General features: G+C 49.7%; 2 protein-coding genes across 8 annotated transcripts; both read right to left on the bottom strand.

Annotated features, from left to right (window-relative positions):
* Nucleotides 1-756: 756 nt before the first annotated feature.
* On the bottom strand, nucleotides 757-10,198 carry OAS1 (2'-5'-oligoadenylate synthetase 1). 5 transcript variants are annotated; one of them, XM_020283054.2, is made up of 7 exons: nucleotides 9,914-10,195; nucleotides 8,808-9,096; nucleotides 6,703-6,887; nucleotides 3,321-3,553; nucleotides 2,480-2,627; nucleotides 1,269-1,273; nucleotides 757-1,105 (listed from the first exon to the last, which is right to left on the bottom strand). In XM_020283054.2, exons 1-7 carry the CDS (start codon nucleotides 10,091-10,093, stop codon nucleotides 907-909), a joined length of 1,239 nt encoding a protein of 412 aa, XP_020138643.2. In that variant the 5' UTR covers nucleotides 10,094-10,195; the 3' UTR covers nucleotides 757-906. The 5 variants fall into 5 exon arrangements, with proteins under 5 accessions (XP_020138643.2, XP_075852707.1, XP_075852704.1 ...); XM_075996592.1 differs by lacking the exon at nucleotides 1,269-1,273 and having other exon boundaries at nucleotides 757-1,007; nucleotides 2,474-2,627; nucleotides 6,671-6,840; nucleotides 9,914-10,198; XM_075996589.1 differs by lacking the exon at nucleotides 1,269-1,273 and having other exon boundaries at nucleotides 757-1,009; nucleotides 2,474-2,627; nucleotides 9,914-10,193.
* A 4,049-nt stretch (nucleotides 10,199-14,247) lies between these two features.
* On the bottom strand, nucleotides 14,248-105,538 carry RPH3A (rabphilin 3A). 3 transcript variants are annotated; one of them, XM_075996586.1, is made up of 21 exons: nucleotides 105,024-105,538; nucleotides 104,784-104,903; nucleotides 75,942-76,030; nucleotides 59,219-59,365; nucleotides 44,608-44,737; nucleotides 43,253-43,339; nucleotides 41,641-41,806; nucleotides 40,540-40,578; nucleotides 40,290-40,442; nucleotides 36,075-36,161; nucleotides 35,529-35,591; nucleotides 34,389-34,634; nucleotides 32,422-32,501; nucleotides 30,334-30,408; nucleotides 29,357-29,466; nucleotides 25,012-25,138; nucleotides 22,798-22,854; nucleotides 21,973-22,127; nucleotides 18,761-18,842; nucleotides 17,811-17,907; nucleotides 14,248-16,723 (listed from the first exon to the last, which is right to left on the bottom strand). In XM_075996586.1, the coding sequence occupies exons 3-21, from the start codon at nucleotides 76,010-76,012 to the stop codon at nucleotides 16,593-16,595; spliced, it is 2,103 nt and encodes a 700-aa protein (XP_075852701.1). In that variant the 5' UTR covers nucleotides 76,013-76,030; nucleotides 104,784-104,903; nucleotides 105,024-105,538; the 3' UTR covers nucleotides 14,248-16,592. The 3 variants fall into 3 exon arrangements, with proteins under 3 accessions (XP_075852701.1, XP_075852702.1, XP_075852703.1); XM_075996587.1 differs by having other exon boundaries at nucleotides 105,052-105,538; XM_075996588.1 differs by lacking the exons at nucleotides 35,529-35,591; nucleotides 36,075-36,161 and having other exon boundaries at nucleotides 105,024-105,537.
* Between the last annotated feature and the right edge of the window lie 12,881 nt (nucleotides 105,539-118,419).

Genomic DNA, 118,419 nt, shown 5'->3' with positions numbered 1-118,419 from the left:
AGGGACCTGTGGCCTCTTATTCAGGGACGGCACGCTGGGAAAGGGGGAAACCCAACCATTCCAAAGACTGTTGGGCAGAGGGCCGGTGATGCATGAAGACCCAAAGTGTCATCAGCCTCTGCCCCATCAGAGCAGGGGCATGTGGAAGCCAGGGGTGACAAACGGGGTCCTGGCCAAGTCAGCCTCACAGTGTGCCCACCGTGTCTGTGGACCCGCCTGCGGGTCATTTTCCTGTGCTCTGAATATCTGCTCGAAAAGGACACACTTGGGAAAAGGCACTACCCGCATTGGCCCGCGGGTTAAGTAAGGGCTATGGCACTGAGGCACCGCGGTCATGGAGATGCCTTTGAAATGGCCACTTCCCTGGCCAGGACAGTAAATCGAAGCCAATGTCACATCCCAGGGTGAGGGGGATGCAGAAATGAGCACCTCCCTTAGCCCTAAAGAGTTCTGCAGCAGGTCTAGGCTGCAGTGCGAGTCGCCCTGCCACGTGGGTGGGACAACCGGGCAGTCCCCGTCACGTCAAAAGTGTGAGTTACGGGAAAAGATGCCACGAGGAGATTATAGTGAGCTCCAGGCAGAGAACTGTAAACACAGCATGAGGCCTCTGGAACAAGCCATGCCATTTTTCAGCAAAAAATCACATGCCCTTTGAGAAACAACCCTGGTGTGCTGCTGGACCCCGTTGTGGATACAAGCCCGATCATGTGGCCACGTGCTCTTCGATTAAATAGCTAATTGCTGACTTAGTTACTCTACTGTTGCTTGTAGTATTGTTTTTAATCATGGGACACTCAAAGGACAACACAAGTGGATTATCCACATGGTAAAGTACAACGCAGCCATTAAACGGGATGCCAAAACTTCCTTATCAGGATCCAGGGTCTCAGCTGGAAATGAGGGGGGTTATCTGGATGACTCTTGTCCCTGAGATGTGCTGCGGTTAGAAGATGGTGCACCTCCAGTCCTCTTCCTCCTGTGCAGTGGATGCTGGGTATGTGGTGAGGCTCTGCAAGAAATAAAGGCACTGATATGTCCTGACATAAGCATGTTCTTGATGCACTCTTTGAGCGTAGGTCTCAGAGTTCTCATTGTGTCTTTAAATCTGAAAGAGTAAAATGCATGATCACATCAGGACGCTGGTCTTCCTATCGTGGGACCGGATCTCAGTGAGCACTTATGGTGGACACTGTGACATGCCACCTGGACTGCCCTTTGAAGAGGGACGTGCAAGCCCCAGCTGTGGGGATGGCGGTCAGCAGGCAGACATCAGCTGGCGGCCTTTCTAGGGGTTGCCACAGCTGCAGAGAGCCTTTGGCCCCAAACCACATCCCTTTGCAACGTGCCCACGTTCACTGACTGATCCACATGGGGTTTTAAAGGCTTGGCCACCTCTGTCTGGTCCTACAGGACAGCTGTGAAGGCCAATCCAGCTCCAAAGCTGGCGTTTGCTGCATTTCTGTTCATTTCTCCCTACACCTTCTCCTGCTTCCCCCCCTCCCTTCCATGAGGGTTGGTGCCAGTGGACTCCCCCTAAACGCCCCGCACATTAAACCCCGCCTCTGAGTCTGCTTCCCAGGAACCCACTCACGACACCATCAGTGCCCTGGCATCAGAAAGACTCCTAGCCTGGGAGTGGAAACGTCCACGTCCACGTGTGACAGCCGGAGGAGGAGGAGGAGGAGGAGGAGGAGGGGGAGGAGGAGGAGGAGGGGGAGGAGGAGGAGGAGGAGGGGGAGGAGGAGGAGGAGGGGGAGGAGGGGGAGGGGGAGGAGGAGGAGGAGTCCCCATCTGTCAGACGGTAAGAGGAGATGACACAAGAGGAGGAGGAGGAGGAGGAGGAGGAAGAAGAGGAGGAGTCGTCCCCATCTGTCAGAAGGTAAGAGGAGATGACACAAGAGGAGGAGGAGGAGGAGGAGGAGGAGGAGGAAAAGGAGGAGGAGTCGTCCCCATCTGTCAGACGGTAAGAGGGGATGACACAAGCCAGGCTGTCTAGCACAGTGGCCTGAGCACTAGCTTTGGAGTCCACTGAGTTTGGATCCCAGCTCCAGCACTCCTTAGCTGAGTGTCCTTAGGTGAGTGACTTCACCTCTCTGAGCCTCTTTTGCTCACCTGTAAGATGGGAATGAAAGAAGATGTATCTCATAGGGTGGTTGGGAGGATTTAAGGAGCTAATGTATATTCAAGGGCTTAAGACAGAACTTGAGCCCAGAGCAGATACTCAAGACATGGTGGTTGTTATTTATTATTAGTCTTAGTGGAATGAACTCTGGACAAGGGATGTGAAAATTCCGGGAACCTTCTAAATGGGGCCAAAATGACTGTAAAATATGGAGCACAGCCTGTAACTATAGGGATTTGAGTGACCTTTGGCAAGGGGTAAGTCCTTTGGGAAGAATGGCCTCCAGCTACATGTCTCAAGCTGAGGAAGGGTGCAGTGGGGGAGGGGAGAGGGCAGGGAGAAAGATCTCACCGGCACAGTCCAGGAGCCTACCGAAGACCCATCCCCTCTCTCAAAGCACGGGAAACTCAGCCAGGCTTCAGCCTCTCGTGCCAGCCGCCACCAGCCCTCTGGGTCTCCACCACCCAGGTTCCCTGTAGGGTCCGCCGGGTCCAAGATCACAGGCCTGCAGAGCAACATTTGCAGAGGGGGCCGTGAGGAGCTGAGGCTCCGTCCAGGGAGCCCACCGCTCCTGGAAGAGCAAACGCCAGCCTGGGAGTGGCCCCGCAGGGCGCCACTCCCTGGGGTGCGTCCTCAGTGACAGGCCCCCCCAGGGGGCAGTGAGCTTGAAGACAAGGGGTCCTGCACTTGGGCCTGACAGATACGGGTTCAAATCCCACCCCTGCCCTTTACTGGTGATATACCCTTGGGCAGATCACTTGACCTCCCTCAGCCCAGTGACTAGAACATAACAAGGGGTCCATACATATCAGTTATCCTGACAATAATTCTTACTGTGATATGACGATGTGTTAGTCTTACAGCAAGCTTTGAACGCCTGGGAGCAATGATGATTGTTATTGGTGCTGCTGTTGTTATTTCAGTTCAAATTCCAGCTATTTCACTCATGTCCTGTTAAGGTTCGGACAAGCTCCTTACCTCTCAGGACCTGGGTGCATGCAGCTGTGAAATGATGGGCATAGTGCCTGCCTCACAGTTTTGGAGTTTAGGTCAGATGTAAGGGGCCCTACACAGTGACAGGCAACAGGAGAGTCTCCCTAGATGGGGAGCCCTCCCCCCTCCTCTGTTTCCAAGGCACTGCAGCTGTATCCAGGGGTTCGTTTACGTAGGGGAGGTAAGCCATGTGGGGAGAGAGTACCTGGGTTTCTTGAGCTGCCTTTGCAGGTACTCTCCAATATCGGGGTTTTTTGAGTCATAATACAACGTCCAGTAGATGCAAAGGTGCTGGTAGTTTATAACTAATTCCAAGACGGTCTGAAAGCCCTGGGCTGTGATAAATCCTGGGGCCATGCTCCCTTGCTCCCAAGCGTAGACTGTCAGGAGTTCCAGGGCATACTTCGGGGGCAGGGGCTTCCCAAGCTCCTCCTTGCACTGCCAAGAGGGAAAACAATCAGAAGAATAGGGTTGTCTAGCTTTTGGGTAAAGTGCATTTCTCATGGGCCAAATCTAGCCTGCCATCTGTTTTTTGTAAATAAAATTTTCTTGGAGCAAAGCCAAAAAAATGTACGTATCGGCTGCTTTCACGCTACGAGGGCAGAGTTGAGTAGTTGTGATAGAGACCATGTGGCTCACAAAGTCTAGAATGTTTACTATCTAATCTTTTACAGAAAAAGTTTGCTGGCCCTTGGTTAAGAGCTTGAACTCTGGATTCTTACTGATGTGGGTTTGAATACTGACTCCATCATTTTCTGATTCTGGGTAGATGACTTAGAGTCTTGGAGCCTCATTTTTTTCTTTTTTTTTTCATCTGCCAAGTTGAGTGGTGATAACAGCACTTTCCTTATAGGGACATTATGAAGCTCAGTGAGAGGAAGGACTTGGAGTATTCCTAAGAGCCACATGGAAGCAAAAAAAATTCCCACTGGAGGAATATATATAATCCAGAGCCTCAGATTATTTCATGAATAATTTTCACATACAGTGACCAGCACATAGATCACAAAGTACATAAGGAAATAAGACACCAAGAGTAACGACCAACAGACAAAAGAGACACAGTAATAAATCCACAAAACTTTAAATATCGAAGGATTGAACATGGGCTTTAAAATGACTAGGGATATTATGTTCAAAGAAACAAAATAAGAGCTTTTAATAGATAGTTAGCAGGGGAATAGAAACCATAAAAAGTAACATGGCAGATACGAAAAAGAATGAAATAGAAATCCTAGGTTAAAATGACAATAACTGTAATTAATAACTCAACAGCAAACTAGACATAGCTAAAGAGAAAATAAGTTAATTGGAAGGTAGATTAGAAGAAACTATTCAGAGTAAAATATGGAATGACAGACAAAGAGATGGAAAATACAGAAGAGAGTGTAGACATAGGAGAGACAGAGTAAAAAGGTCTAACATACACTTAATTGGAGTTCCAGGAGGTGCAGAGAGAAAGAGGGAGAGAAAACATTTTAGAAGAATGGCTGAGAAGTTCCAAAATCAATGAATGATATCTATGCATAGATCAGGAACACCAAAGGAATCCCAAGCAGGACAAATAATAAGGAATTATCATTAAGACACTTCAAATCAAAGCTACACAAATTAAAGAGAAAAACCTTAAAATGCAGCCAGAGGAATAAGATGGGTTATTTACAAAGGAGGCATTATCATACGGACAACTGACTTTTTAATAATGACACTGGATGATGGAGTGATATATGCAACGTACTGAAATGAGCACTAACTAACCCAGCAAACACACCCTTCAACAATGAAGGTAAAAGCAAGACATTCTCAGACAAACAAAAACTGAGCGTTTACTACCAATAGACAATCACCAAAAGAAATCCCAAAGGGTGTACTTTAGAAAAATGACTCCAGATGGAAGGTCAGAGCTAAAGGAAAGAATTCACAGTGAGGAAAGTGGTAAATATGTGAGTAGATTAGATAAATATTGGCTCTGTAAAACAAGAGGCACTTGAAAATATAGAGAGACTTGAAATATACAATAAAAATAGCATATTTATGGGAAGCAGTTGTGATGGTGGTTAGTAGAATATTAGGAAGGGTCTTGTAGTGCATCAGGAAAGAAAGAAAAAAGACAATTCTTGGCTATGCAGGACATCTTGGTCATTGTAAAACAACTAGCATTCCTGCCTTCTTTCCACTGAATATCAGTAGCACCCTTGTCCCCTCATCACTGTGGTTACCCAAAAATGCCCTCAATAATTTTCAATATGTCCCTGGGGGCCAAGCTGCTTTTTGTCAATGACTACTTTTGTAAGTTCTGCAATGCTGAGGCTCCACGATGAGAATTCCTGGAACAGCAACCACTGAGACGTCTAGCAACTAAATGATTGTCTTGTTTTGCCTAGAGATGTTACTTTTAAATCAGGAAGGTTACCCCTGATTATTTTCACTTGTTCATTCATTCAAGAAATAAATATTGAATGCTCATTCTGATCAGGCAAACTCTTGAGTCAGTGGACCCAAATTCAAATTTTAGTTCTGCTACTTAATTAAGCAGAATGAGCCATCTGACTCTTAGTTTCTCTTTCGGTAAAATGGGCTTAATAATTAGACCTCCACTTATCTAGCTCACAGAGTTACTGTGAAGATTGAATAAGATACAGGATATTCAAAAGTGAACAGAAAAGCCTATCACATCCACAAAAGATGGATTAGCTAAGCTAAGCACAGCACACAATACATGTTAGCTTTTATTATGTGTTTTCTTGTGGTGGCTAAAAGAAGCCACATTTATCAGGACCAACTATATGCCAGACACGACGTTACTCTTGCTGTGGCATGTTACTCTTTGCAAATGAGAAAACAGAAGAAACAGAGAGGTTAAGTTACTTGCACCAGGTCAGCCAGCCAGGAAGTGGGAAGAAAGGTATCTGAACATGTTTGTTTGAAGCCCTTGTTTTGCCCTATCCAACTTCTGAAGAGTGTAGTTGACTTTGTGTGTGTGTTTGTGGGAGTGTAGTTATAGCATTCATTTATTTATTCAACAATTACTTGTTGGGCACCTATTTATTATATACCAGGCACTGTGCTAAGTTCTGGGGATACAGCAGTGAACAAAATACAAAAGTCCCTTCCTTCACATACTTCCCTTCTCTCCTTTTCTTCAGGGGTGGGGGGACAGGGACAGGGTCTCACTCTGTCACCCAGGCTGGAGTGCAGTGGTACGATCATAGCTCACTGCAGCCTTGAACCCATGGCTCAAGCGATCCTCCTGCCTCAGTCTCCTGAGTAGCTGGGACTCCAGGTGCACCACCATGCCCGGCTAATTTTTCTATTTTTTTTTTTTTTTGCAGAGATGCAGTGTCACTCTATTGCCCAGGCTGGTCTTGAACTCCTGACCTCAAGCGATCCTCCCGCCTTGGCCTCCCAAAGTGCCACCACGCCCAGCCCCCCTTCCCGCTCTTTCCCCCTCCCTCCCTGCTCTCCACCTCTTCTTACTCTCTCTCCTCTTCTCCCCTGTTTCCCTCTCTCCCTTCGCTCTCTGCTCCCCCCTCCTCCCTCTGCCCCTGTCCAGACAGGCCCGAGCAGGGCTGGCGGGAGGAACGCACCATTTGGTACCAGTGCTTGACTAGGCGGATGAGGCTCTTCAGCTTGGCTGGACGGCGCCTCAGGAAGTCTCGCTGTAGCTCCGTGAAGCAGGTGGAGAACTCGCCCTCTTTCCCCAGGTAGCTGCACTCCCAGATGAGCTTGCTGTAGATTTGGGGGTCAGGTCTAGAGCCTTCGGTCCACTGGCCTGTTAGGGAGAAATTCATACCTTTAGGGTGTCAGCTCTTCTTCGTGTTTCCTTTAGTCACTCCAGGGGACGAGCTCACTGGCGCTAGACAGGACAGCAGACCTCGTGCCAGGGAGCCTGGGGTCCCTTCTTCCTTCTCCGCGGCCATCGCCCCGCCCCGGCTGCCACCATGTCTTGCCTGGACTCTGGCAGCCACCCCCTCCCTGGGTCCCCCAAAGCCTCTCAGCCCAGCACCTAGAGAGATCTTTAAAACTCTGGTCATGCCACTTCTTGCTTCCCTTCACATCTGGATTAAAAAAAATCTAAGGTCCCCATGGCGTCCCCATGGAAGCCGGGATGATCTGGCCCTGCTGCCTCTGTCACCTCACCGCCTACCCGGCTGCCTCTGCCCATTCCCACACTGCCCTCGTCTCTCCTCCTTAGACGTGCCAGGCTCATGCCTAACTCGGGTCCTTTGCACTTGCTGTTCCCTCTTTCCAGAAGCCCCAGCCCTTCCCGAAGCTGAGTACTCCCTCTTGTCACTCGGGCCTCGCCTCAGCTCAGGTGTCACCTCCTCAGGGGGCCCTCCCTCTGACCCTGCTGAACAAAGCCCTCCAACCCACACACGGCCTGTCTGCTGTGTCGCCGTGTGTAGTTTTTGAACACAGCAAGTATCACTGCTTATGTCTTGTTTACAAGTTCATCGTCAGGCTCTGGATGACTGATTGCTTGTCTGGCTTCATCGCGGCCATAGGACAGTGCCCCACATACAGTCGGTGCTCAATGGCTAGTCTGTGCGCTTCCAGTTGTTTGGATGTCTCCCTCCTCCAGTCTCGCCCCTCTCCTGATCTACTTCCCACACCACAGCCAATGCCTTCCTTCCAAAACACAAATCAGATTGTGTCACTTCTCCGCGCCACACCCACTGGGCTCTGGCAGTTTCTAGAACACCTGGCTCTTGACCTCATGGCCTGTGCGGTTCCGGCTGCCTGGAGCATGCTGCCTCCCCTTCCCTCTGTCCCTCTTATATTTTGTGACCGTGGCCCCCCAGCCCCCAACACGAGACGTGACAAAAAGGAGGGCATCCCAAACTTTCTCAAATCCTGGTGTCTTCAAAGTTTCAGTGTTCTTTTCCTGGCTTCCGTAGGTGCAAAGAGTACCCTGGCAGTTTCCTTAATTAAGTACTGCTAATTATCAATTGATTACTCATTATTAATTAAGTCCAAATAATAGTAGCCATTGGAGTGGCATCTGACAGATGTCACTGTATTTCCCTCAAAAACGAAAAATCGAAACTATTCCGTGCCCTGCTGTGAGTTCACCGTGGTGTTCTGAGATGCCTTCGTGTAGAGTTGGGACATGCCTATTTTTGAACACCTACCGAGTGACAGTTAAAGCAGGTGACCATTTAATACTTAAAACAGGGGCATGATATCGGTAGTGTGGTTTCTACAGTTCTCCTGATGTGGAAATGGAGTCTCCCAGAGGTTCCCCTTCCCGCTGGAATGTTCCTTCAGATTGTACGTGTCTGTCTCCCAACCAGCAGCCTGAGTTTAACGAGGTTTCCTCGTGTGTTGGAACGAAGACGAAGTCGCTATTAATGTTAAGGCAGACCTATGCGGCCCGATTTTGGAACTATGAAATCCACAAGCTTCGCCATCAGTGGAACCAGTAAGCCTTGGTGATGCTCTATAAGAAACGTCTTTGTCCCTAGATTGTACCAATTTGCCGTTTCATGTCCCTCCTGTGACGTATTATGACTCTGTTCATTCTTGCCCCAGGAAAGAGCCTCAAATCTCCCCCGCCCCTGCTTGAGAAGGACGCCCTGTTGGGGAAAAACTCTCAGACTGTGGGAGATTTCTGCCCAGAAATAAGAAAAGGGAGAGAAAGAAGCTGTGTTACGGGCCACGGGCTGAGAGCCCGGTGGCTAAAAGCGCTCACCCAGGGCATCGAAGGCAGGTAGCACGTCGAACTCCACCCCCTCCTGGAGCTGGGGTGAGCACAGCACGAAGCTGAGCACGCGGGGGTTGTCCCATCTTGGATTCTGGACCTCAAACTTCACGCTGAATGTTCTCTCTCTTTGACAGGCTTCCAGCTGCTTCCTAATTTCCTCGATGAACAATCCCCGGAGAGTTAACTGGTCCTGAAAACTTCTAAGAGGACTGAGGAAGACCACCAGGTCAGCATCAGATCGGCCTCTGAGAGCAGTGCCTTTGCCTGAGGATCCGCCCTAAAAAAGATGACAAGAGTTATAACTGACACTTAGTGGGATGAGCCTCCCTATATAAAATGACGAGAACAATCACTAACATTATTGAGCGCTAGCCGCCGTTCTGAGGGCATTACATGTCTTAAACTCCTATAATGCTCTCAATGACTCTATGATTTAGGTATCAGCATTACTAGTTCCCATTTTGCAGATGGGCAAACAGTTGCTCAGTGAGATTACATGTCAGCCCGGTCACCCAGCTTGTAGGTGGCAGAGATGCATCTTATTCCAGGCTCTGTGTTTTTTTCCTCTTGTCCCCTACTATTTTATATTATTGGACACCCCAGACTGGCTTGTGCTGGGTAGTTTTCACACATTATTTTACTTAATCTGCACAACCCTATGAAGTATCTGGAATTATGGATGAGGAAATTGGGACACAGAGAAGTTAAGTGACTTGCTCAAGGTCTCACAGCCAGTAGGTGCCATCTGCTTTCAAAATGTATGCTCTTAACCAACTCATGAGACTGCAGAAATGGGAAGTCCACTGATTAACAAATCATTTAACAGAGTTGGGCCTCAGTTTCCCTATCTCTGAAATGGGCATGGCCTAGGACAGTGGTTCTGGGGGGTGGGTGGGGCTGGGGACTCCTAGGACTTCACCCCAGAATCTATTTGAACAAGCTGTATGGTTAAATCAGAAACCACCGGCCCCCACGCTGACCCAAGTTTGCACCTTGGGTTCTATGTTTTCGTACTTTCTCTTTCTCTCTTCCTCCCACCCCCAGCTTTTCCCCATTCAGCGCCCCCTCCCCCAGCCAGGCAGCCCTGGGCTCACCTTCACCACCTTGGACACCCGCACGGGATGGCTGGCACCTTGGAAGCACCTCTCCTTCAAGAAGCTGCAGATGATGTGGATGGCCCTTTTGACCTGCTCTCGGAAACTCGTGTCCGGCTGGAGATTGTCTTTGATGAACTTGTCCAGATCCTTGGCTGGGGTATATCTGAGCGCCATCATGATACTTGGGCAGGGACAGGAGAGCCGGTGGGGACAGAACTGCCTCCCCGGAACCCACGGCTTTTATTTCTTGGTTTCTGGTTTCAGTTTCGTTTGTTTGGAAACAGTGGAGCTGGCTTCACGGTTCGCTTTATGAAATCAGGCACTCCCCTGATCCCAGTAGACAACCGCGGCTGCTAGCCTTGCCTCTCTTTGGACTCCACCCTGAAACTGTTGCTTTTAAAAAAATGTATTCCAATATATTACGGGGCTACAAATATTTTTTGGTTACACGGATCACTTTTATGATGCTTGAGTCATGGTTATAAGTGTGCCTGTCACCCAGATCGTGTTCATTGTACCCTTTAGGTAGGTTTTTGCCCTTCCTCTCTTCCCCACTCCTCCCCACAGCTTGATTTCCTTAAGTTTGACTTCCTGCTGTGCACATGTGTCCTCATCAGTCAGTTCTAGTTTAACAGCGAGTCCACGTGGTGTTTGTTTTTCCCTTCTTTAGATGCTTCACCTAGGATAATGGTCTCCAGTTGCTTTTTAACCCCCCAGCCAAGAGAAATCATAGTTAAAGGCAGATTTGAGGATTTCTTTTTTTGTCTTTTTTTTGTTATTGTTGACAATTTTGTTTCATAGTCTCCTGTGATTTGTTTTCCAGCAATACGTGCATATTGTAAAAAGAAAAAAAGAAAAATCAGGAAGTGTAAAAGATCACCCATCATCCTAAAACTCGAAAACTACCATTACGAACATTTTGGTATAGCTCTTCTTGGATGTTTTTCTGTGTTCACACACACAGAAATAGAGTTCATTTTTCTTTTCCTTTTTTTAAAAAAATGGCATTATATTATACTTTTTCCTCTTTTAATTAATAGACTTTATTTCATACAGCAGTTTTCGGTAGGCTTACAGAAAAATTGAACAGAAAGCACAGAGTCCCCATAAACCTTCTCCTTCCACCGTAAGTTCCTTTATTATTTTTATTTATTGATTAATTTTTAGACAGAGTCTCACTCTGTCACCTGGGCTGGAGTGCTATGGCATCAGCCTAGCTCACTACAACCTCAAACTCCTGGGCTCAAACGATCCTCTTGCCTCAGCCTCCACATTAGCTAGAACTACAGGCATGCGCCACCATGCCCAGCTAAGTTTTTCTGTTTTTGAAGTAGAGATGGGGGCGGGGTCTCACTGTTGCTCAGGCTGGTCTCGAACTCCTGAGCTCAAGCGATCCTCCCGCCTCGGCCTCCCAAAGTGCTAGTCTTGTAGGCGAGAGCCACCACACTCAGCCTACAACTCCTTTTCTTAGCCAGATTAATTAGTTAATCAATCAACACTCCCCACTCCTGCTGTATAACTTGTTGACTTATGCCTAAGGCAAAATGTAACCACAAGGGGGGGCGGGGCTCTGTCATTCACCAGCTGAAGTGCCTGTTTTCCAAGTTTCTGTTTGTTCCCAAATGTCTTCATGGCAATTGTAGTTGTTAAGTACTTTTGATTAAATATATAAACAGACCCAACACGAGTGCCAAACAACAAAAGAAGAGAGCTATCCTTAGAAAACCAATATTGAATTGTTTGGAAAGATGCGATAAAGTCAAATTTCATAAAACATCACATAGAATTAGCTAAGAGTGAGATAACTATAAAAGAATGAGGAAATAACTGGGAAAAAATCCACTTATGCTTAGGACAATGCCCTCATGCCCTAGCAGGTGGCTTTACATTATCGTTCCTTTTAAGGAAACAGAAACAGGAAATTATACTCATTTTTGTGCTTTTCGAGAAAAAAAGATGATGCAGGACTCCAGTCGGGGGGCCTGCCCCAGCGGAGACGCCTTGGTCTCCACTGAATGATCGGGAAATGAAGGCACGTTTGTGGGCCATGACAATTAAGCTAGAGCATACCCTGATATCTGATGTCCTACCCACATTTGGTTCTTTTGGTAGTCAAAGAACCAAAAGGAGGAAGTGACACAAGGTGACACAGCCATTAATAATTTGGACAAGAGCCAAGCAAAGCATACCTCTCATGTGCATATTTTTTTTGTGGAGCTCTTTTTCTAAAATTTATTTTTAATTATTGTGGATATACAATAGCTGTACCTATCTATGGGGTGCATGTGATGTTTTGCTATAGGCATATCAGGTACAATGAAAAAGTCAGGGTCACTGGGACATCCAACCTCTAATGGGTCACTTAAGCTTATCAGGCCAACGCTGGCACATCCGATTGAGCTGAGGACGGGGGTGGGGCAGCCTGGCAGGTTTCAGTCACTTGGTCACATGGCCCAGCTGACCGCTTTCGACAGGAACCACCAAGCCCCACGACCTGCCCCTTGCACTGGCCTCACCTTTGCCGGCCCTGATGGGAGACCGGACCTCAGCAACGCCCAGCGCCGTCTTGCCTCCGAGTCCCACCCATGATGAGCGTCTCTAGCTGTGGGTTGAGCTCCTGCACTCCCAACTGCGCAGGGACCTTCTGCCCCACCCGAGCCTCTCCCCCTTTCAGCTCCAACATCCTGTGTTCAATCAGAGCCAGTCGGGGGCATTCCCCCCCCCCCATGTGAGCCTGTGCGAGGGACTGACCACTCGAAATGGCATTTATCAAGCCCCTAGGATGCACCGGGGGCTCTTCAGCCATGATCCCATTGGAACCTCCCGGCAACTCTTTGAAGTACTGATTGACATCTCCATTTTCCAGATGAGGAGACTGAGACTCAGAGAGGCTAAATGACTTGACTATGGTCCCACAGCTAGAAAGTGACAGGGTTTGAATGCTGGGCTGAGTTGATTAAAAGGCTGGTGTGTTTTCAGGGTAGATGCTTTTGCAGAGTGTTTTATGTCAATGAGGGGGGAAAAGCATAATTAGCCAGGTCGGGTGTACCGATGTTTTTGAAAACTTTCCTCATGTATATTCATCTCAGCTTGTTTAGGCATGTCCCCATGCTTCGAGGAAGATCAGTTAGGGACAAAAATTAGGTTTCTTTCCAACTGCCACCCATGAGTGACTGGCGCTGGCTGCCTGGAACACTGTGTTGAGAAGGATTCGAAGGGTCCTCGTAGGCTCCGTGGGGAAAATGCTGTATTGATTAGTGATGTCTGCCGTGTGTGCGGGGAGAGTGGCAAGGGTCCCGCGATCCTGCGAGGCTTGTACGGACTTACGTGGCGCCTGTCTCCACCTGGTGGCAGCCACTGAATTGCAGGAAAAACTGTTTGATTTTTCTGGCAGCGATTTTGCAAGTCTTGATGAAGGTGGGAATCACGAGACATCAACCCGGACGTATTTTCAAACATACACCTGTCGTCGGGGTTTAGCAGAATCTGTGGGGAGGTGGGTCGTTTGAAAATAAATCTCCCAAGTGATTCTAATACGCCAACTTCCACCCCCAACATTGAGAACCACTCTTTTGGAGGTGAGACAAAGGAAATGGTCTCAAAGTTCACCGGGAAGAGAATTTTCTATGGGATAGAACTGACTTCCTTCTGGAAGTCACCAGCATTCCTGATAAATTGCTTAAGCACTTTGGGGATAGATTATAGTGAGATTAGGAATCCTACCGGAAAGTTAGTTACCTACTCAGCTCACTTTCAGGACTAGTGAGACTTTCAAATGAGGCTCGCTCTTCGTAGGTTGGAAGGTGCTAGAATGCAAGGGAGGTGTTTGATGATCCATGTTATTTTTAATCAGTGTATTAAGAACTCCGGATTGGGAATGTAACGATCCAGCTCCTCTCCCGGCATTGTCTCTGGGAAGCATCTCATTTCTTTCTCTGGGCTTTTGTTTCTTCATCTGTCTGATAAGTGAGTTGATTGAACTAGGTCCTGGCTCGAGTCTCTGGTTCTTTTAGCCTCGGCAATATCAGATTCCACGATGACTTGGGGCAGGAGGAAGGTGCTGCTTCCCTGTTGGGTGGGCCCTGGCGGAAAACATTCTTCTACGGGGGTGTGTGGCCAGTCCAGCCACCTCGAGCCACCTGCCCAAGATGAAATCCGCCAGAAAGCAGACTCCACGTGGGCAGAGACCACATCTGTCTTGTTCACCTGCTGTATCCCCAGCACCTAGAACCTAGTAGATGCTCAATAAATACCGACTATCCGAATAGCACGCATCCTGGCGGGGAGGAGGACCTTCCAGAAACCAGAAAGAAAAAAATGCAGACCACCAATTTTCCTGGATATTCCTACTTTATTTTTGGCTACATCAGCACAGAGAGAGGCGGTGGGCGGCTGAGCATGCACCGGGGGGCGCGCGTGTTCTCTAGGCGGGTGCGTGTGTCAGGAAGAGCGAGCGCCCAGACTAGGTGGGCGCGCTGTGAGCTTGCCGCATGCTGGGTCCAGCGCCAACGCCGGCGCCGGGCTCGGGCGACACAGCCACATGCTTTCTCCTAAGGGCAGACCGCGGGAGGGGGGTGGGCGCGGAGGAGGTGCCACGGGGAGGGGGGGACTAACGGGGAAGCTGTCGGCCGCACCTCGGGCAGGGCCAAGAGGTTGGCGTTTAGAAAATGGGTATTCAAGGCAAGAAACGAGTCCTCCAACGACCTGTGCGGGGAGCGGAGCGTGGGGGGCGCTGGAAGGCAAGGTGACAAGACGTGATTCAGGGGCGACTGAGAGTTTCAGCATCCAACTGAGGCTTCTATAGGTGACAACAGGGGCTTGGGATGAGTTTCCCGAGGAGGGACTTAATGGAAAGTAGGAAAACCAAACTTTTCTCAAGGGACACTGAAAACTGCCTGCCCCCAACCGCAAATGTATTATATAATGGTTGTCCACACTGCCTTTTCCTCTTTAAGTTTTTTTTTGGAAGAAAGCGAATGACGGATGATGAACCAAAGCCTTTAGCCTTAGGGTTCACCACTCTCTAAAGTTCCACGTCTGTGATGGTTTTGATTCTCCCAGGAGACTTAGTAAAGGGACTGCAGCAGACGGAGAGACAGACAATGGCAGAGACAGACGCCCGGTGGTTCTGCGTGACAGGATGCGAGAGGGTCAATGAAACGGAGAGGCAAAGGGTGTCGGGGCGGGCGCGGCTTGTTCACCTAACTAAGAGCAGAGGAGGGAGACGGGCTGGGGGCTTTGGATGGGCCCTCGGACCCACAGCCCTGGGTCTTCTCACTGCCTCCTGCGCGCGCCCCGCTAGGGGACATCTCCACAGCACGAGGGACGCTGCCACCCGCCGGGGCAGCACCAGCTGCCCGCCCCAGGCCCAAGGACGTCTGGCTCTGCCAGCCGGAGAGGTGGGTGATTTTAGAAGCGTGGCCCAGGTGCAAGTTCAGGGCTAGGCCAGTTTCTCAGAGTTTCCCCGTCAAGCTGGCGGGAGGAGGTGAGGGTGTGAGGTCGGGTTAAGACACACTTTTTTTTTTTTTTGAGACAGAGTCTCACTTTGTTGCCCAGGCTAGAGTGAGTTCCGTGGCATCAGCCTAGCTCACAGCAACCTCAATCTCCTGGGCTCAAGCGATCCTGCTGCCTCAGCCTCCCGAGTAGCTGGGATTACAGGCATCCGCCACCATGCCCGGCTCATTTTTTCTATATATATCAGTTGGCCAATTAATTTCTTTCTATTTATAGTAGAGATGGGGTCTCACTCTTGCTCAAGCTGGTTTTGAACTCCTGACCTCGAGCAATCCTCCCGCCTCGGCCTCCCAGAGTGCTAGGATTACAGGCGTGAGCCACCGTGCCCGGGTGCTTTTTTTTTTTTTTTTTTTACTATTATACCACTAGAAAGGCGAAGGGGTGAGAGGCTGAGCAAGGGGGGATTTAGTGTGATGAAAGAGTTAGGGAAAGAAAAGAGGGAGGAGGAGAAGAGAGAAGGCAATAGAGAAAGGGTATTTTTTTTTTTTTTTTTTGCTAGGAAGCAGACAGGTGTCGTTCTGAAAGAGGAGGGCTTCCAAGGCCCTCTGTGTTTCCCGTGCATTTGGAGCAGGGAGGGGTGGGTTCCTGGACACGGTGGTCTGTTTTCCTGGCAATCAGGGCGTGTGTTTTGGAGGGTCGTGGGGGGGGAGGCTCTATTTCTGCCCCAGTGTTTGTCCTCACGGCGTTGATCGGGTCTGCAAACAACCAAGGGCAGACACAGACATGACCCAGGGAGCGAAAGGGGCACGTGTGCGTGTGTGCATGTGAGTGTGTGTGTGTGTGTGTGTGCACTCAAGGCCAGGAGGGTCTAAAAACAGTCCCAAATGATGAAGCCCCTTTGTAAGTTGACCCAAGCTGAGAGGTTATTAAGTGACCAACCTCTTTGTAAACATCTCCCCAGCCCCATCCCAGCTCTGCACCCCAGGACCGGAAGGGGCGGCGTTCGGAGCCCGCACCCAGCATGGGCAGGGAGGGAGGAGTCTTTGGCAGCGGGCCCGACGTGAGGGGCCTCCAAGGCGGGCTCGGGCTCCGGCTCGGGCAGGCAGCGGGGGCGGGGGGAGGTAGGCGGAGAGGAGAGAGACCAGAGTGCTGTGGGCAGCTGGGCAGGCTGGGGGTGACCCAGGCAGGGGTGGGACATGGAGCTGGGGACCCAGACGCTATCCTAATCGCTTGACACGTGGTTCTCGTTCTGTAGCTGGTGCCAGCGCTCGATCTTCTTGTCCTTATTTTTCAGACACTCATACCAGTGCTTTAAGCGCTCTCCCTTGGCTGAGATCCCCAGCTGGCAGCCTCCTGGAGGGCGGCACGGGAAGACAGGGACCGGTGGTCACGACAGAGGGACATGCGGCATTCTCATGCTAGACCCACACGTGTATTTGGGGGGAAAGACATCACCAAGCAGTGACCCCCCGCAGCTTGGGATCATTTTCTATAGTGGGTTATTGTTATGATGATGTTGCTTTTATCATTTTTACTACTGACCTCCTCTGCCTCAAGAACCTTCAATGGCTCCCTACTGTAGCACCAAGTCATCATTTCATTGTCTATTTTTTAAAAAAAAATATTCTTAAGATGGGGGGATCTCATTCTGCCACCCAAGCTGGAGTACAGAGGTGCAATCATAGCTCACTGCAGCCTCAAATTCCTGGGCTCTAGCAATCCTCCTGACTTAGCCTCCTGAGCAGCTGGGACTACAGGCATGCACCATCATGCCTGGCTAATTTTTATTTTTGTAGAGATAGGGGGTCTTGCTATGTTGCCCAGGCTGGTCTTGAACTCCTGGCCTCAAATGATCCTCCTGTCTCAGCCTCCCAAAGAGCTAGGATTACAGGCATGAGCCACCACACCTGGCCATTCATTGTTTTCAAAGATGTTCTACAAATCACCACTCCACTCACCGAAACTTCTCTCCTACTACTTCTGGGAACTCATCGTCTACTTCCAAAGAGTCAGTTTCATCATCCTGCTCAATCCTGTCTTTGTACCTGTGCTCGGGCTGTGAGCCCGGCCGCGGGTTCCCTTCTTGCTCCATCTTTAATTATTTTTCTGCCTCATCCGTCGGAGAGGGACTGGGGAAACGAACACCTTTATCCTGGACTCGCAGGTGGATCAAGGAGAACTCCCTGGCACTCTGTTATCTGCAGAGACCACCCCCCACTCTCCTGTGCTTTCACAGCTGCACTGAAGGTGCCTCGCAGCGCAAGCCACCAAGCTTTGTAAGCCCGTTCACACACAGACATGCCCCGAGGGGACCCAAGTCGGGGCCACGGGCCGCCTGAGCCTCTGAACAGCGTGGCTGCCAGGAGACGGGGAGCCACCTCGGCCCTCCTGTGCCGGGGAGGACGGCAGAGGGGTTTTCTCTGGAGTCGGGAGCACTCACCGATGTAATCGTTGGATTTGCCGATGTCATAGTCCCAGACCGAGATGTCCAGCGACTTCTTTGCCAGGTCACTGTGTTTGATGTCGTAGAAAAACTCCTGGATGCGACAGAGGAAGACACGAGAGTCCTCTGAGCCTTCGGCGGCGGGGGCTGAGCCGCTGAGCCCGAGGGGACCCGGGTCTCTCCACGCGCTCACCGACACCGGGACCAACATTTTAAAACGTTTTTGTGTCAGTCCGTTATAACAGTGTCTGGTCTGGATGAGTATTTTCCTTATTGCTGATGAGTTTATTGGCCACTTGGATTTGTTATTTTGTGGCTTGCTCTGATTCCAGGAGAGGGTGGGGCAGGGCAGCCGAGAACGGCTCCGGGTCTGTTTGCACAGCGCCCTGCCCACGTGTGCACATGCGGGCGCGTTTCCTAGAAAACCCAACGATTCCAAAGCCACTGTACTGTCACTTCCCCTCCACACTTTGCAGTATACGGTGAAACCCAATACTGGCCAGCTCGGACCCGACAGCAGATCTCAGGGGAGGGGCCAAGAAGGGAGAATTCAGTGGGTGCAACAGGACTCGATGCACTGCAGGGACGTGGGGTGTGAGGGAGAGGACAGCACCAGCTGGCTGGGTGCTAAGTGTATTGCTACTTTTATTTATTATTATCCCCCCAAATCTCCGTATTCTAGACTATTTTAATTGGTAAAGACATTGGAGATGATTTAGTTCAACCTCTGTCCAAACACAGCTGCCTCCCAATGACATTCCTAATCTGTGGGCTTTTGTCTTAGGCTTGATTTCCCCCAGTGACAGGGAGCTCATTCCCTTTTCTTTACATGATTCAAGCTGACCTATGACAGATTTCCTCATGTGATTTGCGATATTCTAGTAGGAATTCATGTCTCTCTGACACACAGAAAACATCCCAGAGCATGACAAAGGATGACACCTTACCTCATTAAATTCGGGATTCAAGGTTTTCTTTTTAATTTGAGTCTTATGTTTGGCCTTCTTTCCCATGTCTGGTTTCAGCCAGCTGGGAGGAGATAGGAGAATCGTTATGGATGGAGTTTAATGACAAAGAAGAGCCCCTCGATGACCCCAAAGGCTCCTTGTGGTGTCAGGATAATTGATGAGCAAATTATAAAGTGAATCAACTTTGATAATGACCCACGGGCATTAAAGCATCCGCTGGTTCTAGGCACTGCGCTAAGTGCCTCACGTGAGCCCTAGGTGGCAGAACTGTGACCACTCACTGTACATACGTAGGAACTGAGGGACCAGAGAGGTTGAGACATGTGCCCTAGGTCACACAGCTTGTATCTGGAGCCTGAGCTCTCAGCCCGCACTTCCCCCAGTGAATTACACTGAGGGCCGTGGTGGGTGGTGCCTGGCATTTTTCTCATCTGTGACCCCTTGGGCTGCTGCCGAGTCCTGCAGAGATGCCGGCATAGGGACAGAAAGAAGATGAAACCTGACTATCGTCACTCCATTGTCAGAACTATTCCCTGGATTCCCTTCGACCTCAGGGTTAAGCTCAAAATCCTTAATGTGGTCTTAAGACCCTGCAGGGTTGGGTCCCGGCCCTTTCTTAGCCTAATCTTACACCATGCTCTTCACCCCACTTATTACACCCTCCTTCCCACCCCAGGGCCTTTGCACACACTGTTTCCTCTGCCCAGAAGCCTCTTCCCCTGTGCAGACACAGTGCCTGGCATATAGCAGGTGATCAGCCCATATTTTGTGAACCATATGAGCTAAAAATTCCCAAGGGTTGGGACATTTGGATTCTGACTCAGGGTGTCACTCGCTGAGCAACTTTGAACAGGGGCATGATCTCCCTGGGCCTCAGTTTCCCGACCTGTAAGGAAGGCAAACATTTCTTTCTCATTTCACAGAACTGTTTTTGAGGCTCGTCTTTAAGAAGAGACACAAATGAGAGGTTGAAAATTACCAAGTCCTGAGCAAAAATGAAGGGTCATTCTGGCTTTAAACATGATCTTTGTTTGGTCAGAAATGGCTTAACAGTCTCCTGTTTCTTTTCCCACAGCTGCAGCCACCGGGGCAGCTGTTTTGCTGGTGACCGCAACAATTCTGCTTCTCCTGGAAGTATGGGGTGGATGGGGGCGGGGAGAATTAGTTAAGAAAACCAATTTGCACGTGGCTGAGATTTAGTGGAGTACACAGGACAGCGTCCCATGAGCTCATTTTCTCTCTTGGGCAAAACCAAATTACTCTTCGAAATCACACTCATCTCTGACACGTGTGTTCTTTATCAACTAAATCCTCATTCGGAGGAAATTTGGAAGAAAGCTCACACCCGTCTGTTCTCTAGCCACGGGCTCGAGGGGAATATCGTGCTGTCCTATCAGAGGCAGTGGAGATGGGAGGAGACTCCCAGCTGGGGAGGACGTTCATCAATACTCTCCCCGCCATGAGAAAGAACAGCGATGGTAGTTATTTATACCCATGATGGCAGGTGTTTATTGAGCGCCTACTATGTACCAGACACCATGAAAACACACCGCTCGGACTGCATTCTCCAACTGCAGGGGGTGAAATCGGCTGACAGGTTACTGGGCTCTCAGTTTATCATGTTCTCGCTGAGCCCACGCTTCCCACGGGCTGTTCTTAGCCAATGACTGAACCCGCAGGGACACCAGGCAGCCCATTTCTGGAAGATGCAGGGCTCCTCCGACGTGTGACTGTGCCCGTGGATTCCCTGTCACCCTGCTGGAAATTTGGAAGTGCACCGCAGCAGCCCAAGATTCTTCCTACCCCAAATTCCTTCCTTCCTCCTGTTCTCCACCGGGATAAGACCCGTGGCAAGGTCTGTTGTCTCTGCAGGCCTCCTCTAGACCCCTCCCGATTTCCTCAGCAGGCGTCTCCCCCAACAAACCTCTTGCACATCTCGTCCTCTCCTGGTGTCCCCCCCTTCTTGGAAGAACCGAACTAATGCACAGCATTACTCTCTCCATTTTACACACGAGGACATTGAGGCCCAGAGAGTTAAGCCATGAGCCCAACATCACACAGCTAGAGAATATTGGAGACTACTAGAGCTGGGATTCAAACTCAGGCAGCCTGGATCCAGATCCCATGCTCCTAACTGTGTCTGTAGAAACACACATTTTGCAGCCACGAGTCAGACAGAATTCTCTGTCCCGGGGACAAGGCTGGTTGCTTTGTGTATGATATCTCATTTGAGCCTCATGCCCACTCTTGGAGATACAGGGAACTATTGTCTTCCTTTCACCAATGAAGAAAGTGAATGAGGAGCTAAATAACTTGCTTATCTAGCTAGCAGCTGGCTGAGGTGGGAGGTAAGCCTCATGTCTGACACAGTGGTGGCCATGCAAACGTGCCTGGAAGACGTCCAACAGGAAGCGCAACTGACCAAGGCCCCAAATGCAGCAGCTAAAGTCTATGCCATGTTTGCACCAAGGCTATGCCCCTAGCTGATGCCAGAGCCTGGCAGGGAAACTGAGGCAGACCTGCTCCTAGGAGACAGAACTCAGCTGATGGCCCTGCTGAACTGCATCTGGGCTGCTTCCCTCCATCCTTCCTCTTCCCCCACTCGGGTCAGAGCTGCCTGTGGCCTGGCGGCGCCCTCATTCTCCCCGACTCGCTCCTGACTGTCCTTCACATGGGCATTTTCCTGAATGAAATCCTTGTCTGCTTAATCCTATTTCTGGCATCTTCCTCTTAGAGGATCTGGACTAACACAGATAGCAACGTCTCTTTTATTCGCCGTGATTGAGATTACTGGAGGAGGCCCCAAATCTAAGGTCTTTTCCTTGAGCATTCCCAGAATGCACCTGGAACAAGCCAGGCTGCCTCTTTGGTGGTGGCCCTGAGCTTCTGGACGGGGTGCGGCCGATTCCTGGGGGTACAAATGGGGTTACCGCAACCATGCCAACCGCTCTTCCTCCTCGGAACGCGACAGAGTCACAAAGCTTTGCACGTGGGCAAGCGACACACCAGTTGACTGCCTGACACTCTGATCTCATGCTCTCGCCTGTTCTGGGCATGCATTTCACTGTGTGACCTTGGCCGGGTTCCTTGCCCTCTCTGGGTCTCAGTATACAATGATCTTGGGGAAGCTCTCTGGGTCCTTCCTTTCCAAGGATCTGGGATGGCCCCTGGGGCCCGAGGCGTTGACTCACAGCTTGACGAATGGGTCCGAGTAGCCGTTGGCGTCCATGGCGGCCAGGTGCACGCAGCGTATGATGCCCACGATGAGGCCTCCCTGCTGTGTGCTGTACATGAGGGACACCAGGATCTTGCCACGCTCCTCGATGTCACCAATGCGCTCCACCTGCTGCATTGGGGGGAAGGCAGTGTGGGCCCAGGGGTGAGGGCACCGGCAGTGTGGATGGTGAGCATTAGGGGGAGCCCGTGGAGGGCAGGGGAGCTCCGCCGTCGCTAGCGACGTCAGCACCACGGACAGCGCACAGCGCAGCCTCCTGCTAGAGCCCATGGTGTGAGCCAGGGCGTCGGATAGCGTGAGCCAGGGCGTCCGGCTGAGGCTTTACTGGGACTCAGAGGTGGCCTGGGCCCGGACTCTGATCCCAGACTCCCCTGACCCCACCGGTCTCACAAGGGCAGCCCCTAGAGTCATCTGGGGGACCCTGGCACAGGGCACGGAGCTGCAGTTCAATCTCTGCTGGACACGCAGCTCAGAGAGCCTGCCGCGTCCCCTCCGAGGCCGTGTGCCACTGCTCTAGCCCAGAGGGTGCCGGCAGGGCTGGTGGCCGCTGGGTGGAGGAGCTCGAGAGCTTCCCGGGTGTGAGAGGAAGGGGCTGGGGCTTCCGGTGTGAGAGGCCCCCCGGGCTGGTGTTCTAACAACGTGGGCAAAGGGTGGCTCTCGAAGAGAATCCACAGGCAGGTGGCTGCAGGGGAGAGTGAGGAGGGGTGGGGGCGGGGGCACAGAGGAAGATGCCAGCCCAGCCCGGACCCCGACGGTGGCTTCTGTTCCCTCTCACACTCACCTCCTCCTCGTACAGGGCCATGCCGCGGACCGACCCGGTGGTCCCGGTGCGCTTCATCTTAAGAGGAGGAAAGAGAAAGGAAAGATAACATTGTCCATGGGGCGTGCCTCCCTACACGAGGGGGACCAGAAACACTCACACTGCCATTAACATCCAGAGCCATGAGGGCGGTTCTCCAAGCTACTGTGGCCCTTTTAGCTAGAATTCTCCCTTTTAGCTAAAATTCATAAAGCATAATCATATGGCAGACCATGCTAATGCATAACAACCCATGGTGTAGGTTCTATTATAATCCCCATTTTATAGATGAAGACACTGAGGGTCAGAGTGGTCAAGCCACTTGCCCGAGGTCACACAGTCAATAAATGTCAGAACGCTCCATACATAAGACAGATAAGGGGCGCAGGGGTCTTGGGGTCTGGCCCGCCAGGTGCTTCTTTCCCCCATGGCTTCTGAAATCCTTTTGCTGAACTCTAAGGCTCTTAGAAACACAGTTGGGAAATGATTGGTTAAAATCCAACCTTCCCACTTTAGAGATGAGGAAAACTGAGGTCCAGAGGGGAGGGGACAGCATTTAGTGGGTCCCTGCCCTCAGCGGGACATAGTGGGGGAAGGTGGTGGCGGGAGGATTAAGGGTTAAAGGCGAAGAGTCAAGGAAGATGGTTGCAGTGTTCTGTGGCCACTGCAGCCCTGTCATTGTCCTGCCGCCCCCATGTCTCTGGGGCTGGCTGTGTCCACCATAGCAAGACGGGCAGACACAAGAGCTGATGACCCACCCAAGCGGCGGCCCGGCCATTGTCCTGACCAACTGGACTCATGGAGTCGGGGACGGAAGGGGAAGCCTGGAGAACCGGATGTTGCCAGGCAAAGACCCGGAAGAAATGCCTCATTCCTAATCTGTCCTTGCAGTTTGCTTGCCGTGTCTTGTTCCTCTGCCTGAGCTACCGAAGTCTGGCACGGGACACAGGTATCCCGTCCTCAGCCCGCCATCTGGTGGGAAGGTGCCACAGGGTCCCCTCCCTGCCCCCAGCGGCTTCCCCGTGGGAGCTGGCAGCTGCCCAGGGAGACCAGGGGTGCTGGTGTTGCAGGGGATCTGGGCTCTGGCCGGTGCCCAGAGGGTACACTGTTGCCACCCCGTGTGACCTCCCTGTGCGACCTTGTGCTCCCCTCTCTGGTCCCACATATAAAACAAGGGCAGGGGGAATCATCTCTGAAAATATAGAGTGCTGGAGGGGCCTCCCTGTCCCCCACTGAGTCACCACCCCCAGGGGAGACTGCCACGGGTCTGAGTGTGGAAAGCTCTGGTTCTAAAATCCCCCAGTTTATTCTGAGGTGCAGCCCAGCTGGGGAACCTCCTTTGGATCCTTGCTCTTTCTCTTTCCTAAAAGTCAGGCACCACCTCTACCGCCAGTAACAACCGTACTAATACTTCATATGAACTATCACGTTCCATCCTGAAAAGATCCTGCGAGGCTGGTACTGCATCAACCCATTTGACAGATGAGAACTATGAGGCTCAGGGAAATTAAAAAGTGTGCCTCAGGTTATTATACCATAAGTGGCAGAGCCAGGATTCAAACCTGGGCTGTCTGGCTCCACAGCCAATAAATACCCTTAAAACATCCTGTGATGCTGCCTCCTGTTTATCTGTGAAGTGATTTTTGATCTCTTGCCTGACAGGTGTGGAAGGCAATATTATTTCCTGTAATAACAACTGTTAATGTATGAGTACTTGTCATGCATTAAGTTCTATTCCGATTTTTTTTTAACACCACCCTCCCAAGAGACAGGTACTAGTAAATATTATAACACACGTTTTACAAATAACAACAAAAAAGCAGATCAGAGTGGTTCATTCCCTTGGCCAAGTCCATGAAGAACCAAGTGGCAGAGCTGGGCTTTGAACCCGGGCAGGCCACACTGCCGTACCACGCCACCCTTGCAGTTTTGCCGAGGAGGAGGATGGCGACATTCAGAGAAGTGATGATAAAGCCAGCATTGGCAGAAGGCAGAGAGAGGGTGTGGCCGATGTTCTGAGCTGGAATCCTCCCTCTCCTCTCCATCCTCCCTCCTTCTCTCGATCTCTCTCCTCTCCCTCCCCGCCATGCACCTCTGCTGCACCCTGGGTCTGTCCCCCCCAGCGCAGACCCAGAGCGAGGCAGCAGGCCCGGATCTCTCCTCCTGCCACTGGATCCCCGGGGCGAAGTCACTCACGGGAATCACTCGCTCCAGACAGATATTGAAATTCTTCCTCTGGTTGGGCTTCAGTTTCTTGAGGGAGAATCTGGTCTCGCCAATGAACTCGTTGTGGCCGAATTTGTCCTCATCACAGACCGAGATCCTGCCGTCCACGTAAAGAGTGGGGAGAGAAAGACAGACAGATACTGAGCTCCTGCTACACGCCAAGGGCTGTGGTTGTTGCTGGTGAGGAATGTGCGATGTGTACGGGAATAATGCGATTTCCTATTCATCGATCCCTGGGCCAAGTATTAATACTTTTCATTTCTTCTTTATTGCAGTGCAGCTCACATGCAATAAAGTTCATGAGTGTCAGGTTTGTAGCTTGATGAATTTTTGCATGTATACACACTGATAGAATCACCACCCAGAACAAGATATAGAATATTCCAGAGCCCAGAACCCTCAGGATTCTTCTACTTGCTTCAGAGATAACCATCCTCTCGACCTCTGGACACATGGGGTCACTTGTCCTGATTTTGATCTTCATCTAAATGGAATCATCCAACAGGACTCTAATTTATTCTTTTTATTGTTGTATAGTATTCCACGGTGTAAAATATATCATAATAATTCTGCTGTTGATGGACATGTGGGTTGTTTCTAGTTATTATGAATAAAACTTCCATGAAATATTCATATCTTTTAGTACACACATGTGTGTTTTTTTTTCTTTTTTTTTTTTTCCAGAACCACGCAGATCACATCCACTCCCTCTTACTCTCCCGGAGGAAGAGAACTCGTATGCATTTTTACTGACCATTTTCCAGGGAGTACAGTTGCTGGGCCATGCACCATGCATACGTTTAGCTTCAGCAGAAACTACTGAACAGTTTGCCAGGGTGGTTCCACCAACTATACTCCCACCAGCGGTTTACAAAGGTTCCAATTGCCCCTCACTCCCTCCAACTTTAATTTTGTCAGTCTTTAATTTTATCCTTTCTGGATGGGTCATTATATGTCTCTGTAGTTTTAATTTATATTTCCCTAATGATTAATGAAATCGGGTCCCTTTTCATATACTTTGTGGCCATTTGAGTATCCTCTTTTGCAAAGTTAGGGACTTAGCTGACCTTTCCTCACTTAATTTTTCTTCCTCCAAAACATCTTTAAGTTTTCTACTTTAGAGAAGAGACCAGGGACCAGAGAGATTAAGTAATTTTTGCCGACTAAAAGGCAGAACCAGGATTTGAATTCAGGTCTCCCTGAACCCTAAAACAACATGTTGTCTTGTGTTATGCTCTCTGCACAGCACGGAGTAGGAGAGGCTCAGCGAGGACAAGGCACGAGAAAGGTCCCTTGGGAGCCAAAAGGTCAAGGCATGATAATTCGTCCTGATATGTACTAAGAGGGGAAAAGTACTTTTTCTCCCACAGCATGGCAGAAATTCTGGGGGGACAGGCAGGGACTATAATGGTACCTCACTCCTTGGCCACCAACATCGGTTGAACGAATGTTCAAAGTCTTGGACAACCTGAACACCCTCATGGCTGAGTCCCACACTGTACAAGACTAGAGAAAGAAGTTGTCTCTACTCAGCTGGCTGGGGTGTAACCAACACCATCCTTCTGCAGGGGAATGTGTCTCTAAGGCAGGCGTCCTCAAACTATGGCCCACGGGCCACATGTGGCCCGCCGAGGACATTTATCTGGCCCGCTGGGTGATTTTGCCACAGCTGCCTGTCCTGCTTATTAGCCAACTCGTCCTGGGCCCACAGTGCACATGTGTGGAATGTGTGCCGCATGCTCCCACGGTCTGAGAGACAGTGAACTGGCCCCCTGTTTAAAAAGTTTGAGGACCCCTGCTCTAAGGACGTAAGAGTAATCGTTTTTGACCCTGTAGTACCCATTCTAGGAACTTACCTCAAAGATATATTAATAATAAGGTAAGTGCAAAAATATTTTGCTACAAAGATGTCTATCATGGTATTGTTTATAATTGTGAAAAAGCAGAAAGAATAAATATTCTACAATGGCAGGACTACTTAAGAAAATTCTGAAATAAACATAAAAATGAAATAGTATGCATTCAAGATAGCGTTGTCAATGCAAAACCACAATGCAATACCAGTATGTGCCTACCAGAATGGCCAAACATGAAAAAGTGTTGATGAGCATGTGAAGCAACTGGAACGCCCACACATGGCTGATGGGCGTGCACACTGGCATAGTCACCATGGAAAACTGGTAGTTTCTACTACAGCTGAACGTGACTGAGTCATTATGCTTTTAGGTATATATGCAACAGAAATGAGTGCACCTATGCACCTAAAAACAGCTACTACAATGTTCCTAGCAGCAGTATTTATAATAGCCCCAAACTAGAAATCACCCAAATACATCAACAGTGAAATGGATAAATAAAATTGTGGCATATTCACACAGTGGAATACTAAATAGCAACATGAATGAATGACCTACAACTACACACAACTTAGATGAATATCACAAATATATAGATACAAAAGGGTCACACTGTACAATTTTATTTCTATAAAGTACAATAGCAGACAAAATTAATTTGTCCCGTTAGAAGTTAGGATAGTGAATACCCTGGGGTGAGGTCCTTACAGGGAATGGCCACAGGGAGAGGCCTTTTTTTTTTTTTATAGGAATGTTCCATTCCTTGCTCCCAGTATGTTCACATTGTAAATATTCAATCTGCACAATTATTATATGTACATTTTTCAAAATGAATGTTACACTGCAATAAAAATGTTTACTGAACATAATATTGCAGCCAATTTGGAAAACAGTTTGCATGTGTTGTAAAAATGTTTTTGGAAAAAACCACATATCCTACGATCCAGCGATATTCCTCCTTGGTTTCTATGCTAAGGAAACACTTGGATGTACACAAGGAAGAATGAAGCTTGCTCATTGCAACTTTGCTTGTCACAGAGAAAAACTGGGAAGAACCTAAATGCCCACTGGTAGGGAATTGGCTAAACAAGCTGGTAAACATTGACATAAACTTTAAAAACACGCCAAATAATACCATGTATTGTTTATAGATACATAATTGTGAAGTGTTAGACATGCTTGGGAATGATACCCAAAGAGTTCTGGGGAGAGAAGGAAGAGAACAGGATGGAGGATGGGGTATACAAGAGGAGCTTCAACTTGCATCCGTGTGCTTTATTTCTTAAAAATAAAGGACTAAAGCAAATAGCACAACAGTGAGATTTTTAAAGGCTCAGTATTGGGTCCCTGGATTTTTGTTTTATTCTATACTTTTCTGCATATTTGTAATATTGAATAATACAAATATTTTTTTTTTAAAAATCTGTGATAAATCTATTTATTCTGTGGAATACTCTGAAGCAGTTAAAAAATAGGTTAGATCTAAATGTCCTTTCATGGCTATAACTCCGAGATACACTGTTAAGAAAAGGCAATTTCCAGACCTAATACAGCATGATACTTTTTATGTTATAAACAGTAATATATGTGTGTATATATATATATACTTTATATGAATGTATTTATACTCACAGGAGGAGGAAGGGAAGGAAGAAACCAGGGCAGGGAGGGGACCAACATTTTAAAGCAGCTTTGTTTTCACTATAATTTTTTTTACAAAAAGAATATATTCATGTATTACTTGTATAATTTAAAATGCAGTTTAGCCGGGCGCGGTGGCTCACGCCTGTAATCCTAGCTCTCTGGGAGGCTGAGGCGGGCGGATTGCTCGAGGTCAGGAGTTCGAAACCAGCCTGAGTAAGAGCAAGACCCTGTCTCTACTATAAATAGAAAGAAATTAATTGGCCAATCAATATATATAGAAAAAATTAGCCGGGCATGGTGGCGCATGCCTGTAGTCCCAGCTACTTAGGGAGGCTGGGGCAGAAGGATTGCTTGAGCCCAGGAGTTTGAGGTTGCTGTGAGCTAGGCTGACGCCACGGCACTCACTCTAGCCTGGGCAACAAAGCGAGACTCTGTCACATAAAAAAAAAAAAAAAAAAAAAATGCAGTTTAATTCAACACTGTCGAAAAATATGAAATGGCATCAACATATTGTTAAGTGAGACAGGTGTGTTACTTTATAGGACAATCCATTTTAATCACACACACATACACACACACACACACACTCTCTCTCTCTCTCTCTCTGAATGTTCAGACACCAAGATGTTACCAGTTGCACTTATCTGTGTCTTTGAAAATTGCTACCAAAAATATGTACCATTTTTATAAAAGTGAAAAAGAAAAAAAGAAAAACTACTCAGAGATCTTGTTAAAGACTGGATCCCCGAGAGCCACACCCGGGCTTCAGTGCTGCCTGGCCTCAGCCCCCCAAGCCCACCCCGGCCCCCAGAAACCTGAGCGTCTTCCGTTGCATGTCCTCGTCCGTGATGCCGTGATAGACCAGGGTCTCGTTCCAGACGGGGTTCCGGGTGTTCCGCAGAGTTTTTGTACGAAGCTTGTTGGACTGGAGCCCCAGAGAGACAGACGGACAGACAGACGGACAGACAGACAGACAGACATCTGCCTCAGTGGGGAGCCCGTTCCCAGAGCCCCATCCTTTGGGCGGACTTGGGGTGAGTGGGTGGCTTTCCCATAGGAGCATCCGAGGGCTTCGTTGTCCCCAAATGCATGTGCTCAGGGAGTGGGGGCTGCCTTCTAGGGGCCGGCCACGAACAGATGATTTACCGCAGGACATTGGGTCCCTCCTCCCGCCGTGCCCTGGGCCCCCTCCCTGCACTTTCCCTTAAGAGAAGAAAGCAGAGACAGCTTTCTCTTTGAGAAAAAGAAATAGCATTCGTAGGCCAGGGAGGCAGAAATGAGCGCCACCCGTTCCCTCCTAGGCAGGGGACGCCGGGATGGTGCCTGCTGCTTCATGCAAATCGTATCCTCCGTGCCTGCCACCCCATGGGGGACAAAGTTTTTAATTTCATGCTAAGAGAGAGCTGTCCATTTCTGCTGAGGGATGAGGAGTGCTGGGTTGGGGCGGGGGACGGGTGAGGGAGGGGGGCGAGGTGGGCGCTGGGGAGCCACAGCAGGTATTAGAGCAGGGGAAGGCACGAGCGGGATCTACTTCTGTCCTGGCCTTGGGCAGCTCCATGGATCGCAGGTGTCTGAGCTGGGCACATGGGCAGAGCCCTGTCCCCGGAGGGAGCAGGACTCCTGGCCGGCCCTTTACCCCAGGCAAGGCTTTGGCGCTCACAGGATGGGGTGAGCGAGGGCAGGGCGAGGGATTGGGGGCCGATTGGGCTATTTTAGGCTCGGAGCTGAGAACCCTGGGCATCTGCCAGGGCCCCTGCGCCCAGCGTGCAGAGAGGCCCGGGCCATATGGTACCTTGCTGGCTCCCGGCAGGAGGTGCAGCTTGACGTAGGGATCGGCCAAGCCGTTGGAATCCATGGGCTTCAGGCCCTGCGGGAGAGGGAGGCAACGGCATGAGGGCCTCGGGAGGGCCCGGGCTCAGCTGCCACAGGCAGCGGGCACAGCCCCTGGCCTCTGTCCTGCCCGGCGGTTCACCCAGGGGGCTTCCTCTTCCAAAGACAGAGAGAAGGGAAATGCAGTGTCGTAGAAAGAGCGCTGGAATCAGGAAAGGCAGGGTTTGAAGCCTGGCCATGTCGCTTCCTGGCTGTGTGACGCCAGGCAAGTTTCTTAACCTCTCTGAGCCCCCGTCTCCTCACCTGTCAAGTGAGAACAGCACCTGCCTCGTGGGGTGGGGAGATTTAAGTCCCACAGCAGTAATGGCACAGGTTTGACTGTGCAGGGCCATTGATACGAGAATTTCTTCTGTCTCTGCCAGCCCTGAGACAGCAAGACCAACTCCACCCCTTCCTCCTCCTCCTCAGCCTGCTTGGCGTGAAGATGATGAGGATGAAACCCTTCATGATGATCCGCTTCCACTTAATGGATAGTAAATATGGTGCATTTCTTATGATTTTATTAACATGTTTCTCCAGCTTCCTTTATTGTAAGGATACAGCATATCATACATACGGCACACAAAAGATGTGTTGACTGACTGTTATCAGGAAGGATTCCGGTTAAGAGTAGGCTACTAGTAGTTTATAAGTCTTTGGGGAGTCAAAAGTTATATGTGGATTCTTGACTGCGCAGGGGGTCAGCGCCCCTAACCTTGCATTGTTCAAAGGTCAACTGTATTGTGTCCAGGGACCTCCTTGGACCTCAGTTTCCCCATTTGGTCACTGGAATTGACAGAAGCCTCTGCTTTATGTGGCTCCTGGAGAGTTGAGAGAGATCTCACCTTTGAAACTCAGTTCCCTCTTTTTACCAGCTCTGTGGCCTTAACTTTCTAAGCCTCAGTTTCCCCATCTGTACAATGGGCTCAATAAGAACCCCTACCCCGGAAGTGTCTACCAAGATGAAACAAGATAACGCACGTGCTTATCTCGCGGTGCCGTTGCGGGGAGCAGTTAAATGTGTCTAAACGCTCCCCGTGGTGGCTGGCACGTGACAGGTGCTCAATAAATGAAGCGGTGACTCGGGCAGGGGCACGTGTTGATCTAGGAGTTGTGCTGAGCATTTCGTACCTCGTTTGTCACCCAAACGGGGACATTTTACAAGTGAAAGGGGGAGATCTCGGCTATGACAGTGAGGCAGCAGGCAGAGATGGGGACCGTCCTGGCACACGGGGACACATGGCCACCCCCATCTAACACAGCCATCCTCATGGGAGAGGCATGACTCTTGGCCCCAGGTTACTAATGGGTGCACTGACGCACAGAGGGGTTAAGTAACTTCTCCCGAATCACACAGCTGGGCAGTGGTGGGCGGTATCTGAGCCCAGCGAGCCCGTGTCCTGAGCCCTTGCTTGTTTTCGGGCGGGGACCAGCCCCGAGCTGGAGGGAGGGCAGTCTCGGTGGGTCACTGTCTGGGGTTTGCACGAGCGTCATCACCTTTCCTTGGGGTCCGGGATCGTGTCACCGCGGAGCACGCAGCGTGGCTTCCCTGCCCCTCGGAAGCCCACGCTAGCGTCCCGTGTCCCCAACCGCCGGCCCACTCAGGCTGCCGCTGCAGCGTGACGGCCACGTCAGCCGGAGGAGCCGGGCAGACACAGGCGTGGCCGCTGCCAGGCCGGGCTGTCATTGCCTCCCAAGCAGCCCCTCCACGGTCCCCTCCGGACGCGCTGTGGGCTGGCCGGGCAGGTACTGGCTCTGCCCCGGAGGCCCGGCTGCCCCACTCCCAGCAGGTGGCTGCAGATAAGTGGCCCCCCTCCGGCACCATCCCCAGAGGAAGTCCTTCCCCCCCCAAGGAGTTTTCCCGGCTAATTACTGTGACACTTCTCATCACTGCCACTGTCACAGATGGACAAGGCAAGGACAGGAGACAGCTTTGCTAAACATCCCCATCCGACTCTCCCAGAAATGCCACGGCATCCTGCGGGGTCCCCAGCCCGGCCCCGTCACCCACCTTGGCCTTTATGATGGTGCACTGCAGGGAGCTGTTGTCCTGGTCATAGAGAAGGCTGAATTCCAGGGCACCCAGGGTGGCTGAAGCGGGCAGAGACAGGAACCAAGAGAACACTCATTTAGTCACTCGACAAACATTTCCTGAGCACGTACTATGTGGGCTATGCATGGAGACCACAGATGAGAGGAAGATTCAGTCCCTGCCTGGAAACCCCACCCTGGTGGACCTTCCACTTCTTTAAGCACTCACGATATCTGCAATCAGTTAATGATTATTTGTGCCCTTGCCTACTTAATGACTTCCTGTCCCAAGAGATTGACAGCCCCATGAGGGAAATAGCTGGGACCACCTCGGTGACTGCTGTCTCCCCAGTGTGCACACTGCAGGGCATACAGTAGGCGCTCACTTATTTGCTGAAGGAATAAATGAGACTTGGCATTTGCTGTTTCCTCTGCCTGGAATGCTCTCCCTTTAGATCCTTACATGGCTGGCACCTTCTCATTACCCGCATCTCAGCTTTAATGTCACCTCTTCCAAGAAGCCCTCCCTGCTTACTCCCTGAAGTAGCTACCCTCACAGTCACTCAACATATTTTATTTCCTACATGGTGCTCCGTTTTTGTAACATTTGAAATGATCTCACTGGTATGTTAACTGCCTCTCTTCAGTAGAATGGTAGCTCCAGCAGATCAGCCAATTTGTGGCCTTTTGCCATGGCATATACCGAGCACCTGGATCAGTTTGAGGACTTAGTACATGCTCAACAAACGCCTGTCAAATACAGAGGTGGGTGAGTGAACAGTCTACAGAACTGAGTGTGGAGAGAGGCTCATGGTAAGGGGGTAAACTGATAACAGCATCAAACACGAGGCTGGGAGGAAGCGTCTGTGGTTACGAGGTCGGGGTGGGGTGGGGGACATTCGAAGCAGGAGCAGTGGCTGCTGTTCCAGGGCAGGGGCAGGGATGAGGACAGGCAGAGAGGGGGAGAGACATGGTGTGTTTCCAAAGCAGAAACAGCCCGTGGCTGACAAGGCGGGGTGGCCGCCCTCCCTCCTTTGTCCTGGGGCTGCAGACCCCTCTACCCTGGGAACAGACGGGGACAGCTGACAGTTCACCCGGAGCTGCCCGCTGGCCTGCCGCCACAGCGCGGGTGACCGCCGGCCCCTCCCGGAGCCTCACCCTCCTCGCCCGTAAACCGGGAGTGGCAGAAGCCACCGCTCCCAGGCTGGCTGGGAAGATGCAACGAGCTAATGCTCGGGACACTCTCGGAACAGTGCTCGGCACAAAGCAAGCGCTCTGCGTGTGTCGCCGCGTCTCGGACCCACACACTTGCCAATCCCGCCTCCCCCCGCCCACGGGGCTCCAGACACATACAGGAGAAGACACGTCACTGGCGTGGGAGCAAGCGCACGTGTGTGTCCCCTGGAACTGGTGTCTGAGCCCCTACACAGCAGGCCCTCTCTCGGTCACTGAATGGGCGCAGGCAAGAGAAAATGCCCAGTAATTCTAAATCACGCTTAATAAATTACAATAATAAATTCGAAGACATACATTAAAGAGTTTTAAAAAGTATTAAAATACACACACACACATCCCCGGGAGTGAGCTGGCCGAGTGACGATCATTCTGTGTCTCACGCTTTGAGGAACTACCAGACCAAACCTCCAGAATGCAGTTAGTGCCACTGAACTGCATAGTTTAAAATGATTTCGGTGGTGACTTTGATATTACATGTACCTTACCACAATTAAAAAAATACATGTAGCGTTTGTTCTTGAGAAAGCTGATTTCATTTTGTGAATTAGGAGCGCAAACCTGCACATCTATGGCTTGGTTAGCGTGTGTACTGGGTTGGGCGTCGTATTAGGGGCTGGGGGTGGACGGGCTGTCCCGGAGCCAGTCCTGTTTTCCTGGGGTCAGCTCCGGAAGCTGCTTTTCCCAGACGTTGCTCTCGTAAGTGCCACCTACTTGCGTCATCCGAATCGTAGCTGTTGGCTTCCTCCTCCTCCTCCTCTGGGGGTGGCGGCTGGCGGGCAGGGGCCGCGGCGGGCTGCTGCGGGGCAGCCACGGAGGACGCTTGGGCGTAAGGTGCTGGCGGGTGGCCCGCTCGGTCCTCCCTGGTTCCAGGCCCTGAGTAGCCCCCAGCGCCCCCTGTTCTCTCCTCTCGGGACGGGGCCGTGGTCCCTGTGTAGCCGGGCTCACTCGGAGCCACCTCTGCAGGGGGGTGGGAAGAGACACAAGAGGACAGGAAGGGGCAGCTGAATCCCTGTTTCACGACGACGACAGCACGCAGGGAAGCTTTCAAGAATGCAGGTTCCCAGGCCCCACCCAGGCTCCGTGGGCCATGCCGTGGGGGTCTTGGAATCTGGGTCTCAAATGAGCCCCTCGAGCTGATTCCAATGTGGGCAAAACAGACCTTGGGGGACCCTGATCAGCGGTGTGGACTCTGGGGCCAGACAGCCTGGGTTTGAATCCTGGCTGTGTGACCTGAGGCAAATTACTTGACGTCTCTGAACCTCAGTTTCTTTACCTGTAAAATGGGAGTTATAATATCTGAAGGCGCTCAGATAGTAGTATTTATTTTAAATGAGCAAATGTGCAGCACTAACAACAGTGCCTGGCACATTATAAAGCAATAGATATCTTGTGGCAATGATTGGTGATGGTGATGAATGTTGATCATAGGTAGTGGTCACTGCGGCTTAGTGTGGGCTTCGTACATTCCAGGCAACGTGCTGAGGTTTCTGTGTATTGGTTTATTAAATCCTCCCAACAACCCTGTAAGGTTGATCCCACTATTTCCCCCATTTTATAGATAAGGAAACTGAGGCTCAGAAAAGTTAAGCAACTTGCCCGGGGTCACACAGCTAGGAAGTGGAGGAGCAGGGATTTGAGCCCAGGCAGTGTGCACTCCACATGTCCTGGCACTTTCTGTCTATCTGATCTTGGTGAACTATGAACTACCGAGTGTTGGAATCAGGGGGCTGCCTACATCTTATCAGATAGGTCCCGGTGCAGGCTGTCAAGACCTGGCAGCTCCCTGCTGTGTCTCAGGGACGCAGGAGAGAGGTGGCCGCTTGGGAGGGACGGGGAGGGCTGGACACTTGCCTGTCTTCTGCTCTGGAAAGCGTCCTGCTGGCCCAGGCCCGGGTCTGCTGCCTCCCGGGGGTCCTGAGTGAGGGGAGAGAGGAAAGGGTGCAGCATCATCCGGGTGCTCGCCTCTCCCCCTCGATTCACAGGTGTGACACAGGCCCGGGGTGGCAGGTGACATGCAGAGGCAACTGAGGCTGCAGGAACAGCCTTGTTGGGGGGAAGGGAAGGGGCTTTTAGGGTCAGAAGGGCCTGGGTCCCAGACCCAGTGCTGTGGGACTCCCGGGCCTCAGCCGGCTCCTAGACATGGAGGAGGGAGACGCTGATGAGTCCGCTAGTGGGCGGACAAGACGACGCTCCCTCCTCCTCCTCCCCCTCCCGCCTGGCTTCTCGGCCCAGAGGATTACTTATTCTACGGGTCTTAGAAGAGCTCAGGGTTTAGTTGTGGCTACAGCTTTGCAGAAAGCCTGGCTTCGAGCTCTGCAAGTGGCGGGGGCGGGGGCAGGTATTGGGGACACGGCCGAGTGACAGCCTGGGCAGGTGCCGGCAGCGAGCGGCAGGTACCTGGCTGCCCCGGCTGAGGCTGCACTGGGCCCTGCACCGAGCCGGGCGCGGGTCTGGAGGCCTGGACTGAGTTGGCCCGTCTCAAACCTGCAGGGGCGAGAAGAGGAAGCAGCATCGTCCTGTGTCACTCACGCACGCGGCGGGGAGAAGCCCCCGGGGTCTGTGGGAGGCAGCCCCCACCCCACGCTCGGCTCTTCCTGGCTCCTCCTGCCCTCCACGTGTTCTCGGTTTAATACTCACGCTCGCCGCATCACCGCAGTGGCACGGTTGTTAAAAAGCACGAGTTCTGGGATCCCGCTTCTACCTATGTGACCTTGCACAAGTGACCGATCCTCTCTGGGCCTCAGTTTCCTCAAATGTTAAGTGGGGAGAACAGTACCTTGCTCAAGGGGTTGCGGTGAAGATACAGTGATATGAACAGGAAGGGTGCTCAGCATGTTATTGTATTATCATGGAAAGAATCTGTCTCTACCTTCAGACGGACTTGGCTTCGCACCCCAGCCCTCTGCAGCTATAGGGCGACAGGCTGGTCACTCACTGTCTCTGGACCTCAGAAGCCTTACGGAGGCAACAGCTCTACCTAGTTCATAATAATGATGAACTAACATTTATTCAGTGCTTACCTTGTGCCAGGGACTTTACATATAAGGATTTACTTAAGGCTGGGCGCGGTGGCTCACGCCTGTAATCCTAGCAATCTGGGAGGCCGAGGCGGGCGGATTGCTCGAGGTCAGGAGTTCCAAAGCAGCCTGAGCAAGAGCGAGACACTACTATAAATAGAAACAAATTAATTGGCCAACTAATATATAGAGAAAAAATGAGCTGGGCATGGTGGCGCATGCCTGTAGTCCCAGCTACTCGGGAGGCTGAGGCAGGAGGATCGCTTGAGGCCAGGAGATTGAGGTTGCTGTGAGCTAGGCTGACGCCACGGCACTCACTCTAGCCTGGGCAACAAAGTGAGACTCTGTCTCAAAAAAAAAAAAAAAAAAAAAAAGAACTTAATCTCTACACTCATAACCCCACGAGGTGGGTGCCTTATTAGCTCCATTTTACAGATGGGGAAACTGAGGCACAGAGAGGTTATGGCACTCACTCGATGTCTCTTGGTTGGTTAGTAGCAGAGCAAGGGTTTGAACTCAGGCAGTTGGTCTCTGGAGTCCGTGCCTGAGACGCTTACATACTATGGCTTTCCATGGAGCCGCTGGGGGTTGAATGAGATGATACGTGTGGCAGTTTGGGGCACCCAGAAGGCACGCTACTCTGGGAGGAAAGCCCTGCTGTCTCTTACGTCAATGGGCTGGATCCCACCTTTCCTGAATGCAGATCTTTTTGTTGGACAGATGCTTGAATGCTCATGACCAAGGGTGCTTTGCCACCTCTGCCTGGGGGTTTACAAATCATCAAGTCTTGTCCCACGGTCCTACATTAGCACTGCCAATTGTTTGTTCGTCCGGGTCCTTGTTCGTTAGTTCATTCACTCACTCATTCATTCAACAACCTTTCATTAAATGTTCACCAACTGCCAAGCCCTGTGCAAAGATGGACAAAGCCCCATCTTATTTCTTCTGGGAGCCTACAACCCAGTCACAGGAAGGAGACAGATGCTGAAATAATGAGTTTATAAAACAATGATAACCAACAGTCATTGAGTTCTTCAAATGCACCATGCCCTGAACACCACCTCATGGAACCCTCAAAACTCAATGCTGTAGACGGGGTTTCCACCTTGCCCTTATTTCCATATGACCTTGGGCAAGTTGTGGGTTTTTGTTGTTGTTGTTCCATCCTCTCTTTGACTTATCTATCAAGTGAGGATGATTACAATAGCACCCACCTAAAAAGAGTGGTTGGTTGCATTAAATGCTATAGCCCGTGCAAAGGGTTTAACGACAGAGTAGGTGCTCGTTAAACTAGAGTTGCTGTTATGATTAACTATTAACTCAAATCTGCAAACATCTGAGAGCCCGTAATCAACTGGGAATCTTAGTATGGGCTGGAAAATGAGGAGGAAGAGCTGAAATTATGGTGGGTGCTCCATAACTATTTGGAACATAATGAATTAATGGAGAGAGACATGTCCCTGTATTTAGACAAGGGAGAGAGATTCAGGTTCTATTAATAACCTGTTTTAGACAATGATAAGCAATACATTATGATAAGGGCTGTGCCACTACTCTGGGGACTCAGAGAAGGAGGCAACTGACGCAGCTCCAGGTAGAGCAGGTGGATGCTAGAAGCTTCATAGATGACAGGAACATTTACATTGACTCTTGCACAACAGGGGTCCAAATTTGGTTCAGGCATGTCCTGTGACTGTCTTTTCCCTCTGGGGGGAAATGATACAGAGTTTAAGAGCACAGGATTTGATATACAAAAAATTAACCCCAAATGGATCAAAGGGCCAAATATAAGAGCTAAAACTATCAAACTCTTAGAAGAAAACATAAAAGGAAACGTTAACAATCTTGGATTTGGCAATGATTTCTTAGCCATGACCTAAAAACACAGGCAGCAAAAGAAAAATAGATAAATTGGACTTGTTCAAAATTTAAAACTTCTGTGTATCAAATGCTACTATAACAGAGTGGGGAAAAAATCTCTATAGAATGGGAGAAAATATTTGTAAATTATATATCTGATAAGGCATTAATATCCAGAACATATGAAAAATTCCCAGGATTCAACCACAGAAAATAAACAACCCAATTTAAGAAATGGGCAAAGGACTTGAACAGACAATTCTCCAAAGAAGATACACCAACGGCCATAATAAGCACACGAAAAGATGCTCAACATCACCGATCATTAGGGAAATGCAAATTAAAACCACACCACCACAATGAGATACCACCCCATACCCATTAGGATGACTAATGTTTTAAAAAACAAAAAGTAGAAAATGACAAGTGTGTGGTGAGGATGTGGAGAATCTGGAACCCTTGTGCATTGTGGGTGGAAATCTAAAAATGGTGCAGCTACCATGGAAAACGGGATGGGGGTTCCACAAAACGTTACATATGGAATTACCATATGATCCAACGATTTCACTTCTACATGTATACACAAAATAACTAAATGCAGGGATTTCAGCAGATTTTTTATGCCATGTTTATAGCAGCATTATCTTCAAGAGCCAATATGTGGAAATAACCCAAATGCCCATTGATGGATAAATAGAAAAACAAAATGTGGCATATACATGCAATGGACTGTCATGTCATCTTAAAAAGTAAAGAAATTCTGATAGATGCTACAACCCGGATGAACCTTGAAGACATTATGCTAAGTGACATAAGCCAATTGTGGCCAATTACAAAAGGACAAACATATAGGATTGCACTTATATGTGCTACCTCAAGTAGCCAAAATGATAAATACAGAAAGAAAAATAGTGGTTACCAGGGGATGGACAGAGGGAAGATGGAGGAGTTATTGCTTAATGGATACAAAGTTTCATTCTAGAATGACTAAAAAGTTCCGTAGATGGCCAATGGTCTGGTTCCGTTACAACGTGAACGTGCTTTATGCCACTGAACTGCACACGTTAAAATGGCTAAATGGTAAGTTTTATGTGAGATATGTTTTATAATAATAAAAATGACTTGAGAAAGCATTGCCAATAAAAACCTCACCTCTGGCAGAGAAAAACACAAAGTACAGGCTTTGATGTTGGACAGATATGGGTTTAACGCTCATTTTGACCAATTATCAGCTATGTAACCTGGGGTAAGTGGCTTTGCCCCTCAGAGCCTCAGTTTCCCCATCTGTAAAATAGGACTAATAAAAGTCTTATACCTCAACTTTGGGGCTGTGGCAAGGATTAAATGAGATAATATATGGGGGAGAGCATGGGAGAAGATCTGATACACAGTAAGCACTTAACAAATATTTCAAGACGTTGCAGATTGAGCAATTCGTCTCTCTCTGTCCATCCAAACCACATGTTCATTAGCAGGTCTGGGCAGCAGATGAACAACAAGGCATGTGCCCAGCTCTGTTGCCAACAAGAAGAGGAAGTGAGTAGAACGAGAATTGTTTCTGAATCCTGTCTTTTCTACCATAGACTAGAACTAGCATCTATTATAGGATAGAGCATAGCACACAGTAGGTGCTCCATAAATGCTGACTAAATAAATAAATGAAGACACCATCCTCCTTGTCCTGTCCGATTCTCTTCAGCCAGGAGGCCTGTTTGGATTCGCCCACCTCTCTCACCTGCTGGGCTCCGGCCGGAGTCCGCAGCGCCCCCGCTGGGGCCGTGGTCCCAGCTCTCCGAGTCCCGGCCAGAGGTGCTCATCCGTGCCTCGGAGGCCCTGCGCGCGGGAGGCCCATAGCTGCCTCGCCCAGGAGCAGAGGCCAGGTCAGGGCCTGGAAGGAAAAGCATGAATTGAATGGAGAAAGCACAATGAGGGAATGAGGTGAAATGACCCCTGTCCCAAAGAACAAAACAGTCAGCAGGACTCACCCGTCTTCTGACCTGGGGCCCTCCTGTCTTCCGTGTCAGCTGGAGAGAGAGGAAGGATTTCTGATGTCTGGAGAACCACTACTTAAGAAGCCCATGAAAGGGCTGATCCACCACTCCCAAGAATATTTTTATTAAATAAAAAACTAAAATCTTCCTCCCAAGCTCCGCTCTGATCTGTTTACAATTCCACGTTATTTCCTTTGCATGCACAAACACATATGAGCACACACAGGCTTAGAAAAGAACAGTTAAGCTACACAATCTTCTCAGCCTAGAGGGGGTGGGAAGCATCCATTAGGGGTGGAGACAGGGGACTGCTCAGGAATGCAGTGTATCGCGCCAACATGGCAATTCTTTGCAAGGACTAGAAATTGCTCGTGTCTTTGTCAGGAAGAAAACATTTGTTGAATGTTTCTTGGGTGCCAGGCACTGTGCTGAGTACCTTGAGATGTCATCTTATGTCTGGTATAGTTGGACACTTCAATTTTGGAGACCTCTAGCTATAACCTCCTTTCAGAAGCACCGTTTGCACTTGACACCAGAACTGTCATTTAGACCAGATTTTATCACTTAGAGTCAATTGAAATTATTGCAAGGACTTTATCTGGCCAGTCTTAGTAGTCTAATCAAATCAAAATGTGTTTTTATTGTGGTTGCTTTTTTTTTTTTTTTTTTACTGTTTCGCTTCTCTCTTTTAATAATTAATGATAATACTTGGATAATAGTGATAATATCAATAGTAGTGGTCATTTTCTTTCACCAATGTCCCTTGCATTCCTCTTTTACTTTTATTGTTTTGGTGGTGGGAGGCTTTCAATCCCTAATTTTAATTTCCACCTTTGTTGTACTACTAAATATTCCACCAGGGGTGACAACAAAGCCTCTTGGCAGCTGGGCATTGCTAGAAAGTTCCCTGTACTACCCTTTTGATAAGAGTGGGTGATGGGCTGTGAAGGGGGCCCAAGAGTCCTAGACCCAAGTCCAGAGGCTGACTGTCTACCAACTGGGTAGAAACCCAGACATGGCATCAGGACATCCTTCAGGTAGACCAGTTGGCCAAGAGCTGTCCTTGGTGCTGAAAGAGGAGTTGTTTTGTCCTACCTCGAGCTGGAGCCCGGACAGCGGGCTTGGGCTCAGGGGCAGGCTGCTCAGGGGCAGCAGGCTCGTTCACAGGCTGCTGGGGCTTGGTCTTCTTTATAGGCATAGGCTGTGGGAGGACCTGTTTGGGGAAGCCTTTGAAGAACCACGCTCCAGAACGCTTCCACACCTGGAAGGAGAGGAAAGGGGTGAAGACGTGGCAGCCAAGCACTACTGCACCTGCCTTCGTGTGCGTCGATGTTTGTAGTTGCTCCCTGCCTGGCACGCTTTTCTTACCAGTACACAGCCTTGCACAGTCCATATCTATTCTACACATTGGCAGCCCTGAAAACTCGATGAGTGTGCCCATTTTATGGATGGAGAAAGCTGAATATCAGAACTGTTAAGGACTCATCCAACAGGACACAGATGGAGAATGGAAGAACGAAGACTCATTGCCAAGTCTCCCATCTCTTAAACGTGGTGTGCTCTCCACGGCATTGGTTGGTTGTAAAGAAGGTGATCTACCCACAACTTCCTGAAGACCTGTGGGTTAGAACAGGGCCGCACACTTAGGACGATGTGCTGAACATCTTCCCCTCGGTCCATTCTCCACCCTGCTCTGTGTCCCGGGAGGCTGCCCAGTGTGGACTGCAGTAACCGGACTTCTTTGATCTCTGGCTGCAGGCTTATGCGGTCAGAAGCACCCACAGGAGTTTGCAGCAAGGAAGAGAGTGCGATTGTGGCATTTATCTCCCTGGCTTCCTCCCCGCTAGTCGGACAGTGACTGCACGCCTGTTGGGCTGCACCTGCCTTCCAGTCTGGTAGCTGCCCCCACCTCCATCCCTTTGGACTTAGGAGTAGTCACAGCAGCCCTGCCTTTGCTGGTGATGAGGTGACACCAAGCCTTGCTGACTTCCCTTAGCTCTACCCAGAGCTTTGTAAGTAACACTTCAACCTTATCAAACTCTTTGAGACGCGGTCTCAAAGGCAGGCGTCCTCAGCAGGGGTGAGTGGTGCAGGAATTAGCAGAAGGAGAAAGGACTTCATTGGGGTAAAATGAGTAATGAGCAGGGCATGGAAGAGAAGGCTGCCATGGGAGAAAGAAAGAGAGACAGAGTAAAGAAAAAGTAGAGAGAGAAAGGTGTGCAGAGCATGAGACAACAAGAGAATGAGGGGCAAGAAGGAGAAGGTGATAAAAACAAGAGGAAGAAAAGAGCTCAAACGAGAGGAAGAATATGAGAAAAGAAGAATGAGTGGAGACAAGTCATGGAACAGAGGGAAAGAGGAAGGAAAGATGGTGGGACAGGGAGACCCAGAAGGTGAGAAATGGGGATGAGGGAAGAAGAGAGGCCACAGGGCAGTGAACAGAGAGGGAGAAAGGAAGGGAGAGAAGTAAAGAGAAAAGTCACAGAAGCAGAGGAGGAGAAAAGAAACTCACCCAAACACTCAGAGGTCATCCTGCCAGTGTGAACGGCTGAGCTGGTTCCTTTCACACCATCCCCTTAATACACAAGACCTGTGACATGACCCCCAGCCTCCGAGCACCACCCTGTTGCCCTGATTCCAGGGAGGAAGAGAAAGCTGGCCCAGATGGGAGGGTGCTCGAGGGGCAGGATGGGACCATGCCACTCACCTCTCTCTGCTCCATGCAGATTTTGCAGAGCCACACAGAATGCAGGCGGTTTTTGGAGGTCTCCACTCCACACTTGGTGCAGACATTCTGGGGACAAAACAGCCCAACAAATACTCAGGTGAGCTACCCTCTGAGATGCCTGGGATTGGAGAAAGGGGCAGGAGGGGTAGTAATGCATCCCCTTTCTCTTGGTGGTTGTAAGACCCAGAATTCTTCTCCTTTCCTCGCACTGCCTTCCATGAACAAGGCCAATGAGAACAAAGTTTCAGAACAAGAACTTGAACTTGAGTCAAGTTCAAGAACTTGAACTTGAGTTCCAAGAACAAGAACTTGAGTCATTTCCAAGCACCAGATGAAGGAATTCCCCAAGAGTCCTGCAGGATCTGAGTTTTCAGCATCCACACAGAAGAGATCATTGACATAATTTTTAAGAGGAAAGGCCATATATCCATTTTCGTTCATCAAATTATTTCTTCTTTATTTGCAAAATGGATCTGAGACAACCTAGACTCTCACTAGAAGTTCCACTCCCCAGGGAGAAGGAAGTTATCTGGGTAAATGCCATGATTGTGTAATGGAGCATTATATTTTGGGGTGAGTTTCCTGGAAATTAAAACAAATAGGAAAACCTAATACGTCGCAAAATTCTCACTCTCTGGTTGATTGCCACGTGCAACTTTTTTTGGAGTAGATAAGATTTTCCCAATATTTCATTCTTAATGTTAAATGGGACACCAAGAAGGAGATGCCAAGCGACATTATAGATGTCTCTGGGTTATTCACCTGAATTCTCTGGAGTCACGCAGACCCCCAAATAGTTGCACCGTTGTCCTGCAATTGTCATGTGCAGGTAGTTTAGGGAGGGGGTGGGGGGTAAAGAGAGCACAGGGAAACTCCGTTTCAAGAACAGATGTTCTCGAAGCTAAGTGATGCTAACTTGGTTAGATAGAGGCTTTCTAAGTCTCGTGTTTCGGGGCACCAGAATGCTGAAAGCATTTCCACATACACACATGTATAAATGTGCACCTAGAATGCACTTTAAACTGACACACAACTTCCTAAGCCACAGCCAGAATACCTGCAGGCTCAACCATAGCTCCTGTCCTACCTCGTCCCGGACAGAGCTCAGCTCTAAGGGGACGGAGAGATCAGAGCGTCTTCCAGGGAGGAACCAGGATCAGGACCGCCTCGGAAGGCAGCTGGGCATGGGTGCATTCCAGAAACAAATCAAATCCTAGCAACTAACCATCAGGATCCAAGCTGCATCCCCAAGACCCAGGGCCACCCAAAGCTGGAGCGTAGGACTAGTGCCCCTGCAGGTGCTGTGCAGGGAAGGAGGGAGAAGGTGACAGTACCTTCTTACAGTCCTCACACACGACACAGGCTGAGCCCAGCATCCCCAGCTGTTCTCCACATAGTATGCAGCGGTTCACCCCGTCCCCAGCCACGTTCTTCCTCATGGTCTCCAGGCGGTCCACCAGGCGCCTGGAAGCAGAGACAGGGTAACAGGGACCTCGCGGGATTGGGGCATGACCTACAGTGCCGGGCTGATGGGCTTCACCTCTTCCGTGCCAGACTCTTGAGCATCTGATGGTAGTTCTGTAATCTTCCCCAGAAAAAGGCACATGCACGTAAAATCCTGATGCATTTTCAGAACATCAAAGACCTTCTCCCATACACCCCTCTCAAAACCCATCTCTTCTACTGAGCTCAGATTAAGAACCTTATCTTGGCCGGGCTCGGTGGCTCCCGCCTGTAATCCTAGCACTCTGGGAGGCTGAGGCGGGTGGATTGCTCAAGGTCAGGAGTTCGAAACCAGCCTGAGCAAGAGCAAGACCCCATCTCTACTATAAATAGAAAGAAATTAATTGACCAACTAATAAATATAGAAAAAAATGAGCTGGGCATGGTGGCGCATGCCTGTAGTCCCAGCTACTTGGGAGGCTGAGGCAGTAGGATTGCTTGAGCCCAGGAGTTTGACATTGCTGTGAGCAAGGCTGATGCCACGGCACTCACTCTAGCCTGGGCAACAAAGCGAGACTCTGTCTCAAAACAAACAAACAAACAAAAAAACCAACAAAAAAACCCTTATCTAGTCCTTTCTATCTCATGATGCCTCTTCTCAAGAAACTGCCTTCTGAGCTCTAGATCTGTTTATCTAACTGTCTACATGACAGTTGACATCCACCTTCACTTGGATGTCTTCACAGGTGTCTCAAACTTACACTTTCAAGCCAAACTCTTTATCTTGGCTGCTCCTCTGGCTGACCCCAAGCACACCTGCCTCCCAGTCCCATGAAATGTCACCACCATCCACTCACCTGCTCAAACCAGAAACCTGGGGCCCTTCCCTGGCCCCCTCCTCTCCTGACATTCAATGACCCAACCAGATCACCACATCCTGTTGCATCTACTCCCGGACATTTCTGGAATCCACCTGCTTCTCTCATTTTCACCCCAGCCAAACCGCTGCCATCTCTCTCCTGGGTGACTGCGGTGATCTCTCTGCAGGGCCCTCTGCTTCCATTCATGTCCTTTCCTGACTTCTCCTCCCTACCAGAGTCATAGCGACATTTCTAAAACATAAATCAGATCCCGTCACCTCCCACCCTGCTTTAAAACCTTTTGTTGATTGCTGTTATAATACATGCGGTTTCCATGACCCTCTGTGGTCTGGCCCCAGGTGAAACCCTGAATGTTTTCTCCCTCTTGGTCTCACATTCAGTGCCCTACTCCAGTGGTCCCCTGAGTGTGGTCACCAGATAAACAGGACCAGCATCACCTGGGAACTTGAGAATCAGAAATTCTTGGGACAGGGCCCAGCAATCTGTGCTGAACAAGCCCCCCAGGTGACTCCAATGCATGGGCCATGAGAACCACTGCTCCAGCTACACTGGCCTTTCAGTTCTCCAGTTTTCCCGTCTGCCTCGGTGCTGTCGCATATTCTGTTCCTTGTGCCTGGAACCCCCCCCCCACACACACATGTATTTGTGATCTCTTTTGTACACATGCACACACACACGCACACACACACACACACACTTTTATACTTTCCCTGTCCAGAGTCCCCTCATGCTTCAGAATGGCACTTTCTCTGACCACAAACTCTATTTACTGTGATAGCGGCCGCATGCTTCGTCATAGCACTGGCCGCATTTGTGACTGCGAGATTACCTGCGTCATGCAATCAGCTGCTTGTGGAACGATCTCTGATGCTCTCTGGACTATGAGCTCCCCTGGGCCACGGACCCTCCCTGTCCTGTTCCCTGCTGCGTGCCTGGGGCCAGGTCCGTCCCTGGCATTCGTGCAGGATGGTTGAATGAATGAATGAATGAATGAATGGACAGCTCACTCCCCACTTGTATCCAGCAAAAGTGAGCTGCATGGAGTGTCATGTGATGCACAACAGCTGACACTTATGTACATGCTTATTAGATGCCGTACCCTCCCAGGAGGCAGGCACCATTATGCCATTCCACAGGTGGGGAAAGTGAGGCACAGGGATTCAAATGACTTGCCCAAAGCCACACAGCCAGGCAGTGGCAGAGCCAAAACTAGAACCCAAGTTTCACGTGCGTTTCCCTAGCGCTTATCAAGCTCACCATGCATGCAGATGACACGGGGGTCTCATCAAAATGCAGATTCTGAAATCCCAGGTGTGAGGCGGGGCGTGAGCTGCTACACGTCTAGAAAGCTCCCAGGTGGTGCGACCAACCACACTCTGAATATCCAGGCTGCATGACAATGACACCTGTGGGGCATCCTGCTTCCATCTCAGGTTTTTGGGATTTTTTGTCACTTCCCACCAGCTTGAAGTCATGTCCTTGCCTTTCCCTCAAATGAGGACCCATTCTAGACACGGCCAGTGATCCCAGGCGCAGCTGGACCCTGGCCACCCCTCCAGGGGCTGGTCCCGCTGTGAACTCACGGGAGGGGACTTGGGCATCACAGCTCCCAGAGGGGCCCTGGCAGCCCTGCCCAGCTGCCACCTGTTGCAGACCCTCCCCGCGGCCCTCCTGCCATCCCCTCAAGGCACTCTGCCTTGCGATGTTATAAATAGAAGCTGTCCTTTGTGTCCCCTTGGAGACAGGAGCCACTCTGCCAGAGGAAGAGCCAAAGGCAGCCTGCGGGCCCCAGAGCCTCCGCCGTGGCCCAGATTGGACGGGACGCTTGGGGAGGCGGGATGTGCAGGGCTGGGGGCAGCGTGCTCTTCATGACCCTTCCTCATCTCCCCCTGCCCTCCTGTCCTCAGTTTCCCCTAGAAGCCACTCTATAGGGTCATGGGAGAGGGCAGTAGCCCGGAGCAAGCCCCAGGCCATGGTCTCAGAGCTCCTGCAACAGCAGCAGCAGACGTCCATCAAGCGCTTACCGCGTGCCAGGCACGGAGACGAGCACTCCACGGGCATTTTCCCAATGACGCCCTCCAGCCCACTGGAAGCTAAGTGCTATTCTTGTGTCTGCTTACTAAATGAGGCAACGGAGGCACAGAGAGGTTAAGTGACTTTCCCAAGTCACACAGCTAAGAGGTGGTGAAAGCTGGGATTCGGACCCAGGTGTTCTGGGTCCGGAGGCCCTGTCCTTAGCTGCTACACCACGCCGCCGCACACATAGCCCGTGCCGAGCAGAGCCACGGGGACCGTCAAGAGCAGCCCGATGCCCACGCTGCTCGCTACCGCTACCCTTTCCACACCAGGGCATCTCCATCATTGCACGAACCGAACTGTCACCTGGCTGGTGCTGGCCCATCTGCCTCTCACTTCCCTGAGGTTGGGATGAGACACCCAACAGCTGACCCATCACTGTGTCTCCTAAAAAGCCCCTCCACACAGGGTTGGGAAATGTGGACGGTAGCCCTGGTGTTTGTCTCTCTGGGCTTCCGTTTCCTCATCGGGAGAACAGAAGGCGTTGGGTTACGTTGGTGGTTGTCAAACTGTGCTATGTGGCACCCAGGGGTTACACAGAGCCAGTTCAGGGCCACCCCCTGTGGCGGCGTGGAGGGGGAGCTGCCACACCCCATTCCAGAGCATGCCCCATTTATCCCTTTGTTTGGGCTGTGGAGTTAGCTTTCCCGTAGACAGTTTATGGTTCCAGGCTTTTACGGTTCGAAGTCGACTGGAGCAGATGAAAATCGGATGCCCCAATGTCCTCGAATCATAAAATATCAAGAGGCAATACGGTGGGCAACCGGAGGCAGGGGTTGGCGATGGCATGGTCCACCCACTGCCTTAGTCAGAAAACAGTTCGATTTTGTTCTTCTTACTCTGCCATGGGGCGGGGGGGGGGGGGGGGCAAAGCACAGGGAGGGAGGGAGGCTTGCACGGCTCGTTCAGCTGGGGCTGGAATCTAGTTCTCTGCTGCAGGAAATCATCTTTGCTTTCCGTGAATTCCCACGGCCCCCGTCTCATGTCAAGCTTTGCCAGCGCACTTAGGAAGAGAGCACAAAACAGATGATCTCACTCCGAGCTGCAGTGTGCAGTGTTACGGAGACTTAGGAGGGGTTTTTCTGCCTCTTCTTAGTTTTAAAGGCTGTGGATTTGCCCACCGCCTGCAAACCCACGCTGGAACCTCCCTGCCAGATGGCCCGCCCCTCCTACCACCGAACCTAGACGCAGAAAGGCCCCATTGAACGCACACTGTACCGGGAGGGTCTCGTTAGCTGCTTTCGGCGGCAGCAAATGGCACGGAAATGCTGCAGAGTTCAGATCACTCTTCAGACGCCTCAGCTCGGGGAGCCTTGTTAGTTGCGAATTCAGCGTAGACCCATAAAGAGGATGGATGTGCGGGCCTGCTTCTCTGCGGAAGATCGGGAACGCGCAGGATGTTCCCAGCAGATGCCCATCGGGGCCCCCTCCCTGTCGCCCCAGATGCGAGGAGAGGCCTCCAGCAGCCGAAGACTTAAAACTAGGAAATCAAACTTTGCAGGAAGCCAAGTCAAAATCGGGTCATGGAAGACCACGAGTGGCAAATGTATCCTGCAGATACAACATTTCAGCATTGTCACCCCAGAGGAAACATTGTTGCTACCAGTCTTGGCAGGAGAGCCCTCCATGCGTGGGGAAGATGGCTCCGGCTCTCACTGCACGTCAATCACCGGCATCAAGAACAACTCCACTCCAAACAATAAACGCTGGCGTGGATGCAGAGAGAGAGGAACACTCCTACACTGCTGGTGGGACTGCAAACTAGTTCAACCTCTGTGGAAAGCAATATGGAGATATCTTAAAGCGATACAAGTGATTCTGCCATTTGATCCAGCAATCCCATTGCTGGGCATCTACCCAAAAGATCCAATGACACTCTACAAAAAAGACACCTGCACTCGAATGTTTATAGCAGCACAATTCATAATTGCAAGGCTGTGGAAACAGCCCAAGTGCCTATCAATCCAAGAATGGATTAATAAAATGTGGTATATGTATACCATGGAGTACTATTCAGCTCTAAGAAACAATGGTGACATAGCACATCTTATATTTTCCTGGTTAGAGCTGGAACCCATACTATTAAGTTTCCCAAGAATGGAAAAAAAAGCACCACATATACTCACCAGCAAATTGGTATTAACTGAACAGCACCTAAGTGGACACATAGGTACTACAGTAATAGGGTATTGGGCAGGTGGGGGGGGGTATATACATACATAATGAGTGAGATGTGCACCATCTGGGGGATGGTCATGATGGAGACTCAGACTTGTGGGGGGAGGGGGGGAAATGGGCATTTATTGAAACCTTAAAATCTGTACCCCCATAATATGCCGAAAAAAAAAGAAAAAAAAAAAAAAAGAACAACTCCAGTGCGTGGGGGCCCTGACCTCTGACCCCCAGCTGCGGATATCAGTGTCTAAGCAGGCAGCCCCCGTGAAGAGCCAATGCACGGGGGAATGTTCTTAAAATTTACGGTGCATCTAGATCATTTGCAGAGAGCGTCCCCCGTTCAGGGGATGATTCTGCGGGGTTGGGGTGAGGCCTGGGAACCTGCCTGTTCAAGTGGCTCGGCTGCTCGTGAATTTCAGGTCACGCTTCGAGAAATGCCATAGTAAGTGGGAAAGGGAGTGGGCAGGTGCATCCCATGGGAAAACGCCCTCCTTACTATGTTAAGTGGGGGGAAAAAAAACCCAGGCTGCAGGATTGTGAGCAGTGTGTGCGTTTGGGCTTGAGACATACCCACCTGGGTATCTCCATTGTGTGCGCTCACAGTAAAAGAGAAAATCGGGAAGGAAACACATCAAATATTCACAGTGATTGTCACCGGGTGGCGGGGTTATGGGTAACTTTTATTTCCTCCCTCAATGCTTCCTCTCCTTCTGCCCCATTAAGCACCCAATTAGCTAGACTCCTCTCTACCTTCGTATCTTTCTTCCAAAGAACACGTATTACCTTTGCATCAGAGGAGAAAGAGTATTTCTGAAGACGGCGACGGTGTGGGCGAAGGGTTAAAAGACGCGGCAGGATTGAACCCTACCTCTTATCCAGACAATGACCTTGAAACACCTGCTCGCTGGGTCCCTCTTTCCCAGACTGTCAATGCAGGGGTCAGAGGAGATGCCCCTCGTTTCCTCCCTGAATGGGCAGGATTCGGGGAGTCTCAGAGCCTGAGGCTGAAACATCAAGATTTCTCCTCCTTTTCTGAAATGGGAAGCCCCTCAACGACTAGGAGGGGACGCTGGCTGCCTGGCTTTGCTTGCCCGTCTAATGTCTCCACCCTCCTCCCCCCACATTAAGCGCCCAATTAGCTGGGCCCTGTAAGCGGCTGTCACTCTCTACTTGTGTCTTTACATGCCTGATTAGCTTTATGATGAGACTGCTCGTGCCCGGCGCCCAGGGAACGTCCATCACCCGGCGGAGCTTAGGGAGCTGCGGGTTACCGGTGGCACTGGGTGGGCCCCCCACTCCCCAGGGTGCTCCCAGAGGCACCAGGGAGGGCGTGTTCTGCCCTCTGGGCACTAACGGGTGACCCCTGGAGGTGGTGGGAAAGGGGATTCCCAGCCTGCCGCCAAATGGAGGCAGACGGGCTATTCATTCACTCGACACGTATTTGCGGGGCACCTACCACGCGCCGGGCAGACAGCGAGGACCCAGGGGTGAGCGAGACAGATGAGGCCCCTGCCCGCACGGAGCTGGCCTTCTAGCGAGGGGCTCGGACGTTATTTAAGTAGCCGCCCAGATGGCCGCGATGGTCGTGAGGACGCTGAAGGACAAGCATGGGCAGCTGCGAGGACTCGTGCCGGACGGACGGCAACAGCGAGGACGGGGCCTCCAGGGAAGCTAGGGAACAGAACGGCTCGCGCAAAAGGACGCGACAGATGCTCAGCACGGGGCGGGGGCTGGGTGGTGGCTGGAGAGGGGGCGGGGGCCGCTCCAAGCGGGGTCTTGAGTCTACGTGTGACAGGACAGGATTCAAGGGCTTTAAGTGGAGGAGATTCGACCCCCCTCCCCAGTGCGCTGAGAGTCTCAGATGCTGTGATGTTCCAGGAGGAGCGAGGCAGGTGGGTCTCTGGCCTCTCAACACTTGCGGCTGAACAGGCCTTTGAACCCACAGGTCCTGCCCACGTGGGTCTGACTCGGTGGCAACAAAAGACCACGTGAGTGGGAGGCCCACGCCACGCCACTGCATGCCAGCAGGCTCCAAGAAGTGGCTCCTGTGCTCGTTTCCTGTGGCTGCTGGAACAAGCCACCACCAATTTAGTGGCTCGAGACAATATACGCTCATTACCTTAACAGTTCTGGGGGTCAGATGTCCAACACGGGTTTTGCCGGGTTAACGTCAAGGTGTGGACAGGGCTTTGTTCTTTCTAGGGGGTTTAGGGGAGGGCCTGTTCCCAGACTTTTCCAGTCTGGAAGCTGCCTGCATTCTTTGGTTCATGGCCTCTGTCTCCATTGTCAAAGTCAGCAGTGTGGCATCTTCCAATCTGTCACTCTGACCCTCCTGGCCCCTCTTCTAAGACCTCTCTGATGTCATCACAACGGTCTACTTGGGTGATCCAGGATCACCTCCCCATCTCAAGATTCTTAACATAATCACGTCTGCAAAGACCCTTTTGCCATTGGAAGTAAGATATCCACAGGCTCCAGGGATTGGGATGTGGACATTTTTGGGGGGGGGTCAAGAACACGCCTCCACATACATGTCTGTGCACACACTGGTCTTGCAGAACCTTCGGCAGGCAAGGACCGAAGCCCAGCGCAGGGCTGACAGATGCTTGTTTGTTAAGCTCAGCCTCTCTCAAAACCCCAGACTGACCTCAGAAACACTCAGGGACCTGGTTTTGAACTTGCCAGTACTGCCACAGCGTCGCGATGAAAGCGGAAGACAAGGCTGCCGGGTGACAGGTGCACCAGGGGGCAGGCTCAACGTGGGCAATGGGTGTGTGCCAATCCCCGCGTCAGCAGGGAAAACGACTAAAGGCTGGGGTTCCACCGACTGACGGGGTGGGGGGCAGAGCAGCTGCCTTCAGAAGCCGCGGTTGATCGTGACTTCACGACGATTCATGAAACACAGCAAAGTGCATGCAATGCCGCGGTGACTCTCTGTCTCTGTCTTTCTGTCTCTGTGTCTCTCTGCTCTCTGTGTCTCTCTCTGGTCTCTCTCTCTGTGTCTCTCTGCTCTGTCTCTGTGTCTCTTTCTGCTCTCCCTCTGTCTCTCTCTGTTCTCTGTCTCTGTGTCTCTCTTTGCTCTGTCTCTCTCCCTCTGTCTCTCTCTGCTCTCTGTCTCTGTGTCTCTCTTTGCTCTGTCTCTGTCTCTCTCTCTGTGTGTCTCTCTGCTCTGTCTCTGTCTCACTCTCTGTGTCTCTCTCTGCTCTGTCTGTCTCTCTCTCTGTGTCTCTCTCTGCGTCTCTCTCTGCTGTCTCTCTCTCATACACACCGTCAATTCCAGAATCATGCCGCTCACTCTTTCCCTCACCCTAATTGCCAAGTGGGGGGACATTACTGTTGAATTTATTAAACTCGGCACTCTCCGAAGTCGAGACTGGGCCATCTGCTGTGAGCGGGGAACGGCCGCCCCGACGGGAGCCGGCCCGAGGCCGCGCGCCAGGGCCTCTCCGGAGCCTGTCTGTCCTTAAATGGCTGAGCCGCTCGAGCTGAAGCCGTGCAGCGGGCACGCAGAGTGCGTGCATTTCAGACTCGTTAATTCTCACTGCTGTTCGTTACTGTCACCGCCCGGGGAGCCCCACTCCCGCTCCCTCTCCTTGAGGGATTGGGGAATGAGATTCCTGCCTGGGCCTTGGCGCTCTAGGGAGGGGCATCATCCCGGTTCAGAGTTGGAGACTCTGGGAGCCCGGAGTGAAAGACAGCCGGGCCAGCGCAGTCCACACTTGGCAAGGTGCCGTGTCATTGCACACCCAGCAACAGCAGTAGTCGTGGTTATGGTTTCTGAGTGCTTACTGTGCTAGGTGCTGTGCTAAGTACTCCAACATGCATTGTTTGCCTTAAGCCATCGACAACCTGGGAGATTCAGCTCTCTTCTTTACTCCAATTTTGCAGACGGGGAAACCGAGGCACATGGAGGGGAAGTCGCTTGCCCAAGTGCACACAGCCCGAGAGTGGCAGAGATGGATTTGGAAGTTAGGTCTCTCTTCCCAGATGCTAGAAAAATGAAGTTCATTTCTGTGCTTATGGTTGGTGCTGTTCCTGACCCCTCTCTCTACCCTTGCCTGTCATGGAAAATAGAGGTGAGAGGACACAGTGCCGAGGCCTGCGGGGGACAGGGGCCACTGTGGTGAAGAGGAATGCACTGCTGCAGTGAAGAAGCAGCGTGTGAGACTGCGCCGATTAACCGGAGCGGGTGTCTGAGACACCATGGAAACCACTGGCTTCTCTAAATCCCTGAAACCATCTGTCAATTGCCTCTCCCACCTGCACTCCCCAAAAGCAACAGGATAAAGTGGAAGGACAGATTCAAGTCCAGAGGCTGTGTGTCTCTGGGCAAGTGGCTTAACCTCACTGAGCTTCAGCCTTCTCCGCTGTAAAGCAGAGACGACAGTCTGTCTCTCAGCAAGGACGTCACGAGGATTAAAGGGAATATAACATATTTGAGAGTCCCTAGCGCAGTCCCTGGAGATGAATGTTTGTTCCCCTGTGGAATAGCAGAATAGTAATCTAATCCTGGAGCCAGCCAGCCTGGGTTCATAATCCCAGTCCCATCACTTATTAACTGTGTGATTCTAGGCAAGTTGCTTAACTACTCTGGGCCTCAGTTTCTTCATCTGTAAAATGGGCATGAAACAATATAGTCTACTGCATGGGGTTGTTGGGAGGATTACATAAATGAACCTGAGCACAGTGCCAGCACATGATGCTGATAAGAGCGGGTCACTTTGCTCCTCAGGGGACACTGGGCAGTGTCTGGAGACATTTTTGGCTGTCACTACTAGATCGGGAGTTACTATAAAAGCATCTTAGTGAGCAGAGGCCAGAGATGATGCTAAACAGTCTACAATGCACAGGACAGCCCCCACTACAAAGAATGACCTGTCCTAAAATGTGAATAGTGCTGAAGTTGGACAGCCCTGAGCCAGAGGGACTTGGAGACTGCCCCATCCAAATTTCCATTTTACAGATGAGGTCAGGGGGGCCATGAGGGCACAGTGATTCAATGAGAGGCTTACTCAGCTGGATTTATGGTTCATTCAGCACGTATTATTCACTCAACATGTATTAATATTTATTTGTGCTCTCTTTTATGGCAGGCACGAGGCCAATTAAGGAATCCAAAAAATTTCCATTCTCATCTTGTACAAACAGATTTCATAAAGTATTAGGGCTAGATGGACATTGACAAGCATTGGTTCAATCCTTGGGAAAACTGAGATACTACTCAGTAGTTCTTAACATTGGGAGGGGGTCAGAGTCCACCCAAACCTGATATCTATGAATATATCTTCTAAAAATGCACAGACACGTGCATAAATATGTCTGTACTATCAGGATGCCCTCAAACCCCTGAATCCCATTTATAGAATGTCTAGGACTTCTAGTTTAAAAAAAAAACGTGGGGTTGGGGGAAAGTCCTTCTTTAGAAAGAGGACAGTATGACCTAGCTTGCGGTCGGCTTGTCAAACTGAAGAGATGCCTACCTAATTAGATGAACCGAGTTCTAAGCATTATTACCCACTTCTTCCTCTGTCCATATTTTGGGAAAATTCTGTGCCAAAAACATAGGGGATGGTGGAGCTGAGATGAGGAGGTGATGGGAATGCAACAGATTCTGTCAACGACAAATCTCTCAGACTTCCTCCTCCATCACGGCGCCAGGATGCCAAGGTTAATGACAAACCCTGATTACTTTTGTGGGCCCATCTGTTTAGGGAAGCTGACCTCACATGGAAGCCACCCAGCTGCCAGTCCGTTCGCAGGCAGGATATGTGAGCAAATGTCTTTGAGAGGCTCTGGACACAAAGGAATGGAAGAAGGGTGCAGAGGAGACTACCAATGCAGGGGGAGGGAGGTGGAAATGCAAACAAATTTTCTAGGCAAATGTCTAATTCCAAATGTAATACATTCTAAAAGTCCTATGGATACCCTTAGATACCCCATGGTGTGTCTTTGTCCAACTCACAAAGGCCCCTTTTACACTCAGCAGCCATGTTTGTCTGGCCTGGTACCTCCGGCCACAGCTGATTGGATGAGGGGTGGGCACCTAAGGCGAGCTGGGCCAATCACAGTTCCTTCCCTGAGAATTTAGAATCAGGACTAAGAAGAGGTATAAAAATTGGGAAGGTCTAGCATGGCTATGTTTTCTAACACATGGGTTGAGATGTAGACCTTGCATGAGACTAGGCTGTGTTCCTGCCCTCCGGTGCCCTGAGAAAGCTCCAAAGCCCCATATTGTGTGTCCCTATTTGCATGACGTGATAAAGTCTCCCAAGATAGCCGTGTACATGTCATTTATCCCATAAAGAGATGAGATCCATTTCCCCTCCCCAACAGAAGGTGGTGGAAGTGATGCCCTGCCAAGTTCCAGACCTGGCTATTAAGAGACCTGGCAACTCCCACCTTTGCTCCCTTGGGATCCAGCTGCCAAGTAAACGAGCCCAGGCTAGACTAACGAATAAGGAAGTATCCCACGGAGAGAAAGGGACTATGTGGAAAGTGCCTAGGTACAGGCATGAGAGTAAAGCTTTTTACCTTCCAGCCCAGCCCAGCCCAGCCACTGGCTGAAGGTAGCTGAGTAAGCAAACCTAGCCAACAGCCCCTGGAGCAGAAAACCAGCCCAGCAGAGCCTGTATGAATTCTTAACCCACAGAATTATGAAAAATAATGACTGTTGTTGCTTTAAGTCACTATGTTTTGGGTGGTTTGTTATATAGCAATAGAGAACTGAAATAACCTAGCTGGAATTAGCTTCCTATCTTGCAAGCAAAGTGTTCTTACTAATATAGAAAGTCTGTAGCAGTCAGGCATGCAAAATAAACTCTGAAATCCCACTTAGCACTTATATAAGGAATGTGGGGGCAAAATGAGGTTGGTTAATGAGTTTCTTTTCTGGCCATCCTCTCTCTCTCCTGGGATGCAGAAGACAGCAGAGCTGGGCTGTGCACTGAGTGTGTTGAGTGGAGGTTTAGACTCCTCCTGGGCAGAAGCAAAGGGGCTCCCGGCAGGGAAACAGCTCTGGTCTGCTGCATACCCAGGGCAGCTCCCTTGGGCAGCCAATTCTAGCACAACTGCCTCAGGGAAGCATCGCCTCCTGGGAGGCCTAGGGGCATCTCTCTCCTGGAACTCTCAGACATGTGGCAGCATGGAGACCAGCTCTGGCAGCTCTGGGAGGTACAGACAGCTTAGTAAGAGCTGGAAAGAATCACTGGGCCAGCACAAAAGGGGTTTCAACTCCCAGCTCTCAAAATGTCCCTTCTAAATCCGAGTGATTAAAATTTCCAGGCTCTGCATCACCTAGGAATTTGGGGACAGACCTTCAGGAAAGACTTCTCATGGAGTTAAAAGCACAGTTCTGAGAGCCGGCCAGATAGGAATGTGTACCTTGCCTTTCTACACAATCTTGGGCAAATGACCTAAGCTCTCAAAGCCTCCGTTTTGTCACCTGCAAAATGGGGATAATAATAGCACCTACTTGATGGGAATGAGAGGAGCAGTTAATAAGTTAATTCACATGAAGTTTTTAGCCACAGGGCTTAGCACATGTAAGTGCTCAGTAAATAGTACCCATCATGGTGATCATTTATCACGTTTGTTAACAATGATTTCACAACTCTCCCAGATGGCTTTCACTTGGGTCATAGAAAAGAACATTGAGATTGCAGAGCTGGTGTCTAGACTCAGAAGGGGACACAGACACACCTGCAATTTTAACATAGTTAGAAGGATCTGACTCTGAGAGGTACAGGCAACAGTAAGGTGCAGGGTCCTCCGGCAGCTACCCCCAAGATACTGTAGAGTCTGAGTAGAAAGGACCCTGTCATTTGATGGGTGGGGAAACTGAGGCCCCCAGTCTCATTATCTGAGATCCTCAGGTACTTCGGTGGGAGCCCCAGCTGGAACCCCCCTTTTCAGTCTTGCTCCATGTTTGATATTTCACCTGGCTTTCATCTGACTCTACTCTGATCCTCTCCCAGGGAAGCGCGGGTGGAACAGGAATCAGGGCAGGTTTGAGCTTATGCGACACAAATAGCACTGGGTTCGCCTCTGGCGGTGCCACCAGCCGGGGCTGGCTGCAGGAGGAGCGCTGTGAGACAACAGCCGGAATCTTCCGGGACTGTCCTCCCCACCCTGGGAAGCCAGGCAGAAAACACCGGCTCAGCAAAGGGACATCCTGTCACCAAAGACTTGGCCCAAGCTCCCCTGGAAGCCTCTCAAATCTCCTTCAGGGGAAGCCAGGGGCTGCTAGAATTCCAGGGCTTGACGAACAGGAGTCTCAGGGCATAATTCTAGAACAGAGGCTTCAGCTAGTGCCAAGGATGAGCTTCCTCATCTTTTTTTTTTTTTTTTTAAAGCTTACTATAAAATAATTGCTACCTCTTAACCACTGTGCTCTGCTGCCATGTTACCAGGTTGGTAGAGGGAATACGTCAGGACATGAAGGACGAGGCAGGGGGCCCATTTATCCCGTTCCAGAACATTCAAGCAGGGATCTGCTCAGTCCACAGGGACAGCCCAGCAGCCATGTTGGATCAACATGGCCGGGCACCCCTGGCTGCAGCTGATTGGACAAGGGATAGCGCCTGACATAAACCAGCCAATCAGAATACTTTCCCTGGGAATTTGGACCCTAAACAAGATTCTAAACTTTTTTCTCTCTCTCTCTCGCTCCCTCATCTGACATGTCTTTCTTGTAGGCCTGGCTTCTCTCCCAAATGCATTTTCATTACCCCTGCCCTCCAGAGACCCCACTCCCCGCTCTTTCCTACCATTTATTAAACCCGTAGCATCATTCGAGCCTGGGACGGTGCACACGTCACCTCCATCCCTACAAGTCCCCTGTGGGATTGTGACGGTTATTCCCCCCATTCTGCCAGTGGGGAAACTGGGGCTCACAGAGGTCAGACCACATGCTCGAGTCCCACAGCAGGCACGTGGGGGCTGGCCTGGGACCCCGGGTTCTCTGAGTCCAGACCCCTGGGTTGACATCTGCCGCCCACTCTGTCCTCAACCTCCCCTCAGCGGTATATTCTGGCACCCACACTGCCAAGGTCTGTAGAACGCGTCTCTGTGCAGCTGTGATTGGCTAAGACAGCCCCTGCCTGCACCCATCACATCCCGTGCAGCCTCCGACGACAGTCCTCAGTTTCCCCATCATGAGACCCCGCCCCTTCCCCGTCTTCAGTGCACCCCCAGCCCACTCTCTCCTCTGTCCCCTCTTCTCTCCTCCCAGCTCTCCCGCCTCAGGCAACAAGGAGCCCAGGCATGCCTGGGCAGGAGGGTCCCAAGCCACAAGGCCCAGAGGCAGCCCTGCCCCGGGCTGGCACCCCTCCTGCCAAAGGCTCACAGGTGGAGGGGAAGGGTTGGGCCTCACCCGATCCGCTCCTGCTCCATCTCTTCCATTTTCTCAGCACGCGCGATCACCTTGTTGATGATTTCCTTCTCCTCATCGGTCAGCTCTTCCTGCTTCCTCTGCCTGTCGGGCTGACCACCGGGGTGGACGGACCAGCCTCCCTGGAGCCTGAAAGGCAACGCAGGAAGGTGTGAGGGTGGACAGAAGACAGCCTGGGGAGGCAGCGTGGAAAAGCGCTTAGGCCCGTCCACCCGGGAATCTGGCAAACCTCAGTCTCAATTCCTGCTGGGAAACTCACTGCCTGCACAAAAGAATCATAACTCTCAGAGCCTCAGTCTGCTCATCTGTACAATGGGACACACGTGTTTCCCTCTTGGAGTTCTGATGAGCTTATTTTTCTTAAGTGCTTAGCACATGGTCGATACTGCATTAAGGGACACGTGCAGGAAGCGCATGGAAACCTGGAAGGAAATGGTGTTCTCAGGAAAAGATTCCAGAACAGTAGACCTTTACCGCTAGCATGGTGGACAGGTCTGGGCAGGTGGTCTGAAGCCCTGGGTCCCAGGTTGGCCCCGGCACCTGCCTGGCACAGAGATGTTTTGTTTGGGCTACAGATTTTTTAAAAAAAAAATAAATTTAAACTGCTTGCCAGCTAGGTTTATACAAATCTCTTGAATTCACACCTAATATCTAGACCTGGACAGCCTGCACGCTTAGCCTTGGCAATATGCAAAGAGTGGAACCTGTGGCCCCCATTGATGGTCCAGAGGCTGCTGGGAGCAGAGTTAATGCCATGGTCTATGACAAATTGCTGCCCTCTCCAATAATACCACGGTCCGTGCCCCAGGGCTGGGAGGTGCGCTTCCTGAGCGGGATGCGGGGCTGAACATCATTAGAAGTTTTTGTCCCTATTAGGGAAAAACCAGGAACTCTGAATCCTCAGGAAGTAGCACCCCATTAGCCGCCAGCCTGGGTCCCTTCCGCTGCTCTAATCACAGAAAGCAAGTTGGAAATTAAACCGCCTTCCTCTTCCTCTTCCTCTGCCATCCTCCCACCTTAGCTAGTTGGCTCTGAAGAGCTGAGAAGGAAGAGTTTGCAAGGAAAGAGAAGTAGATGCCTTGGTGGGAAAAGTCTTGTTGGGAGAAAGAGGAGGAGGGTGTGGCAGGTGGAAACACACCTGGCCTTCCCAGGTGTGGCCTTGGAGCAAGTGCCTCTGGGAAGGACACATGCTAACACCGCTCAAACCTCCTGCTCAAAACCCCTAGTGGTGTCTCATTGACTTAGAATAAAGCCTAGAACTAAGTAGAAGTGATGGTTGTACAAAATTGTGAGTACACTAAATGCCACTGAATTGTATGCTTTAAAATGGTTACTTTTATGGTATGTGAATTTTACCTTAATAAAAATAGAACCCAGAGTTCTTGCTTGTTCTGCAAAGTCCTGCCTGGTCTGTCCTTCGCCTGCCTTTTTGTCCTCATCACCCCTTGTTCCCTCTGGTCACTATACTCAGCCACACTGGCCTCGCTGCTCGATCTTTAACATCCACACTGTGTTTCTGCCTCAGGGCCTTTGCACCTGCTGTCCCCCCTCCCCACCAGCAGCGCTTCTCTCTACAGATCTTCCCATGGCTGACGCCTTCTCATCATCCTGGTCTCAGAGAGCCCTTCCTTGGTCTCTTGCTACCGGGGTCCACTTTCTCCAGTGCACCTGTCTCTAGCTGAAGTCCTCTTTTAAAAATGTCCTTGTTACCTGTTTATGGCCCCTTCCCCCCACCAGAATGCAGATGACAGGACAGCAGGGACCTTGTCTGGCTCTGGTTCACTATTGTGTCCATGACATTTAGATCACTATCTGAGAATAAGAACATAAAAAGAGTTTTTTTTTAAAAGCACCGGGTCCCTGGTGGCCAAAAGAGACGTTAAATGTCTAATTATACGGGTGACATGCAGGGAGCCCGAAGCGGTGGGGGCGACTCAGTTGAGGGACCGGGCAGAGCTCCCTGAGGAAGCGAGGAGAATTCTCTCTGATCCCGGCAGAGCGAAAGCGCCAGGGCCCTTTGTTGGCACAGGCACCCCCTAAAGCCCTGGGACAGGCCCTAGGATGTGATTAGGAAAATTTGCAAAAGCAAGATATTTTTGTCCTCTTGATCTTGAAAAGGGCCCCCTAAATGACATACGCTCTGATCCCCACAAAGGTATAGCTTGCCCCTGCAGAGACCGCAAAGAGAAGCTGGAGGGGTGAGGGAAGGTAGGGGAGAGATCGGGTCTGGCAGAGGGCTGGAGTGGAGCGTGCGGAAGGAGGGGAAGAAGACCAGAGTGGGAGGAAGCTCCAGGATGGTCCCCAGGGTCCCTGCCTCCTGGCACTCACACCCTCCCGTGTATAGTCCCCTCCCACGCTGGATCAGAGCTGGTCCTGTGTGACCAGGTAAATACAGTGACGTGACATTGTATAGATTAGTTCCAATTTAATGGTGAGTACACGTGGTGTTTGTTTTTCCATTCTTGCAATATTTCATTTAGAAGAATGGTCTCCAGTTCCAGCCAGGTTAATGCAAGAGATATTAGTTCACCATTTTTTTTTTATGGCTGAGTAATACTCCATAGTATACATATACCACATTTATTAATCCACTCATGTATTGATGGGCACGTGGATTGTTTCCACATCATTACAATTGTGAATTGTGCTGCTATAAACATTTGAGTTCAAGTGTCTTTTGTTATAGAAAAATTTCTTTTCCTTTGGGTAAATACCCAGTAGGGGGATTGCTGGATCAAATGGTAGGTGTACTTTTAGTTCTTCGATGTATCTCCATACTACTTTCCATAGAGGTTGTACTAGTTTGCATTCCCACCAGCAGCTTAAGAATGTTCCTATTTCTTCACATCCATGCCAGCATTTGCTGTTTGGGGACTTTTTTTGGATAAAAACCATTCTCACTGGAGTTAGGTGCTATCTCATGGTGATTTTGATTTGCATTTCTCTAGTGATTAGTGACATTGAGCATTTTTTCCATATATGTATTGGCCATTAGTCTATCTTCTTTTGAAAAGCTTCTGCTCATGTCTTTTGCCCAATTTTTAATGAGGTTGTTTGACTTTTTCTTGCTGATTTGCTTTAGTTCTTTGCAGATTCTGGTTATTGGCCCTTCATCAGATGTATAGCACGCGAATATTCTCTCCCATTCTGTAGGTTGTGTATTCACTCTATTGAGAGTCAGGTGACATCTCACTATGGTTTTGATTTGCAGGAAATGGATGTTTCCGCTGCCCCATTCATCCTTCCTCTGCCTTCCTTTCTCTTCCTGGATTTCTTTGCCGATTCCCTCCATTAATTTCCTGCTTTTACAAGGTGGCTCGGTGACCACAGCTGAACACAGGTGCGATTCTGGGCCTGGTACCCAGTGGAGACCCTTCAAGGACACGTTCCCGCAGCTCACAATCTGGTCAGGGGTGTGGTCGGCCACAGGCGGACCTGAAGCCAATGCCTCACACCGCGCCCCAACCATTGCTGGGGGCAGCGTGCACAGAGAGGCGAGCTCCTGAACACACAGGGGCGTGCGCAGGGTGGGGGCGCCAGGCGGCCCGCCTAGGATAACGGGCTCCATCTGCAGATTGCAGATGAGCGGTCCTGCTGGAGGCTGCCGGCGCCTCTCCAAATCCTCCCCCCATCTCCTGTTCCAGAACATGCAGTTGACAAACAGCTCATCCAGTGTTGGAAAATGTCGCCGATGGGTCTCAGTGGGAACCCGCGAGCCTCCTGTGTATTTTCAGGTTTTAATTCCGCAAGCAAACAGATGGGAACGAGATCAGTTTTTCAAACCAAAGCCTCTGCTCTCAGGGGACAGAATGAGCCTGTGTAGGCCTCCCTGGGCTGGGAGCGACGTGGGCACGGCAGCCTCGAGGATTGGTCCCTGCGACGAGAGCCTTGCCAAGGGCCTCTGGCACAGGATGCCAGCTCTGTGGCCGTGAGAACACAGTCCGGTGTTGGGCTCTTGTTAAAGACCAAAGTACTGCTGCCCTTGGACAAGTTACTCAGAGGATTGTATTCAATCCAGAAAATACCCAGAGGGCCTACTGTGTGCCAACGTGAGCCCTCCTTGACTTGGCAGAGTTAATGATTGGCACCCTGGGCCCGCCACTTACTGGCAGTGTGCACCGAATGCTCTGATGTCAGTCTCCTGGTCTGTGAAATGGGAATGTTGAGAGGGTAGCGTCGTAGGGACCCCGGCAGGACGAAGTGTGGAAACGCATGCAAAGTGCTTGCACATGCAAGCGCCCACTAAGCAGCAGCTCTGGCTATGGCGACCGTCCTCTTAATTGACCAAGATGCCCTAACTTTTTAGTAGGGGATGAAGGACCCAAATCAACGAACCATACCCGGAACTGTGGCAGCACACTGAGACGTCAGACTGGGCTCCACAATTTCACAGGGCTGCCCCTCCAGGTGAGTGCTGGAGTTTTGCACATTAACTCTTACTAGCTAGCTGTGGGCAGGGCAGCCCTTCCACCTAAGCAGACTTGGGGGGCTGCCTATAATTCCAGCCCTGGCTGCTATGAAGATGCAGTGGCCTAAGAGAGGGGGTACAGGGCATAGGCTTTGGGGTCGCACAGTCTAGATTCCTTTCCTTGTTCTGCTCCTGTCTGTGTGACCTTACATACAAGTTATTAGTACTTAGCACCTCTGAGCCTCAGTTTGCTCATCCATCCAAGGGGATATTTCCTAGTGACCCCATTGAGCTCATACGAAGATCATGTATAAAGATCATGAAGATCATGTATAAAAAGTACTCAGTGTACATCCTAGAACTTGGTAAATGCTCAAAAAGGTCTTCTTCTTCTTCTCTTTGTTAAATACTTTGGTATGAAACTGGGTCTCAAATCCTTTCCATAGTGACAATGCAGTGAAACATTACCTAACAGCACTGCATGTACAGTGGGTACAGAGTTTGAGAGAATGAGTGAGTGAATAGAATGTTTTGATAGGGAGGAGTAGGGAAGAGAAGGACTCGTGGACCTTGGGGTGGAAGGAGACCAAGAGAATAAAACAGAATGGGCAGCCTCGATCATCAACTAGTATATTTCAAAATAGCTAGAAGAGAAGAATCATGATGTTCAACACAAATGATAAATGGATATCCCAAATTAACCTGATTTGATCATTACACATTGTATACTGGTATCCAAATATCACATGCATCCCCCAAATATGTACAACTATTTTATAGCCATAAATAATGAAAAAGAAACTAAAGAGATAAACCTTGGAAAGACTTTGATATTTCAATTAAAGCATGAAATATGGGAAGGGCAAGGATGGCCCCCATGTGAGCTTGAAATTAATCTCACCAAGGAGTCAGAGTCTATATTCCTAGTCCTTATATCAATCTGGACTTATGACCTGCATTTTGTGGCCAATAAAATGCAGGGGAGTGATGTGGTAGTGGTCTAGAGGCGAGGCCCCCACAGACCCCGTGTGTGTCTGCTCTCTCTTGCACTTTGCTGTCACCGTAGGAAAGCCCAGGACAGCCTGTTGGAAGATGGGTGGCACATGGGACAGAACCAAGCCATCCCAGCCGCGGCCATTCTAGACCAGCCAAGCTTCTGATGCACGACTGAGCCCAGCCACGGTCGACAGAGCTGAGCCCAGATCCCTGAGATCAAACACCTGTTGTCTAAGCTGCTGCGTGTTAAGACGGCTTGTTACACAGCAGACGCTAACGGACACAGTGTGCGCCACGGTCCCCCCAAAGAGGTGACGTCTGGCGGACTTCCTACGCTTATTTTACAGTTTAGTATTATTTTCAATTACCGTCGTGTAAAGTTCACCGTTAAATTTTTTTAATGCCTGCGGCCACTAAAAGTCTTGATCCAGACTCACTCTTAACTGGCTGAAACATCGAGCATCTGAATGAAATGCCATTCAAAGAAAGAGTTTTGCCGCTAACCGAATGTCCAGACTTCACTGCAGTTGGCCTGTCCCCTTTGCAGATGCCTGACACTCGTGGGTGACAAGGGGATTGCGAGGGGCAGGTGGACCCGCCCGCCGAGGCTGGCACCGTGGCCCTGACCCGAGGGAGCGTAGTCCCGCTGCAGGAGGAAGCCCCCAGAGATGTCCCCCCCGAAATGCCACACTGGGCAGCCTCCCACCGCCTTCCTGCCTCCTACCTTGACTCCACGTTTCATGCACACAATAGTCACGTAAGAAGAAAACAAAATACCCGCCAGATGTCTCTATTAATAAATGATAACTCCCCAAAGGAGTGGCATGATGGAAGTGCTGTCAGGCCAGGGGGCTCTGGAGCGTTCGAGAGCAGCAATGGGCAGGAAAAAAACCAATCAATCCTTTTTCTTTCTTTTTTTCTCCTCCCCTGCCTGACCGCCAGGATGCAGTGCAGGGAGGAGACTTTAATGGATCCCGAAGGAAAGGGAGGGGAAGAGGGGGCAACCGCGCCCCGAAATGCTCTCCACACGCCCACCTCGCATGAAAGCCCTTTTGGGGGGAGCTCACCCCAAGCAGGCTAAATGGGGTGCTGAAGGGATGCTGTGGCTCCCCCTGTCCTCAGAAAGCCAGGGACACCTTGGGCTCCTGGTGACCTTTTCAGCCAGACTGAATTCCATTCCATTCGTCCAAAATCCCATGCTCGCTCTCACGTTTGGGCTTTGCAGGTGCTGTGGTCCCTCGCTGGAACTCCTGTCTCTCCCACGAGGTATTCCTCCTTCCCCTGGCCTTAGCTGACACGTGCCTTCTTCCTGTAAAGCTCTCCCGTCATGACCTCGTGTGTCATGACCTCGTGTCTGTGTCATGACCTCGTGTCTGCGCGAGGGGCCCTCCTTGTACTCCCATAGTCCACTGTGATTCTGCTATTACAGCTCCTTACACCCTGGAGTGTATTTGCTGATGACTGCTGTTTGTTTGTTTGTAGACCCCACGAGACACACACTCATACTTTGGCTATCTCTGTATTCCTCGTGCTTAGCACAGTGTTGGGTATATAGTAGTAAGTAGATAAGTATTTGTTAATACAGGAAGAAAGCAAGGCAGGAAGGAAAAAAGGAAGGAAGGAAGGAAGGAAGGAAGGAAGGAAGGAAGGAAGGAAGGAAGGGAGGGAGGGAGGGAGGGAGGGAGGGAGGGAGGGAGGGAGGGAGGGAGGGAGGGAGGGAAAGAGAAGAGGAAGGAGGGGTGGAGGCTGGGAATGAGGGAGGGAGGGGGAGAGAATGGGCACACATTCCACCTTTCAATGTGCAACATTCAGGAAGCTTCTAAGAGCCTTGAGACCCTCTGGAGTCATGAACTTCTCTCTTGTGATGTCATGTTTAAAAATCTGACAATGATTCAGCATCTCTCCCTGGCACACCGGAATGATATATGCATGGTTTCACAGAAAGCTGATCTTGCCTAGCCAGGGTCCTACCAGCCAACCACAGAGACTGTAGACTTCAAAGAGTCTTCAACAGTCAGCTTGTTCAAAGCTCCCATTTGACGGATGGAGAAATGGGAGCACAGAGCAGGGAGAAGAATTTTCTCAAGTCGCCTGGTTAAGTATCATCCATGTTAACTAACCCTTTAAAGAGTTCCTGGCCTGAGGATGTGGTTATTTGGGGTCCCAAAAAGCTGAGCAAAGTGTGCAAGGGCTCTCTCTATAAACACGAAGGTGAGATGAGATTGTGATTCACACCTTCACCTGACTCTGCTTGGTGCTTTACAGTTTATAAAACTTTCCTGTGCATCCTATTTGATTCGACCATGACCCAGTGAGGGAGAAAGGGCAGGACTGTCACACCCATTTCACAAACAAGATAGCCAAGGCTGAGGCAGTGAGCATGGACAGTGAGTCCCAACTCCCATTACTGGGAGGGAAAAATGACCATCCACGGTTCCTGAACGCGTGAACACAACTGAAGAAGGAGCTGCTTTGCAGTCCGGCTGCTCATTTATTGGACCCAGAATCCAATCTGTCATGCATGTTTAGGAAATGAATCCAATCAAAAAACACAAAAGTGGTGAGAAAAGAAAATGCCCCGAAGTCCAAGACATTTCACCAGGAAATCAGGATGACCTCCGATGAGGGGATGGCCACCAAATGTCCAGCACATCACCACCCACAAGATCTGTTCATCATCATCGTCTTTTATTAATGATACCAGTTACTGGGGTTAATATTTCCCTCATCCAAGAACAGTGACACCCAGCAAAGTGCTGCAGAAATAAGGGCACACAGTGGCCCCTAAACATGCTGAAATCCCGCAAATTACCAACAAGAATGAATTGAGGGCTCTCTTTAGGAATACCTTGCATTATCTTTTGACCAAGTTTGATGTAGCATTTAAAAAATAAATTCATAAATTTTTTTTCTTGGGATGGATATGTGTTTTTTGGTAACTTGGCTTTTTTTTTTTTTTTTAAGATACGTAAAATTTGCTAGTTCCTTTTTCAACCATCTCTCTTTAGGGGCAAGCCACCTCGATCAGATAAAGATAAAATATAGTTTGTAGGAAAAAGAGTCATAAAATACTCACTGTTCTTTATCACTGGAGGAAGGCAAAGAAAAGAGAGAAAGAAAGAAATGAATCAAGTTAGGCAAGAAATCTTATAACAATATCGACACTGACTGGAGGCCACCACCGCACAGTTTGAGTTATGGTGATGGACTTTCATTTTTTCCAGTCATTATTACCTTACTTCAGCACATCTAAAAGGAGGCTGCTGCAATGTAGGCGCATAAAATCCACATCTTTGATTAAATTTGTCAATCAGTTCAGCTTATACATTAATGGATAATTTATGTATTTAAATAATGGTTTTGGGCAGGGGTCCTCAAACTATGGCCCATGGGCCACATGCGGCCTGCAGAGGACATTTATCTGGCCCACTGGGTATTTTTGCCGCTGCCTGTCCTGCTTAGCAGCCGACTCGTGCCAGGCCCACAGTGCGCATGCGTGGATTGTGCGCCGCTCTCTCCAACAGCCCTCCAACGGTCTGAGGGACAGTGAAACGGCCCCCCGCTTAAAAAGTTTGAGGACCGGGCCGGGCGCTGTGGCTCACGCCTGTAATCCTAGCTCTTGGGAGGCCGAGGCGGGCGGATTGCTCAAGGTCAGGAGTTCAAAACCAGCCTGAGCAAGAGCGAGACCCCGTCTCTACTATAAATAGAAAGAAATTAATTGGCCAACTGATATATATATAAAAAATTAGCCGGGCATGGTGGCGCATGCCTGTAGTCCCAGCTACCCGGGAGGCTGAGGCAGAAGGATCACTCGAGCCCAGGAGTTTGAGGTTGCTGTGAGCTAGGCTGACGCCACGGCACTCACTCTAGCCTGGGCAACAAAGCGAGACTCTGTCTCAAAAAAAAAAAAAAAAAAAAAAAGTTTGAGGACCTCTGGTTTGGGGGTACTAAAGAGAAATCTCTTAATGACAACAGGACTACCATTACTCTTGGTTTCCATTATTTCAGATATTGTGCGTTAAGAACCACACTATGTAGAACAATGAGCCCTGAACAGAATTTATAGTGCCCCACTTTGGGGAAGCGAGTTCTTCCATTCTAGAAAGGAGATTGGCATCTCTGTTTACCAGGTGTGCAAGCAAAGGTAGGTCATAGCCTCCGTTTGTGCCTCAGTTTCCACCTCCCATTTCTGGCCCTCTCTGGCTTGCAGACTTGAAAGCTACATAGAAATATCGGCTGCCGGAGACCAGCGCTTCTCCCCATGTACTCCCAACGTGGAGAGTGGAACCACCGCCCCAACCAAGCCAAGAGCAGGTGCATTCATTCCTTGCAAATCCCCCTGTTGTCGGTTTCAAACACGATCATTAGATTCAGGGAGGATAAGAGGGGAAGACATTTGAAAATCACAAAAGCAATAAGTGCATCTGGCCATCCAGCAGTTAATTAAGACTAGATTTCTTAATTTACTGGAGGAAGACATTAGAAGTGTCTGCATTGGCTCATCACCACTGCAGCAGACTAGACGGCATGTGCGATGACTGTAATTCGCCCATTAGCATTTATTGGAAAATAATTTTAATATCTGAAGAAAAGGCAGCAGCAATCAAGGCAGCCAGATGCATGCAGAATGCCAAGATGTTTCACGGGGGCCCAGGAGCGCTTTAATGAAATGGGGTCCAGACTGTTTGAATAATTCTAATTTAATTGTAAGGCAAATTGTTTGGCTTCGTATCGACTAAAGTAAACTCTGATGGATGGGATTTTAATTAACTGACATTTCTTACATAAAATAAATATTTTATCCCATCTAGCCTTCAGGCAACTGTTTATCTTACAGAGACACATTTTTTTTTGGCTGATGAAATATTCTCTGCAAAGTAAGTTTGGCTCCAAGAAGACATTAGGAGAAGAGCTTTGGAAACAAGGAATTTTCTATCAAAAAGGAAACTGGTGGAGTCCAATAGTGTCTTCAGAACTGTAAAACTCATAGAATTAGAGGTGGTTTTAAGTAGAAGTAGTGAACAGACAGGGGACTTTTACTCTGGACTCTAAGTTTGAACTAAAGATGCTTCATCGATATATAATTAGGTCCTAGAGAAATTAAAGCAAACCTTTTTTTTAATGCAGCTCTGGGTTCGCTAGAAAGTAAGGAAATTCTCCCAGACCCTTCTCCCTTTCAAAACAAATAAACAAAATAGACTTCATTAAAATGAACAAAGCTTTCTCACCTCAAAAGACAGTTATGAAAAAGAAAAGACAAGTTATAGACCAGGAGAAAGTGTTTGCAGAATGTATATCCAACAAAGCACTTTTATCTATATTTAAAAAACTTGTAAATCTTAATAACAAGAAGATAAATTACCTGATTTTTTTAAGTGAACAGAAGGTTTGAACATATAGCTCAACAAAGAGGTTATGGGAATGAAAAAATTACATAAGAAGTTGTCTAATATCATTAATCATTAGGGAAGTGCAAATTAAAAACCACAATGAAATACCCTATGTACACACTAGAATAATTTAATTACCATTAAAAAGGCTGATCATACCAAGTGCTACTGAGGTGGTGGTGAAGCTAGAACTCTTATACACTTCTGGTGGAAATTTAAAATGGTACAACTAATTTGGAAAACAGTTGGACAGTTTCTTAAACAGTTAAACTAGCACCTACCATATGACTGAGCCATTCCACTCCTACGTAATTACCCAAAGGAAATGAAAGCATATGTATATATGAAGTTTCATTTGTATTAGCTAAAAGCCATCCATCAGTGGATGAATGGATAAGTGAATTGTAGTATATTCACATAATGGAATACTATACAGCAATAAAAAGGGACAAACTATTGATATCACAGAACAATATCACTGGATCTCCAAATAATTACACTAATTGAAAGGAGACAGATATCTCCTTCCAAAAGAGGTACACACTGGATTATGCCATTTATGTAAAATTCTTGGAAATGAAAACTAATTTATAGTTATAGAAAAAAGACTAGTGATGACTTATGGATGGGGGGCAACAAGGGACTATGGAAGGGCTCAGGAGGTTTTAGGGACTGATGGGATACATTTATTATTCTGATCATGGTGATGGTTGCATGGGTTGCATACATATGATTAAAAATTATCAAATGTACTTCAAATTACTTTAAATGTGTACTACCAAAGGTACATTAACTATACCTTTGGGAGGCAATTAAAAAAAAGAAAAAGAAAAAGAAAATCTAGCCAACTGAATCCAGAATAAGGATGTGTGATCAGTAAGCCCACAGAAACATCAACACTGTGTTTCAGAGGCTGGCGCTGAGCTCCTAAGAAAAAAGGGGAGATGAAGCCAAGAACCCCCCCCCCCCTTGAGCCAGGCCCCGTTAACCCTTTGCACTGGCTTGCTTTTTTCTCATTATCCACTCGACATTATCCACACTCGACATGTGAGTGCAAAGGGTTAAAAGGGAGCTAAAGTGTCCCTGAATGAGCAGCACCTCTAACTCCCAGCAGGAGTGAATGTAAATATCTTTAAAGAAAAATGTCCCCAAGGTAGGTCCCCAGGACTCTCACGGAGTGATCACTCAAAGCAGCGAATGATTATGAGTGAAAATCTGCAGAAACAATAAAACAGATAGAGACTGTCAAGGACCTCGGGCATTTGTGTGCTGGGAAACGTTTCACAGCTGGCCCTAGTGTGGCTGGTTTCAACTGTCAACACGATGTCACCAAATGAAGAGCTGGAAAGAAATATGCAGTAGCGTACCTTTGTACAGCATTTCCACCTGACACGGATAGTAGACATAAACAACAGAGAAGATCAAAACTTAGTCAAATAATTTAAAAGCGATTAATTTTGAGTAGTCATCGCCTTTGTGTATAATAGACTTCAACTGTAAATTTATACAACTTAATTTTTAATAATGGCCATGTTTAGTAACCAGCTCACAAAATTCTTGAAAATTTAACATCCATTCTAATGAGCCTTTATGGGACAGATCCAGCCCACCACGGATTCAGGTATAATAATGGTTGGATAAAGAACGTGAAATTGCTATATATGAAATGTTTAAAGAAATAAAATATGGATTAAAAGCTGAGCAAGGGCCAGGCGTGGTGGCTCACGCCTGTAATCCTAGCACTCTGAGAGGCCGAGGCGAGCGGGTCGTTTGAGCTCAGGAGTTTGAGACGAGCCTGAGCAAGAGCGAGACCCCCTCTCCACTAAAAGGTCGAAAGAAATTAGCTGGACAACTTAAAATGTATAGGAAAAAAATTAGCTGGGCATGGTGGCGCATGCCTGTAGTCCCAGCTACTTGGGAAGCTGAGGCAGGAGGATCACTGAGGCAGGAGGATCACTTGAGCCCAGGAGTTTGAGGTTGCTGTGGTCTAGGCTGACACCACGGCACTCTAGCCCAGGCAACAGAGCAAGACTCTGTCTCAAAAAAAAACAAAAAAAAAAACAAAACAAAACCTGAACAAGGAACAAGAAACTCAAAAAAAGAGGTAGGAAGATAGTAAAAGGACGAATAATTTTTAGAAATAAAATATGTAACTATTAAAACCCCTAAAACACAATGGGATGGTTTCGTGGGTGACTAATAGCTTTAAGATAGAGTATGGCCAGGATGAGAGATGTGAAGAAATTGTCCAAAATGCAGCAGGAAGGCAGAGAGAGATAAAATACAGGAGAGAGAGGATGAGCTACACAGAAGGTCTAGCGCGTATCTAATCAGATTCCAGATGGGGAAAACAGGGAGAATTGAAGAAAGGAGAATATTTGAAGAGATAATGCTGAGATTTTTCTAGAACTGTTGAAAAGCTCGAATGCACTGTTTCAGGAAGCACAACACGCACCACGCAGGAGACACAGTAAGAAAAGCACACGTAAGCTCATGGCACCGCAGACACGCCATCTAGGAAGGGAAGGGGTATTGGGTGACACTCTTAGCAGACCCTTGACAGCATGACCGCAGCTTCAAAGTCCCCTAGAATACTGCAAGAACCAGGGATAGACTGGCATTTTAAAGCACACAAAATCTGAAATAATTTACCAACAGTAGAATGGAAGGATGTACTTCAGGAAGAAGTGATCCTAGAAAGAACCAAGATTCAGGAAGGTTTGGACATTGAACCAAGAAACTAGAAAACAGGATTAAACTAAGATACGAGAGAACGACAGCATATAGGCGGGGAGGGTCACAAGTGAAATGTTACCAGCGTGTTTTAGCACCTTGTGCTGAACAGAGGGAGACGTTGAGATAGTGATTAACTTCAGACACGGTTAGTTATGAGTGGTCACACTTTAAGGATAACCAGGAAGATAATAGGAATAGACTATATGTGATTCCCAAACCAAAAAAGAGAAAAACAGAATTTAAAAAGCTCCAAACCCAATTAATAAAAGGCAACGAAAGAGACAAAAGAACCATAGAAAAAGAGAAAACATAAGAGAGTAGAAAAGTTAAACTATACAATGGGTCAACAAACTATAGCCTGCAGGCCAAATACAGTCACAGCCACCTGTCTTTATAAGGTTTTTAATTAAACACAGCCATGCCCATTCAGGTACATATTGTCTATGTCTGATTTTGCTCCATAATGGTAAAAGTTGAGTAGTTGTGACAGAGACCTTATGGCTTGCAAAGCCTGAAATATTTGCTATGTTGTCCTTTACAAAAAGAGTTTACTGATAATTACAATATATGTAAATGGATTAAAATCGTCAGCTGAAAGACAAAGATTATCACGTTGAATTAAACAACAAAACCCTCAAATCTAGATAAATATTCTTTATAGTCTCTTACCTGAAATGTAAGGGGACTAAAATATTGAAGATAAAAAGACTGAAACATGCTAGCTAAAGAAAGCTTGTGTTGCTTTTTCATATCAAAACTATCAAGGCTGGGCGCGGTGGCTCACGCCTGTAATCCTAGCACTCTGAAAGGCCGAGGCAGGCGGATTGCTTGAGGTCAGGAGTTCAAAACCAGCCTGAGCAAGAGCGAGACCCCGTCTCTACTATAAATAGAAATTAATTGGCCGACTAACATATGTAGAAAAAAATTAGCCGGGCATGGTGGCACATGCCTGTAGTCCCAGCTACTTGGGAGGCTGAAGCAGGAGGATCACTTGAGCCCAGGAGATTGAGGTTGCTGTGAGCTAGGCTGATGCCATGCACTCACTCTAGCCTGGGCAACAAGCGAGACTCTGTCTTAAAAAAAAAAAAAAAAAATATATATATATATATATATATATATATATATATATATATATATATCTCAAATACATTTTAGGACAAAGAATCATTATTAGAGATAAAGATGAAGAGGGACATTACATAATGATGAAATCCAATTCTTCAATGATATATACTAACTCTAAACCTGTAGCCCCCTAATAGAACCACAAAGAGAAATGGAAAAATCTACCATGATTGAAGGAGACTTCAACACTCACAAGCACACAAAAATATAGTTAAGGGAAAAACATTTATGAACACAATAAGCTTATTGTGTGAGTGGCCTTACAAACAATAATTAAAGAACACACATTTTCCCTTTGTACTCAGTGAGCAGATCAAAGAATCAGTATATAGGTCACATTCTCCAACCACAATGAAATTAGAGATTAATAGCAAAAATAATAATTTCAGAACCCCTAAACATTTAGAAATTTTTAAATGTACCACTAGGTGACTCAAGGGTTAAAGTAGAAATCATTAGAGAAATTTAAAAATACATAGAAACGAGAAATAATGAAAATACTCTATGTTGAAGCTCGTGGGATAAGTTGAATGTGGTGCTACTTTGTGTATCACATGTATAATTACTAATGTTAGAAAAGAGGGAAGGCTTATCTATTAATATGAGATAGATACAGAACCCAAGTAGTTAGAGAGTAACACAAAGCCCCCAAAAAGAAAGGATTATCTAATAAAAATAAGAACAGAAATTAATGATAGTAAATGACAGGGCACTATTGAATAATGGACAAAGACATTCCCCCTTTTTAATCTTCTTTCCAACCTTATGATTAGTTCAAGGAGAAAGTCTCAGTGTGGTACCCTTTAGACTTTAATAGTTCCCTATCACATGCTGAGCTCAATTTTTAAGTGGATAGCAGGTCTCAGGCCCAGAGCTTTGGGAAGCTACCGTTTGTAGCTACAATGTAACAACCTGTTTTCTTTTAACTGTTTATTTGTATTATTACCTTTGTCCATGGAAAGCATGAACTAATTATCCAATTAGATCCACTTGGGACCTAAAATTTTCTTAAATAAAAGTGTCTATGTTTTGGAAATTGTCAATTTAGAGAAGACAACAGTGATATTTCATAGATAAAGTAAAAATTGTAAAGTAAATGCTCAAATGACCAAATTTAGGCAAATGCTTCTCTCCCTCCAATAAAGAAAGATCTTTGTTAAAAATTCTACTGTGAACATGTTTGGGGAAAAAAAAATGCTTTTCATGTCCCTTGGGCAAGCCATAATTATTAGCACACCCTGACATTTATTCCTTCCACAAAAATAACCATCTTTTCAATTGTCCTGCCTAGAATTTAAACTCTTAAAACTGGCTCTAAAGTACTGTCCACCATAAAATCCACAGAAGTTCACAGTTAAAGACACTTAGAGGTTATCTATTTCAGGGAGACCAACGGAGATGGTTGGGGAACATAAATGTCAAAGGTAGGCTAGGTATTGGAGACAACAGGGACTGGTGGGGATTGTGCAAAACTGGAAAGCTCGTGTCAGTCTAAAGATAAAGGCTGCTCCTCAGCTCTTGCTGATTTATTGGTCCAGCGTTGTCAGGTCTTCTGATCTTTTGAAAATATGTCAGAAATCTGGATTTTATGTGAAATCTCCTAACTTTTACAGGATCAGGCCCAAAATATAAAACACACTTCTGCAAATCAGAGTCAGACTGTAGCCCGCCAGTTTGTAATCTCTGACCTAGTGCAACATCCTTATTTGACTGATGAGGAAACTGAGGCCCAGAGAGGGAAAGAAATTTGCCAATAATCACTCAGTAAATTAGCTCATATCCAGAACTAGAACCCAAGTCTTGTTCTGACCACCAGGGCCATTCTCTTTCCATTCCACCCGGCCACCTTTCAGATTCGGCACGGAGCTCAGAATTTCATCTTGTTCTTCCAACCTTGCAAAGTTTCCATGACAAAATTCCCATTAGGCTCCCTTTCCCCCTCACCCCAAGGAAGGAAATTCTATCTCTTTTCTCACTGTCCTTTCCTTATTTCAAGTGTAGAACTGTCGGAACCCCATTGCCTCAAAACGAGCCACTGCCAGCAACTTACTTGGATTGGAGGGGTCGGTCACCCGAGTACATCCAGCGGTTGGAGCTGCTGCTGAACACGGTGTCGGTCATGGCGGGAGTCTCGTGCTCCTGGAAAACACCAACCCAGAGAGAACGTCACCCCGCCACTTGGCCACTCTTATTCCTCGGGTCCCTATTCTGTGCTAGGCATGCCAAAGGATGCAGAGAAGAAAGGGAACCTCATGCATCTTCTCCATTTTCCAGATGGAGAACCTTGGATCCCAAGAGGGAAAGTGTCTTGCTGGAAGTCACAGCTACCTTCTGGCAGGAAATGGACCATAGCACAGAGCTCCCTCCCTTAAACCCAAGCTCTTCCCACTCCCTGTTCACACAAGGCCACGCCGCCGGGTTCTTAACTCGAATCCAGGGTCTTTCTTCCAAGCATGTCGTCTGACTTGTTTACCCTGGAGTCAGCCCTGGACTTTTTATTAAAAAAAAATATTTTACATCCAAACCATTAGAAACTCCTACTGGCTTGACCTTTAAAATAGATTTAGAATCTGCACACTGCTTTCAGGCTGCATTGCCACCGTGCCGATCCACACTGCCACTGTCCCTGTTGACTCCTCCTTGGTTTCCCTCCGACTACCCTTGACCCATTTCATTCATTATTTGTAAAAGCTACAAAGTAGAAACAACCCAATATGTCCTGACAAATGGATACACAAAAACGTGTTATAGCCGTGCAATGCCATAAAAAAAAAAAACAAAAAAAACAACCAAAAAACCCAAATGAAGTTCTGATCCATGCTACCACCTGGTGAGCCTTGGAAATGTGACACTAAGTGAAAGAAGCCAGACACAAAAGGCCACACGGTGTCCAGAATAGGAAATCTATTAGAGACACAAAGGAGATCAGCGACTGCCTGGGCCTGGGGGTGGCCGTGTGGCCCAAGGTCTCTTTATGGGGGAGATAGAGGTGTTCTAAAGTTGCTCATGCTGATTAGATGCACGCGCGTCTGTGAATATGCTAACGGCCACTGAATCGCCCACTTTGTACAGGCGAATTGTGTTACACCTGAGCTTTACCTCAGTAGACCTGGAGAAAAAGGTGCCACCACTTTGGAAAACTGTGTGGCAGTGTCTATCAAAGCTAAGCATTCACCTGCCCTGCGGCCCAGGGATCCTACTTAGGTGTATACCCAAGAAAAAAAGTGCTTATGTTCTAAGACATGTACAAAAACGTTCGTAGCAGCTTTGTTCATAATAGCTAAAAAACTGGAGACAATTCTAACGCCCATCGGCAGGACAGCAGACAAACCCGTTGTGGAATTGCCAGCGGCGTGGCGGTGAGGGACAAACCTCCAACACCCTGCACCAGCAACACGGACGGTCCGCACACTGGAACGTGCTGGGAGCAGAAGAGGCTACACCGTGTGATGGCAGTGACGTGAGGGTCAAGAACAGGCAGAGCTACACGATGGCGATAGGAATCATAGCAAATCAACTGCAAATTTTGGGGAGGGCACAGATTGGGAAGGGCATAGAGGGGGCCTCTGTGTGGTCAAGATGTTCCGTGTCGTGATCTCATCATTAAGCAGGTACATAAATCTGCAAAAGCCATCCAACTTAACACTTAACATGAGTGTTCTTTCTGTCTTTCCTTTTACCCCCACAAAGCAAGTCAGCTTATGTCACTCTTTTCCTCCAGAGTCTTCAATGGCTCCCCACTGCTCTTAAACTAACCCCCTTAGCACAGCCTGACTCCCTGTCACCTCCCTTCTATCCTTTTCCTCTTGCTCCTCTCATACCGTCTTCCCCATCCCTGCAGGCTTGCCTGCTGTTGCTTGAACCCCAAGCACATGCCACTTGGTCTTCCCTCTGCCTGGAACCCGCCCTACACATGCTTGCTTGGCTCAGTCGCTCCCTTGTTTAGGTTTGTTCTTAAACGCCACCTCCTCCAAGAGGCCTCCTTGATTACTCAACTTCAAACAGCTCTTCCTCCATCTCCTGCACTCGGGTCTCCTTCACTCTGTTTTACTTTTTGTCAAAGCTCTTACCACTACCCCGATTTAATATATTTATTTTTGTATTTGTTTATTGGTATAGAGTTTGAATCTCCCTGCCAACACACAAGTTCCTTGCAGAATTTTTTCCCTTTTGTTCGCTGCTTAATCTCCATGGAGGCACGTCATACACACTTGCTGAATGTTTGAATGAGTCTCCAACAACAGGAAGTCCATGCAGCTGAGCTCAGCCGGGCTCACGTCCCCTCTGAACCTGCATCCCACCCCTCCAAAGCTCTCCCCAAAGAATAAGGGGAGGGGGCCATGGAGATTGCATTATAATTATTTAAAAACCAAACAGAACTCGGTGCCGTGTGCCCAGGGGATCCCGATACCCCTTTAAGTCTTGTTATGACACAGCCTTGCTCTCTGAGACGCTGAACAGACGAGAAGTTGGGAGGTGAGCCCCTTTCCTACCCCGCAGCCTTTGCAATCATTCAAGCTTTGTGTCTTGGGGAGCCAGAGGGGCGGCTGGTTGGACACGTGGCAGAGAAGGCCCCTTATGGAAAAGCTATTTCGTCTGCTCCCGTGTGGTGGACGTGATCTTCCCAGATTAATATGGCCATCTCATTGTTTCCACTTCAAAAGCAGAAAGAAAGGAGAGACAGCCCCTGTTGTGAAGGGAATCTGCCGGAAGGAACTTCATTGTCTGGTTATTGCCTGTGCTGAGAGCTGAGCGGGCTTCCCTGCAGCTCCCGGCAGCGGACCGAGCCCTCCTCCGGCCCCTGCTGCGCGCAGAGCCTCAGTCCCTGGGAACGAGCTTCCTCGGCTGCCCTCGGTCTGGACAGCGCAACTGCAACCGGATGCCTCGCCTCCCACTTTGCAGCAGAGCGCAAAGCCGCCCTTGCAGGACCTGGGGTCAGGGAGTGGGCTAGGGAGTAAGGGGGCGTCTGTCTCCCCAGGAACTCCGATCTCCAAATTCTGCTGCCCTCAGAGCAGAACCCAGCCGCCCACCCCTCTTGCATTCAGTCCTGCACTCCAGGAGGGCTGGCTCCCACCAAAACTCCATCTGCGAAGTCCAGACTTACTGGCCGACCACGCAGTGGAGACCACCCAGTTCATCCTTCCAGGCCGGAAGCCACCCGGACAGCCCTGGTGAGGACAGCGTGGCCACTCGGGGCTGCTCAGTGCACGGAACAGCCCAGAATGGGACTCTCTGTCCAGAGCTTGCCCCGGCCTGGACCGGGAGAGGAAAACATCTGAGCAGGCCAGGCTGCTTGAACAACTGGGGGAACAGGCCGGGGGAAAGCACTCGAGGGTCCACAGGCAGATCTGGGACGGGGGAGGTGTCAGAACGGTCTCTGTTGGTGTCCCGTCCAGATCCCCCTACGGCGGCTGGGCCCTCCCCCCACAGCCTCCGGGAGCACCGTTTGCCCGAGAACTGCCCTTCGCCAACAGGAACTGCTTTGCCCAGAGGTACGGGAGAGCAGCCCGAAGCCAAGGACTGGCTGATAGGGGAGGGCAGCTGGGAGGGTCTGTGGGGCCATCACACCCCAGAGCTCCCCAGGGGTCGGGCTGAGGCCAGACTTCAGCTGATGCCACTCCTTCATCTAGCGCCCCCTGGCTGCCTGTCCTGCTCCCTTGGTCCCTCGCAGGTTCCTCCTCAGAGCACCCCGAGTCCGTTACCAGCATAGGAACCCCCATCTCAGCTTCTACCTCTAGGGAACCTGGCCTTGCGTGGGCACAGACAGGAGAACCTCAGGGACGCGTCCTTCTGAGCCGTGAGCTCGCTGTGTCAGCCCTGGAGGTCACTTAGCTTTTCACTGACCCTCCAGGGCACGATCCTAAGACGTTCTCCTACCTGCCTGCCATTGACACTCCGTGAAGGCGAGCCAAGGTCTCAGATGAGAGGGTGAATCAACGAGGAGGAGGAAGTCCAATGGTGAGATGAGCCTCTGGCGTTTTCAGGCCACGCCCCCTTCCCATTGCCTGCGACAGGGAAGCCATCGCCACACTGACGGGAGGCCAGAGCCCCAGGGAGGACCAGCAGAGGGAAACCGAAGGTGCGTATCAGAAGCCAAAGTGTAGATGTGTGCGTTGCATCAATAGTATGGGTCTCCAGTGCTAGGACCACTGCAGTAGCTTGGCGTCACTGAGCTGATGGATTTTAGCACTGACTATACTCTCGAGCACACACTAAGCGCTTGTGAAATTCTAATTCCCTCTTCCTGCTTCTCCTGTGGTTGATTCAACAATAATAATGAACATTTCTTGAGCACCTACGATGTGCAAAATTCCATACCTATGTTATTTGCTTTAATCCTTATAATCCTACTACAAGGTAGATGGCATTATCCTCATTTTATAGGAAAAAAAAATTCAAGTTCAGGATGGTTAAGTCACTCACTCAAAACCACACAGCTACCAAGTATAGCAGAGCTAGGATTTGAACCTTGACTCCCAAGCCCATGTGCTTACTCACTGCTCCGTTCACACCTGTTCATTCCTCCTGGGCTCCGGTCAGTGTCTGGGACACTGGTGACCATCCTCTGGCCCCTGGTCACATTCCCATCTCTCAGCCTCCGAAATGCTCAGAGACCTGCCCAGCCAGCACCTTGCCAGGTGACTCAGAGATCACAAGCCTCGCTTGGGTAGGGCCAACGGAGTGGCTTCGATCCAGTCCTGCGGCTCCAACTTCAGAAAGCATAAGATGCTTTCCTCTCCCGGAAGCCAGAGACTCTTTTTCCTTAGCCAGGCAGAGACTGCCCTACCGTCCTGGCACAAGCTCTAAAGAACAGTCTACTCTCAGTCACGAAAGCAAGGCCACCACCCGAACGCTCAAATGTCAAGGGTCTACAGCATGCTAACCATGTTTCAAGCTTTCCCTCGTTCGACCCTCACGGCAGCCTTATGAGATGTGGGTTGTTCTTATCCCATTTTACAGATGGAATCACTGAGTCACGGAAAGTTTAAGTGGGCTTCGCAAGGTCCCACACTTCAATTGCTACGACGAAGCGATCTAAAGGCGTCATCCTCAGCGCTGGTTGGCCGGATGAGGGTGCACGTGTATGGCGGAGGACCGCACAGCCGTAAAGAATGACGCCACGCATGACCGGCAGGGATGGATCACCAAGATAAATCGTCTGGAGAAAAGACCGATGTGTAGGATGATGGCCCGGAAGGCCATCCTCCGCGTGCACAGGGGAAAGCAGAGTACGTGCGCGTGCGTTTTGGCGGCTGTGCATCAGTGTCCCCGCAAAGCAGCCACAAGGAGCTGACACACTGCTTGCCTCTGGGGAGGGCCCCGGGGAGCTGGGACCGAGAGGGGAAGGAGACGTTTCAGGATCTAATTCCTTTGTATTTGCAACCTTGTGGATATGTTCCCTGCTCAAAAATAAATGAACTTTTTTTTTTCTACAAAATATAATTAAAAAATAATAAAGCGCTTCAATGAGCCTCTTCCTTCCGCTGTCACGTGGCTCTGCTGGTCTCAGCTCAAGTGTCACTTCCTCCGAGAAGCCATCCCTGACTACACCATCTAAGTCACCTCCGCTCACCCCATTACTCCCCCTCCTCCAGTTCACTGCCACCATAATGGCTGTCCTGATTTGCCATTCTCATTTCTTTGCCGTTTGTCTCCCCACCTATTCTGTCAGATCCGCGAGTGCGGAACCCGGGTCTGGATTTGAGCAGCAGCTGCACGCACGGTGCGCCCAGGGCCGGCCTCACGGGCCGTGACCCGCGCAGTCGAGCAGGGCTGCGCGCGTAGAAGGCCGCTGCGCTGGCTTCATGCTCTGCAGTCGCTGTCTTGAATTCGTAATAGTTTTTGAACAAGGGGCCATCCATTTTCACGTGGCAGCCAGTCCTGAGTATGGTATATAGTAGGTGCTCAATAAATCTTCACGTAAGTTATAGAGCTCAGTGAATGCACCCCATAAGCCTGCATGGAAGTGGCTGCCTCCACAGCCTGGTGCTAAGCCTCATGTCACCCGGCATCTTGGACCACCACTACGAAGGCCCCGTCCTAACCCCAGATAAGCCGGATTCCAGAGCTCTCCCCTTGCCCCTCTGCACTTCATTCTGCCTGCTTCTGCCCCCAGCCTTGTTTGCCAAGGAACGGTGGTTCCCCCCCCCAGCACCTCCCAGGTCTACTGCCAGTTGTCGCTGAATGGAAAAAACAGCTTGAAGCCCATTTAGTTTCCGAGCTGAGCTGCCGAGGTGTCTGAACGTGACCCAGCAGCATAGCGCTGGCAGGGGCTATCTGCGGCACTGCAGGGAACCGGTGCGAGCTGCGGCGTCTGCCTGGAGTTCAATGCCACAGTCGGCCTCCCCATCCCAACAGTCTTGGAGCTAAACCAGAGGCTTTGCGGCAGCACCTGCAGCCACCGGCTTGGACGGCGGCCGGTTCCACCCCTCCACCTCTTTCCCTGCCCATCCCCTCTCCCCATCAGTGCCCCAGGTATCCGGAAAACTCACTGCGGCACACAAAAGGCCTCAAAGGAGGGGGAGGGGGCGCGTCTATGGACAGGATCCAGCCTGAAAATATGTTTTGCTCCACTCATGCAGGATTTTGTAAAGTAAAATTAAGTCAATATCTTGAACGCATGGAATTTAATTAAAAACGGAGATTGCCAGCTTCTCCTGGGAAATTGGAAGAATCAAAACATATTTACAGAACGTCTACTACATGCCAGACACTGTTGTAGGCACAGGGGATACAGTGTTAAGACAAACAAACAAAGACAAACATCACTGCCCTCGTGGAGCTTAGCTTCCGGTGGGGAAGGCAGACGATAAACAAACAAGTCAGAGGTGAGATGTGCCCGCAGGTGCTGAGCGCTTTCAAAAAATGAAACAGAGAAGGGGGGTTGGGAAGTGGGAGGGGAGTTTGATTTTAAATAGGTGGGCAGAGGGGGCCTCACTGAGAGATGCTATTTGAGCAAAGACCCAAAGTGAGTAATGAGCTGAGCCATGTGGCTGTCTGGAGCAGAGCATTTTAGGGAGAGGGGAAAGTACGTGCAAAGGCCCTGGGGTGGGCACGTGCTTGGTATACTGGAGAGATGGCAAGGAAGGCAGAGTGGCTGGAGTGGAGTGGGCAAGGGGTGCTGAGATCAGTAGTGGGGGTGTCTGAGCACAAGGATCACGTAGGCTTCCGGTCTGAGTGACACTGCAGAAGCCACAGCAAGGCTTTGAGCAGTGACGTGAGCTGAATATGTCCTATTCTGTCTCCGACACGCATCCAGCTTTGACTATTTGCCAGGCTCCTAGGATTTCCACACATGGCAAGGGTGCTTGGGGCAGCAAAGAGGAAGATGGCAATCTCCTGCCTGTCAACCACACTTGCCGGAGCTGCCCCTCTGCTCACCCGCCTGTCTGCCTGGCCACTCCTGCCTCCACTCTCAGAGCCCCAGCGACCTGTGCATGTCCACTCCCATCCGGACAGCGCAGGCTGCTGTAGCTGGCTTCTCCTTGTTCCTAGAGCCAGCTGGGACAGCCCCAGCCGCCCCTGAACCTGGCCGGGGCTGGAATGACAAAGGTTCGGCTCCTTCCATGCCGAGCTGGTTGGTGCCAGAGACGAGGACAGAGACAGGCCTGAGAGGTGCTAGAGACAAAGGAGACTTTGTGCTCTTGGCCTTGAAGCAAAGCCAACTCACTGTCGCCTCTGCTATATGGCCACATAGCAATAACAGAGGGCTCCTGCCATGAGCCTTCAAATAACCCCACAGGACTGTCCCAAGTTTTCAGGTTTGAAGGCAGGCACGGAGTTCCTCCTCCCGGGGCTCTGCCACTTAGAGGTTGCAGGGTCTTGGGCAGGCACGTCAGGTCTGAGGATTACGTACCCTCATCGGCATAACAAGGGCAGCCGTCACAGCACTCACTGTCTACTTCACTGCAACAGCTGCTTAGGGTGTATCTGGCCCTGGGCTACATGCTTGCCGTGGACGACCTCATTTAATGCTCCCAAACACCCACTGACGAAGGTACAAGTTATCATCTCCATTTTGCAGGTGGGGATACTGAGGCTTAGAAGGGTAAGCGATTTGCCCATCCAGCTGGTGATCGGCAGGGGTTTGTACCTGTAAGATCGGACGCCGGACTCCACGTGCTCAATTGCTACCACCCACCAGACTATCTCTGGGCTTGTTGTGAAGAGTAAGGTTTGACGACACAGGGCAGTCGACTTGGTACTTGGAACACAGCACAGGCTCAGTAAATGTTAACCGTCGGCACTATCATCCTCACCGCCATCACCACCCATCACCGTCTTTCCTTCCAGCAGCGAAAGTGAGTCGTAACTTACACGCTATGATTTGAAGAGCACTAAATGCCTCGGTAGCTTGCCACGGTGCTCCAGATTTCCTCCACCAGCATTGCTCTCTATAAAGGTGCATCCGACCCACTCTTTTTTTTTCCCGCCTCATTCAGGAAATGGAGAGGTAAGCTCACTGTGGTTTGATTGCAAAAGATGATGCCATTTCTTCCATTCCTATATCCCTGCCCCTTTCAGCTCCTTCCATCCAGTGGTGAAATCTGTTTGTCTACCCTCTAAGTCTAAGCTGGCTATGAGACTTCTCTGTGGCCAACTGGATAGTAGAAGATCTGATGCATTCAGAGGCTTAAAAATGCTAGCCCTCGAGAAGTTGGCTTCTTTTCCTCATTTTGGAACCCTGCAATCAACGTATGAGAAGCCAGGCTAGCTTGCTGGAGGATGAGAGACTGCATGGCGGAAGGCCACAGTTGTCCTAGCTAGTAGAGCTGTCCTAGCTAGTAGAGCTGTCCCATCATAAAACAGCCAGTCCCAGCCAACATGTAAGTCGACCACAGACACATGAACAAGCCCAGCCAAGATCATCCAAGTCTGACCTCGACCAGAAGAACCACCTGGCTGAACTTAACCCAACTGCCAACCTGAAGAATTATGGCATAGATAAATGGCTGTTGTTCTAAGCCGCTAATTTGTGGAGTGGCTTGTTATGCAGTAAAAACTGACCGCTAAATCAGCCTATTGTGGTGGAACAATTGCTGGCTCAGACCTGGATTCCTGGGATCCACTACTAGCTCCCTCTTCATTCTCTGTCTGACTCTCACATGTTTTGCATCTATAAAATGGGAGCATAAAAATTCCTATCCTTGTCATACCACCTTGCAGGGTTGCTGGGGAAGAGAAGATGAGTTAAAACACATGAAGGGATCTTGTAAATCTAAAATGTTCTCCAAGTATCAGTCAGGGAGGGCACTGTTAATGTTATTTGAGGATAGGGCTCAGGAGGGAAACAAAGGTCTAAATCCTATTGTTTGTTTAGGCCTAAGTGAGATACCACAGTGGATTTATGGAGTAGACACCTGTTGTTTTTGCCTGTCCAGCATTTATCTGGATAGCTTTTAGAGGTGGATAACAGTACCCCAAGTTTCCTTCGGGAAACCATCCCTCTCTTGGTATCAGTTTGTGTGGCTCAGGTGGGGTTCACCCAACCTGGTCCCTACAGGCAGGCCAATGACCAATGCCTGGCCAATCAGTGTATTACATCCCTTAGGATGCTGTGATTGGTTCTAGGATAGGCACATGACCCAATCTGGGCCAATGAAGGCCTGCCCTATGACTTTTGCTGGAACTCTGTGGGGAAAAAAGCATTCTTTTTCTATCGGGCTTGTTAAGCTGGTGCAACAGAAATCTGTAGCTGCTGTTAATCACTTTTGCTACCACCTGGGAAAAGCCGGCCAAAGAATGAATGCAGAGCTAGAAGATAGAGAGTAAGTCCTGATGATGCTGTTGGAATGCTGGATCCAGCCATGCCTGAATCGATCACAGCCTTTTTAGCTACCATGAGCCAATATGTACTTACCCCCTTTTTTTGGTTCCTCTGAAATTTGAGAAGCCAAATTTGAATAGAATTTCTGCTATGGTAGCCCCCCGAGTTCTCTCTGTATGTCTTTAGAGTGAGACCAAGCTGCCTTGGAGCAAACAGGGATTCCAAAGGCAACCAGAGTTGGCTGAGGACTGGAGAAAAATATACCAACCTTCAGCTATCCCTGGAACCTCTCCCTCCCCCATCATGGAGCTTGGGCGGAGCCTCCACCCAAGCTCCATCCACGGAGGACAGGAAATGTTTCTAAGGCATCCTCACCAAGGCCCGCTGAAACCCTGCACTGGCAATTAAAATTCAGTGACAATAAACAACACTAATTAAAAGCAAAACTAAGTACTTAATAAGACAAATGAGGTGGCGGTATTAAAAGTCAGGATGAGAGAGCTGGCATTAATTAAAAACAAAGACTAATTTCTTCCCTCTTCTAAAAAGGCTGTGTGTGTGTGTGTGTAGGGGGGTGTAAGTGTTGCTAAAAAGGTTTAGATTTTGTTAATGTGCAAAATGCCATGGGAGCGGGCAGATTCTGGGATTGGTTCTGCATGGGGTAGGGGTGAAGGAGTCTTCCCAGAGAAGGGAAATGTCGGGCTGGACCTTGAAGGCTGAGCTGGGGTGTGAGAGGCATAAAGGAGGGAGGAATGGATTGGGGGAAGTGAGTGAACAAAGGCTCAGAGGCTGCAATGAGCATGAAAATGTTTAGGGGATGGAAAGATTCACGGGGGAGGAGCCTGGGTGTATGGAAAAGACAGGGAGGAAGGGGAAACTGGGAGGGAAAGGAAAGTGGGGGGCCAAAGATGAACCCCTGATCCTGTGGGTCAACAATAATAGGGCATAGTGTCTCCACTCAGACAACCCCAACTTCCACATGGAGATCCAGAGGCTAAGATCCCACACTCTTAGCAGACAGTTCAGCAAGCTGACTACGGGCATGGGCTTGAGGTCCATGCCCATTCTGCTGTTTATGAGTCAGGTCACCTTGGGCAAGTTTCCTCTCCTTCCCACACCTCAGTTTCCTCATCTGTAGAGTGGGGACAAAAATAGGACCCATCTCAAAATGGAACTGTAAGGATTAAATGAGATAATATCTGTGAAGTCCTTAGACCAGAACCTGACACAAAACACTCTCTTGCCAAGTGGAAGCTATCTTTAATTTATTATTATGAATAATTATTATAGTTAATAATAATCATCCCAGTTACGTTTTCTTAAGAGATGGGAGCCCAGTTTCCGGTTTTTGAAACCAGAGTAAGTACGTGGAGGATAATAGTCATGGATGATGGAAATAACAGTACAACAATACCAAGACACTGATCATAATGATATATAATAATTCTAAAGGAAGGGTCATTTGTCAAGTGCTTTGGTTGTCTTTGGTGTTGATGGCTAAATATTTTTGGCCCCCCTGCTGTGTGGGAGGATTGCCCTTCTCTCTCCCCGAGGAAGCTAGAAGTGGCCAAATGGACTATTTTGGCCAATGAAGATTTCCAAGTGGAAACTTTAAAGCCAGTGTGTACTTCCCTTTTCCTGCCCTGACAATCCTGGATGTATGAACATGGGGCCTCCCTCAGTCCGGGTCCCTGAGTGAGGACCATTTGGAGCAGACACCCGCTGCTAACTCAGCATCTCCAGGTAGCACGAGAAACAAACGTCAAACTGTAGGAATCATTATCGCAGCACAACCTAACCCATTCCACCTGTGCTTACTCCGGGCCAGGAACTGCACTAGATGTTTCACATGCAACATCTCATTCGATCTGCATACCGATCCTAGAAAACAGGATCTTTCATTACCCAGTTTTACAGATTGGGAAACTGAAGCCCAGAGGAGTAAAGTCATCTGCCCAAAGACACACAGCTAATAAATCACAACAGGGTACGAGTTTGAAATGAGTCTGCAGACATAGATGTGGTACCTGACTCCCCCTAGTGGCAGGGCAGAGCACCCAGAATTGATCTTCCTGGGGAGACTGTCTCCTGCTGGATAAGGGAACCCCAAACTTTTCCTTCTTCCCTGGGGTATGGAGTCCCTCTGAGCCCCGAGCCTATAAACCTAAACCCCAGACGCTGTTCACAGAACAGTCTTGAGCACTCCCCGCCAATTACCCGGTTCCTTGATAAAGCAGAAACTTGCTTCTGTGCGTCCTTACCCTCTGCCCCAAGCCACATCGTGGGAGCAAGCAGAGAGCAAAAGCTCGGGACCGACTGTTGTGCTCACGCATGCGCACGCACGTTTTCCTGTTTCCCCAAACAGGAAAACGTGATTCGACAGGTCTCCATATTAAAACAAGTCATTTAGCTTAATGGCCCCAGGCTGCCACTCAGGCCCGGGCTGCAGTGGAATTCATTCTGATGAGAGCTCAGCTGGAGCTGACCGATCTGCAGCCCGAAAGCTCATCGTGCCACGGGAGACCACAGGTGGCATTCCGCCCCTCCCCTGCCCCAGGGATGGAGCATTTTTCCCTTTAGAAAATAGCAGCATTCCTGGTCCTCTCAGCGAGGGGCATTTTTGTAGATTACAGATGGGGGACACTATTCCCCCGGGAGAGTTCTCTGTTACAGACAGGGAAACCGAGGCCCGTGCTTGACAAGGTCACATGGTAGCAGGTGGAACGTCCAAGCACTCAAATCTGGGTCTGGTATGAACGAGCCTCCTGACTACCCTGCTCCATCATCTGTTGGGCTAAACATATTAATATTTGCTATTTTTATTGTAGAAAAATAGTTGCATAGTGACAGCGTCGTGTGATTCAACTGAATAATGAAATGGCTTTGCTGCCTACTTTCTCTTCACTCCTCCAGGTCGCTCTGCCTCCACCCTGGTCTGTGCCTTGGGAGGCGGGGCCGTGGGGAGCACCTTCTAGCTGGGTTTGTCCCACGGGAGGACCAGCAGAAGCCCGGGGGGAGGAGGGAGAGAGAGGCCGGGCTGTCTGCGCGTTGGGTCGCCCCCTGGCCACCGTGGGTTGGCTGTGGCTCTGCTGAAGGTCGCAGCTCTTGTCAGAAGGACTCTCCATACAGCCCCCTCTCTCCTGCGCCCGCTTACTGTTCCCTCCCGGCCCTCTAGGCCTAGAGATGGCAATGGCTTCCCGATGTCATCGCACAGCCACATTTGGAGTGGCGGTGGTGTGGCCCCAGAGCCCGCACTCTTGGCCAGTTCTCTCCCTGCCCTTGCAGTCCGCATTCCACAGCCCCGCAGAGGAGGGACAGCACAGCAGTGAACAGCACCAGCCTTCGGGTGGGCAGTTTCCACCTGCAACCTCATTCCGTCTACACCACCGTCCTGTGAGGTGGGCGCTGAACTTATTCCCATTTCTGAGACTCAGGTGGGCGAATTAACTTGCCCAAGATCACCAGACAGGAATGGGGGAGCCACTCAGGTTACAAACCCAGCTATGTCTCCCTTTGCTGCCAGCACTGTTTCACCACCGCTTTGGATAACCACTCCTATAACAGGGGCCACCTGGCCAGACCCGGCACCAGTGGGTAACAGGTACAGTAAGGGAGAAGCTGGTTAAAGATAAGAGACAGCCTTCTGACCATGAGAGCCATCAAAATGAGGGCATGCTACTTTGTTAGGTAATGAGTTCCCAGTCACTGGAGGTAATCAAGCACATGCAGCAAAACCACTTGTTGGGGCTATTGTCAAGAGGGTAATGAATGCGCTTTTCTGAAACTGCTCCCTTCTGCATTTGGAAAAGAACAGCCCAAGTTCACAGACTCTTCCCTCCCCCATATGGTCAAAACTCCTCACACTAACTCCCTGACGTGGTCTGCGCCTCTTATCAAGCAGACAGAGCCAGTTTCTGTTACAAGACAGAGAGCTCAGGTCACCCACGATTCTCCCTGCCCTGGAAAATGCACATTTCCACTTCACCCTGGCGAAGCAGGGGCAGCTCGGACCCGGAGAAGGGCTCTGCTTGCCACAACAAACACGGGCACACCGCTGACCACACCCCGCCACCCCCACCCCTCCCTCGCACGCATGCGACACCCCGTCACGTACACACGCCCCACTCCTGTGTAACGCCCCATCCCGTGCCCCACGCCCGCCACCCTGCACCCCACACGCACACGCACACACGCCACCCTCATTTTCGCCCACAGCGCAGACTTGGGGACGCATCTGCCACGAAGGGCAGTGAGCCTGGAGCCTGGGCAGAGCGCTTCGCTGCTCACAGCCTCCTTCCCTCGGCTGCAAATCGGGGGCTGGAGCAGCACCTCCCCCGTGGGGTTATCTGAGGTTGGAGTGAAAAGTGACAGAGAGTGAGCTTCTGGTCCCCTGGCACAGGCGAACCCTCCCTCCGTGTCGCCCAGGTGTTCTTCCAGAACCCACCTCCCCAAATAGCGTCTCAGCCCCGCGCCTCCCGCGGCCACGGGGAGCACATTTGCTGCCTCACACGGCTCAGCTGCAGCCGCTTCCCCGGGGTGTGGATTGCACGGAGTCCGAGACCACATCAGAAAAACACGAGAAGCTTCTCTTAGTCCCCATGAATAATAGATCTTGAACACCTGCCTCCGTCCGTTCCCCTCGCCCTCCCAGGCGCCAGGTGGGGGGAAAGCAGCAGAAATGAGCCCCTGGCCAGTGCTGGCTGGAGGACACGAGGAACCTCAATGTTCCCCTCCCTGGCTCTCTGCCCCCATGGAAACAGCCGTCAAAATAGCAAGCGAGGTAGACGACGAATTCTGCAATTTGCAAAGCCCTTGGTGTTCCCGATCACCCAGGCAGGCAGGCGTTGTGGGCGGAAATGAAGGTGGGGTGTGTATGTGTGTGTTTGTGTGTGTTGGGGGGGTGCAGGTGTGGTGCCTCATGGGAGGCAAAAGTAGTGCAGAGGCTGAGAGGTGCTGAGCTGTCAGGGTTCAAATCCCAGCTCTGCCTCTTTCTAGCTGTGTGATCATAGCACAGTTACTTAACCTCTCTGTGCTTTGCTCCCCACCCCCCCCCCGTGAAAAATACAGATGATAACAGTATCTATCTAATAGGGATGTTAAAGGGTTAAAGAGTTAACACTTGTAAAGTGCTTAGAACAGTGCCCAGCACGTGGTTAAATAAAGAGAGTGAAGTTACCCTGGTCATCATCTCCAGGATATTAAGGGTGCTGGATACAGCTATGATGGTATTTATCACCTACTGTGTGCCAGGGACTACACTAATTTATATATATGTTGGCTCCTTTAAGGTTTGCAAAGAGACACCACTGAGTCCATTGTAAAGATAGGAAAACTGAGGTTTATGAAGGTTAATTGCTTTTCCCCAAGATTGAGTCACAGTCAAGTTAGTAGTAAGGCTGGAAGTCAAAGCCTGAATGTCTGACCCTAAATCATCTCCCTCTGTCTCTTCCTCCTCCATTTTTGTGTTCACTGAACCCCTAATAAATACAGAGCATTCTTCCATTTCAATCGCAGTGCTACGTGCTTTGCACCTGTTAGTACTCAGCGCAGTGTTAGCCTCAATTAATTCTCAACTCAATCATTAACCTCGTTTTATACCAGGAAACTGAGGCATGGAGAGGCTGGGTGTTAGCCCAAAGTCACCCGCTAAACGAATGGCAGAGCATGTATTCTAAGCCCAGGTGTGAGGTTCTACGTAGAGGTACCCACACACCAGTCTCTGTCTCCCCCCCCCCCACACACACACACGCACACGCTACCTGCAACCTCTCCAGTTAAATCCCCATGCAGCCACTGACTTATGACCTCCTGAAGGGACATTACATCAAACTACACCTGCAGCTTACCTACTTTCTCTTCTTATCAAAGCCGCTCACTCGGGCAAGTAAAGCCTTTGTTTTGCACGGGGGGAGATGTGTACGCTGATTCACCAAAATCGATTTGTAACCCCAAAAGTCCACACTTGTGAAACTTTCGTGGTCACTCACAGACGTGCACAGAGCGGCGTGCAGAGTCTGAGTCCCGGATGCCCCCCGCTGAAGACAAGCAGAGCGGCGACACTCTGCCTTCTCGTCTCAGCGCTCACCCCGTAATCGAGTCTCCTTTTCCGGGGCTATTTAATGCCACGTTTTTTTTTGTCCAAAAACGGCCCCCAAGCTCAGTGCTGAAGGACACGTCCCTACAGGCAGGCAGGATGTGACGTGTACCTTGCAGAGAAAATAACGTGTCGGACACCCTTTGTTCGGGCATGAGTTACGGTGCTCTTGGCCACAAGTTCAATGTTAATGAATCAACAGCGCCTATTAAATGAGATGTCTTTAAACAGAAACACACATTAAAAAAAAAAAAAAAAAGATTACGTATTGATCATTTGGAGAAGATGTTGGAACCCGAGGCTTGCAGGAACCTAACCCTGCACGCTCCCTAGGAGCAACGTGGCTCAGCATTTACTAATTCAGCGTTCGTGGCAACTTTGTAGAATTAACTATCACAAATAACAAGAATAGATTCCTTCTATGTTTGCATGTACACGTACATGTATGTGTACATATATACATAATAGATATGTATTATAGACAAAAATAGCATAAAATACACTGTATTACATACATAATATGTATTGTACAATATACAAATCTATATAAAGTGAGTGCTAGAATAATCAGAAAGCTTTCCTAGCTTTTCACTTTCCCTCTTACAACGAGGAATGTTAAGCTAGACGGATGCTTAGTAGTTTGGGCCATTTTCTATTTTATTTTTCGGAGTGTGGTGGAGGGGCAGGTAATGAGATAATTGATGCAACAATTATCTGACTGGATAAGAAAAGCACCCGGGACATACGACGTACTGTCCTTTTAGGGCTCACTTCTCGGCCACCTTCTCCCAAAGTTTCTCCCACAAGAAACTGAAGGTGCATTTTGAGCCCCTTCCTCTGCCGCCACCTTTACGGGGGCAGGAGTAGGCCAAGAGGAGGAAGGGAATCCGCCAAGAGTGAGCATGTTGGCTTGGTGTGTGTGGGGGGGTTACCAGGGACAGGAAACTCCCAGGGCGTCATCTAGCACAAGCCTTTCTGGATCTGATGGGACAGTGAGCAAGGCCGAGCAGCAGACGGTTTACACGCGTGCTTTCAATCTCTAGCGCCTGCAGAACGTGCTCAGAGGTGGAAGGTTTGCAGCGAGCTGGGCTGAGCTAGGGGTGGCTGCCGGCTTGGCTTCTCCAAGAAAACGGGTCACTGATGGGGGGCTGCAGTTGGGGGTACAGGAAGATTTCCACCTTTCAAAGCTCGGGACAAGTGAGGACTGAGTCCCCTCAGCCCTGACTTCCAGCTCTCTCTAGAGGAGAGGAAGGAAAACGTGAAGGCCACTGCCTTCTTAAAGAAGAGGTGAGGCTTTGCAGAGTTGTCTCTGAATTTTTGGTCCGAAACATGAAGAAAGGAAAGGGAAGTGTCCCCAGGGAGACTTCTTGCGGCCTCACTCGGTTCTTGCTCACTGAGGGGCCTGGGGACATTTCTGCCTTGAGCACTTTCTATCAACCTTCCCCCTCCCAGGGACAGTCGTCTCCACGCTGAGGAGTCTCGAGTGCTCTTTTCAAATTCTTGCATGGTGAGGGTTCTTGTGGCCCTGGCTCCCCAAGACGACAGGAGGCAGATCAAGCAACCAGGGGGAAATGGTTGAGAACAGCACATGCCAGGAAGCCCTTCCGAGTTCCCCTGTTGGCACAACACGCCCCGCCCCCCAAAGATTTCACAACAGCAGCCGTCTTTAGCAACATCATTTCTTTGAAAGTCGCACAAGATGGGACTTTCGGGTCCATTTTACAGATGTCAAAATTGAGGACCCGAGAAGCGAGGTAACTCACCAAAGTCACGCAGGTAGGAAACAAAGACTCACCTGGAGGAAGGGGGGTGGTGCCGTTTTAAAATGTCAATGCCAGGACCCCCCCACCCAAGCCAAGGAAGAAGCAGCCATCAGGGTGAGTCCCAGCATCCATACGTTTCAAAACTCGCCCAGGTGATTACAATAGGCAGCCAGCGATGAGAGCCACCTGCCTTTCATGCTGGCGTGTCGAGAACTCCAGAGAGCATCGGAATCACCGGGAAGCACTCGTGCAAAGCACGAGTCAATGCCTGCTCCCGCGCCCCTGAGCTTCCTGGGACACAGGTTTCTAGTAAGTTCCAGGCCTCACTGCTACTGCAGGTCCGTGCAGCGCGATCTGAGAGACACCGCTTCATACAACAGTGGAAAATGGAACCCGGGAGCCCAACTTTCCTGGCTCACAGTTTTCCTTTTGCTGGCAACACTGTCCCATCCTGAATCACAGATAAAATTCTGGGGTGTGTTTTTCAATCTCTACCAGAAACTGGGGAAAGCCAGGAGAGGATGAGGGCTTTCTTTTTTTTTTTTTTTTTTTTTTTTGGCTTTTCCTTCTTTTGTTTCTTTCCTTTTAAAAAATCATCCACCACTTAAGAGACTGCACCCAAACATCGGCCGCTTGTTCCTGCACCAGCGAGCAGCCCAAACCCTCAGCCCGCAATGCAGGTCTTCTTAAATATTGAATGTCCGCCGTTCCACCTGCTGCGCGGCCAGGGCGGAGGCAATGCTGATATTGACAGAGGTTTAACGTGATTAACCAGGTTAAAAAGATCCGGCTGCAGAGCTGCTTTTGTAAAAGACCTTCGCTTGCTGCCCCATCGCCCCAGTCCCTGGTGGCTCCACATCTTCCCTGCCCCTCTCTCATCCCTTCCCAGGCGTGGGGACTTTTTTTTCCCCTTTGATGCTGTTGCTGTTTAATGACCCATTAGACTAGTTAGAGTGGTCGAGAGGGGAGGGGGGGAGCTTTCGAACAAGAGCAAGGATCGTTAGGTTGACACTGTTAGTGTTCATTTATCCAACAAATATTTATTAAGCACCTACTGCATGCCAGACCCTATGGGATACAGTGTACTAGGGACATAGTGGTTAATAAAACAGTCAAATTATCCTGTTCTGGGTGTGATGGCATTCTGGGTGGGGTGGGGGGTGGAATAGGCAATGAACAAAATAAATACTTAAAGCAGGTAGTGTGCACACAGTGCCAAGCTCTAGGGAGGAGTACAGAGAAGGAAGAGGTGGAGTTCTGCAGAGGGAGGTGCAGTTTTAAATAAGCAGGACAGAAAAGGCCTCCCTGAGAAAGGTGACAATGGAGGAAAGATCTCAAGGAGGGGGGGGTGGGAACAGAGTGAAAAGGATTAGCAGGACCCTTTCGAGAACATTCTAGAACATTGAGCCCTGAGATTGCATCATCCTCACCGAAATCACACTGACTAGTATTTATTGAGCACCTACTATATGCCAGGCTCTGCTCCAAGCAAAGACTATGTACTGACTTTTATATTCTGCACTCAACCCAATAAAACAGGTATTAATTGTTATCCTCATTTTCCAGATGAGGAAACCGGGATCAGGGGGACTTAGTGAGTTACTCAAGGTCACAGGGCAGCAGAACTGGAACTTCAACCCAGGAGGGTGTCATTGTGAAGCACTATATCGTGAAGCACTTGAATCTGGAAGTAATTTTTTTTAAAAAAATTGAAGTCCTATACAATAATAAACACCTAATGTTTATATAGTTTGCCGTGGACTGAGCCCCATTCCAAGTGCTTCGTATGTATGTTAACTCATGTCATCCTCAGAGAGGTGCTATTATTGTTCTCATTGTACAGGCGAGTGAACCGAGGCCAGAGAGGCCGCGCGAGTTGGCCAGGGTCACAGGCTGGCAAACCCCACAGCTGGAATCGCAAGCCAGGTGGCTTGGAGACCGCAGCTGTGCTTCCAAGGACTTGCACACCGCCTCCTGCTGGCCAGCGCTAGCCGTCCTCTATTGGAACCCTGTTCATGTTTTGGATCCAAGCTAGAAGGAGCTGGAGACTAGAGAATCGACTTCTGCAGAGATTTATATATTTTTTAAAAAACGACACTTCTAAGTTGCTTTATCTTCACAAAAATCCCAAATAGTAAGTAAAGTAGTGATTGATGGTTATTCCATTTTATAGAGCAGAAGAAAGAGCCCCCGAGAGGTTTATTTTTTTTTTGCTATAAAAATTCAATATTTGACTTGATGTCAGAAAGATCTGGATTGGAGTCCCTGGATCTGCCCTTTGCTAGCAGTACGCATCTGGGGAGTGGGAGTCTCCCTGTCTTCTGTAGCCTCAGTGTCCTTGTCTGCAAAATGGGGGTGATAATACTGTCTCCTTCCCGAGGCTTTGTGGGGATCAAAGGAGATCGCTTGTGTGACGCAGTGCAGGGCCGTGGGCCCCAGTTCATTGTCTCCCTGGACCGAAACTGCAGCGCTAAGATACAACAAAGTAGCTCAGCTGGGGCTTGAACCCAAATGGATGGGCTCTCAGCTCAGTTCTCTTTCTGGCAAGAGGGTGATGGAATGCTGGAAGCAGGTGGGGAGCCCCCCAGGGCACCAGAGACCACCCTGCTGCAGAAATCTGGGGCTGCCCCGTGGTGGCCCACTGGGCTCCCATCCCAGACCTGCTGCCATGACAACCAGAGAGACGCTTGTCAGCTCTGGAGTCTTCTCAATCGCAGGGCCTTGGGGGGCCTTAAGGGGCCTCTCTGGCCACTTGAGGACTCCCACTTCCAGCCTCTGTAGCATTTTACCCTCGGAGCATGTTTGAGACCAAGAGGAGCCTTTCTGCTCCCACCAGTCTATTCCCAGAGGCAACGTCAGTGCGACAGTTGGAAACTCAGGCCCCGGGGAGTGGACAGAGGCCGTGTGGCGTGTGTGTGGCTGACCCCGGGTGGGAGCGGGGGTTCTCCACGTAGAGGCGGGAGAACGACCCAACAGGGTGGGCAATGTCGTGGCCTCGGCCAGGGAACCACACCTGAACACACATGCACTCACACGTGGTCACATCCCCCCAAATACACACACGTTGCACACACACGGTCACATCACATCCCCCGAAATACACACACTCATCACTTTCTCACGTACCACCCACATACACACACTCACAAGCACACACACACAACACAGAGGGTCGATTCAGCAGAATATGGGAGGGGGATATAAACATCTATCTACCCAACCGCCCCCCATCCCAGGGTCCTGCTAAAAAAAATCCTATTCCACGAAGTATGCACCATGCATCATCTTATTTCATGCTCAACACTGTGCAATGAATACTATCATTGTCCCCATTTTACAGACGAAGAGATGGAGGCTCAGAGAGGCAAACTCACTTTGGCAAAGGCCACACAGCCAGTGGGTAGCAGAGTCAGAATGAAAACCCAGGTCCACCCGGCCGCAGACCCCGGTGACTTGGCCCTTCTGCCCCCGTCTGCACGCTCATGGCATCTGCCGTCATGAGTGGACACACAACGTTTATCGAGCAAATAATCAAATGCGACACAGTGGAGCGTCTACCTGCGCCTCCCGGATGACTATTACGTCTCTGTTAAAATGAGTCTCCGTGGCCTGAAAGAATCCCAGGCGGCCAGTGCCAGGCAAGATCTCGGAAATTGCACTGGGTTACTGGAGGGAAACTAATATAATTTAAGAAAATGGATAAAAAATGGAGGATCCATGCCTTGGAGTACAGCAACAATTAAAAGCAAGGGATTAGATGGAAACTTTGCAACGTGGATGGATCTCAAAAAACTTAGTGTTGAGTGGAAAAGAAGTGAGAAACTGTGAAATCTATAAACAAAAAATACATGTTTTAAAGGTACATATACAAACAAAAGAAATGATGGTTGTGTACCAGGAAATGAAAAAGAATAACAACTCAACTCTAAGCCCCATACCCCATACCCCTTGCTAATCTGCAAGAATCCTCCGTGGATAACTGAGAGGTTGCTGGTGACACCAGTTCCTCTCGCATTATAATCAAGAGCAAGTCCCCCTCCTGGTCACCAAGACGTGTGTGCACCATTTATTTTTCCCTTGGGATTTTCCCTGAAGCACTTGTCAATTGTTCAGAAGAGGATGCATGCCCAGACCCCTCTGCAGATAATGGCCAAGGCTGCCCCAGCCAGACCCTTCCAAGGGAAAAAATCAAATCTACAGAATCAGCATCGGGTCCCATCTGAAAGGTGAGTTTGGGGCATGATCCATCTGAGCTGAGTCCCCTTGCTCCCAGCCAGGGCCCTGGACCCTGCCCTGGAAGGCTGTCTTGTCCTGCTTTTGCCCTTCGGTGCATTCCATTCCCTGTGCTACCAACCCCTTCCAGACTGGTCTAGCCAGCTCCGGGAACAGCAGGTAGGTCTCTAATAATCCCTGAGGAAGCTGCAGAAGCCAGAAGCTCAAACGTCCCATCATGTCCAACGGCCTTTCCCACCAGCCCCATCTCCAGACCTTCGGGAGAAAGACTTGTGCAGACACCCCAGATCGCCACTTCCAGGGGCTTCACTGCCTTCGCCAAGTTACAATATCCTGCTTCAAGCTGATAGATTCACCCAACCACCACTCATGGGAGAAAAAAAAAACTCAGAGCTGCTACCTTTCCTTCCGGGGAGAGGGGGCCGGCGTTTCCAGCCAGCGTGGGAAGAGCATTCGCAGATCTCTCTGGAAGGCCCTTTGCTTAGCACATGCTCCTGGTCTTGCCTCGCAACCCACTGGCCCCTGGGTGCAGCCAAGGCCCCTCTCCCTGCTGGGCCACTGCCTTGAGCAGGTCCCATGCCTGCATCCCAGGAACCCCTTCAGTTCCAGCAAACAGGGACGGTCGGTGGCCCCACTGGGAGGCCTCACCACATGGGCTCTCAGGGAACTCGCAAATGCATTTTCTGCACAAGTCATTTCTGTGCGTCTTAAAGCTGGAAAGAGGAAAGGCGGAGGAGTCAGGAGAGGAGGAAGACAGAGAGGGAGAGCAAAGGAAAGGGGAGAGGCCGGGGGCAGGGGAGACACATAGGGGAGGGAAGGAAGGGGAGACAAGAGGCGACAGGGTTCAGGCAGGGAAAAGAAGGAAGAGCACCAGAGACTTAGAAACTTAACACCACAGTGACGGAGGGAAAAAACACCAGGCAGGTGGGGAGAGAAAGAGGAAAGGAGGCAGGGGGAAGGATCTGGAACGGAACAGACCACACAGATGCTTTTTGGCAGCATCTTGCATGAAAAGCCTCCCCACGAACTCGGAGGAACCATCTCTCTTCTGCACGGCCCCGGCAGGCTGCCCCGCCACCGAAGCTGGCACCAAAACCTGCTTACATAATCTGTTCTCTGCCCCAAGCTGCTCCCATTCACAAGTTGCCGCTTGTCATTGTGTAGGTGCATTAAAGAGGGGGAAGCAAAGGAAAGAAAGCAAGAGGAGAAAGAGTGAAAGAGACGGCAGCTGAATGAACTCACTCAGATTATATTGAGAGATGAGAAGAGATATCCCGCCCCCCCCCCCTTAGCTTTCTAAATAAATCCTTCACAAACCAAACAGCATTATGGTGCTGTCAAATGAGTTTCCTCTTGTTGATTAATTGCAGGGGGTTGGCAAAAAAAAAAAAGCCCCGCTTCCTGTGGCATGTTATTTTGCTCACTGGCTGGATTAGTAAGCCAGGGTCTGACAGGGCTCCATTACAATGAGATTTAAGCATGCATTATATCATTAAAACTAATGACAGCAAGACAATTACTTCGAGGAAACCACGGTGACATTGCATTCAGCAGCCTGGTGCCTCAGCCCTGTCGCCTCCCCTGCTGCTCCTGCCCGAATGGGGGGGGGGCAGAGTGGTGCTAAGAAGAGCCAGCTTTGTCCCCTCAAACCCCAAAGGTCTGGCCAGCTGATTCTTGTTGCCCTGCCACTGAGCCACCTGGGAAGCTAAGGCCCAAAGTTCTGCCTAGAAAGAGACAAGCCCCTGGAGTTGTCTGACGTTAGCAGGGAATTGGGACACCCTGCTCGATCCAGCTCATGCTCCTGTGGGATTCAGGAGCAGAAAGGAAGTGCTCTGAGTCTGGTCTTGCCCTGCTCAGCCCCTTGGGGGAGGATGGAGGCGCCATAGCAAAAAAATCCCAGACTTACAACACACCTAGAACTGTTATAATGAATGCCTGTGAAAGTGTTTCACATTTCCAAAAAAAAAGTGAGGTCCTTGCACCAGATTTCTGGTGCAGGAAGTCTGGGTGGACCCCGAGGGTTTGCCTTTCTACCAAGTTCCCTGGTGGCGCTAATACGACAGGAGGTGGGGGGACCACACTATGAGAACCTCTGAGCTAGAGGAACCGCCCGATTCAGGCTAATCTGAGTCCTTTGGGCATAGAGAGCTTTTTACCCTGGACACAATGGGAATCGGGCAACGCCTGTCTTTCCCTGCACCCCACTCCTTTTACCTGCGAACCTGGCATATGCAAACCCCACTCCCCGCTCCAGAAAGCCAAGCCTGCCTCATTCTTAGGAAAGAATCTTACAACTTCTCATTAAAGTGTAAATGATTAATAAGGCTGGATGCATTAACCCACCCCCGAAGCATCTGCCCTGTAATCAAGAGCAAAGCCTAAGACAAAGAAGGAAACTTTGGTGATGGGATTTCAGGTAACTGTGTGTTTTAGGGGGACTACGGAGCCCTCTTTGTACCACCCTCCCCCAAAAGATCACATTTTGTAGGTAGCCACCTACTTTATGTAAGTCCCCAAAGGGGTGTGTCTTTGTCGCCATTCTATTCCCAACGCCCACCGTGGCACCAGGAACAATGCAGGTGCTCATCAAATGTGGGGCGCGTGAATGCATGGGAGTGAATGCTCCGACATGAGGGGGGCCTGTCCTCTGCCTGGAACAGATCCGAGACGAGAGCCGAGTCCTTCCTAACCCTCACCAATGACTCATCATGATCAACAGACACTAATTGAGCACCTACTGCATGCAGGCCTCTGGCTGAACCACAGGCCAAACGCACCTGCCCAAACTGACGTGCTCCCCAGCCAATCCACTGGGACTGTGTTCATTCATTCATTCATTCATTCATTCATTCATTCATTCATTCGTTTGTTGATTCAGTAAGTCATTGCTGAGCACCTGCTGTGTACTGGCCGGTACACTCAAAACAGAGGCAGCACAGCCTCGGTCCTTAAGGAGGTCACCTTGCAGGACTTTAGGACCCCTACAAAGGGGCTCTGTGGCAGGGAAACCACTTCCCAGGGAAGGGAGGGGAAGCTCATGTTTCCTAGAGAAAATACACGGCTCAGAGCTCACAGGCTGGAATGATTCAGCAAAAGCCTCCCAGGGATTTGGAGGAACAAAAGACTAGAGAAGTCAGTAGGGCCTCTCCTCCCAGAATTCTCTGCCGGGACCTGCCCAGCACGCTCATGACTGCCCCATTAGCTGCTAGGAGCCTCACAAGCCTGAGGGAAGGGGAGTCATTATGCCCATTTCACAGATGAAATAACTGAGGTCCAGGGTCCTGCAGAGACTGCACAAGGACCACAGTAAAGCCTTGTCCTCTCTCTCCTGGGCCACACAGCTACACAACCGGCCCAAGGACTTCACCTTCCTCTGCCTCACCCTTCTCTTGTTCGAGCCAGGGGTGATTTAGCTGCTACCATCACCATCGTCACCCCCATCGCTCACGTTCCTCGAACAGTTACCCCAGGCCAGGCTCAGTACTAAGCACCTCGCAAGCATTAACTCTTAAAATTCTCACAATTGCATTAGTGTCCCCGTTTCCTTGATGGGGAAATTGAGGTTCAGAGGAGTGAAGTGACACAACTAGAAAGTGCTAGAACTGGGATCCAAGTCCAGGACATCTATTTCTAGAGCCCACGTGCGTAACCACTACATCGTGCCCCCCTAATACACCTCGTTTAACAAATGGAGGCTCAGAGAGGTTAAAGGCCTTGCCTGAAGCCACACAGCAAGGAAGCATTGGAGTCAGAATTATCACTTGGGTCTGGCTGCCCCCACTGCAGCCCGGGGCTGGTTAAGGGGACAGACAGGGGCAGGTCCCGGCAAAGAGGGGGCTCCTTCTGCAGGGCCTGCTTCCCTCTCTCAGCACATCGAGGCTCTCCATCCTGGGCGGCAGCTGAATAATTCAAACTCACCAGCTCCAGCCCACCACTGCTTGGTCCCGGAATTATTTTTATCCCAGGTTACAGCCACAGCTCTTAACAGAAATAAACCATGCTGTTTTCTTCTCATCGCTTTCACATCAACTCCTGACTTATCTGCATTTCCAACCAGCCCCCCCTGGAAGGGTATAAAGAGCAGGAGACAGGTCCATATGTCATGGTGGTTTTTATTAGCAAGGCACGAAGTCTGCGGGACCCACACACAGAAAGAGAAAGAGTTAAGTGAAGGGCTATACCGCATCCTACCGATAAAGCCCCGGAGCAGCCACCCCGGCCGCACGCACAGCCCCAGACAGGGCAGGCAGTTGGCGCGTGGAGCAGTGAGAAGGACAGAGGCAGAGCAGGCTGGGGGGGGCTGATGTCCCGGGCCCCCCTTTTGGAATTGCAGACTCTCTGGCCACTGCCTCCCTCCTGCCAGTGAGAAAGGAAATGTCCCTGTTTGTCTCCACGGCTTGGCTTTCTGATTCCCAGCAAGGGCGGGAGGGGGCACGGCTGAACGTCCTCCCTCTGCACCCCAGGCTGGGGATGGGGAGTGGGGGGCGATGTCTTGGTCTTTATGATGGTGCATTTGTATGTTGCTGCCATGACTTGCTATGTGGCCTCGGGTAAGTTGCTTTCCCTCTCTGGGCTTCCCCGCCCCCGAAAGGGGTTAGACTAGATCAGAGGTTCTGAACTTGGGGTGCTCAGAGGAGCATTAGGGAGGGTCCAAGAAGGCCCTGATGTGCGTTTGTGTGTATAGGCATCTTTTCAGAGTGGAGATTCTCAAAGGTGTCCTGGCTGCCACTCCTGGGAAGAGTCTCTATGGGGCCTTCAGGGGCTGCAAAATCTGCATGTCTGTGCATCTGTGGCCGTAATAAGGCAGACCCCTTTCCAGTGGATTCTAGAAACCTGGCAAAGTTCTCACAAGAGGCTCCCCCATCTCAATTCACCCCAAACAGGGCGTCCCAACACACATGATACATTCTCAAACACGGTGCTAAACCTCCTGGAAGAGTGGGCTCGCTTGCTCACTGTCACACACACACACACACACACACACACACACACACACACACACACACACGTCACGTAGTCACAGAACCTCAGAACTGGAAGGGGCCTTGGGCTCGCCCAGGGAGACTGCCTCAATGCACAGATGGTGAAACAGGCCCAGGAAAGGGAGACAGAGCTGGGGCTAGAACCCAGGTCTCCTGATCCAAGTCCAAGTCTCCTTCCAGAAGCTCCTGTCTCCCTCTCCCTGTTGCACCACAATGCACCATTTCAAATGTGACGGGGGGAGGAGGGAGGGCAGCCTCTTGGATCTTGGCCACTCCTAAGGAAGTAAGGCAGCAGGGAGACGTTTGGGAGGCGTCCACATCTGGAAAACCAGTCCTAGCTACCTCAGCTGGGCTGGCGTGCACCGCACGGCTGAACTAGTAGATAAAATATGAAGATATTCTTGTGCTGGGTGGTGATGCTGCCCTGAGGCTCCCATGGCTCCCTTGAAAACCCCCAGGTTCCCCCCAAATCTCCCCATAATCCAGCAATTAAAGGGTTAACACTCAGTACCGCAGAATGTTAAGATCCCCCCAACTCCAGGGCCCCAGCCATTCTGATCGGTTAGTGCCAAATAGCAATATTTGAAATATCACCCATGGCCAGATCTGTGGCTCCTTATCTGAACCCAATTTCCTCACATTCATCATTCACCCTGAAAGTTCCCAGGGAGGAAACTAAGGCAACTTCTTCCTCAAGGTCACCCAGCAAGGGAAGCCAGGGATTTTTGAGGATCAAATCTTTGGTGCTAACCACTGAGCTACCCTTCCCCTCTGCACCATATGTCCTTCCTGAGCAGGTGCATGCCTGGGGGTTCCAGTGTCTTCACTCGGCTTTGGAGCCAGAGAAAATGAGTGAGTAGACCCTGCTTATATTCCAGGCTTGCCGGTCTCTGGGACTGATGTTTTATTCCTCCCACCTCCAAGAGCAAGAGCCTGAAGAGGAAATCCTTGGGGATGCAGAAGTCTGAAGCGGCCTCTGAGATAATAGCAAAGATGCTAAAAATAAGGACGTTCATTTCCAGAAAGGTAGATGTAATTAAAGCAGAAAGAAAAGAGAAATCCCCTTTTGATGGGTTGCAGATTAGCAGCAAAGGCATTTTAAAATTAAATGTGAGCTTTTGGATTCAGTTTCAAGATACCTCCACTTCCCACTCACTAACAGGTTGGTGCAGCCATACCCCATCCGGATCTCAGAAAAAGAAACTAGTGCAGGGGAATAATCTGCCCTGGAAGAGATCTGAAGCTGGAACCTAGAACCCTTCCCCAGAATCTGAACAAGCCCTGTTCCCCTCCTTCCTTACTCCGAAGTGGGCTCAAGGATAGGGTCCCCCAAGCTAGTGCCAGGATGCACGCCTCAGACAATCACTTACAGGTTACACCACCTGTGAAAATAAAACATCATCTGCTGAGCAGGCAGCTGGCTGCTCCCTTCTCGCTGGCCTGATCACTCATTCCAAGCAAAATGTGGCCCTTCAGTGGCTCCCAGTCCTCCCATCTCAGGAAAGCCAGAACAGCCAAGCTTGCAAAAAACACCACAATTAAATTACTCAGCTCTCCCTGGAAGATGGTACGATCTAAGTTCTCTCTTTGGCAAACCTCGTCTGCCCAGGCAAGGGTTAACCCTCCAGCCTCAGGTGACCCACCCCATTTAGCAGGGTCAAGGTGCTCACCTGCTAAATCACAATACCCAGAGACCCTCCCTCCCAGACTGGCCAGCCCCACGAAGGGTTAATGCACTCAGAGAACTGCTGGCTACTTTCAACAGCTTCTGCTGCAAGGGAAAGGGTAAATTGGGCAGAAGCCACAATCTTGATCGCATTGCCTGAAACATGACCACATTTTACCCCCTCTCCAGTGCAGAGCCGAAACCTCATTTGGTTTTGGGGTGCCGCTCAGGCAATCAATATTGCAGAATGTGGGCAAATAAACGTGGCCATTCCTCCACACCCCTCCCCTCCCCACCACCCTTTACCCCACCAGTTCGTGCACACACATCACCCTTGGGATTTCAATACCCTAGCCCATTTGCACAACCAGGAAGAATGTCACTTACCGCGACACTGGAGGATTGCAGGGGGAACGGGTGAGCCAAATTCTTGCCAACTCCTCCCTTCCCTGCCGGTAGGAAGATGCTAAGTCTCAATGACTTGGTTTGAAAGCTCAGCGGAGGTGCCTGAAATAAAATTGTTCATTTGACTCTCCTACTCTTCCCAAAATAAAATCAAAATGCGAGCATGCACACACACATACACACTACCCCTAAATCATGCAGGACCAAGACAAAAAGAAATACCACTGCCAGAAGAGGAGAAAACTCAGACCAGTCAGTGAGTCGGTGGACAAGGCAAAGACAGCAGCTCCCTCAGGCTGTCCTCCACATGGATGAAGGTTTTCGCTCTGTGAGTGCCTCTCTCTCTCTCTCTCTCCCTCCCCCTTCTCTCCAGTCCACGCGCAGGCAACTCCAGGATGCTGGCAGTAGACGAATCAATTGCTTCCCCAGTGCTGGATCCTGCCGCGGCTGCCACCACTACTGCAAAACCCCGAGTGAGCAGGGGAGAGGGGCAGCCGCTTCCCAGTGTGGGGGGAGGAAGCAATCCTGCCTCCCACCCGTGATTTATGTGTGCGGCGCCTGGAGAGAGAAACAAAGGTGGGAGGCAGGCTGGTGGAAACGGCAATCAGGGGACTGGCGGTCAGCACCGCGGACAGCGCTAAAATGCGGCGGAGGAGGGGCCGGGCGGGAAGCGAACTCCCAGGCAGAGAAGTTAAGTAATTGGATGGTTAGAGCAGAGAAGGGAGTCCAGAGGGGTGGGGGACGAGACTTCTCGACATCACACAGCCAAGTCAGTGACAGCGTACCCACTACACATTTGTTCTAATATTGTCGCTCACTCTCAGAGCAAACGAGCTTGTAACTTCTCTGCACCTGTCCCCCACAAGCAGAACTTCACTGCTCCTCCCTGCTCAGAAGAAATTTGACCCCAGTGTGGGGGTCTCCAAGTGGTCCCCCCCTCCAGCCTTTCTAACCTGTGATCACCCACATGGCTGAAGATTTCTGACCTGTACCTGGGGTTCCTTAGAATCCAGAGAAGGAAGATTAGGCTTGGAAATTTCTAAGGGACAGGATGGATTCATTGAATAAGCACTTGAAAAACTTCTGGAAACCAGATACAGCCCCCAAACAACCTTGGAAAAGTCATTTAATGTTTACAAGTCCTATCTGTAAAAAAGGGGATATGACTACCTTATTCTCCTAAAGGTAGAAAGCAAGAGGTTAAAGAGAAACCATAAGTACCCCCAAGTTGTGGGCTGCTACGATTCCATCATCTGTAACCTGTCCTGAAATGTGAATGTTTTGGCAGAGGGGTAAAGGAATGCACAGCCAATCTCACCCTTCAGCATGTGGTCTGAATGGGATGGAGGGACATTTTGAAGGTCTAAATCAGGCAATTGAGCCTTGGCCAAACACCCATGCCCCAAAGACCCAGACTGGCTTTCTGCAGTGAAATCACTACATGGGCAAGGAAATAAAGTCATTAAAGGCGGAAATACACAAAGAGGAATGGATTCCTCCCACTCCCAGTGTTCCAGATTGCAAGGGTCCTATTACTGCTAACCATGGCAAAGGGCTTATGTTGGGGAACGGTGAGGAACTCTCAGACAGACCAAGATCCGCTTAGAGCCTCCCTCCAAAGCAAAAGAGAACCTTCTCTACTGAGGACCCTCGTCAAAACTTTCCCACCCAGATGGCCCAGGGTGAGCTACTACATTTGTCACTTAATTCTCCCCATGAGAGCCATGACTTAACATGTCAGGATCATAGAGACCAACCAGGGCTTCATTTTATAGGTGGTGATGATGAGGATGGTGGTGGTGGCGGCGGTAGTGGTCACCATCGTCATCTTGATGGTAATGATAGTGATGATTATAGTGCTGGTGTTGATAATGACAATGGTGATGGTTGTGGTGGCAATAATGGTAGGTTTTGAGAACTTACTCTGTGTCAGCCATTTTACTAGGAACTTTATATGTGTCCTCTCCTTGAGTCCTCATTGTGACTCTTTGAGGGTACACTCATTGTCCCCACTATCCAGAGGAAGAAACTGATACTCAAGAAATTAAGTCCCTTGCTCAAGGCTACACAGTAAACTGCAGACACAGTATTCAAACCCAGGCTTGTGTGATTCTAAAGACCATGCTCCAGAATGCTTCTCTATCTCAAAGTCAAGTTCAAATGCATTCTATGATTTTTTGGCAAGATCTCATTGAATATTTTCTGGAAAGACTCTGTGACATACATTCAGTTCCCTCACTTTGCAGAGGGAGAAAGTGAGGACCAGGGAGGGGAAGTGACTTGCCCACAGTCAAAGCGCTAGGAGCTAGCGGAGTTGAGTATGGAATGCGAGCCCTTCCCATGCCAGGGCCTGTGTTCTAGCACCTAAAACAGCCCTTGGCGCAGAGTAAGCCTTCAGTAAACACTGGAAGAGTGACTCAAGAAGCCCAGGGAGGTACAAAAGTCACTCGGATGTTGGTGGTGGAATCAGAACACAAGTAGTTTCCAGGCCTACAGTCTCAGGAATTTCTACACCACCACCCCCCCACAGCTGCCCTGGCCATAGGCATGTATTTGGATGGGCATATCATGAATTCTGCTCTGCCTTAGGGGAGGAAGACAGCTATCAGCTGCTGAATGCCCAGGCACCTACCATGTGTTGGGCACTGTGCTAAGCACTTTACAGCTACTGACTTCAGACTTTACAACTAAATGAGGTAGGTGCTATTATCGCCCCATTTTCAGATGAGAAGACTAAGCCAGGCTGGGACAAAGGAAGCTTAAGCCTCCAAGCTCCCACAGTCAGGGAGAAGCCGAGGCAGGGATGCAAACCTCAGGTCTGTCTGACTCCAAAGCCTGTGTTTTTACAACCTTGAGATTTTTTTTCTTAAACCAGGCCCCTTAGAGACCCCTGTGGAAATGAAAGGGAGGCCTGAATTGCCCCCTCCCCCCACATACACACCCTCTGGTTTGAACTAGAACAGTTGTGCTTTTAACTGTTTTGCATACTGGGCATCTGCCCAAGCCTTCATTTAAACATGGGCTTTGCAGCAGAATTAAAAAATAATAATATGGTTGAAACCAGAGCTCTGCACCCTCCCTGGTGACCACGCCATCTAGGAACTAGCTCTGTCTCCTCAGGGGACCCTGCCCAACCCTGCCCACCTCCCTGGTCACCATCCCCAAACCCCTCTCCTGCCCTGAGTGCTCCTGGAGGGCTCTTCATTCAGAGACCCAGCTGCTGCAGTCAGCTCCAGCGGCCTTGTGGCACTGCAGCAGGAAGACGCCTCCAATCCAGGCTCTTGCAGGCTGAGCCCAGGCAGGCTCTGGTGCTCGCTGAGGCCACATTCAAAGATGGGGCACTGCAAAGAGATTTCCCGGGGACCTGGATTCAGCAAGCTGTCTTGTCCTGCCCTTGTTCTGTTAAGGCCAGAGGTATCCCATCAATACCTTTCCCTACTCCCAAAGAGGATGAGAAACGATGGTGGTGGTGATGACTATCACAACAAAAGCTACCCACTCTGGTCTGGGTGGTTCGTGTGCATCATATTATTTCATCCTCACGAAATTCCTGTGTTAGGATGGCACTGGTTTGATTTCCATTTTACAAATGAGGAAACAGGCTCAGATGCCTAAAGCAACTAGCCTGAGGCCGTTTCACTCATAAGTGGTGAGATTTGAACCAAGACCCTCTGAGTTTATAATCGTGATGCTACATGGCGTTTCTAATTACAGTCATCTCTCCTATTTTTTTTTTTTTTGGTGATTATTATTAATAGTTACCAGGTGCCGTACTTAATCGCCCCAGCACTACTCATGACTTACGGCAGTGCAATGAGGTCGTGTTACATTATTTATACATTTTAGAGATGAGGAAATTAGACATGGGGAGATCAGGTGACCTGCCCAAGATAACCCCCCTGGGAGGAGGGGGAGGGCGGGGTGTGAATCCAAACAGTTCACTCGAGGTCCACTGTGCTCTTCTATAACATCTCCCAAGAAGATGGGTACTGAGATAGCCCAGAAAGGAAGAATGCTCTCATTTCACTCAGCAAGGGAGGTAGGCAGAATAATGGCCCCCAAAGACGTCCACATCCCCAGCTCCAAAGTGGTGAATATATTACCTTAAGTGGAAAATGGGACTTTGCAAATGTGATTACATTAAGGATCTTGAGATGGGAAGATTATCCTGGGTGAGCTGGGTGGGTCCGATGCAATCACAAGGCTTCCTGTAAGAGGAGGCAGGAAGGCCATAGAGAGGAGAAGCGATGATGGAATTGCAGGGGCGGGGGGTGGAGGGAGATACGAAGATGCGACATGGCTGGTCTGGAAGATGGAAAAAGGGGCGACAAGCTAAGGAATGTGGAGAGCTTCTAGAAGCAGCTGGAAAAGGTAAAGACACAGATCCTCCACTAAATCCCCCAAAAGGAACATAGCCCTACAGCTGACACCTTGATTTGAGGACTTCCAGCCTCCAGAGCCGTCAGACAATAAATCTGTGTTGTTTTAAGCCACTAAGTTTGTGGTTGTTTGTTACAACAGCAACAGGAAATTAACATAGCTAGTCTGCCAGGGGACCCTACGTCGAGAAGCCCATAGCAAGTCAGCTTTAGAATCAGCACTCGCTCCCTCTTAGTCAAAGGACCCAATGCTTCAATCTCGTGGCAACCTGTTCTGAACAATCCCGTGTGTGTACCCCGAGCGAGGGACGACTCGTGCTCAAAGCTTCTGCCTGACCTCGAGGCTCGGTTGCTGGACAGCACTGCCAGGGCCACCGGTCCCCCTCCCCCTCCCCATCAGTAACACAGAAGAGAAGAAATGTCACAGGGCAGCTTCCCAGGAGCGCGACTCATCACAGGGAATCGGTCAAAGACAGAGCACGTAAATGGAGCAGAGAGCTTGGAGTACAAGAGATAGAAGGAGAGCGAGAGGGAAGAGAGAAAGTGCTGGGTCTCCGAGGTTAGCCTACGCGCCCCCCGCCCCCACAGATCCCTTCCCACCAGGAAAAGGGGTGAGCCTTGGGGAAGCCCATTAGCCTTCTTAGGAAAAACTAGGGTAATTTCAGACAAGACACAGCAGGACTTGATGAGGCAAGCTTTCAAGACAAGTCAACAAGTATTATTTATTAATCAGGCAGTTCAGCACTATCAGGCAGGGCACTGCCGGGGGAAAGGAACCTGGACTTGCCTTCTGATGTTCTGAGTTTGGTCTGCGGCCCCCCCACTTCCCAGCCACGTGACCCTGAGCACGCCACTGGTACACGCTGAGCCTCCGTCTCCTCAGCTACAAAATGGGACCACAATACCTTCCCCGCCTACCTCCCGACGTGGCCAGGACGTTTCCTTGAGCTAACGGGTGGGAATGAGTTTTACGCACTCTAAATTATGGATAACAGCTGCCATTCAGCTGTGTGCTGAGCGCTTAATCAGGCTCCTTCCACCCTGAAGGAGTGTAGTCAAACCCCCAACCCCAAACGACCGCAGGTACCGGAAGGACAGCGATGGCAGAGACAGCATAATGACGGGGTTAAAAGGCCAGGCTGTAGAGCAAGAGCAAGGCTTCCAGGGTTGGAATCTGATTCTAGCGCATGCAAACCCTGTGGCCTTGAGAAAGTTACTAAAAACACAAAAAAGACAAAACTTCCTTGCCTCAGCTTCCCTACCTGTAAAGTGAATAATGAAACGTCTTCATATGGATGTCGCTAGGGTCACGTTTAGTATATGTCAAAGCACTCAGAGCAGTGCCTGGCATGGACGCAGCCCTGTGTGTGTCACGTTTATTCACGCTGCCGTTGTGATTGCTCTTTATTATTGAAGAGAGGCGTTTCCCATGCTGTGCTGGGAAACGGGGTGTTAGGTGGTTGATGGACACACATTTTTTTTTCCTATGCCAGATGCTGGGAATACCGAAAGGCTCCACCCCTCCACTGGAGAGACAGAAAAAAGCCCTCAAATTACAAAACAATTTGACCCCGAGGGTTACCAAGGAGACATGAGATGCCCAGCATAGGGGCTGCTCGTTTCTGGTACACGTGAGAGGTGGGGAGAGACTGAACAAGGCTACCTCCATCGGAGGCCAGGGAGGCGGGGCAGGGGGCAGCGAGGGGATGCCAGGTAAACCAGACTCCCCATGTTTCTCCCCCCCTACTCCTGCACTGGCTCTGACAGCTGGGAGCCTCTTTCCTCCGAGATTTCTCAGCCTCACACTTATGTAATCCTAACATGACGCGACAGATATCCAGCGGGCTTGAAGAAGGGAGAGACTAGCTCACCCCACGATTCCCGCCTGGCCAAGCAGGGGAGGCCATGAAAAGCCCTGCGGAGATGGGGAGAGCCCGGGTCTCGGGCAGCAGGTCGGCAGTCAGAGTAGCTGACCCGCAGGTGGCAAGGCGACTCCCATTCTGGAGGGTGGGCTAGCACTATGTGTCCCAAACCTGAAAAACTACACATACTTGCCAGTTGACTTGTGAGACTCTCTCCAGGAATCTAACCTAAGGAAATAATTAGACGTATATGCAAAGATTATCATCACAGCATCGCTTGTAATAATGGCAAATTGGAAGCCCAATGATAGGGGGTGATTTAAATAAATTGTGGCATTTCCCAGACCAGGGAAGAAGAAGTAGCTCCACACTTTGATACTCTTGGTGTGACCCTGAAAAGGTGTCATTTCCATATTAAAAAGCAAATTACAAAACGGTATGGCTTGTCTCCCCTAATACACATAGTCCCTGAGAAGAGAGAAATGCCTGAAAGTCCCTTCCACATGTACATCCTATTCCTCCTTCAAGACCCTGGTCATTCGATCACTTGTTCACTCAACAAGCATATGAGGTGGACTGACTTATGTGCCAGATGCTAAGAATACAGAAGCACGAAAAACTGAAACGATCCCTGTTCCTGCCAAGCTTAGAGACCCAAAGGTCCCTTCCTCCAAGGAGACTTCCCTGATTAAGTAGTAAGACCTGGACTAGATCATCATCCCAGAGGATCAGGGCGAGCTGGCTGGATACGTTGGTTCCTTGAGGACAGGAACCATATCTGCCTTGGACATCTAATGTGATGGGTTGGGACAGGATAAATACCAAATAACAGCCAATTGACAAATGGATGGTTGAGTGAGTGAATGAGTGAAAGGGGCACTGTTTTAGGGGCTACCCATTTCCTGGATAAACGTTCTTCTTCTGGGCTAATGCTGATAGCCCATGATCCTCCACCATCACCGCCACACCCAGGAAACTACAAGGAAACTGAACAAAGAGAGAAACTCAGGGCCCCCCTCATGGACCTGGACCATGCAGAAGAGGAGACTTGGAGAAGAGAGGGGGACTAGAGAGAGGTGGTCAGCTGCAAATCCGCACCCCTCCCCACCAAGCGCTGATGGCTCTAATGTCACAGCCACATGGAACATTCCTGTTCACTCAGACGGCAAACCGAGGACCCTCTCACTAGCCCTTTCCAGGATGGGAAATGCAGAGAGAGAGAAAACCTCAGGGGACAAAAGTCTGGCTGTACTTGAAAATGCCTACTGGTTTTTCAGGGGAATTAGACATGTTCCAGACGGTGATTTCACAAGAATTTACATGTCATTCTCAAGTCAATCTTGTGGCTCATTAAACACAAAATCATTTCTCTTCATTGGTCCATCCTGATACTCCCGTAATTCTTCATCTGCACAATGGGGGTAGGAGTATCTTCCTCCCTAGATGTTTGTGAAGATCAAATGGGATTAAAACACATGAAAGGGCCTGTATAGAGCTCAGCAAACAGTAGGTGCTCAACAAATGCTTGCTGAATCTGAAGCCAATAAAAGTCATCATGAAAAAATGCCAGTATAATCTGGAAGAAATATCCCTTTCCAGTTTAGCAAGATTATGGGTACCAGGCTAGCTCCAGAAGAAGAAAGAGACTTGAGAGAACAGACCCAGGACATGTATGTTTTGAAGGAAGAAGAGAAAACCTAGGGGACCTGTGTTTTCTCAAAGATCAGGCCAAGGTGGGCCCCAAGAAGAGGCACAGTATGAGAGAGCTGGTTACATAGAGGGGAGAAAAGGAATACAAAAAGGTAGATATACTAAAGGAAAATTTTTGCCAATTTCACTGAAGACCTCAGAGCATGGTGGGGGAACATGAGATGTGGCATCAGAAAGCCTGAGTCATAATCAGCACATATTTGATCGAAAGAAACAGAAACCCCTTATAGTAGCCGGAGTGAAAGGGGAATTTATTGGAAAGATGGGTCACGTGTAGCCCGAATGCCAGCCACCAGTAGTTCTTGCCCGGACAGCTGCAGTAGCTTCCTCAGCAGTTTCCTCAAACCCAAACCAGGACATGTCATTCCCCCTCTCTCAAAACCTTTCTGGCATCTTCCCACTGAACTTAAAGAACAAAAAGGCTTTCTGTGGCCTGCAGACCCTCCACCATCTGCCCCACGCCCACCCTGTGTCCCCCGGTTCTCATGTCCTACCGGCCACCCACCCTGTTTCTCACTATGCTCCAGCCTCGGGCCTTTGCTGTTCATCAAACGTTCCAGCTTGTTCCCACCTCCCCTTTGCACCAGCTGCTCCTTCTGCCTGGACCACACATCATCCTGTTCTTTGCCTGGCAGGTTTCTGTCTTGTCATTCAGGTCACGGCTAAGTTACCTCCTCAGAGAGCGCTTCTCTGATCACTGGCCCCTTGCTGCCTTGTGGCTTTCTGCATTGCACCATCTGACAGTCTGTTGTTAACTTAGACAGATAGAGTCTGCTTCTTTTGCCACAATATAAGTTCCATGAGCTCAGACAACTAATAGTCTTTCAACAGCTGTATCCCCAGAACATACAACATTGTCTAATTTATATAATAGGTGCTCAATAAATATTTATTGGATAGATGGATGAACAGATATATCTGAGGACAGGATATGAAGTTTAGCCAGATCTCACAAAATTTAGAACAGGTACATTAAAAACCAACATCTCTCTTCTCTCTTTCTCTCTTTCCTTTTTACCACAGGATGATTTCGTACTTACAGAAGCCCTTTAAGTTCCCTTCATCAGCTTCCACTCATATCAACATCACACACAACCATGGTACATTTGTTAAAACTAAGAAATTAACGTCGTCCATCATACCAGCATATTAACCGAACTACTGATTTCATTCGGATTTTCCCAGTTTTGCATTCATGCCTTCTGTTGTTCCCACATTACATTTGGCCATCACATCTCTTAGCCTCTTCCAACCTGTGACAGTGTCCTTGTCTGTCCTTATTTTTCACAACCTTGACACTTTTCAAGAGTATTGGTCAAGTATTTTATAGAATGTTCCTGAAATTGTGGTGCATCTGATGATTCTTGTGATCAGACCAGGGTCATGGATTGGGGGAAAGAAGACCACAGAGGTGAAGTTCCCTTATCAGCGTGCTATCGACATGACTACCTCTTTGTCATGACCAAGTCTTGTTGGCCCAACAGTTCTAAGTCTCTGCTGTCTGCCACAGACTTTGGATTTATCCAATCACTGCTGCCCACGGGGCTGGGGCACGGGCAGGGTCACCTGCGTGAACACGGAGAAGAATAGAGGGTGGGAGCTTTTCTTAGGAAATATATCAGTTTCCTAGGGCTGCTGTAACCAGTTACCACCAATGGGTGGTAAAAACTACAGACATTTATTCCCTTACAGATTTGGAGGTCAGAAGTCCAAAATCAAGATGTCACCAGGGCCATGCTCCCTCTGAAATCCCCAGGGAAAAAACTGTTCCATGTTTCCCTCCTCGATTCCGGGGGTTGCCGACAATCCTTGGTGTCCTTGGCGTCCTTGGCTTGTGGCTGCGTCTCTCCAATCTCTGTCCCCTTCATCCCATGGCTTTCATCCCTCTGTCTCTTCTGTGTCTGTGTCCATTTCTTTCTTCTTATGAGGACGCCAATCATATCGGATTTAGGGCTCACCCTTATTCAGCATGACCTCATGTTAACCTAAGTAATTATATCTGCAAAGACTCTATTTCCAAATAAGGTCCCATTCTGAGGTTCCAGGTAGGCATGGATTTTACGGGGGCACTATGCAACCCCATGCAGAGGGGCATGATGGGTAGAAGGGCAATGGTCAGGGTGCGAGTCCTGCCCCATCGCTGACTGGTAAATCAAGCCTGGATGACTGGTAACCTGTCTGTACATGGAAGGGGGGTGCCGATCATATTATTTATAACCAACTAAGCTAACAGCTACGAAAACTCCTTTTAACCTATAAGATACTTACTTTGCAAACGCGACGTGTGAACTGTAGCAGCCGTGAGAAAGTGCCTTGCACACCCTCAGCTACAGGAAGCTTAATTGACCGAAGGCCCCAGCTGCTGCGCTCTCAAATCCATCAGTGCAAACGAGGCCACGCTTCCCACGGGCTGCTCCCGGCCAATCACGGAGTGCAGCAGGGATACGACAGCAGGCCCGTCCCTGGGAGACAGGGGACTCTTCTGGCAGAGACGTTGGCTTGAGGACTCCACAATGCTTTGCTCAACCTTCTTCAGCCTGCACGAGAGCCCAGGATGCTCACTGCCAGCCTGCCTCCCCTCTCCCCTTCACCTGGGGTCTGAGGGCTCTTTGAGCCTGGCCTGGCCTGGCCTCGCCTCCTCCCTATTTTCTCCCACAGGCCTTTTCCCTAACTAAATTGGGGGTTGGCACATGCCCAAGCCTAACCAATCCATCTATTTCACTCCCTGGCCACAGTGGTTGGTACCAAGAAGGGTATGTGGCCCAATGCAAGCCAGTGAGATTCCTATCTGAAACTTTCGCTAGTATTCTTAGGGAAGAAGTATGCTGTTTTCACTGGGGTTGCTAAGCTGGTAGAAGGTAAGCCTGGAGCCCCTTCTTTGCAGCCTTCAGCCTGAGAGTGAATTCAATCCAAAAGAGAGAGAGAGAGAGAGAGAGAGAGAGAGAGAGAGAGAGAGAGAGAGAGAGAGATAAGAAACTGATTACTGATGCCATTCTTTGAGCACCTGGATCTAGCCATGCCTGAAGCTGCTTCACTTTTCTATAATTTATGACAATACCTCCCTCTCTCTTTTTGTTTTGCTTTAGCCTATTTGAGCTGGGCATTCCAACTGAAAAAAAAAGTTAAATTCACAAATATCCTGACACTGTTTTTCAAAATGATGGCCAGAGGATTGGGGGTGGGTGGTGGGGTACAAAGTCAAGTAAACATCAAGGATGGGCAAAATGGATTCTTTTGGTTCTATGTGTAAACTACTTTCAGGGTGTCAGAAGGATTAAAGAGAAAAAAGAAACAACCAAAGAAGCATCCGTGGGAGCCGGTTTGGCTTTGGGCTGCTTTTTAAAGCAAGCCTCTCCATAATTAGGATTTCCAAATATAATCCCTCTCTCATTTGACAGAACCCAGTACCTAGACAGCTCCTTCTAAAAATAAGAGAAACTAAAATCTGTCTGTTTTCTGATGAATCACTAACACATTTCATCTCTGGCTCTTCTTCTTGTGTTTGGGAATGGAACTCAAAAGAAGGTGTTTCCCTTCTTCCAAAGAATTAAGATTTGTGGGGATTTCTATCAATACATTTGTTCTGCTCGTCTCCCCAAATGTAAAATTTTGCAAGAGCTGGCGCCACCCATATGAAGGGAAGCTGTCAGGCTTTTAATAACATTAAGCACTGGTGAGGCTTATCCCACATGATGTGAAGCATCTTGGCGGTGCTTTGCACGTCCGTAAACAGAAGCCCCGGCAGAGCCAGGCCCGACAATGCCTCTTCTCCCAGCCCGACCTAACGCGCAGCCCCATCCTGCTGCGGCATTGTGCGCAGGATTATAGAATTTAGCAGAATTGCAGCCCGTGCCACATTTCTGACTCGAGCCTCAATCTCTCTTCTTTGGAAATAAAAATAAAAAATAATTCGTGTTCAGCCACTGGCATCATTAATGAACACGGGGAAACCAGACTTCCCTAGGCAATTACGTCCCCTTTCCTGGGTAAATGCAGACGGTGGGCAGAGGGTCTGTCTCAAGTCAGGACCCTCCTGCTCCTATTTCAAGTGTGCCTCCACCCCTGGCACAGCTTTGACGGCCAACAGCGAAGGCACCTACGTGTTCTTTAAATAGATCTCTGCCTTGCTGCCTTGACAGCTAATGGCCAAAGGATGCTAACACACAGTGGCATTCGCGTTCTCGAAATCAAGGAAGTTTTCCATCAACTGACTTGCTCCTTTATTAAGAGGAGAAGCAATCAGGCACGAGAAGCCAATCTACCAGGGGGTTTGAACCTCAGAACTGCACTGAGCAGATGCTTGTGGATGAGAAGGACAAAAATCAGTAACGATGATGATAACATTACTGATCACAACAGCACCAGCAGCGATGGCTAATATTGCTGGATGCCTCCTGCAAGCCTGGCTTAAATTCAGGGCTTTCTATGCATGCTTTCGCTAGATTCTCACAATAACTCTAAGAGGTAGGAGCTGATGTTATGTCTGCATAGCTAGATGCGTGTGATGGATTGGTTGCAAAATGGCCCTAATTCTTCCTTCCCCTGTACCCATACTCCTTGCGATGTGAATTTGCATTGCAATGGGATTTTGCAGCTCTGCCCATCAAGAGACTGGACTCATTTTCTCCTCCCCACCTTTGAATTGGGTTTGATCTGTTACTTGCTTTGGCCAATACAATGCTATGAGTCTGGACTTTCAGAGGCCTTGCAGCTTATTTTCTCTCTCTCTCTCTCTCTCTCTCTCTCTCTCTCTCTCTCTCTCTCTCTCTCTCTCTCTCTCTCTCTCTCTCTCTCTCTCTCTCTCTCTCTCTCTCTCTCTCTCTCTCTCTCTCTCTCTCTCTCTCTCTCTCTCTCTCTCTCTCTCTCTCTCTCTCTCTCTCTCTCTCTCTCTCTCTCTCTCTCTCTCTCTCTCTCTCTCTCTCTCTCTCTCTCTCTCTCTCTCTCTCTCTCTCTCTCTCTCTCTCTCTCTCTCTCTCTCTCTCTCTCTCTCTCTCTCTCTCTCTCTCTCTCTCTCTCTCTCTCTCTCTCTCTCTCTCTCTCATCCATGCTTCTACCATGACAACAAGTCCAAGCCAGCCTGCTGGAAGATGAGAGACTACAGGAGATAGAGCCAAGTCCTCCCAGCCAAGGCCATGCTAGACTGGCCAGCTCCCAGAGACCCTTCAAACTAACTGCAGGCTTATCCGTGAGCTCTAAAATATTAGCCAAGTCCTGTCAGGTCAGCAAGACTGCCCAGCCAACCCATCGCCCAATGAGTACATGTCTAGTAGTCACCTGCCACGGGAGTCTCCGTGGCTGTGGCTAACATAGCACCTTATTGTTCCAATACATAACTGATACAACGAGGAAACTATAGAGAGATCAAAGTGACTTACTAGCAGATTTCTCAGCCCATAGTAGGCATTCAATAAATATTAGTTAAATGAGTAAATGAATGAATAAATGAGTTGTAAACCAAGCCTGGGTCTGTCTGACTCCACAGTCTCTGAGTGTCCGGCCAATGAGCTATTCTAGAATGTACATTTCGATCCTAAGCCAGTTTCTTCCCCTTTCAAAACCACCCACCACAGTACCTGGCACAGTTAGTGTTCTTTCCCTCTCTTTTCTCTCTCATCCCTGATTTCTGCCCTTCAATTTAACTTAATCGCTGCTTTATTATAAAGTTCC

Source organism: Microcebus murinus, chromosome 22, assembly GCF_040939455.1.
Source record: "Microcebus murinus isolate Inina chromosome 22, M.murinus_Inina_mat1.0, whole genome shotgun sequence".
NCBI lineage: Eukaryota > Metazoa > Chordata > Mammalia > Primates > Cheirogaleidae > Microcebus > Microcebus murinus.
This window is presented reverse-complemented; position numbering and strand designations above follow the sequence as displayed.

Coding starts and splice junctions, on each gene's coding strand:
- OAS1 (XM_020283054.2), bottom strand. CDS start 10,093: ATGATGGCGCTCAGATATACCCCAGCCAAGGATCTGGACAAGTTCATC. Junction 9,097..9,913: donor GGGTGTCCAAGGTGGTGAAG/GTGAGCCCAGGG, acceptor CATCTTTTTTAG/GGCGGATCCTCAGGCAAAGG. Junction 2,628..3,320: donor AGGCAGCTCAAGAAACCCAG/GTACTCTCTCCC, acceptor GTTGCTCTGCAG/GCCTGTGATCTTGGACCCGG.
- RPH3A (XM_075996586.1), bottom strand. CDS start 76,012: ATGACCGACACCGTGTTCAGCAGCAGCTCCAACCGCTGGATGTACTCG. Junction 35,592..36,074: donor GCCTCAGCCGGGGCAGCCAG/GTACCTGCCGCT, acceptor CCCCTCACTCAG/GACCCCCGGGAGGCAGCAGA. Junction 25,139..29,356: donor ATGCAACGGAAGACGCTCAG/GTTTCTGGGGGC, acceptor CGTGGACGGCAG/GATCTCGGTCTGTGATGAGG.